This window comes from Salvelinus fontinalis, chromosome 9 (genome assembly GCF_029448725.1).
Source record: "Salvelinus fontinalis isolate EN_2023a chromosome 9, ASM2944872v1, whole genome shotgun sequence".
Classification (NCBI taxonomy): domain Eukaryota; kingdom Metazoa; phylum Chordata; class Actinopteri; order Salmoniformes; family Salmonidae; genus Salvelinus; species Salvelinus fontinalis.
Genome location: NC_074673.1, coordinates 11,035,324 through 11,159,225, shown reverse-complemented (window position 1 = coordinate 11,159,225; position 123,902 = coordinate 11,035,324). Strand labels below are relative to the sequence as shown.

Genomic DNA, 123,902 nt, shown 5'->3' with positions numbered 1-123,902 from the left:
TGCCACAGAGCATGGGTGTAAAACAAAACCTGCCGCAAACCAGCCGGATGCGTGCCAACCTGACAATAAACAATTTCACACACAGACATGGGGGGAACATAGGGTTATATACATAACAAGTAGTGAGGGAATGTAAACCAGGTGTGTGGGAAAACAAGACAAAACAAATGGAAAATGAAAGGTGGATCGGCGATGGCTAGAAGACCGGTGATGTCGACCGCCGACCGCCGCCCGAACAAGGAGAGGAACCGACTTCGAAGGAAGACGTGACATCCCCACAGTGACCGTACGTACATATCCCAACGATCTGCAACATTGAGGGCATCTTAACTGGCTGCATCACCGCTTGGTATGGCAACAGCTTGGCATCCGACCGTAAGGTGCTACACAGAATATGGCCCAGTACATCACTGGGGCCGTGCTCCCTGCTATCAAGCTCACCTCTATACCAAGCAGTGTCAGAGGAAGGCCCTAAAAATTGTCGAAGATTCCAACCACCGAAGTCATAGGCTGTTCTTTCTGCTACCGCATGGCAAGCGGTACCAGAGCACCAAGTCTGGAACTTAAAGGCTCCTGAACAGCTTCTACCCCAAGCCATAAAATTGCTGATTGACCAAATTTTTTTGCACTGGCTCTAAGCACACTCACTGGACTCTACCGACAAACTCACACACTGACACTCCAACACACACACACACACACACTCACACAGACACACGCACACACACGCACGCACGCACGCACACACACACACACACACACACACACACACACACACACACACACACACACACACACACACACACACACACACACACACACACACAAAACACACACACATAGACACACTTTCACACTCTTTCACACTCTTCACATAATACATGTCTAGACAATAGTGACCCATCCACTTAGCTAGATGTGGCTGGGGGGTGGTTATAGCATTTATTTCACATGACCCATCAATTTAGTGTGTCTGGTAATCATCAGCTCATAATGATTAAATATTGATACAATATTTTTATCTGGACACTTTCTATTTTTTATATTGCTACTGTGAAATTGTGCAAGTAACCATTTCTCTGTACTGTGTATGCCTTCTGTATCTTGTGCATAGGGGGGAAAAAGTCTGTGGTTACCAGAGACAGTAATGTGAAGAACAACATGACCTGCACCAAAGTCAGATTAGGATATAGGCCAATGGACTAGATAAAGTGTTTTTTGACCTCAAGTTTTTCCTTATTGTAGACTAAGATTTATTGAAATCTTTGTTGACTACACTACCTTACTCACCCTGTTTAGCACATGGCCTCATATGTTAATCCTTAAAGCTAGCTAGCGACTGGAACGAGCTGCAACAAACACTCAAACTGGACAGTTTTATCTCAATCTCTTCATTCAAAGACTCAATCATGGACACTCTTACTGACAGTAGTGGCTGCTTTGCGTGATGTATTGTTGTCTCTACCTTCTTGCCATTTGTGCTGTTGTCTGTACCCAACAATGTTTGTACCTTGTTTTGTGCTGCTACTGAACCATGTTGTTGTGCTGCTGCCATGTTGTGTTGTCATGTGTTGCTGCCATGCTATGTTGTCGTCTTAGGTCTATCTTTATGTAGTGTTGTGTTGTCTCTCTTGTCATGATGTGTGTTTTGTCCTATATTTTTATTGAATAAATGCTTTATTTTTAATCCCAGCCTCTATCCCAGCAGGAGGCCTTTTGCCATCATTGTAAATCATTGTAAATAATAATTTGTTTTTAACTTACTTGCTTAGTTAAATAAAGGTTAAACAAAACAATTTAAAAAATAAAGAGATGGTGGGGCTAAGGCTTAAGAGGGGGTGAACAATGCTGAATAGGTGTAAACAAAGAAGAGCTCTCCAGTAGGTGTACCAAAACTTTCAAAGGCCACTTTCTCAAAAGTGGGGTTAGAAGTTTATCAACTTTCAAAGCAAAGCTACTTTCCCATTATTCCACAACTGCAGTGTATGATATACCATTTTGTATCTCTGAGTCTCTACTTTTATCCAATGTAAAAAGCACAATTTCAAATTTTGCAAAAGAAGACCAAATGGAGGTGTTCGTCACATATGCTGCTGCTACTCTGTTTATTATCTATCCTGATTGCTTTTACCCCTACCTACATGTAATTATTGCCTCAATTACTTCAACTCCCTCATACCACAGCACGAGTATTAATGTGTTACTATGAATTGTTTTATTTAGCAAATTGTTTATACTCTGCATTGTTGGGAAAGGGCTCAAAAGTAAGCATTTAATGGTAAAGTCTACACCTGTTGTATTCGGTGCATGTGACTAATACCTTTTTTATTTTATTTGAAATGCGTTAAAATACAGTCAATATGGGCCTGTTTTCTTAATTACATCCCAATTTCCAACAGAAGTTATATAAAACGTTTTTTTCACTTAACCTATCTTAACAGTAGGCTATTCCTGGTATTTTCTTATTGTGTTTACGTGAGTGATAGTTCCGGGAACGTAGGACAGTCAGATTCGCTGCACATGCTATCAAATTGCTTACAGGTAGCCTATGAAAGAGCGAATGCGCATCCCGCCTGCTGCTTTGCTAAGGACATAGTGCGGAAGACAAGAGATAGCCCCAGTTCAGTACTTGAGAGCACGAAGGATCTAATATTGACTTTATTTGAGGAGGAAAATTCAAACGGAACTTTTTGGAGGTTTGATTTGAAACAATTACTTTGTGTATCTATTGATACGAAAATATCCAAATAACACGATAGTCTTGTCGAGTTAAAAATGACCGATTGATTTTAATTAAAAATAGCCCACATAGACTACGGATTAATATTTGCTATTATTTCTCTAAAATGTTTGTATTTAAAATATTAGTAGACATTTTCTTTCGACAGACCTCATGTACTTTTAGTCTACTTGCTAAAATAAATAATGTCAGTGCTGTAGCCTATATGACATCAGATTTTGTAATATAGGCTACTATTTTGTAATGTAGCCTAACCCTTATTTCCCCTTCGATTAAACTAAATTGCTACATTTAAAAAATCAAACATTTTCGGTATTTGCGTAGGCTGTTTGTTTATCCTTTTGATAGGCTAACATTTTCATAATACCATTCACTCCCGTTTTGGGCTCATGCGCTTAATATTTAATATGTCAAATGTAATTTATTTCAAAAGAAAAAAGTAGATAAATGTTGATAGGAAAGAAAATACAATAAAGTAGCCTCCATGATTAAACAAATCGGCTACAATGAAATTGTAAACGAAACGAAAAGTGTGTTAATATGTTTCAACTTGCGTTTATTTGAGCATATATTTGATTAATTCCTTATTAGCCTAAATGTAACTTCTATCATAATTATTACGTTTTAAAGCAGGCTATACATAGGCTATCAGCCTACTTTGTTTAGGGCTTCAGCGTAATAACATTATGTGAATATCACAACTGAAAAATGTAAGTTTGCATTCTTTGATCAGAGTGAGAAATGGAATTGGAAACGAAGGCTGAGTTTATGCGTGTGCTCGTCACGGGCGGATCCGGATTGCTCGGGAAGGCCATTGAGCACGTGGTGAAACAGGAAGGCGGCTGTCTTGAGGGCGAGCAGTGGACCTTCCTCTCGTCCAAAGAGGCCAACCTTGTGTAAGTGATGTCACATGAACCTCATATTCTCAGCAGAGCTGGTCTCAGGCTTGGTCATTGCAGATAAAAATGTCCTACCCTATATTTATCTTAATTTCACATTTATTTAACCAGGTAGGCAAGTTGAGAACAAGTTCTCATTTACAACTGCGACCTGGCCAAGATAAAGCAAAGCAGTTTGACACATATAACAACACAGAGTTACACATGGAGTAAAACAAACATACAGTCAATAATACAGTAGAAAAAAAAGTCTATATACAATGTGAGCAAATGAGGTGAGATAAGGGAGGTAAAGGCAATAAATAGGCCATGGTGGCAAAGTAAATACAATATAGCAATTAAAACACTGGAATGGTAGATTTGACAGTAGATGAGTGTGCAAAGTAGAAATACTGGGGTGCAAAGGAGCAAAATAAATAAAAACAGGAGGGGAAGAGGTAGTTGTTTGGGCTATTTATAGATGGGCTATGTACAGGTGCAGTAATCTGTGAGCTGCTCTGACAGATGGTGCTTAAAGCTAGTGAGGGAGATAACTGTTTCCAGTTTCAGAGATTTTTGTAGTTCGTCCCAGTCATTGGCAGCAGAGAACTGGAAGGAGAGGCGGCCAAAGGAGGAATTGGCTTTGGGGGTGACAAGTGAGATATACTTGCTGGAGCGTGTGCTACAGGTGGGTGCTGCTATGGTGACCAGCGAGCAGAGATAAGGCGGGACTTTACCTAGCAGGGTCTTGTAGAGGACCTGGAGCCAGTGGGTTTGGCGACGAGTATGAAGCGAGGGCCAGCCAACGAGAGCGTACAGGTCACAGTGGTGGGTAGTATTTGGGGCTTTGGTGAAAAAACGGATGGCACTGTGATAGACTGCATCCAATTTGTTGAGTAGAGTGTTGGAGTCTATTTTCTAAATGACCGCCAAATTCGAGGATCGGTAAGATGGTCAGTTTTACGAGGGTATGTTTGGCAGCATGAGTGAAGGATGCTTTGTTGCGAAATAGGAAGCCAATTTTAGATTTAACTTTGGATTGGAGATGTTTTATGTGAGTCTGGAAGGAGAGTTTACAGTCTAACCAGACACCTAGGTATTTGTAGTTGTCCACATATTCTAAGTCAGAACCGTCCAGAGTAGTGATGCTGAACGGGCGGGCAGGTGCAGGCAGCGATCGGTTGAAGAGCATGCATTTAGTTTTACTTGTATTTAAGAGCAGTTGGATGCCATGGAAGGAGAGTTGTATGGCATTGAAGCTCGTCTGGAGGGTTGTTAACACAGTGTCCAAAGAAGGGCCAGAAGTATACAGAATGGTGTCGTCTGCGTAGAGGTGGATCAGAGACTCACCAGCAGCAAGAGTGACATCATTGATATATACAGAGAAGAGAGTCGGCCCAAGAATTGAACCCTGTGGCACCCCCATAGAGACTGCCAGAGGCCCGGACAACAGGCCCTCAGATTTGACACACTGAACTCTGTCGGAGAAGTAGTTGGTGAACCAGGCAAGGCATTCATTTGAGAAACCAAGGCTGTTGAGTCTGCCGATGAGGATGTGGTGATTGACAGAGTCGAAAGCCTTGGCCAGGTCAATGAATACGGCTGCACAGTATTGTTTCTTATCGATGGCGGTTAAGATATCGTTTAGAACCTTGAGCGTGGCTGAGGTGCATCCATGACCAGCTCTGAAACCAGATTGCATAGCGGAGAAGGTATGGTGGGATTCGAAATGGTGGGTGATCTGTTTGTTAACTTGGCTTCCCCTGAGGAAAAGATCCTGAATCTCCTCATTGCCCCTCAGCAAAATTATCCTACACTTAGGCTATTGTTTATATGTGTATTTCACACTATGTTGAGGTAAACATCGGAGTATAATGCTTGTATGGATATCAAACCCAATACATGCTCATGTCATTGTCACCAATCAACTGCATTACAGTTAAAAATGACTTTGACTACCACCACCGATTTCCGTATGCTAGCTATGCTACCAGCTTATATGGACGGGGTATAGCATTTAGCAGTCACTTCTTCTAAACCTTCTAAACCTGAAAAGGGACAACTTTTAAATGTTAAGTAGCAAAAACAGTCAAATATATCCAAATGGGACCTTAGTAACCACATTGCGGGCCTTTTACAATGTATAAATCATGATGGATTTGACAGATATCCACTTTGTTAGATCAGATTTGTTGAATGTGCACCAATCCAGCATCCTTCTACTCCCTACAGTCTGAATTCCATTGACAACTTTACTGCATCTAACATTCCAACTTGTCTCAGTATTCCTTTGTCAACCTGCGAACATTCTATTGTATAAACTCCCATACAATAAAATATATAAAGGTGTGAAAAACATAAAAAGCAACTTTTTGGGAGAGGGTATCATGTATGCATTTGATCAGGGGCTTGTGGGGAACAATTTATTACCATCAAACCTTTGCCACCCCAAAGTGGACAAAGTTTTCCGCTGGCCCATGGCCTATGTTGGATACAATGATGCGGGTGTGAAAAAAATATGGGGGAAAAAAGGCATTTTGTTAATTTACTTGAATTGACTTTGAATTTATATGGGTTTATCCTAATCCTAATGTTTGAGTACCCTATACTTTTGTGTAGTGCAACACCATAATACACTGCAATATAGAGTCAACACCATAAATTAACACATTGAGAATGTCGCTGGAGGAAATAGAACTCAGCAAAAAAATAAATGTTCCTTTTTCAGGACCCTGTCTTTCAAAGATAATTCGCAAAAAATCCAAATAACTTCACAGATCTTCATTGCAAAGGGTTTAAACACTGTTTCCCATGCTTGTTCAATGAACCATAAACAATTAACAATTAATGAACATGCACCTGTGGAACCATCGTAGGCAATTAAGGTCACACTTATGAAAACTTAGGACACTAAAGAGGCCTTTCTACTGACTCTGAAAAACACCAAAAGAAAGATGCCCAGGGTCCCTGCTCATCTGCGTGAACGTGCTTTAGGCATGCTGCAAGGAGGCATGAGGACTGCAGATGTGGCCAGGGCAATAAATTGCAATGTCCGTCTGGTGAGATGCCTAAGACAGCGCTACAGGGAGACAGGATGGACAGCTGATCGTCCTCGCAGTGGCAGACCACGTGTAACAACACCTGCACAGGATTGGTACATCCGAACATCACACCTGCGGGACAGGTACAGGATGGCAACAACAACTGCCCGAGTTACACCAGGAATGTACAATCCCTCCATCAGTGCTCAGACTGTCCGCAATAGGATGAGAGAGGCTGGACTGAGGGCCTGTAGGCCTGTTGTCCTCACCAGACAAGGCAGGTCCTCACCAGACATCACCGGCAACAATGTCGCCTATGGGCACAAACCCACCGTCGCTGGACCAGATGGGAGTGGCAAAAAGTGCTCTTCACTGACAAGTTGCAGTTATGTCTCACCAGGGGTGATGGTCGGGTTTATCGTCGAAGGAATGAGCGTTACACCGAGGCCTGTTCTCTGGAGCGGGATCGTTTTGGAGGTGGAGGATCCGTCATGGTCTGGGGAGGTGTGTCACAGCATCATCGGACTGAGCTTGTTGTCATTGCAGGCAATCTCAACGCTGTGCGTTACAGGGAAGACATCCTCCTCCCTCTTGTGGTACCCTTCCTGCAGGCTTATCCTAACATGACATTCCAGCATGACAATGCCACCAGCCACACTGCTCGTTCTGTGCGTGATTTCCTGTAAGACAGGGAGGTCAGTGTTCTGCCATGGCCAGCGAAGAGCCCGGATCTCAATCCCATTGAGCACGTCTGGGACCTGTTGGATCGGAGGGTGAGGGCTAGGGCCATACTCCCCAGAAATGTCCGGGAACTTGCAGGTGTCTTGGTGGAAGAGTGGGGTAACATCTCACAGCAAGAACTGCCAAATCTGGTGCAGTCCACGAGGAGGAGATGCACCGCAGTACTTAATGCAGCTGGTGGCAACACCAGATACTGACTGTTACTTTTTATTTTGACCCCCCCCTTTTGTTCAGGGCCACATTATTGAATTTCTGTTAGTCACATGTCTGTGGAACTTGTTCAGTTTATGTCTCAGTTGTTGAATCTTCTTATGTTCATACAAATATTTACACGTCTAAAGTTTGCTGAAAATAAACGCAGTTGACCGTGAGAGGAATTTTTTTGTTGTTGAGTTTAGCAGGAGTTTTACGGGCTCCTGACCAATTGTGCTGTTTTGTGTTTTTGGGGGGCTGATCTGTTTTGTTCATAATGTTTCCGCCATTGTTTCCTATGACCGAAAATAGCTTCTGGACATCAGAACAGTGAACACTCAATATGGAATTTTACTTCAATGAGTCGGTGGCGAAGGACATACTGCTCATCCCGAACCAGGCTCAAATCCCAAACACTCGAAAAAGGAACAGGTGATGTTATACAGGTCGGCATGCGGGATACCTAAATAGAATTCGTTGGCAAGTGGATAAACCGCCTCTACCATCCGTTCAATTGGCGAACGTGAAATCACTGGACAATAAACTGGACAAGCTCTGTTCGAGACTATCGTAGCAACATGATCTGAAGAACTGTAATATCCTATGTTTCTCAGAGTCGTGACTAAACACGCACATGGAAAATGTAAATCCAGCTGGTTTTTCTATGCATTGGCAGGACAGAATGGCAGCGTAGGGTAAAGTTAACTTCTTATGGCTGCAGGGGCAGTTTTGAGTAGCTTGGATGAAAGGTGCACAGAGGTGCCCATAGTAAACGGCCTGCTCCTGAGTCATAGTTGCTAATATATGCATATTATTATTAGTATTGGATAGAAAACAATCTGAAGTTTCTAAAACTGTTTGAATTATGTCTGTGAGTATAACAGAACTCATATGGCAGGCAAAAACCTGAGAAGTTCCACTTCCTGTTTGGATTTTTTCTGAGGCTGCTAGATTTTCAACCAAGCTCCCAATGAAATTACAGCGAGATATGGATGAGTTTTCACTTCCTACGGCTTCCACTAGATGTCAACAGTCAATAGAACTTTGTCTGATGACTCTAATGTGAAGGGGGGCCGAAGGAGACAGGAATGAGTAATCACTGCCATGAGGTGACCACGCATTGAACACGCGCGTTCACGTGGGAGGCAGCTCCGTTCCATCGCTCAACTGAAGTCAATGTAATTCTCCGGTTGGAACGTTATTCAAGATGTATGTTAACAACATTCTTAAGATTGATTCAATACATCGTTTGACATGTTTCTACTGACTGTTACGGAACTTTTGGACATTTCGTCACGTTATAGTGGATGCGCTTTGTGACTTTGGAATTGTTTACCAAACACGCTAACCAAAGTAGCTAATTGGACATAAATAACGGACATTATCAAACAAATCAAGCATTTATTGTGGACCGTCTCGCCGTCTCAGATTATTGCATGGTTTGCTTTTTCCGTAAAGTTTTTTAGAAATCTGACACAGCGGTTGCATTAAGGAGTATATCTATAATTCTATAATTCCATGTGTATAACTTGTATTATCATCTACATTTATGATGAGTATTTCTGTTGAAACGATGTGGCTATGCAAAATCACTTGATGTTTTTGGAACTAGTGAATGTAACCCGCCAATGTAAACTCAGATTTTTTTATATAAATATGAACTTTATCAAACAAAACATGCATGTATTGTGTAACATGAAGTCCTATGAGTGTCATCTGTTGAAGATCATCAAAGGTTAGTGATTCATTTTATCTCTATTTCTGCTTTTTGTGACTGCTATTGTAACGGATGTGAAATGGCTAGCTAGTTAGCGGGTACGCGCTAGTAGCATTTCAATCAGTTACGTCACTTGCTCTGAGACTTAAGTAGTGTTGCCCCTGCTCTGCAAGGGCCGCGGCTTTTGTGGAGCGATGGGTAACGACCGTGCTTCGTGGGTGACTGTTGTCGATGTGTGCAGAGGGTCCCTGGTTCGCGCCCGTGTCGGGGTGAGGGGACGGTCTAAAGTTATACTGTTACATTGGTGCCGTGACCCGGATCACTGGTTGCTGCGGAAAAGGAGGAGGTTGAAAGGGGGGTGAGTGTAACGGATGTGAAATGGCTAGCTAGTTAGCGGGTGCGCGCTAGTAGCATTTCAATCAGTTACGTCACTTGCTCTGAGACTTAAGTAGTGTTGCCCCTTGCTCTGCAAGGGCCGCGGCTTTTGTGGAGCGATGGGTAACGACCGTGCTTCGTGGGTGACTGTTGTCGATGTGTGCAGAGGGTCCCTGGTTCGCGCCCGTGTCGGGGCGAGGGGACGGTCTAAAGTTATACTGTTACACTATATTTCGCTGGAAAAATGGCTGTGCTTATTGTGGTTTGGTGGTGACCTAACATAATCGTTTGTAGTGCTTTCGCTGAAAAGCATATTTGAAATCGGACACTTTGGTGGGAGTAACAACAAGATTACCTTTAAAATGATATAAGACACATGTATGTTTGAGGAATTTTAATTATGAGATTTCTGTTGTTTGAATTTGGCGCCCTGCACTTTCACTGGCTGTTGTCATATCGATCCCGTTAGCTGGATTGCAGCCATATGAAGTTTTAAGGGGGTGTTGTGTTTCTCTTTGTTAACAAAGGCTGGTGCGCAATATCTAATATTAAGGAAGTCTCGAGGTTCTGCTCGCCTGAAATAGAATAACTAATGATCAGCTGTAGACGACACTATTTACCACCACAAACCGATGCTGGCACTAAGACCGCACCCAATGAGCTGTATTGGGCCATAAGCAAACACAAAAATGCTCACCCAGAAGTGGCGCTCCTAGTGGCCGGTGATATTAATACAGGAAAACTGAAATCCTTCTTTCCTAATGTCTACCAGCGTGTCACCTATGCAAATAAAGGCAAAAAAGCTCTAGATTACCTTTACTCCACACACAGTGACGCATACAAAGCTCTCCCTCATCCTCTATTTGGCAAATCCGACCATAATTATATCCTCCAAATTCCTGCTTACAGGCAAAACCTCAAACAGGAAGTGCCAGTGACCCGCTCAATACGGAAGTGGTCCAATGAAGCGATGCTAAGCTTCAGGACTGTTTCGCTAGCATTGACTGGAATATGTTCTGGGATTCATCTGAGGGCATGTGTTAACTGACCTCCAGATGAGCTTCAATGCCATACAACTCTCCTTCCGTTGCCTCCAACTGCTCTTAAAAGTAAAACTAAATGCATGCTCTTCAACCGATCGCTTCCCGCACCTGCCCGCCCGTCCAGCATCACTACTCTGGACGGTTCTGACTTAGAATATGTAGACAACTACAAGTACCTAGGTGTCTGGTTAGACTGTAAACTCTCCTTCCACACTCACATTAAGCATCTCCAATCCAAAATTAAATCTAGAATCGGATTCCTATTCTGCAACAAAGCATCCTTCACTCATGCTGCCAAACATACCCTCGTAAAACTGACCATCCTACCGATCCTCGACTTCGGCGATGTCATTTACAAAATAGCCTCCAACACTCTACTCAACAAATTGAATGCAGTCTATCACAGTGCCATCCGTTTTGTCACCAAAGCCCCATATACTACCCACCACTGCGACCTGTGCGCTCTCATTGGCTGGCCCTCGCTTCATACTCGTCGCCAAACCCACTGGCTCCAGGTCATCTACAAGTCTCTGCTAGGTAAAGCCCCACCTTATCTCAGCTCACTGGTCACCATAGCAGCACCCACCTGTAGCACGCGCTCCAGCAGGTATATCTCACTAGTCACCCCCAAAGCCAATTCCTCCGTTGGCCGCCTCTCCTTCCAGTTCTCTGCTGCCAATGACTGGAACAAACTGCAAAAATCACTGAAGCTGGAGACTCATATCTCCCTCACTAGCTTTAAGCACCATCTGTCAGAGCAGCTCACAGATCACTGCACCTGTACATAGCCCATCTGTAATATAGCCCATCCAACTACCTCATCACCATACTGTATTTATTGATTTATCTTGCTCCTTTGCACCCCAGTATCTCTATTTGCACATTCATCTTCTGCACATCAATCACTCCCATGTTTAATTGGTATATTGTAATTAATTTGCCACCGTGGCCTACTTATTGCCTTACCTCCCTTATCTTACCTCATTTGCACACACTCTATAAAGATTTTTTCTACTGTATTATTGACTGTATGTTTGTTTATTCCACGTGTAACTCTGTGTTGTTGTATGTGTCGAACTGCTTTGCTTTATTCTTGGCCAGGTCGCAGTTGTAAATGAGAACTTGTTCTCAACTAGCCTACCTGTTTAAATAAAGGTGAAATAAAAAGCCCAAAGTACAATAACCAAGTACAAAGTACAGGCTGCCACAGAGCATGGGTGTAAAACAAAACCTGCCGCAAACCAGCCGGATGCGTGCCAACCTGACAATAAACAATTTCACACACAGACATGGGGGGAACATAGGGTTATATACATAACAAGTAGTGAGGGAATGTAAACCAGGTGTGTGGGAAAACAAGACAAAACAAATGGAAAATGAAAGGTGGATCGGCGATGGCTAGAAGACCGGTGATGTCGACCGCCGACCGCCGCCCGAACAAGGAGAGGAACCGACTTCGAAGGAAGACGTGACATCCCCACAGTGACCGTACGTACATATCCCAACGATCTGCAACATTGAGGGCATCTTAACTGGCTGCATCACCGCTTGGTATGGCAACAGCTTGGCATCCGACCGTAAGGTGCTACACAGAATATGGCCCAGTACATCACTGGGGCCGTGCTCCCTGCTATCAAGCTCACCTCTATACCAAGCAGTGTCAGAGGAAGGCCCTAAAAATTGTCGAAGATTCCAACCACCGAAGTCATAGGCTGTTCTTTCTGCTACCGCATGGCAAGCGGTACCAGAGCACCAAGTCTGGAACTTAAAGGCTCCTGAACAGCTTCTACCCCAAGCCATAAAATTGCTGATTGACCAAATTTTTTTGCACTGGCTCTAAGCACACTCACTGGACTCTACCGACAAACTCACACACTGACACTCCAACACACACACACACACACACTCACACAGACACACGCACACACACGCACGCACGCACGCACACACACACACACACACACACACACACACACACACACACACACACACACACACACACACACACACACACACAAAACACACACACATAGACACACTTTCACACTCTTTCACACTCTTCACATAATACATGTCTAGACAATAGTGACCCATCCACTTAGCTAGATGTGGCTGGGGGGTGGTTATAGCATTTATTTCACATGACCCATCAATTTAGTGTGTCTGGTAATCATCAGCTCATAATGATTAAATATTGATACAATATTTTTATCTGGACACTTTCTATTTTTTATATTGCTACTGTGAAATTGTGCAAGTAACCATTTCTCTGTACTGTGTATGCCTTCTGTATCTTGTGCATAGGGGGGAAAAAGTCTGTGGTTACCAGAGACAGTAATGTGAAGAACAACATGACCTGCACCAAAGTCAGATTAGGATATAGGCCAATGGACTAGATAAAGTGTTTTTTGACCTCAAGTTTTTCCTTATTGTAGACTAAGATTTATTGAAATCTTTGTTGACTACACTACCTTACTCACCCTGTTTAGCACATGGCCTCATATGTTAATCCTTAAAGCTAGCTAGCGACTGGAACGAGCTGCAACAAACACTCAAACTGGACAGTTTTATCTCAATCTCTTCATTCAAAGACTCAATCATGGACACTCTTACTGACAGTAGTGGCTGCTTTGCGTGATGTATTGTTGTCTCTACCTTCTTGCCATTTGTGCTGTTGTCTGTACCCAACAATGTTTGTACCTTGTTTTGTGCTGCTACTGAACCATGTTGTTGTGCTGCTGCCATGTTGTGTTGTCATGTGTTGCTGCCATGCTATGTTGTCGTCTTAGGTCTATCTTTATGTAGTGTTGTGTTGTCTCTCTTGTCATGATGTGTGTTTTGTCCTATATTTTTATTGAATAAATGCTTTATTTTTAATCCCAGCCTCTATCCCAGCAGGAGGCCTTTTGCCATCATTGTAAATCATTGTAAATAATAATTTGTTCTTAACTTACTTGCTTAGTTAAATAAAGGTTAAACAAAACAATTTAAAAAATAAAGAGATGGTGGGGCTAAGGCTTAAGAGGGGGTGAACAATGCTGAATAGGTGTAAACAAAGAAGAGCTCTCCAGTAGGTGTACCAAAACTTTCAAAGGCCACTTTCTCAAAAGTGGGGTTAGAAGTTTATCAACTTTCAAAGCAAAGCTACTTTCCCATTATTCCACAACTGCAGTGTATGATATACCATTTTGTATCTCTGAGTCTCTACTTTTATCCAATGTAAAAAGCACAATTTCAAATTTTGCAAAAGAAGACCAAATGGAGGTGTTCGTCACATATGCTGCTGCTACTCTGTTTATTATCTATCCTGATTGCTTTTACCCCTACCTACATGTAATTATTGCCTCAATTACTTCAACTCCCTCATACCACAGCACGAGTATTAATGTGTTACTATGAATTGTTTTATTTAGCAAATTGTTTATACTCTGCATTGTTGGGAAAGGGCTCAAAAGTAAGCATTTAATGGTAAAGTCTACACCTGTTGTATTCGGTGCATGTGACTAATACCTTTTTTATTTTATTTGAAATGCGTTAAAATACAGTCAATATGGGCCTGTTTTCTTAATTACATCCCAATTTCCAACAGAAGTTATATAAAACGTTTTTTTCACTTAACCTATCTTAACAGTAGGCTATTCCTGGTATTTTCTTATTGTGTTTACGTGAGTGATAGTTCCGGGAACGTAGGACAGTCAGATTCGCTGCACATGCTATCAAATTGCTTACAGGTAGCCTATGAAAGAGCGAATGCGCATCCCGCCTGCTGCTTTGCTAAGGACATAGTGCGGAAGACAAGAGATAGCCCCAGTTCAGTACTTGAGAGCACGAAGGATCTAATATTGACTTTATTTGAGGAGGAAAATTCAAACGGAACTTTTTGGAGGTTTGATTTGAAACAATTACTTTGTGTATCTATTGATACGAAAATATCCAAATAACACGATAGTCTTGTCGAGTTAAAAATGACCGATTGATTTTAATTAAAAATAGCCCACATAGACTACGGATTAATATTTGCTATTATTTCTCTAAAATGTTTGTATTTAAAATATTAGTAGACATTTTCTTTCGACAGACCTCATGTACTTTTAGTCTACTTGCTAAAATAAATAATGTCAGTGCTGTAGCCTATATGACATCAGATTTTGTAATATAGGCTACTATTTTGTAATGTAGCCTAACCCTTATTTCCCCTTCGATTAAACTAAATTGCTACATTTAAAAAATCAAACATTTTCGGTATTTGCGTAGGCTGTTTGTTTATCCTTTTGATAGGCTAACATTTTCATAATACCATTCACTCCCGTTTTGGGCTCATGCGCTTAATATTTAATATGTCAAATGTAATTTATTTCAAAAGAAAAAAGTAGATAAATGTTGATAGGAAAGAAAATACAATAAAGTAGCCTCCATGATTAAACAAATCGGCTACAATGAAATTGTAAACGAAACGAAAAGTGTGTTAATATGTTTCAACTTGCGTTTATTTGAGCATATATTTGATTAATTCCTTATTAGCCTAAATGTAACTTCTATCATAATTATTACGTTTTAAAGCAGGCTATACATAGGCTATCAGCCTACTTTGTTTAGGGCTTCAGCGTAATAACATTATGTGAATATCACAACTGAAAAATGTAAGTTTGCATTCTTTGATCAGAGTGAGAAATGGAATTGGAAACGAAGGCTGAGTTTATGCGTGTGCTCGTCACGGGCGGATCCGGATTGCTCGGGAAGGCCATTGAGCACGTGGTGAAACAGGAAGGCGGCTGTCTTGAGGGCGAGCAGTGGACCTTCCTCTCGTCCAAAGAGGCCAACCTTGTGTAAGTGATGTCACATGAACCTCATATTCTCAGCAGAGCTGGTCTCAGGCTTGGTCATTGCAGATAAAAATGTCCTACCCTATATTTATCTTAATTTCACATTTATTTAACCAGGTAGGCAAGTTGAGAACAAGTTCTCATTTACAACTGCGACCTGGCCAAGATAAAGCAAAGCAGTTTGACACATATAACAACACAGAGTTACACATGGAGTAAAACAAACATACAGTCAATAATACAGTAGAAAAAAAAGTCTATATACAATGTGAGCAAATGAGGTGAGATAAGGGAGGTAAAGGCAATAAATAGGCCATGGTGGCAAAGTAAATACAATATAGCAATTAAAACACTGGAATGGTAGATTTGACAGTAGATGAGTGTGCAAAGTAGAAATACTGGGGTGCAAAGGAGCAAAATAAATAAAAACAGGAGGGGAAGAGGTAGTTGTTTGGGCTATTTATAGATGGGCTATGTACAGGTGCAGTAATCTGTGAGCTGCTCTGACAGATGGTGCTTAAAGCTAGTGAGGGAGATAACTGTTTCCAGTTTCAGAGATTTTTGTAGTTCGTCCCAGTCATTGGCAGCAGAGAACTGGAAGGAGAGGCGGCCAAAGGAGGAATTGGCTTTGGGGGTGACAAGTGAGATATACTTGCTGGAGCGTGTGCTACAGGTGGGTGCTGCTATGGTGACCAGCGAGCAGAGATAAGGCGGGACTTTACCTAGCAGGGTCTTGTAGAGGACCTGGAGCCAGTGGGTTTGGCGACGAGTATGAAGCGAGGGCCAGCCAACGAGAGCGTACAGGTCACAGTGGTGGGTAGTATTTGGGGCTTTGGTGAAAAAACGGATGGCACTGTGATAGACTGCATCCAATTTGTTGAGTAGAGTGTTGGAGTCTATTTTCTAAATGACCGCCAAATTCGAGGATCGGTAAGATGGTCAGTTTTACGAGGGTATGTTTGGCAGCATGAGTGAAGGATGCTTTGTTGCGAAATAGGAAGCCAATTTTAGATTTAACTTTGGATTGGAGATGTTTTATGTGAGTCTGGAAGGAGAGTTTACAGTCTAACCAGACACCTAGGTATTTGTAGTTGTCCACATATTCTAAGTCAGAACCGTCCAGAGTAGTGATGCTGAACGGGCGGGCAGGTGCAGGCAGCGATCGGTTGAAGAGCATGCATTTAGTTTTACTTGTATTTAAGAGCAGTTGGATGCCATGGAAGGAGAGTTGTATGGCATTGAAGCTCGTCTGGAGGGTTGTTAACACAGTGTCCAAAGAAGGGCCAGAAGTATACAGAATGGTGTCGTCTGCGTAGAGGTGGATCAGAGACTCACCAGCAGCAAGAGTGACATCATTGATATATACAGAGAAGAGAGTCGGCCCAAGAATTGAACCCTGTGGCACCCCCATAGAGACTGCCAGAGGCCCGGACAACAGGCCCTCAGATTTGACACACTGAACTCTGTCGGAGAAGTAGTTGGTGAACCAGGCAAGGCATTCATTTGAGAAACCAAGGCTGTTGAGTCTGCCGATGAGGATGTGGTGATTGACAGAGTCGAAAGCCTTGGCCAGGTCAATGAATACGGCTGCACAGTATTGTTTCTTATCGATGGCGGTTAAGATATCGTTTAGAACCTTGAGCGTGGCTGAGGTGCATCCATGACCAGCTCTGAAACCAGATTGCATAGCGGAGAAGGTATGGTGGGATTCGAAATGGTGGGTGATCTGTTTGTTAACTTGGCTTTCGAAGACCTTAGAAAGGCAGGGTAGGATAGATATAGGTCTGTAGCAGTCAAGAGTGTCCCCCCCTTTGAAGAGGGGGATGACCGCAGCTTCTTTCCAATCTTTGGGAATCTCAGACAACACGAAAGAGAGGTTGAACAGGCTAGTAATAGGGGTTGCAACAGTTTCGGCAGATCATTTTAGAAAGAAAGGTTCCAGATTGTCTAGCCTGGCTGATTTGTGAACATTAGCTGACTGGATTTGGGAGAAGGAGAAATGGGAACGCTTGGGCGAGTTGCTGTGGGGGTGCAGTGCTGTTGACCGGAGTAGGGGTGGCCAGGTGGAAAGCATGGCCAGCCGTAGAAAAATGCTTATTGAAATTCTCAATTATAGTGGATTTATCGGTGGTGACAGAGTTTCCTATCCTCAGTGCAGTAGGCAGCTGGGAGGAGGTGCTCTTATTCTCCATGGACAATTATTATTCTCCATGCTCTTGGACTCCATGGGCAAGTTGGTTAGGATGATATCTATGAGGGTGCCCGTGTTTACGGCATTGGGGTTGTACCTGGTAGGTTCATTGATAATTTGTGTGAGATTGAGGGCATCAAGCTTAGATTGTAGGATGGCCGGTTCTTATGGCTGCAGGGGCAGTATTGAGTAGCTTGGATGAAAAGGTGCCCAGAGGTGCCCAGAGTAAACTGCCTGCTCCTCAGTCCCAGTTGCTAATATATGCATATTATTATTAGTATTGGATAGAAAACACTCTGAAGTTTCTAAAACTGTTTGAATGACGTCTGTGAGTATAACAGAGCTCATATGGCGGGCAAAAACCTGGGAAGAAATCCAACCAGGAAGTGGAAATCTGAGGTTTGTAGGTTTTCAACTCATCGCCTATCGAATACACAGTGGGATATGGGTCATTTTGCACTTCCTAAGGCTTCCACAAAATGTCAACAGTCTTTAGAACCTTGTCTGATGTTTCTACTGTGAAGTGGGGCCGAATGAGAGGGGATTGAGTAAGGTCTACCATGACCTGAACATGCGCGTTCATGTGAGAGCAAGCTCTGTTCCATCGCACTTCTGAAGACAAAGGAATTCTCCGGTTGGAACATTATTGAAGATTTATGTTAAAAACATCCTAAAGATTGATTCAATACATCGTTTGACATGTTTCTACTGACTGTTACTGTCACGGGCGTCGAATGAACTGGACCAAAGCGCAGTGTGGTGAGCGTACATATTTATTTTTATTTTGGATGACGCCGCCAAAAACAATAAACAATACAAAACGACCGTGAAGCTTAAGGTGCCACAAACAAAGACAACCTCCCACAAAGACAGGTGGAAAAAAGGGATACCTAAGTATGGTTCTCAGAGACAACGATAGACAGCTGTCCCTGATTGAGAACCCTAACCGGTCAAAACATAGAAATACAAATAATAGAACTAAAGAACATGGAATACCCACCCCAAATCACACCCTGACCAAACCAAATAGAGACATAAAAAGGATCTCTAAGGTCAGGGCGTGACAGTTACCCCCCCCCCCCCCCCCCCCTAAGGTGCAGACTCCGGCCGCAAAACCTGAACCTATAGGGGAGGGTCTGGATGGGCATCTATCCGCGGTGGCGGCTCAGGTGCGAGACGCAGACCCCGCTCCACCACTGGCTCACCCCACTTTGGTGGCACCTCTGGTGCAGGGACCCTCGTCGCCGACCCCGGACTGGGGACCCTCGTTGCGGGCCCCGGACTGGGGACCCTCATAGCGGGCCCCGGACTGGGCGCCCTCGTTGCGGGCCCCGGACTGGGCGCCCTCGTTGCGGGCCCCGGACTGGGCGCCCTCGTTGCGGGCCCCGGACTGGGCGCCCTCGTTGCGGGCCCCGGACTGGGCGCCCTCGTTGCGGGCCCCGGACTGGGCGCCCTCGTTGCGGGCCCCGGACTGGGCGCCCTCGTTGCGGGCCCCGGACTGGGCGCCCTCGTTGCGGGCCCCGGACTGGGCGCCCTCGTTGCGGGCCCCGGACTGGGCGCCCTCGTTGCGGGCCCCGGACTGGGCGCCCTCGTTGCGGGCCCCGGACTGGGCGCCCTCGTTGCGGGCCCCGGACTGGGCACCGTCGCTGGAGGCTCCGGACTAGAGACCGTCGCTGGAGGCTCCGGACTAGAGACCGTCGCTGGAGGCTCCGGACTAGAGACCGTCGCTGGAGGCTCCGGACTAGAGACCGTCGCTGGAGGCTCCGAACTGGAGACCGTCGCTGGAGGCTCCGGACTAGAGACCGTCGCTGGAGGCTCCGGACTGGAGACCGTCGCTGGGGGCTCCGGACTGGAGACCGTCGCTGGGGGCTCCGGACTGGAGACCGTCGCTGGGGGCTCCGGACTGGAGACCGTCGCTGGGGGCTCCGGACTGGAGACCGTCGCTGGAGGCTCCGGACTGGAGACCGTCGCTGGAGGCTCCTTGCCATGACTCCTCGCTGGAGGCTTCGTGCCATGGATTATCACTGGAGGCTTCTTGCCATGGATCATCACTGGAGGCTTCGTGCCATGGATCATCACTGAAGGCTTCTTGCCATGGATCATCACTGGAGTGAGGAGACGTATGGGCAGTCTGGTACGTGGAGCTGCCACAGGGCTCACCAGGCTGGGGAGACATACAGGAGGCTTAGTTCTGGGCACAGGCACAGGACTCACCAGGCTGGAGAGATATACAGGAGGCTTTGTCCTTGGCAGAGGCACCGGATACACTGGGCCGTGGAGGCGCACTGGAGGTCTCGAGCTTAGAGCCTGCACAACCCGTCCTGGCTGGGTGGTTATCTTCACCCTGCAAATGCGGGGCACTGGCACAGGACGCACTGGGCTGTGCAGACGTACCGGAGACCCAGTGCGCAGAGCCGGCGCAGGATATACTGGGTTGAGGAGGCGCACTGGAGGTCTGGAGAGCAGGGCTGGCACAACCTGTCCTGGCTGGATGCTCACCCTAGCCCGGCAGATGCGGGGAGCTGGGATGTATCGCACCGGGCTGTGAACGCGCACTGGAGACACCGTGTGCTCCATCGCATAACACGGTGCCTGACTAGTACGACGCTCGCCACGGTAAGCACGAGGAGTTGGCTTAGGTCTCCAACCTGACTCAGCCAATCTCCTTATGTGCCCCCCCCCCCCCCCCCCCCCCCCCCAAAAATTGGGGTGCTGCCTCTCGGGCTTCCTTGCTAGCTGTGTTCCCTCGTAACGATGCCGTTCCACCTTTGTAGCCTCCAGCTCCTCCTTGGGACGACGATATTCCCCAGCCTGCCTCCAGGGTCCTTTACCGTCCAGGATTTCCTCCCAAGTCCATGATTCCCCTTACCACGCTGCTTGGTCCTTTTGTGGTGGGAAGTTCTATCACGGCCGTCGAATGAACTGGACCAAAGCGCAGCGTTGTGAGCGTACATATTCCTTTTTATTTAGAATGACGCCAACAAAAACAATAAACAATACAAAACGACCGTGAAGCTTAAGGCTATAGTGCCACAAACAAAGACAACCTCCCACAAAGACAGGTGGGAAAAAGGGCTACCTAAGTATGGTTCTCAATCAGAGACAACGATAGACAGCTGTCCCTGATTGAGAACCCTACCCGGTCAAAACATAGAAATACAAATAATAGAACTAAAGAACATAGAATACCCACCCCAAATCACACCCTGACCAAACCAAATAGAGACATTAAAAGGATCTCTAAGGTCAGGGCTTGACAGTTACGGAACTTTTTTACATTTTGTCTGCTTTTAGTGAACGCGCTTCGTGACTTTGGATTTGTTTACCAAACTCGCTAACAAAAGTAGCTATTTGGACATAAATGATGGACATTACTGAACAAATCAAACATTTGTTGTGGAACTGGGATTCCTGGGAGTGAATTCTGATGAAGATCATCAAAGGTAAGTGAATATTTATAATGTTATTTCTGACTTCTGTTGACTGCACAATATGGCGGATATATTTCTGTCTTGATTGGGCTCTGAGCGCCGACCTCAGATTATTGCATGGTTTGCTTTTTCCGTAAAGCTTTTTTGAAATCTGACACAGCGGTTGCATTAAGGAGAAGTGGATCTAAAATTCCATGTATAACACTTGATCTTTGATCAATGTTTATTATGAGTATTTCTGGAAATTGATGTGGCTCTCTGCAAAATCACCGGATGTTTTAGGAACTACTGAACATAACGCGCCAATGGACACTGAGATTTTTTTATATAAATATGAACTTTACCGAACAAAACATACATGTATTGTGTAACATGAAGTCCTATGATTGTCATCTGATGAAGATCATCAAAGGTTAGTGATTAATCTTATCTCTATTTCTGCTTTTTGTGACTCCTGTCTTTGGCTGGAAAAATGGCTGTGTTTTTCTGTGATTTGGCGGTGACCTAACATAATCATTTGTGGTGCTTTCGCTGTAAAGCCTTTTTGAAACTGGACACTGTGGTGGGATTAACAACAAGATTACCTTTAAAATGGTATAAGATACTTGTATGTTTGAGGAATTTTAATTATGAGATTTCTGTTGTTTGAATTTGGCGCCCTGCACTTTCACTGGCTGTTGTCATATCAATCCCGTTAACGGGATTGCAGCCCTAAGAAGTTTTTAAGCATGTCACAGTTTAGGTCACCTAGCAGCATGAGCTCTGAAGATAGATGGGGGGCAATCAGTTCACATATGGTATCCAGAGCACAGCTGGGGGCAGAGGGTGGTCTATAGCAGGCGGCAACGGTGAGAGACTTGTTTTTAGAGAGGTGGATTTTTAAAAGTAGAAGTTCAAATTGTTTGGGTGCAGACCTGGATAGTAGGACAGAAATCTGCAGTAGATTGCAACACCGCCCCCTTTGGCCGTTCTATCTTGTCTGAAAATGTTGTAGTTAGGGATGGAGATTTCAGAGTTATTGGTGGTCTTCCTAAGCCAGGATTCAGACACGGCTAAGACATCCGGGTTGGCAGAGTGTGCTAAAGTACTGAATTAAACAAACTTAGGGAGGAGGCTTCTCATGTTAACATGCATGAAACCAAGGCTTTTACGGTTACAGAAGTCATCAAAAGAGAGCGCCTGGGGAATAGGAGTGGAGCTAGGCACTGCAGGGCCTGGATTTACCTCTACATCGCCAGAGGAACAGAGGAGGAGTAGGATAAGGGTACGGCTAAAAGACATGAGAATTGGACATCTAGGACGTCCGGGAACAGAGAGTAAAAGGAGCAGGTTTCTGGGGGCGATAAAATAGATTCAAGATATAATGTACAGACAAAGGTATGGTAGGATGTGAATACAGTGGATGTAAACCTAGGCATTGAGTGATGATGAAAGAGATATTGTCTCTAGAAACATCATTGAAACCAGGTGATGTCATCGCATGTGTGGGTGGTGGAACTGAAGGGTTGGATAAGGTATAATGAGCAGGGCGAGAGGCTCTACAGTGAAATAAGCCAATAAACACTAACCAGAACAGCAATGGACAAGGCATATTGACATTAAGGAGAGGCATGCTTAGCTGAGTGATCATAAGGGTCCAGTGAGTAGTGAGGTTGGTTGTGGTCACGGCGATTCAGACAGCTAGCCGAGCCATGGGTAGCAAGCTAGCAGAAGATGGAGGTCTGTTTTTAGCCACCCCATGCGTTTCCATCTGTAAATTAGTGGTTTCCGTGTGGTAGAGGGGACCAATCCAATTGTCAAAATAGTTATAGTTATAGTGGCCCAAGAAGATAGCAGCCAATAAGCTCAAGACAGCTAACGATTAGCGGGCCGCAGTTAGCAGATGGGCGTTCAGGTTACGTCGCGATGGAGGGGCCAGTTGAATAACTCCCTCGGGCAGATAACGTCGTAATTCCAGTCGTGAAGGCCCGGTGGGGCTCCGCATCAGCAGTAAAACGGGTCAGGATAGGTGATTGTAGCCCAGGAGTGGCTGATGGAACTCTTCAGCTGGCTAGCCCCGGGATAATTGGTGTTTGCTCCGGAATCGACGTTAGCCAATAGTCACTCGGATAGCAGCTAGTTAGCTGCAAGATCCAGGTGTAAATGTCCAGAGCTTGCGGTAGAAATCCGGGGATACGGAGAGAAAATAGGTCCGGTATGCTCTGGTCTGAGTGGCGTTGTGCAAAACTGGCGATAGCTTTCCGAGCTAAAGGATAGTTGATGACCGCTAGCCGTGGTTAGCTGAATACTAACATTAGCTAGTGAGCTGGCTAACTTCTGGCTAGCTTCTGTTGTGGATTTCAGATACGAGGTGAATAATACTTTTGAATAAAAAAAAATATATTATAAAAAAAAACAGATCCGCACCACACACATATACAAGAGATGCCATGATCCCATATTCTACATGCCGGAGAAACATTAGCATGTCTGTTCTACATAACATATTTCTATAGGAAATGTATGTCATGTTGCACTGTATGAAACCCTGATTTTAATATATGTAAATTCCTGTTATGGCCCTTTTACGTGGTTGGATTTTGAGGTTCCAACAGGAACGAACTAGATAAAATAAGTCAAAAAAGAAGTTCACACAGAAAAATTATTCTATTCTCTGCTATTCTATTATTTTATTTTCTATTCTATCTATAGATGGATTGATGGATAGATATATAGTTTATGTTGGAACCACATTAAATGTTTAACTCATTACATTTGTGTGTGCATACTTTTGAGATTGATGTTTTTCCATTAAATGGGATGATGATGACGATGATGATGATGAATGATGGCACTTGTACAATGTTCTGCCAGAGATCTACAACAGACAAGAGCAGTGTTTCAGAAGCATCGGCCCACCCATGTCATCCACCTGGCTGCCAAGGTGGGAGGACTCTATCTTCACATGAAGGAGAACCTACACTTTCTGGTGAGCTTCATTACCTAACTACCCAGTTTCTTTCAATCACTAGGCTATATGTTTTTGTCATAAAGTGCATTTGTTAAATCATTTCTACATTTTTTACATGGAGGACCTGATTGTTAACCAAATATTGAAATATTCTGTACAAAATCCCCAATTTAGAAGATGGAACCAGCTCATCTGACATTTTGCCTGAACTGTCAAAAGGCCTGTCCGTTTCTGTGTTCAATTCCATAGAGTACTTTGTTCAGATCAATGTGTATTTATCCCATAGCTTAGTATAGTATTGAGTGAAACATAACCGATACTATTACATTTTAAGGTATGACCCAGGTGCAGACAGTGTTGAAGAAACACATTTACATTCCTCAAACAGGGGCAGGCATACAACAGGTCAAGGCAGGCAGGGGTCAATAATCCAGAGAGGGTGTAAGGTACAGGACAGCAGGCGGTCTTAGGTCAGGCAGAGGTCGGTAATCCAGAGTAGTGGGGCAAAGGTACAGGATGACAGGCAGGCTCAAGGTCAGGGCAGGCTGAACGGTCAGAACCGGGAAACTAGAAAACAGGGACAAGGAACAGGCGGGAGCAGGGAAACAAAATGCTGGTAGGTTCTACGAACAAAACTAACTGGCAAAAGACAAACAGAGAACACATGTATAAATACACAGGGGATAATGGGGAAGATGGGCGACACCTGGAGGGGGGGTGGAGACAAGCACACATACAGGTGAAACAGATCAGGGCGTGACAGTACCCCTCCCCCCTCTAGGGACGCCACCTGGCATGCTACCTGGGCGCATACATGGTTGAGCGGGGTGCCGACGTTGGAACTCAGAAATGAGGCATGGGTCCAGGATGTCCCTAGCGGAGACCCAGTACCTTTACTCCGGGCCATAACCCTCCCAGTCAACCAGGTACTGGAATCCCCTCCCCCGAGGTCGAACCTTCAGGAGACGTCTCACCATGTACGCCGGTTAGCTGTTGATGTGACGGGGAAGAGGGGTGGGCCTGGAAACAGGAGACAAAGGGCTGGTGTCCACATCCCCAACAAATGAACTAACATGGTCCAAGCACACCAAGACAGTCATGAAGAGGGCACGACAAAATCTATTCCCCCTCAGGAGACTGAAAAAAATTGGCATGGGTCCTCAGATTCTCAAAAGGTTCTACAGCTGCACCATCAAGAGCATCCTGACTGGTTGCATCACTGCCTGGTATGGCAACTGCTCGGCCTCCGACTGCAAGGTACTACAGGGGCCAAGCTTCCGGCCATCCAGAACCTCTATAACAGGCAGTGTCAGATGAAGGCCCTAAAAATTGTCAAAGACTCCAGCCACCCTAGTCATAGACTGTTCTCTCTGCTACCGCACAGCAAGCGGTACCGGAGCACCAAGTCTAGGTCCAATAGGCTTCTAAACAGCTTCTACCCCCAAGCCATAAGACTCCTGAACATCTAGTCAAATGGCTACCCAGACTATTTGCATCCCCCCCCTCTCTCCACACCACTGTCACTCTCTGTTGTCATGTATGCATAGTCACTTTAATAACTCTACCTACATGTACATACTACCTCAACTAACCGGTGCCCCCGCACATTGACTCTGTACCGGCACCCCCCTGTATTTATTGTTATTTTTTACTGCTGCTCTTTAATTACTTGTTAATTTTATCTCTTATTCTTATCCATATTTTTTTGAAACTGCACTGTTGGTTAGGGGCTCGTAAGTAAGCATTTCACTGTAAGGTCTACCTGTTGTATTCGGGCGCATGTGACTTATAAAATTTGATTTGATTTGTAAGACATGGTTTTAATACTAGACACAGGAAAGGTAGGTAGTATACGGAGGGCACGGGACAACAGAGGACAAACAGCAGAGGGGCTAATGATCTTGGGGTGGGGGGGAAAGGTTTCGGCTTCCGGGGGTGTAGCCGCGGGGCTATAGCGGCATGCCAGTGCATCTGGCTTGACCTTCTTGGATACCGATCAGTGCTGTGGAAGCAAAGTGGCCCAGGCCTTACTGAACCCATCCCTGAGATCCTGATACAGGCAATGAGTGTGGCAGGACGGGCTCCAGCCCATGATGACACCAGTAGCCCAGTCAACAGAGGATTTATGTCACTAGACCCAAGAGAATCCCAATACAACGGGAACCTGCAGAGACTGAACTTGCAGGAATTGGATTGTCTCGCTGTGGTTCCCTGACACTCGTAGGTTGATGGGGGTGGTATGGTGGTTGACCCGGCCTATAGAGCGCCCGTCCAGTGCTCTAGGGGTTGAGTGGGGAAGCCCAGCTCGGACGCCAGGATAACGTCCATAAGACTCACATCGGCCGCCGAGTCGATGAGTACCTGGAGAGACATGGACTGGTCGCCCCACAGCAGGATGGCATGGAGAGGGGAGCGAGTAAGGGGAGAAGAAAAATTATCTTTAAGAACCACCAGAGTACTCACTCCAACGAATGAGCTAGGTCTGTTGAAAGGACAGGTAGACACGATGACCGGCAGTACCGCAATACAGGCAACTCTGGGTGTCAAGAGTGCGTACGTGTTCAGCAGGAGACAGCCTAGCCCTGCCGAGCTGCATCGGCTTGGAAAGAGGTGAATCGGCAGTCTTCAGAGGCTCTTGGAGGAACTCGGGTAAGCTCGGATCCTCTCGGGGACGTAGACGCCGGGGACTTCTGGAGTTCATCAGATGCAAGGTGGGATTCTTGAGTGAGTGATTGGGAGCGCAATCAGACCTCTTCTCCCTCCTACGTTCCCGTAGCTGACCATTGATCCGGCTGGTTAAAGTGATGAGTGAGTTGAGATCCGTCGGTAGTTCCCGGGCTGCAAGCTCGTCCTTTACATTCTCCGATAATCCATGCTGGAACGTGTCGAACAGTGCTTCCGGGTTCCAGGCACCCTCCGCTGCTAGCGTGCGGAAATCCACCGCATAGTCTGCCACACTGAGGGAGTCCTGCCAAAGCTGTCTCTCTCCCGGACACCGGAGCCTCGAATCCCTCCAGACTGAAGCATACGGCCGACTGTTGTTCCCAAATGGCCGTAGCCCAGGTAAAGGCCCCCCCGGACATCAGCGTGAAGAAGTACGCTATCGTAGAGTACTCCGAGGGAAAGGAAGTAAGCTGCAGCTCCATGACGAGGGAACACTGAGCAAGAAACGCCCAACAGGTTCCCAACTCTCCATCGAAGCCCTCCGGGGGAGGTAAGCGGGGTTTCCGGGAAACCGGGGTGACGGTGCTGCTACCAGCCGGGTTACTGAGGGGCTGGGAGGCTACCATTGTGGTAGACTGCCTAGTAGACAACCCACGGAATTGCTCCTGCAATGTGTCCAATGCTAGGTCGTGATGTTCTGCCACGGCCTGGAACCCTTCTATCAGACCGCAAAGCATCTCCTCGTGCCTACCAATGGTGGCTCCTTGGGAGGAGATGGCGTTGCAGAGCTGGTCCAAGTCTGCTGGGTCAGTAATGGCCAGTTCGTACTATCATGTTTTAAGGTATGACACAGGTGCAGACAGTGTTGAAGAAACACACATGTATTCCTCAAACAGTGGCAGGCAAATGACAGGTCAAGGCAGGCAGGGGTTAATAATCCAGAGAGGGTGTAAAATACAGGACAGCAGGCGGGGTCAGGTTCAGGTCAGGCAGAGGTCGGTAATCCAGAGAAGTGGGGCAAAGGTACAGGACGACAGGCAGGCTCAGGGCAGGCAGAACGGTCAGAACCGGGAAACTAGAAAACGGGCAAGGAACAGGCAGGAGCAGGGAAACAAAATGCTGGTAGGTTTTACGAACAAAACGAACTGGCAACAGACGAACAGAGAACACAGGTATAAATCACAGGTATAAATACACAGGGGATAATGGGGAAGATGGGCGACACCTGGAGGGGGTGGAGACAAGCACACATACAGGTGAAACAGATCAAGGCGTGACAGATACATCAAACATACATACTATATGTCTAAATATTTGTGTGTACTGTATTTATGTCATATACAGTGTGTTTGTTTTGTGTTGTTCAGTATGTTTGTTGTCATTGCATTGCCGTGAAATGGCTTGTCTTACCTAGCTAAGTAGCTCTGGAAAAGCGAGCGTGTTAATCCATCTGTGAGGGGAGCTTATAGGGGAGCGTATAGGGGAGCGTGTTAATCCATCTGTGAGGGGAGCTTATAGGGGAGCGTGTTAATCCATCTGTGAGGGGAGCTTATAGGGGAGCGTGTTATCACAATATCCAAATGCATTCTTTGAATTAATTTGTGGGAAAACAAGTTATTGTGTAAAGCCGCAATGCTGGTTTGATTGAATTGAGACCACAGTTTGCCTTCATAGAGGGACAACCTTCGCATCAATGACAACGTGCTGCAGACGTCTCACGAAATGGGCGTCGCCAAGGTGGTGTCCTGCATGTCCAGCTGCATCTTTCCTGACAAGACCACATACCCTATCGATGAGAGCATGGTGAGTTGAACAACCAGTAAGACCATATCAATGAGAGCATGTTGTGTTTAACCTTAATACTATGGTTGCATCAAATGGCACCCTATTCCCTATATAGTGCATTACTTTTGACCAGAGCCCTAATGGCCCTGGTCAAAAGTAGGAGTTCAACAGTATAGGGTGCCATTTGGGACTCAACCTAGTATGTGCCAAGTGACAGGAACCTCTGGCCATCCAAACTGTGATTTTTAAGAAAAGCTGGTGTGTTATCACTCATGCTTTCCTCCTTCCCACAGATCCACAATGGGCCTCCACACGACTCAAACTTTGGCTACTCACATGCCAAAAGAATGATTGATATTCAGAACAGGTGAGCTAATGACTAATTTGTTACCAGGTACATTTAGCACACAGTTCAAATTCCCACTCCAGCCTCCCTAGCACCTCATTTATCACCTGATTTTCTTAGCAAAAGGTGCATTTCAGTAGCTGGTACAGGTCCCTCATTACATAGCACAACCCAGCTAGCACAAAACGTTCTGAGACCCATATGTTTCTTAGAGCTTGGTGAGAGTGTGGCTGTCCTATGGTTATTTTGCATACAACCTTCCCACAATGTTCTGGCAATGGTGCAGGATACCTAGCTAGCACATAATATTCTGAGAACCATATGTTTCTTAGGTGGGAATTTCAGTACTTCAGCATAACATTTCCTACAGGTTTCCTAATTTTTTGAATTTAAAGTCATGTTTTCAAATAGTTTCAAGTATGTTAAGAAACAATGTTCTTCTGTGGGGATTTCAGTACTTTTGGCTTTGAAAGTTTTTTTGGTCTGGTCACAGACATCTGATGTGTTGTGCATTGAAGTCATAGATGCATAGATGCGAGAAGGAATACAACGAGCTGTTTGAATGTGGCTATGAAAGTGAACTGTTTGCGTGTGATGAGGGGTGTATTCATTCCTCCGATTCTGTTGAAAACTTTTCTTTAACGGAAGCAAATAGAACGAAACGTGGATGAATGAATTTGTCCAATTAAAACTCTCTTTTGTAACTGTTGGACTAATGATTATACCCTACACTCTAAAAAGTAGGGGTTCAACAAGGGTTCTTCTAAGCTCCTTAAAGAGTTCTTCACAGAACTTATAGGGGTTACCCCACAGTTTCAACTTGAATAGCCCCTAAAGGATACTCCAGGAACCTTTTATTTTTAGAGTGTAGATCAGCTAGATGCAGGCAAGAGTGTGCAAGGCGGTATTGCATATGTCACTCTCTGTCCATCTGTCATCTCAAATCTTTCTCTTGACCTGCGTGCACCTACGTTGTAAACTTTCATTCATAGGCTAGGTTGTAGCAACATCATGAATGGTATAGAGAAAATGTGAGTATTATGTAGTAGCTTAAACGTATCGATGTTACATTGAGCTGGGTGAATGGAATATGAATGACAGTCATCCAATATGCTGTAATAGAAATAAGGCCATACTCATAAAACATCTATTTTTGTCTTCCCTTATCTTATTATTATTTTTATTTTTTTCACCTTTATTTAACCAGTTAGGCCAGTTGAGAACAAGTTCTCATTTACAACTGCGACCTGGCCAAGATAAAGCAAAGCAGTTTGACACATATAACAACACAGAGTTACACATGGAGTAAAACAAACATAGTCAATAACACAATTTTAAAAAGTCTATATACAGTGTGTGCAAATGAGGTGAGATTAGGGAGGTAAGGCAATAAATAGGCCATAGTGGCAAAATAATTACAATTTACATTAACACTGGAATGATAGATGTGCAGATGATGATGTGCAAGTAGAGATACTGGGGTGTGTACTGTGTACAGCTGCAGCGATCGGTAAGCTGCTCTGACAGCTGATGCTTAAAGTTAGTGAGGGAGATATAAATCTCCAGGTTCAGTGATTTTTGAAATTCTTAAATGGCTCCAACTGTACCTTTTACTGTATGTATACTTGGAATATCGTTTCACAACAGAAAAGTAAAAGAAAAAGCCGGAGTGGATCTTTAACTGTTCTAACCATGATTGTGTGTGTGTGTGTGTGTGTGGACTTGATTGACTACAGGGGATACTTTGCACAGCATGGGCGTCGCTACACCGCCGTAATCCCCACTAACGTGTATGGTCCCTATGACAACTTTAACTTTGAAAATGGTCACGTGCTCTCGGCACTCATGCATAAGACATATGCTGCTAAAAGTAAGTAACACTCACACTACTTAGACAGACAGACAGACAGACAGACAGACAGACAGACAGACAGACAGACAGACAGACAGACAGACAGACAGACAGACAGACAGACAGACAGACAGACAGACAGACAGACAGACAGACAGACACTTTTTACTTACTTACTTTTTACTTACTTACTTTTTACTTACTTACTTTTTACTTACTTACTTTTTACTTACTTACTTTTTACTTACTTACTTTTTACTTCTGCTCTCCTTCTAACAGAGGAGGGAACCCCTCTATATGTGTGGGGCTCCGGAACACCCAGGAGGCAATTTATCTACTCTCTGGTATGTTTAGTGAATTACTCTGTGTGTGTGACTGTGTGTGTGCATGTCAGATGTGTGTGTGCGTTAAATCTGTGTGTGTGTTTTCTCAGGATGTAGCACGTCTGTTCCTCTGGGTGCTGCGAGAGTATGATGAGATTGACCCCATCATTCTCTCTGGTGAGTCCAACATGGTGTGTGTGTGTGATCAGTCAATGTGTGTGTGTGTACAGTATGCAACTGGACCAATCTCCTTTGACACTTGTCTCTCACAGTGGGGGAGGAGGAGGAGCTCCCCATCAAGGACGCTGTAGAGATGATTGCAGATGCCCTGGACTTCAAAGGTCAAATAGTTGTATCCTTCCATAGGGCTGTGTACGCCTGATAGGAGTTGTCCCTAGGCACAGACCTAGGATCAGCATATCCTCCCCAAATCCTAACCTTAACCATTACGAGGGAATATTCAAATTTGACCTTAGATCTGTGTCTGGAGCCAATCTAGTAGAATCCTTAGTACAACACCAGCAACCACATCTAGAGGTTCATTACACCTGTTGGACTGACAGACGTACAGTTAAAAGCCGACTTGGGTTGGCTAACCTCAATATCCATTGCGCTGTAACTATGTAATCCCCCTGTGCTTTGCCTGTCGTGACCTTTGACCTATGGTATCAGTTTGACACCAGCAAGTCAGACGGTCAGATGAAGAAGACGGCCAGCAACGCCAAGCTGCGACGCTACCTCCCTGACTTCACCTTCACGCCACTCTCTGAAGGTCAGAGGTCAAAACACTGATATTGTAACTCAATATTGTATTTGGAATTAGTTGCCTTGTACACAGACATTTACTGCATGGCATTTGATACCTATCCATATTTTGGTCATTTTATGATTATGATGAAAGTAACCTTCATGGTAATTAAACCACTCTTCCAAAATGCACAGTATCCATAGATGACTGACTGTCTCTCCACCCCTATAGGTATCAAGAAGACCTGTGATTGGTTCGTGCACAACTACGACATAGCCCGAACATGAAGACCAATGAAGATAGAGACAGTGAACTCTGATTGTTTAATGAAAAAGACTAGGGCTACGTCCCAATACTACTACTGTGCCTTCCTTCTCTTGTGTCCTTGCCTTCATCTAAACTGATAATGATCTGGGGGAGGGAATTGTACTCGGGGAGGGGTGGTCCAAAATAGGGGATTGTTGTCCAACTTTTTTTTTTTGCTTTGGGGAGGGTTGTGTGGTTTTCTATTTGTCACAGAGGGGTGTGTTTTTTTTTTACCATGGTTTACATTCGCTCTTCTGATGGTATTTTCCCTATAATCAATGGCTTGACTTACTTTTGATATTACCCTAATAAAGTTTTTAAACATTTGTGAAGGTTTAGAATGGTGTGGCTATTATTAGCTACTGCAGGCCTATTATATGAAAGGAGTGCGCCCCAGTGCTCTAACTGACAGTTGAACTTGAGGTGAGGAAGTCTGTTTCAGACCTTCTAGAGTTACTCTTATAATCTAACAATATAATGCTTATTTTTATACAAAATATTCAGATTGAAAATTAACAAAGTAGGCTCCTGTACGTCTATACCTGTATAGCAGGCGCAGTAGCCATCTGACATAAATAAATGCATATCGGTGTTGTAGCATGCCACTGGCATATCTCTATCTCTCTGGAGTTAGGCCTAAGCATCACCTACTTTATATAGGAGATATATATATATATACAGTACCAGTCAAAAGTTTGGGCACACCTACTCATTCAAGGGTTGTTCTCTATTTTAGAATTTTAGAATAATAGTGAAGACATCACAACTTTGAAATAACACATATGGAATCATGTAGTGACCAAAACATTTTAAACACATCTAAATATATTTAATATTTGAGATTCTTCAAAGTAGCCACCCTTTGCATTAAGGACAGCTTTGTGCACTCTTGGCATTATCTCAACCAGCTTCATGAGGTAGTCACCTGAAATGCATTTCAATTAGCAATGTTAAAAGTTAATTTGTGGAATTATTTCCTTCTTAATGCATTTGAGCCAATCAGTTGTGTTGTGACAAGGTAGAGGTGGTATACAGAAGATAGCCCTATTTGGTAAAAGACCAAGTCCATATTATGGTAAGAACAGCTCAAATAAGCAAAGAGAAACAACAGTCCATAATTTCTTTAAGACATGAAGGTCAGTCAATACGGAACATTTCAAAAACTTTACAAGTTTACAAGTGCAGTGACAAAAACCATGAAGCACTATGATGAAACTGGCTCTCATGAGGACCACCACAGGAAAGGAAGACCCAGAGTTACCTCTGCTGCAGAGGATAAGTTAATTAGAATTAACTGCACCTCAGATTGCAGCCCAAATAAATGCTTCACAGAGTTCAAGTAACAGACACATCCCAACATCAACTGTTCAGAGGAGATTGCGTGAATCAGGCCTTCATGTTCGAATTGCTGTAAAGAAACCACCACTAAAGGACACTGTCAGGAGTTCACCTAGGGGTCATGATAGGGGCTGTACCAAATGTTTGATGTATTATAATAATTAATTGATTATGCTTATGTTGTATTAATAGAAGGGGAGGGGCTATACGACCCCGCCCTCCTTTCATCCAGGTCGCAGTTGTAAATGAGAACTTGTTCTCAACTAGCCTACCTGGTTAAATAAAGGTTACATTAAAATAAATAAATAAACAGTTATAGGGTGATAAACTATAGTGATTGGGGAGACAGCCCTGTGTAGGGTACTGTCTTTTGGATGGGACGTTAAACGGGTGTCCTGACTCTCTGAGGTCATTAAAGATCCCATGGCACTTATCGTAAGAGTAGGGGTGTTAAACCCGGTGTCCTGGCTAAATTCCCAATCTGGCCCTCAAACCATCATGGTCACCTAAGAATCACCAGTTTACAATTGGCTCATTCATCCCTCTCCTCTCCCCTGTAACTATTCCCCAGGTCGTTGCTGCAAATGAGAACGTGTTCTCAGTCAACTTACCTGGTAAAATAATGGTAAAATAAAAACACTGATTTACAAAAAATTTCACATCGTTGGAATAGACAAAAGGAAATGGAATAGACAAAAGGTGGAAATTATAGGCAATTAGCAAGACACCCCCAATAAAGGAGTGGTTCTGCAGGTGGTGACCACAGACCACTTCTCAGTTCCTATGCTTCCTGGCTGATGTTTTGGTCACTTTTGAATGCTGGCGGTGCTTTCACTCAAGTGGTAGCATGAGACAGAGTCGACAACCCACACAAGTGTCTCAGGTAGTGCAGCTCATCCAGGATGGCACATCAATGCGAGCTGTGGCAAGAAGGTTTGCTGTGTCTGTCAGCGTAGTGTCCAGAGCACGGAGGCGCTACCAGGAGACAGGCCAGTACATCAGGAGAAGTGGAAGAGGCCGTAGGAGGGCAACAACCCAGCAGCAGGACAGCTACCTCCGCCTTTGTGCAAGGAGGAGCACTGCCAGAGCCCTGCAAAATGACCTCCAGCAGGCAGAAACAGACTCCATGAGGGTGGTATGAGGGCCTGACGTCCACAGGTGGGGGTTGTGCTTACAGCCCAACACCGTGCAGGACGTTTGGCATTTGCCAGAGAACACCATGACTGACCCACCGCCAAACCGGTCATGCTGGAGGATGTTGCAGGCAGCAGAACGTTCTCCACGGCGTCTCCAGACTCTGTCACGTCTGTCACATGTGCTCATGTGCTCAGTGTGAACCTGCTTTCATCTGTGAAGAGCACAGGGCGCCAGTGGCGAATTTGCCACTCTTGGTGTTCTCTGGCAAATGCCAAACGTCCTGCACGGTGTTGGGCTGTAAGCACAACCCCCACCTGTGGACGTCAGGCCCTCATACCACCCTTATGGAGTCTGTTTCTGACCGTTTGAGCAGACACATGCACATTTGTGGCCTGCTGGAGGTCATTTTGCAGGGCTCTGGCAGTGCTCCTCCTTGCACAAAGGCGGAGGTAGCGGTCCTGCTGCTGGGTTGTTGCCCTCCTTCGGCCTCCTCCACGTCTACTGATGTACTGGCCTGTCTCCTGGTAACACCTCCGTGCTCTGGACACTACGCTGACAGACACAGCAAACCTTCTTGCCACAGCTCGCATTTACATTTTAGTCATTTAGCAGACGCTCTTATCCAGAGCGACTTACAGTAGAGTGCATACATTTTATTACATTTTACATACTGAGACAAGGATATCCCTACCGGCCAAACCCTCCCTAACCCGGACGACGCTATGCCAATTGTGCGTCGCCCCACAGACCTCCCGGTTGCGGCCGGCTGCGACAGAGCCTGGGTGCGAACCCAGAGACTCTGGTGGCACAGCTAGCACTGCGATGCAGTGCCCTAGACCACTGCGCCACCCGGGAGGCTGGTGTGCCATTGATGTGCCATCCTGGATGAGCTGCACTACTTGAGCCACTTGTGTGGGTTGTAGACTCCGTCTCATGCTACCACTAGAGTGAAAGCACCGCCAGCATTCAAAAGTGACCAAAACATCAGCCAGGAAGCATAGGAACTGAGAAGTGGTCGGTGGTCACCACCTGCAGAACCACTCCTTTATTGGGGGTGTCTTGCTAATTGCCTATAATTTCCACCTTTTGTCTATTCCATTTGCACAACAGCATGTGACATTTTTTGTCAATCAGTGTTGCTTCCTATGTGGACAGTTTGATTTCCCAGAAGTGTGATTGACTTGGAGTTACATTGTGTTGTTTAAGTGTTCCCTTTATTTTTTTGAGCAGTGTATATTCATTATAGAGATTTAGTATTGTTCCACAGTTGTTTTCTGGTCTCTCTGCCTCTCATAAAGAGACCCCTCTGAGAAATGTGTGACTCATACAGAACTCTGCAGGGGAGTATAGGAGATAAGAGACTAGTCAAACATTACACAATAAATCAACTTTGGGGAGTGAACATTTATTGCCTAGAACTTATAAAACACTGGAACTATTGCATCTCTCTTGCAAGTTTATATAGCTGTGTATGAATGGGCTTGGTCTGAAAAGCAGAAGGTAATGACGTATGCAGTGACAACACAAGGGCTGGACTTTGGGTTTAATAAAATAACTTGGGACCTTTTATATTTTGCAGAACTTACTCAGAAACATGCATTATGTTCCTGATGTCAACTTCTGTCTGCAATTGCATTAATACAGGTTTTTGAATGATTTAATTAAAGATATTGTCATAATGCTAATTTCACCAATGAGTCAATGATTGACAAGGAACAAGGAAACGAACCCCAACATTTGGCGAGCTTGCCGGGAGTGAGTGTCAACCCCGAGGAGATTCCACACCATGGAGGAGGAGATTCCACACCATGGTGCCAGAGCTCTAAATTAAATAAGGTAAGCAGACACCTATCTAAGTCTGTATTTAAATGGCATTTACTGGTGTGGTTCCCCTCTAACAAGTAAGTGGCACTTCACTCACTCTAAAATATAGACATACACTTTGAATATGACATAGTCAGGTTTTAGTTTGGAGAAATAACGGCTATTGGTGAAATGCATGATGTCAATATATGATGAATGAAATGATTGTTTGAAGAGGTGATTCAGTGATAATTATCCATTATATATTGGGAGGTAATGCAGTGATCATTACTTTTGGTTTTGAAGAGGTGATTCAGTGATAATTATTCATTATATATTGGGAGGTAATGCAGTGATCATTACTTTTGGTTTTGAAGAGGTGATTCAGTGTTAATCATCAATTTTATTTTGGCTAGTAAAGCCGCGACTATTACTGAATACTAGTTATTTTGTATTTTTGTAGAGGTACCCAGTGAATGAGTTGAGTTGGTTATGAATAGTGGTAATTATGTGGGAAATTTACCAAGTGAATGAGTTGAGTTGTTTATGTATAGTGCTTTGTATGTTTCATTGTTTGTTTGTCTGTGGATTATGGCAGGGTTTATTGGGTAATCAAATCAAATCAAGTTTATTTTATATAGCCCTTCGTACATCAGCTAATATCTCGAAGTGCTGTACAGAAACCCAGCCTAAAACCCCAAACAGCAAGCAATGCAGGTGTAGAAGCACGGCGGCTAGGAAAAACTCCCTAGAAAGGCCAAAACCTAGGAAGAAACCTAGAGAGGAACCAGGCTATGAGGGGTGGCCAGTCCTCTTCTGGCTGTGCCGGGTGGAGATTATAACAGAACATGGCCAAGATGTTCAAATGTTCATAAATGACCAGCATGGTCAAATAATAATCAGGAGTAAATGTCAGTTGGCTTTTCATAGCCGATCATTAAGAGTATCTCTACCGCTCCTGCGGTCTCTAGAGAGTTGAAAACAGCAGGTCTGGGACAGGTAGCACGTCCGGTGGACAGGTCAGGGTTCCATAGCCGCAGGCAGAACAGTTGAAACTGGAACAGCAGCAAGGCCAGGTGGACTGGGGACAGCAAGGAGTCATCATGCCCGGTAGTCCTGACGCATGGTCCTAGGTCCTCCGAGAGAGAGAAAGAAAGAGAGAAGGAGAGAATTAGAGAGAGCATACTTAAATTCACACAGGACACCGGATAAGACAGGAGAAGTACTCCAGATATAACCAACTGAACCTAGCCCCCCGACACATAAACTACTGCAGCATAAATACTGGAGGCTGAGACAGGAGGGGTCAGGAGACCCTGTGGCCCCATCCGATGATACCCCCGGACAGGGCCAAACAGGCAGGATATAACCCCACCCACTTTGCCAAAGCACAGCCCCCACACCACTAGAGGGATATCTTCAAACACCAACTTACCATCCTGAGACAAGGCTGAGTATAGCCCACAAAGATCTCCACCACAGCACAAATCAAGGGGGGGCGCCAACCCAACCCAGTAATGGCCCAATGGTGGAAAAACAGTTAGGAGTAGGACAGAAGTTATTTGAATAAAAGGTTGACCGTATTTGTTAGTGACACTTACCTACCATAGGACAGTATTGGAAATGTACAACCCTTAACATACCAGTAAAACTGTTACGAAGAAGTTCTGTAGAAATGTTCATAAAAAGTTATTTTGTGGAAGAAAAGGAGGCACAGCTCCTTGAGGGAGTTTTCCCTCGCCACCCCAATGCACTCTACAAAAAGGAACAGACTGGAAGACCCTAGATATCTGGTCAAGTTGTTTCTACAGGCTCACCACAACCATAGACCCACAACCATGGACTGGAAAAGGATATGGGCCCGCCAGAGCCCCTCGTGACTGGACACACACTCAATGCTGGACCTGTGGGAAGTTGGGGTATGTGAGTTCGCAGTGTGGGGGAAATGGAAAAGGTTACAACAGGGGGAAAGGAAACTTTGGGCCTGGCAGAGGAAGATGAAACTTTGCTAATGACAGAGGACAGCCATGGCCAATGGGAAATTAGAACACTGTCGTGTCTTTGGCTATGCCGGATTAAGTGATATGACATGCTATTCTATAAAATAATTTCTCTGTAATTAATATTACCTGATTAAGCTAATCATGTAAATGTAATTAACTAGAAAGTCGGGGCACAACGAAAGAATGTTTATAGAGCTGTTATCTTCCGAATAAACTCTTAAAGACCTAGTAATCTTTTACATCAATAGCAGTCAATATTAATTTGTCACCTTGTTTCAGTCTCATCTGAACATCGTAGAATTCTTGGTTATCTTCACGAACCCTGGCTAACAAGTTGAATCAGCAATACAAACTTTGGTTTAATTATTTATTTACTAAATACCTAACTAATCACACAGAATTGCATATACACAGACTGGATCATACTTTGATTACTAATTATGTCCTACAAGAAAACGACCCTGGGGGACGGAACCGGTATGACGGCTGGTTACACAAAGAGAGGGGGTTGGGCTTGAATGAAAGCGCGGGAGTACTGAAGAACAAAGGGAGAAGCTACGCTATCGTAAATACAGAATATTATGCATTCTAAATAACCGCCCATTTGGAAAAGGAACATGCAATAAATATTTACTCTGAGCTGCGCCTCAATAGGTTGGTTGTAGATGGAAGGTCGTGTTGCCCAACAGAGATCTTCCTGTCCTCGGAAGAATGTCTCTGGTGGTAAACTGGATACATTGTAGTATTGTCGTTGTGTGTTAGACTGGATCAGTCGTCCCTCCTTTCCTAGCCCATGTTTACAGCGGCCGCTGCTAACTCAACGGCTAGGAGGTATTACTTCTGTAGTGAATAAGAGTTCAAAGTTCATACCATTCGCAACCAAAGCTCACGCTGAGGTTGGCTTAGTTCTGTAGTTGACATCTTAGTCCTTTTAACATGGGACCGTCGTCCTCACGTCCTCGGAACAGGAGGTTACATTTTCATCAAGGGCTTTATATAGTGGTAGGAGAGAGGGCATGTTTCATAGTTTACAACTAATGTCTCTTCACATGGGCGGGCCACTGAGTGAGCAGAGCTTTACCCCTATGAAAACCCAATTCTCTCATTTGGAAGCTAAAATTCCATTTAATCTTTTCGCAAATAGTTTCATATTTAAACATTTAAATTGCACAACAATTCCATGTGAATCTGATAACTATAATGTGTAGACTTTCCAGGATACAGTTTATGTCATCCTATCATTAATAAGAATGTCTCAGATGACAACCAAACTGACATCATATTCATTAAGTACCAATGCATATTTTCAACTGGTTGGATTACCGAAATATGGTTCCTTTTCCCCTGTGCCTCCTTTTCTTCCACAAAATAACTTTTTTATGAACATTTCTACAGAACTTATTCGTAATAGTTTTACTGGTATACTAAGGGTTAGGGATAGGCATTTTCACTTTGGATGAATTGCGTGCCCATAGTGAACTGCCTTCTACTCTGTCCCAGATGCTAATATTTGCATGTTATTATTACTATTGGATAGAAAACACTCTGAAGTTTCTAAAACAATTTGAATTATGTCTGTGAGTATAACAGAACTCATATAGCAGGCAATCTTCCAAACAGGAAGTGGAAATTCTGAGGCTGGTGTTTTTTCTACTCATCGCCTATTCAAATCCCAGGAAGATATGGATTTGTTTGCACTTCCTACGCCTTCCACTAGATGTCAACAGTCAGTAGAACATTGAATGAAGTGTATAATGTGATGTGGGACCGGATGGGAGGTGTTTCAGTCAGTGGTCTGGCAGATTGCCATTTCCTGGTCATGCGCATTTCTCATGATATCGGCTTGCGTTCCATAACTTTTACAGACATGAAGGAATGCTCCGGTTGGAACGTTATTGGATATATATCATAACAATATCCTGAAGATTGATTCTCTACTATGTTTGACCAGTTTATTCGAATTGTAATATAACTTTTTGAAGTTTTCGTCCGATGTTATGCGTCATTTGCGCGAGCGTTTGGATATGTACTAAACGCGCTAGCAAAAGCAGCTATTTGGACATAAATAATTGACATTATCGAACAAAACAACAATTTATTGTCGAACTAGGATTCCTGGGAATGCATTCTGATGAAGATCATCAAAGGTAAGGGAATATTTATGATGTAATTTCGTATCTCTGTTGACTCCAACATGGCGAAGAAATGTTATTTATATTTGAGCGCCGTCTCAGATTATTGCATGGTGTGCTTTTTCCGTAAAGTTTTTTTGAAATCTGACACAGCGGTTGCATTAAGAACAAGTGTATCTTTAATTATATGTAAAACATGTATCTTTCATCAGTGTATGATGAGTATTTCTGTTATTTGACGTGGCCCTCTGCAATTTCTCCAGATATTTTGGAGGCATTTCTGAACATGGCGCCAATGTAAACTAAGATTTTTGGATATAAATATGCACATTATCGAACAAAAAATACATGTATTGTGTAACATGATGTCCTATGAGTGTCATCTGATGAAGATCATCAAAGGTTAGTGATTCATTTTATCTCTATTTCTGTTTTTGTGACTCCTATCTTTGGCTGAGAAAATGGCTGTGTGTTTTTTGAACTTGGTGGTGATCTAACATAATCATATGTTGTGTTTTCGCTGTAAAGCATTTTTTAAATCGGACACGATGGGTAGATTAACAAGATGTTTATCTTTCATTTGCTGTATTGGACTTGTTAATGTGTGAAAGTTACATATTTAAAAAATATATTTTTGAATTTCCCGCGCTGCCTTTTCAGCAGAATGTTGTGGGGGGGTTCCGCTAGCGGAACGTGTGTCCTAGAAAGGTTAACTCTTAATTCCCCCCTTTGAGACTCACCCAGAGTCTCAGACAAAAGTATATTCCTCACCATCTGAGTCATCTTCAAGATAAGCTGATACCACATCAAGACCTGGGTCATTCCAATTATTTAGAGACTCAATTCAACAGTCTGAGTTTGCAGTACCATGATCCCCAAATGTTCAAATGTTCAACAACCCCTACCTGTCCCAGACCTGCTGTTTTCAACTCTTAATGATCGGCTATGAAAAGCCAACTGAGATTTATTCCTGATTATTATTTGACCATGCTTGTCATTTATGAACATTTTGAAAATCTTGGCTCTCTCTAATTTTCTCCTTCTCTCTTTCTTTCTCTCGGAGGACCTGAGCCCTGGGACCATACGTCGGAACTGCCGGGCGTGGTGGCTCCTTGCTGTCCTCAGTCCGCCTGGGCTTGCTGCTGTTACGGTTTCAGCTGTTCTGCCTGCGGTTATGGAACCGCCACCTGTCCCAGACCTGTTGTTTTTCAACTCTTAATGATCGGCTATGAAAGCCAACTGAAAATTATTCATGATTATTATTTGACCATGCTTGTCACTTATGAACATTTTTGAACATCTTGGCATAGTTCTGTTATAATCTCCACCCGGCACAGTCAGAAGAGGACTGGCCACCCCTCATAGCCTGGTTCCTCTCTACGTTTCTTCCTAGGTTTTGGCCTTTCTAGGGAGTTTTTCCTAGCCACCGTGCTTCTACACCTGCATTACTAGCTGTTTGGGGTTTTAGGCTGGGTTTCTGTACAGCACTTCGAGATATTAGCTGATCTACGATGGGTTATATAAAATAAACTTGATTGATTGATTGAACAGTCTTTTTAGCCAAGCACCTTACTATACAGAAAGCAACATCAAAACACAATAACCCTACCAGAAGCGGAACAATCATGGCAGACAGGAACATCATCACTTTACCCAGCATGTTTCCAAATGCACCATTGAAATAGTTTCCAATTTGGTCAAAGATGGTGTTGTCAGCTTTACCCAGAGTACCTTCTAATTTAACCAGGTTACTAATGATGTTTGTCATATTATCAGAGGTGTCACGACTTCCGCCGAAGTCGGTTCCTCTCCTTGTTCGGGGGGCGCTCGGCAGTCGACGGTCTTCTAGCCATCATCGATCCACTTTTCATTTTCCATTTGTTGTGTCTTGTTTTCCTCACACTTGGTTTCAATCCCCTCAATCACTTGTTGTGTATTTAACCCTCTGTTCCCCCCATGTCTTTGTGTGGGATTGTTTATTGTATGCGCACGTTAGACTGGTTGCGCTGGGTTATGTCAACCCGTATTGTATTTCGTGTTCGTTGTGCTGTGTTTTTGGTTCGCCTAAATAAAAGGCTCCGTTTGCGCCCCAATATCTGCTCTCCTGCGCCTGACTCCCATACAGCCATTTACGCATACCTGACAAGAGGAGTCAGGGAGCAGCATGACACAGTAATCATCAGTGTCTATTCCAAGGGTCCTGACGGCCCTCTGTCTTTAGCCAATATGTAATCGAGTGCCATTTCGTGTCTGGTCACTACTGCCTTCAAATTCTGCACATCAAGTGATAACTGAGTAAAACCCTGTACGGTCAGATTAGTAAAAGACTGCATGGAGTAGGTTAGATTGTTAACCCACTTGCCCATTACTACAACTGCACCTGGAAAGATTACTAGGGCTGCCAACTCCACCTGAGACAGCACATGTCCATAAGACTCATTATTTTGAGCCACTGCTCTTTTAGCCCTGCCATTCAATCTGAAACTAATTTGCAGTGAACTGTTCAGCAGCTCAGAAGCAGGTATTGTTGCTGCTGTCAGTTCAGTTTTCCCCAAATAACAACACCCTTTCCATCCCATGGGGAGGAACATGTAGCCATTACCCCCACAGATCCAGAGAGGATCTGGAGGTGTCCCCATGCCTTTGCCTATGTTGGACATGTTCAACATGGTTATCAATTGTTGCCCATCAAGCACATCAAAACTACTGGTATCCGTTTTTAGGCCTGTGTAATAAAGGCAATTAGTGGTGTTTCCTACATCCACATTCCCTGAGCCTCAGATACAAGCAGGGAGAGTTATTGTGGGTTTTACTCCTGTCAACACAACATCTACTACCCGTCAGATACTCCCCCCATTGTACCTATGCATTTAATCAGCTGGGAAATGTTACCTGGTTGTACACTAGGAACCTTCTTCCACCTTGGCCATTTGGTCTCATTGGGCCCACCCTCCTTAAATTATTCAGCTGCATCTGAACTATTACCTGTTGTTTAATTGGATTATCCACTTTCCCATGCTGCTTCCTTCCCCATAGTCACCAACATCGGAATAGTATAATTGCTGTTTCTTTGTCGAACCCTGGTATTGTTCCTTTGCATAAAATGGAGTAATCCACATCCAAAATCATTCTTTCCAATTGGTACTGCCTGGGTTCCCCACAGAGAGACTGTGGAGGTGGGTTTCAGGAAAATCATTACCCGTGTGCCAGATGTGTTCCCCTTCCCCTGTAATCCTATGTATGTCACTGCTTTCACCCATTTATTGTTCACCATATCCCCATTCATAAAGGGTAATGAGTAGGATTTGGAGAGCAATAAATACCCTGCATGTGTGTTTCCATGGTTGCGATTTTCTTGTTTCACAACCATAATGTGTGTGTATGATGGTGACATTGACATCTGATGTCTCTTCAGGTTCTGTGGCTGAACCCTCGGTTGGTTCTTCTGGCCTTTGGTCTCGGCCCTCTGGCTGTGGTCTTCCCCGTTTCTCCTCTGGCCCCTCCTCATCGGTGGATCTCAGCCTCTTTCCTCCTCTGTGTCCTCCAAGCAGGACGGTTGCCAACCTGGGAGAAGCATGCAATGGGAGAGATGGTGCCATCCAGACCTTTCCGCTACCCGGATTGCAGTGCTGCCATGGTCACCTGAAGGGTCCCATCCATCTTGGCTGGTTCTATTTTCTTTTATGGACTCGTAGTTTCACCCAGTCTCCTACGCAGATGGTCAGAGCATCTGGATCCTCCCCTGGGATTGGTTCTGTTGCTTTCCTAGTGTGAGATTTGAGAAAACTGACAATAGATGTTAGTTCTTTCATGTACTCTAGGTGATCACACTGTGTCTCAGTTATGTCTATCTATTGGTCAGTCATAGGTCTCGAACACCTGGTGTGTTCATGGGTTGTCTTGTTAACACCTCATAAGGTGTCCACACAATACCTTTGTTAAAGCTGCTGCGCATTTTCATGAGGACAAGGGGTAATCCCTTTCTTTTCGCTCTACCATGTCTATGAAATCCATAGCAAGGTGGACAAAAAGGTCATTTTGGAGTGGGGAACTTCCCTGGTTGCAGTGGAGTTCCCTTGTTTATGTTATATTATAAACATGTCACACAATGATAAATTAACTGTTTTACGTGCCGATTCAAATTTGGGCAAAACCATTGAGCCGAAATCTTCTCCTCCTCCATATGCTGAGTCTGAGTAGACAGTAAGGGCCTTCCCTTCCCTTCCCTTACAATTCACAAACTGTTTTCAGAGCTAATAAATCTGCCTGTTAGGCTATAAATGTTCTGGTAGGAGCTGTATAACCTCAATATCACCTTCCACATCTATTACAGCAAATTCTACATGTTTCTTCCCTGTGCTTTGATCTATATAAGCAGAACCATCAACGAACAGCACCATGTCAGAGTCAAGCAGAGGTTCATCAAACAAGTCTTTGTCCAGTACACATTCCTGGGCTGTCCCGATGCCCCTGTTCTGTTACTGATGATTTGCTCAGGGAAGCTCCAACAACTTGTCCAGGTTTTCCTAAACAGGAACAGTGATCTCCAGTGTCTATTAGAAATTGTAGGTCATGTCCGTTAACATTAAGAGTAACCATTGGCTCTTCTCTTCCATCATTGAATTCGCACTGGAGCAGGGGAGTCGGGCGCCTTCGTTGTTGATTCTGAGGGAAATAAGAACTGTTGTTGTTCTGATTTCCTGTTGGCCATGGCTGTCCTCTGTCATTAACTTGTCCTCCTTGTCCATAGGGCATAGGTGGCCCCGGGGAAACATTTCCAGCTCCGGGTGAGTGGTACTGTGGCTGAGGAGCATATTGTTGCCATGGTGGGTAGTACACTCCAGGATGTGCATTAGCAAAGTTTCCTCTTCCTCTGCCAGGACTTCTTTAGTAGTTACGTTTGTTTCAATTGTTCTCATGCCGCTTGTTGCTGCTGTTGTGTCATCCACCTCCTTCATCAGAGTCCCCTTGAGGATAAATGTGGTTGCTTCTCCATTTTATTCTGCCAGTGGTATGAGAGGGTAGATCTGTGTAGTCACCTGGGGGTCCTTTGGCATGATTCTCATACGGCGGTGGGCCATGTTTGAGTACTCCTGTTCTGCCTCTGTCCTGACTCATTTCTTTCCTCCCACACTCTATTGTTCTCTCCAGCTTTAGTTTGGTCACGGTAGCCTTGTTCATGAAGATCTGTCCTTCCAGCATCATCATTCCTATAACAGTTTCTGATATGAGGGTACTTTTCTTCATCCCCTTCTTTTTGTCAATTTTTCTTGTCTGAATTATCTCTGTGACGACCCTCCCTCTCTGTCTGCCGTATTCTCTCTCTTTGCTCTTGTTTCCTTATTAGGATGCCGGTGGGCGGAGCCGGGAGGGTCGTCAGCGGCATGGGAAACACCTGGGCCGGGTGTCCCAGGATAAATAGACCTGTTCCACATTCATTGGGAGACTCTCTCCATGCAGACACACTATTGTTTATTTGTATATAGGTTACCTTAGTTAATAAATATATTTTGTTATTCCTTATCTACACGTTGTCTCCCTTTTTGTTACGGGCTTCGAGCCGGTTTGTGACATCTCCTTGACTAAATCCAACCTAGTATTGTTGAATGAACCATCCAGTGGATATCTATTATCTCCTGCCATCTCTGTCCAGACACGAAACTTCTTAAAAGTGAAAGTAAATTCCACAGCGGGAAACTTATTTTGCATATATTCAACAGGCGTGACAGGCTTCATTGCTCTTATCTCCTCATTCTGATTTGACTGCCATGGTGCACCGGTTTTTATTTAGATAGTCTGCGTGTAATGTGTTTTCCAATTTCTATAGGGTTATCCTAAAGTGGGTGTATCTCCTTTCAGTGTGTGTTAAACAACAGGGGGTGATACTGTAATCCTGATTCTACTCTCACTTAGTCCAGGCTATCAAAAATGGTTCTACTAAACTCAAATATATTTCACACATGGGCCTCACAGATACAACCGCATGATAGACTTCAATTCCTAATATTATATCTTAAGGGTGTAGAGTAACAATAATATATTATTCACAAATCTCAACAGAACTCAATTTCCTTGTAATAATTTTACTGGTATACTAAGGGTTGTACATTTCCTATACTGTACTATGGTAGGAAAGTGTCACTAACAAATGTGTTCAACCTTTTATTCAAATAACTTCTGTCCTACTCCCAACGTTATATTCCACCATTTGGGCCATTACCTAATAAAACCCCACCTTTTCCTAAAATATGACAAAACTCCCTTCCTTCTGTTCTCACTTCAATTTAATTTAATTTTATAGTATTCCAACCTAATGCCTTTAATATTACACTGTTCCTTGTCCTCCTCCTTATCAAAAATCCACTTACAACGGCTCTCAGCCCTCAGACCAAATAACCAATCCTCAATTCGCTTATCTCCCCACAAACTAGGCATTTCACTCACACCAAGCACATAAGGACGGACAACAGATTATTCACACTCAAGAAAACACTTGAATGAGTAGGTGTGTCCAAACTTTTGACTGGTACTGCATATAAACTCAGCAAAAAAGAAACATCCTCTCACGGTCAACTACGGTTATTTTCAGCAAACTTAACATGTGTAAATATTTTTATTAACATAACAAGATTCAACAACTGAGACATAAACTGAAGAAGTTCCACAGACATGTGACTAACAGAAATGGAATAATGTGTCCCTGAACAAAGTAGGGGGGGGTCAAAATCAAAAGTAACAGTCAGTATCTGGTGTGGCCACCAGCTGCATTAAGTACTGCAGTGCATCTCCTCCTCGTGGACTGCACCAGATTTGCCAGTTCTTGCTGTGAGATGTTACCCCACTCTTCCACCAAGGCACCTGCAAGTTCCCGGACATTTCTGGGGGGATTGGCCCTAGCTCTCCGATCCAACAGGTCCCAGACTTCTCAATGGGATTGAGATCCGGGCTCTTCGCTGGCCATGGCAGAACACTGACATTCCTGTCTTGCAGGAAATCATGCTCAGAACAAGCAGTATGGCTGGTGGCATCGTCATGCGGAGGTTCATGTCAGGATGAGGCTGCAGGAAGGGTACCACATGAGGGAGGAGGATGTCTTCCCTGTAACGCACAGCGTTGATTGCCTGCAATGACAACAAGCTCAGTCCGATGACGTTGTGACAGACCGCTCCAGACCATGATGGACCCTCCCCCTCAGAATTGATCCCGCTCCAGAGTACAGGCCTCGGTGTAACGCTCATTCCTTTGACGATAAACGCGAATCTGACCATCACGCCTGGTGAGACAAATACGCGAATTGTCAGTGAAGAGCACTTTTTGCCAGTCCTGTCTTGTCCAGCGATGGTGGGTTTGTGCCCATAGGCGACGTTGTTGCCGCTGGTGTCTGGTGAAGACCTGCCTTTCAACAGGCCTGTAAGCCCTCAGTCCAGCCTCTCTCAGCCTATTGCGGACAGTCTGAACACTGATGGAGGGATTGTGTGTTCCTGGTGTAACTCGGGCAGATGTTGTTGCCATCCTGTACCTGTCCCGCAGGTGTGATGTTCGGATGTACCAATGCTGTGCAGGTGTTGATACACGTGGTCTGCCACTGCGAGGACGATCAGCTGTCTATCCTGTCTCCCTGTAGTGCTGTCTTAGGCTTCTCACAGTACTGACATTGCAATTTATTACCCTGGCCACATCTGCAGTCCTCATGCCTCTTTGCAGCATGCATAAGGCACGTTCACGCAGATGAGCAGGGACCCTGGGCATCTTTCTTTTGATGTTTTTGAGAGTCAGTAGAAAGGCCTCTTTAGTGTCCTAAGTTTTTATAACTGTGACCTTAATTGCCTACCGTCTGTAAGCTGTTAGTGTCTTAATGACCGTTCCACAGGAGCATGTTAATTAATAGATTTTTACGAATTATCTTTGAAAGACAGGGTCCTAAAAATGGGACGTTCCTTTTTTTGCTTAGTTTATATGTACATACATTACCATTCAAAAGTTTGGGGTCACTTAGAAATATCCATATATTTGAAAGAAAACAAATATTTTGTCCATTACAATAACATCAACTTGATTAGAAATACAGTGTAGACATTGTTAATGTTATAAATGACTATTGTAGCTGGAAACGGCAGATTTTTTTATGGAATATCTACATAGATTTGGATAGCGTTGTACGAGATCTTCAGTTTCTTGGTAATTTCTCGCATGGAATACCCTTCATTTCTCAGAACAAGAATAGACTGACAAGTTTCAGAAGAAAGATCTTTGTTTCTGGCCATTTTGAGCCTGTAATCGAACCCACAAATGCTGATGCTCCAGATACTCACCTAGTCTAAAGAAGGCCAGTTTCATTGTTTCTTTAATCAAGACAACAGTTTTTAACTGTGCTAACTTAATTGCAAAAGGGTTTTCTAATGATCAATTAGGCTTTTAAAATGATAAACTTGGATTAGCTAACGCAACGTGCCATTGGAACACAGGAGTGATGGTTGCTGATAATTGGCCTCTGTAAGTCTATGTAGATATTCCATTAAAAAAATCTGCTATTTCCAGCTACAATAGTCATTTACAACAGTAACAATGTCTACACTGTATTTCTGATCAATTTGATGTCATTTTAATGGACAAAAAATACGTTTTTCTTTAAAAAAAAAGGAAATTTCTAAGTGACCCCAAACTTTTACATTTTTTATATCTAAAAAAAAAATCACATTTTTTTTTCCTTTCGCTTTGTCATTATGAGGTATTGTGGTTAGATTGATGTAAATTTTTATTTATTGAATCCATTTTAGAATAATGCTGTAAAGTAACAAAATGTGGGAAAAGGGAATATTTTTTTCCCAAGATGTCTCCTGGAATGAAAAACTATGCTTTAGCTCTGACACTTTTCTCCTCACATGTGGAAAGGCGATATAGCCGGATGCAGTGGATTGAGATGCATCCCATGCAAAAAAATATATTTCTAGCTTAAACTGGCAGATTTTGATGGCAATTTTTTGAATGTTACTTAGATTGACGCACCGGTGCGCCACTAGACACTAGGGGGTTAATGTTTAAAATATATAGTTGAAGAGAAGGATCTCTTTGTGATTCAAAACTGACAAGAAGATGAAAGAAAGGGCTTTTCCTTGATGTAAGAATGAGGCGTGAGAGTCGTTGAGGAGAGTGATAATGTATGATGTGTTTTCTCACTACAAAACAACACTGATCTAGAATGGCACAAGGAAGTAGCCTGGAACCAATCATTGGAGCCAACTGTTTCTCATCATTCACTGGCCTCAGTCGAGACACCGCATATCATGATAAGGGTTTGTATTAAAAGAAGATAGACACCCCAATGTGATTTATCTGGGATAAACATAAACTAGAATAGGGCTACCTATGTAGAGCCATCAGACACTGTAATATAAAGTCAACTTCCTCACGAATATTGAGTTATGACCCAGTCTAGTCGCTCTCCTTCTCATTGTAAAAAATAAAATCAATCAACTGTAGAAACAGGATAGGAAGAAGCAGGTTTTTAGGAGTCACACACCAGTTTCAATTGTTTAAGACGTTTGACGATAACAGTGAGGAGACCAAGATCATTTGGGATCTGCCAGTAATCACTCCATTAGTAGACGGTCAGATGTGCCATCAGTATATTTTACTCTACTTGGCACATCTTAAGCAATTCTCCTCAGGAGAGGAAGATGCAGGTGTACCATTAATAAGCCTACACCTGTCATTTCATGCTGAATAACAATGAATGACTCATGACTTATGTTTAACATAAGTTACCAGTTTCTGACTACACAACCACTTCTCTATGGCATGAAGAAGTTCAGGCCAACAGTAGACTGTCGTTGAAGTAAGTACACACTGCTATTATCCAAGTAAGTAGTTAAACATTGGTGTCAACAGTTGCTGCAAAGTAGATTTCCAATTAATCCACTGGATAGTGTGGTGGCATATTTCTGCTTTACCAAATGAGGAGAGTTACATACTACACACCAGTCAGAGTTATACTTAAACTAAATCATTAATAAGCTTTGCAATAACCTTTGACTTTCAACAATTCACTATCTATAATGAACCATTGAGAGTGACTACAGAAAATTACAAAGATCTTTTATAGCAAAGATACACCCCTCTCAACCTACATGACGAACCACAGATCTTAGGAACTCTTCACAAAGGGACTTTTACTTGAGAAAGGAGTATCCCTTAACCAAATAACATTCGCTATAAATTATCGTTCAGTTTGGTCCCTCAGGCGAGGTTCTAATCTCGTTCCTGGTACTTCATAGCACAGAACCATTACCTCATGTTATCTGGAATGCTCTTTAGGTTTTATCACCCAAAGACATCATAAATCTCCTCTGTCAGTGTTATCTCATAGAGGCCCATCCTCAGTGGAACACACACAATACTCTATTCTGTCAAATGTAACAACTATTATAATGTAATACAAGCATTATAACATCATCTTACAAGCATTATAACATCATCTTACAAGCATTATAACATCATCTTGCAATTTTCCATGACAATAGCACAGTAGACTTCTGGCAGAAGTATGTTCTGGCAGAAGTATGTATGGCATCGCTGTTCAGTGTTCTACTTCTAAACATGCAAACCAACCAGAAACATAACAGGAGACCAGCCACGGCATCAGCAGGGTTTTTATTAGAAATGACAAACAAACTGTAACAGTCCTGACCTGTTTTATGTTGTTTTTATGTGTTTATGGTCAGGGCGTTAGTTTTGGGTGGGCAGTCTATGTTATTTGTTTCTATGTTGGTTTTGGTTTGCCTGGTATGGCTCTTGATTAGAGGCAGGTGGTTTGCGTTTTCCTCTAATCAAGAGTCATATTTAGGTAGGGCATTCTCACTGTTTGTTTGTGGGTGATTGTCTCCTGTGATGTCTTTCGTCGTTGTCGATGTGTTTTCACTTACGGGACTGTTTGGCTGTTCGTGTGTTTCGATGTAACGTTCCTGTCCGTGAGTTTACGTTTGTGATGTGAGTTTATGTTCAGGTTCCGTTCTACGTCGTTTTGTTATTTTGTAAGTTTTGAAAGTGTTTGTTTTCGTGTCATCAGTTTTCGTTATAAAAAATAAAGATGGCATATTTCCTTGAACCCGCATTTTGGTCAGAAGATCCTTCTCTCCTCACCTCATCCGAGGATGAGGAAAGCGACAGCCTTAACAGAATCACCCACCATCAAACAGTGACCAAGCGGTATGGGAATGCTCGACGGAGCAACAAGAACTTCTGGACTTGGGAGGAGATCTTGGACGGTAGAGGACCTTGGGCTCAACCAGGGGAATATCGCCGTCCAAAGGAGGAATTGGAAGCAGCGAAGGCTGAGCGGCGCTGGTATGAGGAGGCAGCGCGACGACGCGGTTGGGAGCCCGTGAGTCAGACCAAAAAATTTCTTGGGGGGGGGCACACGAGGAGTGTGGCAAAGCCGGGTAAGATACCCGAGCAAACTCCCCGTGCTTACCGTGGAGGTAGAAGGCGTCGTACTGGTAAGAGACCGTGTTATGCGGTAGAGCGCACGGTGTCCCCAGTACGCGTGCTTAGCCCAGTGCGGGCTATTCCACCTTGCCGCACTGGGAGGGCTAGGTTGGGCATCGAGCCGAGTGCCATGAAGCCGGCCCAACGTATCTGGTCTCCAGTACGTCTCCTCGGGCCGGTGTACATGGCACCAGCCTTACAGGTGGTGTCCCCGGTTCGCCTGCATAGCCCAGTGCGGGCTACTCCACCTCGCCGCACTGGCAGGGCTACAGGGTCCATTCAACCTGGTAGGGTTGGGGAGGCTCGGTGCTCAAGAGCACGTGTCCTCCTTCACGGTCCGGTAGACCCGGTGCCACCTCCATGTACCAGTCCTCCGGTGGCAGCCCCCCGTACCAGGCTGTCTCTCCGGGTTCTCTCTCCTGCTGTTTCCTCCTCTCCAGCGCAGCCGGTGCCTAGACCACGCACCAGGCTGTCTCTCCTTCTCCTCCCTACAGAGCTATCCGTCTCCCCAGCGCCATCTGAGCCATCCGTCTTCCCAGCGCCATCTGAGCCATCCGTCTCCCCAGCGCCATCTGAGCCATCCGTCTCCCCAGCGCCATCTGAGCCATCCGTCTCCCCAGCGCCATCTGAGCCATCCGTCTCCCCAGCGCCATCTGAGTCATCCGTCTGCCAGGAGCCTGCAAAGCCGCCCGTCTGCCATGAGCCTGCAAAGCCGCCCGTCTGCCATGAGCCTACAGAGCCATCCGCCAGACAGGAGCCGCTAGAGCCGTCAGCCAGACAGGAGCCGCTAGAGCCGCCCGCCAGACAGGATCTGCCAGAGCCGCCAACCAGACAGGATCTGCCAGAGCCGCCAACCAGACAGGATCTGCCAGAGCCGCCAACCAGACAGGATCTGCCAGAGCCGCCAACCAGACAGGATCTGCCAGAGCCGCCAGCGAGCCATGAGCAGCCAGAGCCGCCAGCGAGCCATGAGCAGCCAGAGCCGTCAGAGAGCCATGAGCAGCCAGAGCCGTCAGAGAGCCATGAGCAGCCAGAGCCGTCAGAGAGCCATGAGCAGCCAGTGCCGTCAGAGAGCCATGAGCGTCGAGAGCCGTCAGCCTGCCATGAGCGTCGAGAGCCGTCAGCCTGCCATGAGCGTCGAGAGCCGTCAGCCTGCCATGAGTGTCGAGAGCCGTCAGCCTGCCATGAGCGTAGAGAGCCGTCAGTCTGCCATGAGTGTCGAGAGCCGTCAGCCTGCATGGACCTGCCAGAGCCGTCCAGCCAGGACCTGCCAGAGCCGTCCAAACAGGACCTGCCAGAGTCCTTCAGCCGGGATCTGCCCCTTGTCCCGGTGTTGCCCCTTGTCCCGGTGCTGCCCCTTGTCCCGGTGCTGCCCCTTGTCCCGGTGCTGCCCCTTGTCCCGGTGCTGCCCCTTGTCCCGGTGCTGCCCCTTGTCCCGGTGCTGCCCCTTATTCCGGTGCTGGTCCTTATCCTGGTGCTGCCCCTTGTCCCGGTGCTACCCATTGTCCCGGTGCTGCCCCTTGTCCCGGTGCTGCCCCTTGTCCCGGTGCTGCCCCTTATTCCGGTGCTGGTCCTTATCCTGGTGCTGCCCCTTGTTCCGGTGCTGCCCCTTGTCCCGGTGCTACCCCTTGTCCCGGTGCTGCCCCTTGTCCCGGTGCTGGCTGTTTATTTTGGGGAAAGTAGTTTTAGGGTGGTCAGTGGAAGGGGTAGACAGAAGAGGGGAGTGACTATGGTGGTGTGGGGACAGCGTCCTGAGCCGGAACCACCACCGTGGTCAACTGCCCACCCGGACCCTCCCCTGGACTTTGTGCTGGTGCGCCCGGCGTTCGCACCTTGAGGGGGGGGTACTGTAACAGTCCTGACCTGTTTTATGTTGTTTTTATGTGTTTATGGTCAGGGCGTTAGTTTTGGGTGGGCAGTCTATGTTATTTGTTTCTATGTTGGTTTTGGTTTGCCTGGTATGGCTCTTGATTAGAGGCAGGTGGTTTGCGTTTTCCTCTAATCAAGAGTCATATTTAGGTAGGGCATTCTCACTGTTTGTTTGTGGGTGATTGTCTCCTGTGATGTCTTTCGTCGTTGTCGATGTGTTTTCACTTACGGGACTGTTTGGCTGTTCGTGTGTTTCGATGTAACGTTCCTGTCCGTGAGTTTACGTTTGTGATGTGAGTTTATGTTCAGGTTCCGTTCTACGTCGTTTTGTTATTTTGTAAGTTTTGAAAGTGTTTGTTTTCGTGTCATCAGTTTTCGTTATAAAAAATAAAGATGGCATATTTCCTTGAACCCGCATTTTGGTCAGAAGATCCTTCTCTCCTCACCTCATCCGAGGATGAGGAAAGCGACAGCCTTAACACAAACAAAACATTTGAAATTCTAAATTAGAAAAAGATGCCTGGGGAGATACGCCAATTCATACAAAATCGTCAGCAGGCAAGATCTACACAGAATGTTTTCATTGATACCTTCACATCTGCCTAATTCATGGATAAACCTATATGTCTTGTAAGAGTAAGTTGTTTGACCTGAAAGGAATGCCACAGGTACTCTTGACTTCAAACCATTTCTAGAGACAGATATTGAAGCTAGTTTACGCTGCATCTCAAATCACAGTTGCATAACACTTTCCTTTGTACCTTATTCGCTGCTCTGGCCAGTCCTATTGGTCTGGAACTTCTTCAGCAGGTCCTTGGTGGTCATGGGCTTCCGGATCAGGTAGCGGTGCACCGCATCCTCCGTAAGCTGAATGTCACTGTGGAGAGGGAGGATGGAGAGTGGGACAAAAAAACAGGGGGAGGGTGTGTGGTGGAAAGGGGGAGGGAATGAGACAAGAAGAGTATCACCCTCTCACGGGTGATGAAGAGGAGGGTAGAGAAGGAGGGTGCAGCCTGCATGATCTGACCTCTTTTTACCCTGAGTTCCCAGTTGTCCTGAAAGCACCATGCCCATCAGATGCAGGTACCATCAGTCCAGTAAAATAAAAAAGCGAATTATTTCAATTTATGGATCAGCTGTGCCTCGCAAGTGCTACACCAACTGAGCTATTTTGTTATCAAAGCTCAAGTGTTTAAATATAATACGGTCTGAGAAACACTATATTGGCAGGCCAGGCATATAGCCAATATGCTGTGATAATGTATGCCGTAAGGGCTACTGCACAAACCTCATTTCTGCAGAACTGTTCTTATTACGCTAATAAACATTACATTTAAGTAATGTTAAAAATAAATACAAATAAAAATAAATCGGAGCGGTAGTTCGTGGCTTGCTTTTTTACTGCGAAAGTGATCTTTACTCAGAAAAGGTTGGTGACCCCTGCTATAGATAATCTGTCCGGCAGAGAGAGCAAACTGTCAAACAGCTGGTTGTTGCTTGAAGCAGAAAGTAGTTCAAAGTGTTGGTTAAATATTTGCTACGAGCAATTCATTCATGGAATAGTCTACCTCAAAATTCTGACATTTTCTCTAGGCTATTTTGTCCTTGAAAAGTAATTGAAGTTATGGATGCCGATTTATAAATTCTACTGCTCCAATATAATAATTCTGTAATTTCATTTCTGAACAGTTTTTAATGGGATGTAGGCTCTTTCGTTTGTTTAATGCCATTTCAATTGAAGGATGTTGTGCTTGCGGTTATCATAAGCAAGACAAAATTGAATAATGGCTTCAACTTGGTTTTCCATACAAAGTGTTCCATTACAAAGGGAACCCGGTTAATGGTTGCTTCCTCATTTTAAAAACAGGATACTATAACCCCTCAATAACTCTTTAACATCTGAAATGGCGAGACTGACTACTAGCTACCACATGGACTTCATGTGTTTGTGTCGGTAGCTGTGTCTTTCTCCAATAGCGTGCACTGGCCCTCACCAAGTCGTGCATATTAATTGTGTGAATTGTTTTCCGTTGTTTATCAATGTTTTTCCAACTGAAACAATGTGTTTCTCCTGTCTTGAATGAAGGTCATATTTGCCATCGTCCAAAATAAATGTGATTTCTGACTAGAGACTAGGCTCTCAAACATTCGTGTTGTGAAACCCTCCCTATGTTCTCCATCCAGTCAGAAACAGTAAGAAGGATATGCTAAAACGGCTTCTCCAGCAGAAATCCTCGATCACACTTGTAGGCAATGTTGGCTAGCTAAACTCATGGTAGGAACACGTTGTCGGGTCTAACGGTCATCTCGCGCAGAACTGCACATGTGCAGGCCGTCAAATCTTTATACACATTTGGGTGTATAAGGTAGTCATCGTGAATTTGTTAGATTACTTGTTAGATATTACTGCAGTCGGAACTAGAAGCACAAGCATTTCACTGGCATTAACATCTGCTAACCATGTGTATGTGACGAATAAAATTAGATTTGAAATCAAAAAGGACACCTTCAATATAAAGTTGTTTTTGAAAAAAATATATAAAAATGTGTCAGTGTCACTTCCACGAGGTTGGAGTAATAACATGTTCAACTATTTAAGTCACTGGCTCGAATCTAAAGGCCTTTAGATTTTTCTTCTCAAACCCTGGCCTGGTCAGTTTGGTCTGTTTTGCAAGCATTCCTGGAAGTCTCTGGATTTAGCGTCAAACACACCGACAGCGTTATTGCATTTCGGTACACCAGTATTACATTAACTTTCAATGAAACACTGCGTTTGCCTTTTTAATTGAACCTTTATTTAACTAGACAAGTCAGTTAAGAACAAATTCTTATTTACAATGACGGCCTACACCGGCCAAACCCAGACGACACTAAACCAACTGTGCCCTGTCCTATGGGACTCCCAATCACAGCCAGTTGTGATACAGCCTGGATTCGAACTGTAGTGTCTGTAGTGATGCCTCTAGCACTGAGATGCAGTGTCTTGCAGAGGCAGTGCGTTCGGTGTGGTACATATGTTAGATTTATCAAACGAACGTAAACGTCAAACTATATGGTAGATGGCTTGACAGAAATGGTAGCAGAAGGTGAATGTTATACTTGTGTTACATATAGATCCAGATGATACTGAGTAATATTTTGCGTAATGACGCTGTCGGTGTTCGAAGCGTTAGAAATGATGTGGTCCAGTAGCGGAACGAGATTGCATGAAGATGACCTATAACGTAATGACGGAATTGCATGAAGAAGATTTATAGTGTAATGAAATTTGTTCACGATGTAAACAGGCTTTGTGCACACCGGTTGCTTTACACTGTATGTGTTCCGGAAGAAGTCCATTCTTTAATTGGGAGGCAATCTACACAGCTGCAACTCTTCTGGTGGACTAGGTTGAGGTGAGTGGCAGTGTTGAATTTTTTTCTCTACAATTTGTGCTTGTTTTGCAGTATGAGTGATTATTTTTGTTGTGATGGGGAGCAAGACTATGCCCGATGTCTTGCCAACATTTTCAGTGATGCAGATGTGCTTCGCTCTTCCACTAGCTAGTTAGAGTATACTTCCTCAAATTGTTATTTATGATGACGGCCTACCCCGGCCAAATCTGTACAACTGGGACTCCCAAACACGGCCGGATGTGATACAGCCTGGAGTCGAACCAGAGACTGTAGTGTGACGCCTCTTGCACTGAGATGCAGTGCCTTAGACCGCTGCGACACTCGGGGGCCACACTATGATTATACAGCTATTCATTTCATAAAGTTAGAGTTAGTCGTTTTAGTAATGTGTGCATTGACACTGACCTCCATCTGTTGATGCCGACGTTGGCGGAACCAGCAAACCACGGATCCAAAATATAAACACATCGCACAGTGTCCGTGCCATTTAGAGCTTCCTGTAAAGCCGGATTATTGTGTAACCGCAGTCCCTTACGGAACCAATGCACTGAATTCACAACCATGATTTCAAGCTAGTCCATAGTAATACCAAAAATAACAAATTGAATCAAGATAAATCCTAAAATGTCCTAAAATAAATCCTAAAACAGACACGCTTTGAGCCATGTCAACAACAACAAGAAATGTGGAACGGACGGATCCAAAGCACTACTACGTAACCACTTTCTTCTTCTCTCTTCCCCATTGGTCAAAGAGTGAGCGTTTAGCTCAGCGTCGATTGGTTGCTTCGCACGTGTTATATCAGAACGCCACGTTTTCTGAAAGTGGACCTTTCTTATTAAAGCTCAATGCGTGGAACATAGATAGAGGGATCGTTAGATATAAATGTTCAATTCTAATTGTTTTTTGTTGATGTTGTTTTTGGTCTTCTTACTTTTGTTTATTTCACTTGCTTTGGCAATGTAAACACATGTTTCCCATGGCAATAAAGTCCATTTGAATGGAATATAACAGAGGAAGATGTGAAGCGAGAGAGATAACTGGGCCCAACACCTGTCTTCTCCATCAGGTGGCGTTATAAGTAGGACACGTGACATCCCGGCAACTTTTAAAAAACAACAACTTTATATTGGACTTGTTCCTGTTGTTCAAACTCGCATCTGCCCTCTAATTGGCTGGAATGGTCCCACCTGATCTTGCCTCCTCCGACTGCCTTCAATTTTCAAAGACATTTATTTTCATGGTTAGAGAGGCCACTTGAGTATCTATCTGATCAATAATGGATAATCTGTGGTTATAACAAGGAGGGTTAGTTATACAAAATATTTGAGTGGAACCTATGCTGTAATGTAGTTAGTAGACTGATTCACTGTTTTCCCTTAAACTGATTTAGGATCAGCGCCCTCTGTCTCATGTCTCATATGTTAGAAGTGAGTGTAATCATCTAGCTGCTCTTGGACCAGTTATTATGAAAACAATTTATAGTACTCATATTTCGTCATTTGATCACAGTCCTGTAGTAAAGTTGCAGGGTTATAGATCAACAATAAGCAATGGAAGCAACTGAAGGTATCCACCGATGTACTCTTAAAGGTTACGATTCATGTGTCTGCTTAGTGATCTATGCATTGACCATTGACCTTGAGTATTTAGACCAAAAATGAACTGAACCAGAGAAGGACGGCCTGAACCTAGCGGATAGTCTGTACCTGTCCTCCATGAACTCAGCACAAAAGTTTTCAATATGAAGTCAAAACTACCTTCTAGTGGTGGGTTTTATTAATTGCAGAACGTTTCAATACAGAAAGATTTCATCTCAGATGTACTAGTGCATTCGTTTTTTATTTCTGACCTCACAAACTAATGGGAGTTTTCTTTTCAGCCTTGGGAAAATATAATTTTTAAATATCAGTCTGTCCTCGTATAAGGCACAAAGTATGTAATCATGTGGAGAATGGAACCCCACAAAATAACCACCCTCATCTATGACCAAAATGAGAAAATACAATGTTGAGGTGTTATTCAGATCACATCAAGAGAGAGTATGATGGAGACATTTACAAATACAGTATTTTGATTTCAGGTGTGAGATGCTTTAACCGCCAGGTGGTGTGTGTATCCAAGTTATGGAAGAGAACAGCTTGTTGATATGTTCTCATTTCAATTCCAGGCGCTTTATTGGCATGGGAAACATGTTAACATTGCCAAAGCAAATTTTGTAGATAATAAACAAAAGTGAAATAAACAATAAAAATGAACAGTAAACATAACACTGACAGAAGTTCCAAAATAATTAAGACGTTTCAAATGTCATATTATGGGGAAAAAATTCTCTCTCTCTCTCTCTCTCTCTCTCTCTCTCTCTCTCTCTCTCTCTCTCTCTCTCTCTCTCTCTCTCTCTCTCTCTCTCTCTCTCTCTCTCTCTCTCTCTCTCTCTCTCTCTCTCTCTCTCTCTCTCTCTCTCTCTCTCTCTCTCTCTCTCTCTCTCTCTCTCTCTCTCTCTCTCTCTCTCTCTCTCTCTCTCTCTGTGTGTGTGTGATGGTTGGGCAGAGCTTCACACAGAAAAATCTAACAGAGGTAGCAGCATTGAGGTGCTGGTCTAACTTCAAATCCTGTTTATCTGCAGCATGCCAATGCAAGGGAAAGATATGGCTTATGATTTATCATCAGGATTGATAGAATGAAAAATACTGGCTTATTTTAGCCCCATAAGAAACGTGTGCATTCATGATCTACTGATGTACGCACACACACATCTATCACAAATAGGAATCTGTAGAAAAGTTGTTTTTTACTGGTCTGGAGATGAAATCGACCAGTCATTCTCCACCACTGTAAATTACATTTATATTCAGTGAAGTACAGTAGGCCTAAAACATCCTTTAGGTGGTGCTATAACCATTTATTATGATGGGCCCCCTAGGCACCCTTATTGGAGCCTCTGATGAGTATAGTCCCTGAGGAATACATTGTATTATGAACAATGAAACCAGAGCATGCTGGTTATCATCACTGTTTAAATCAGCAGTGTCATGACGTTGGCCTAGGGGTAGGTTTATGACAGTCATAAATACCTCTTTCCCCCCTTTTCCCTCTCCCTACTATAACTGATGTGACATAAGAAAACCCCTTGGTTGACATAGAGATTCTGGGAACATCAGAAGTGGGGGGAAATGAACTATATTCTGGTAATCCGACCAACTGAACATATGCGGTGGTACTTAAGGTATGTTAGGTCAGTTTGGTTGCCCTCTGACACATTCTCATCAATGATAGAATGACATAAACTCTACTGTGGAAAGTCTAAACGTCAGAGGTATCGGATTCACATGGAATTGTTGTTTAATTCAAATGTTTGAATATGAAATTATTTGTGAAGAGATTAAATGTAATTTTAGCTTCCAAATGAGAGATTTGGATTTTCATAAATTTGGGCTTCTGCTCAACTAGGGGCCCGCCCCTGTGAAGAGACATGGGTTATAAACTTTTCAGACACACCCCTCTCCCTCCACTATAAAAGCCATTGACAAAAATATAACTTCCTGTTCCGGGATGCTAGGATGACGATCCGGTGTCAGAATGGTTCAGATAATAACTACAGAACTAAGCCAACAGCAGCATGGACTTTGATTGTGAATGGTATGAACTTTGAACTCGTATTCACTACAGAAGTGATATCTCCTAGCCGTTGAGTTAGCAACAGCTGCTACAAACGCAGGTTAGGAAGGACAGTCCGAGTATCCCGTCTACTACACACAACGTTACTCCAACGTATCCAGTAAGGCACCAGAGACATTCTTCAAAGGACAGAGGACTCGGGTTGGCGACACGGTCCATCTACCACCAACCTACTGAAGCGCAGCTCAGAGTAAATATTTATTGCATTTTCCTTCTTCAAATGGGCGGTAATTTAGAATGCATAAGATACTGTATTTACGATAGCACAGCTTCGCCTCTGTTCCAGTCTCCCGCTCTTTCACTAAAATCCCGCCCCTTTTCTTTGTGTAACAAGCTGTCATATCAATTCCGCCCGCTAGGGACGTTTTTCTGTATGACGGCACTTTGTAATCAAGTTATGATTCAATTGTATATGTGTGATTCTGTGTGATTGGTTAGGTATTTAGTAAATAAATAATTAAACCCAATTTTGTATTGCTGATTCAACTTGTTAGCCAGGATTCTTGCAGATAATCAAGGATTTACAACTTTCAGATGAGACTGAATAAACTGACGATTAATGTGACTGCTATGGATGTAAAATATTACTAAATCTTTAAGAGTTTATTCGGAAGATAACAGCTCTATAAATATTATTTCGTGGTGTCCCTCTCTAGTTGATTAATATTTACATGATTAGTTCAATCAGGTAATATTAATTACGGATAAATTATTTTATAGAATAGCATGTCATAGCAATTAATCTGGCATAGTCAAAGACACGACAGCAGCTTGATGCGAAAAGGATGCCTCAGACTATCAATCAAATTTATTAGGCATTGAGTTGAGTTTAGGTTTTGAATTTTTGTTTATCTTTGAAGTACATTGCATTTGTGTGTATTTTTATGAGTTGCAGGACGACCTCAGGTCTCTGTGCATGCAGGAAGATTTCAGATGACCTTGTCTTGTATTTCAAACTTTACCACTTTATTTTTTTCTTCTAACTATTTCAACTCTCTGAGATGATGACATCTCTTCAATAATTGTGTTAATCCTTCAATTTCGGTAATCCTTTTTTAATGCATTGGGGCCATATCAAGAGTGAACAGAAAGTACAGTATCTTTCAATGCATGCGAACACTATTAGTCCTCTAATCTCTCTAAAATTGTCCAAGTGGAGAATGAATTGTATACAGTAACAACCTCAGTCTCTGCTATGTAAATCTCTTTTTAATACCAAAAAATAATTTCTAAAAATCCCATCTTGAACCGTAGGATGTTATAGAATTTTGACTGTGCCATTTTCCTACACTTCTAACTGGGAGACATTTAAGGGATATTGATCATAGTTCGACGTTATATTCCTCCCACCTCTTCCTCCTACTTGAACTAATAATATATTCCACAGTGGAATACGATAAATAGCTTGTCTTATAAAGATAGGAGATCAGGCAGTCTTCTTATTTCTGTAACAGTTATTTTAATCAGAGCAGCTAATCGCTCTGTGATTTAAACTTGATTTCACAGAAGCTGGAGCTGATGACATTTGGAATTTTATCTGAGATGTGATAACATTATCTAATGGTAAATTTAACACCTCTGAACGCCTCAATGAAAGGCACAGTTTATGGTACCCCTGGGGTTACCTTTGGGCTGCCTGGTATGACAAGATAATCATATTTATTAGATAAAATGTGTGTCTAAGAATTCAGTAACATTCAGCAAATGGTGCATTTGGGTAGTCTTCTTTAATGTAAAAAATCTGTATGGGTGGAATATTGCAAGCCTTTGCGTGCATTAATCATGTTTTGATTGTTGCTTTTGTGAGACAATCTACTGTAGATTAAAGAGTAGGATCTCTGCAGGAAAATCACTGCTTAAAATCACATATTATATATTATAAACTGGGTGGTTCGAGCCCATAATACTGATTGGCTGTACGCCACGGGTATGACAAAATATTTATCTTTATTTTTTAAATTTAGTTGGTAACCAGTTTATAATGGTAATAAGGCACCTCAGTGGTTTGTGGTATATGGTCAATATACCACGGCTAAGGGCTGTATCCAGGCACTCCGCATTGCATCGTACATAAGAACAGCCCTTAGCCGTGGTATATTGGCCATATACCACACCCCCCCAGTCCTTATTGCTTAATTAAATTATGCATAATGTGATTTAATAACAAGATACATTTTTGTGATTCTTTAAAGAACACTATGATAGAAGATTGACCTTGAATTTCACACCTTAAAGAATCCTATGAATACTTCCAGAACTACTTGAAGGACACTAAGTTTTCAGAATCTTCTGAATACTTCCGGAACTACCTAAAGGTTACTTTAAGTTGCCTCCAATTCACCTCCTCCCAGGACCACCTCCTTGTGGGAGAACTGGTGTTAGTGTGTACATTAAGCTAGAGTTATGGTTATGGTTGAGGGTTAAAGTTGAACTGGGATGTGGATATGAAGCTAGGGTTAGGGTTGTGGTTGAGGCTAAGGTTAGAGTTGAATCGGAATGTGGATATGATGCTAGGTTTAGGGTTGTGGTTGAGGCTAATATTAGGATTGCCATTGAGAATAAGGGTTGAATTGGAATGTGGATATGAAGCTAGGGTTAAGGGTTGTGGTTGAGACTAGGGTTAGGGTTGAACCAGGATGTGGATATGAAGACTGATATTAAAGATCAAGTAACAGTCTTATTACTATATTTTTTCCCCAGTAGAGTAAAGAGGGACAGTTTAAGGTGATAAGGTCCTCTGTGAGTACCAACCAGCATACTTTTAACTTCTCTAGGGTAGGGGGCAGCATTCGGAATTTTGGATGAAAAGCATGCCCAAATGAAACTGCCTGCTACTCGGGCCCAGAAGATATGATATGCATATAACTGGTAGATTTGGATAGAAAACACTCTAAAGGTTCCAAAACTGTTTGAATAGTGTCTGTGAGTATAACAGAACTGATTTGCCAGGCAAAAACCTGAGAAAAATCCATTCAGGAAGTTTTTTGTTTGTTTGTTGGTTTTGTAGTTTTCTATTCAATGCCATTACAGTATCCATTGACTTCGGACTCAAATTGCAGTCCCTATGCCTTCCACTAGATGTCAACAGTCTTTAGAAATTGTTTTAGGCTTGTATTCTGAAAAATTAGGGAATAAGAGCAGTCTGAATGAGTGGACCTGCCGTGTCACAGAGATTTTTCATGCGCGCGACCAGAGAGAGTGCCTTTCTTGTTTACCTTTTATATTGATGACGTTATTGTCCGGTTGAAATATTATCGATTATTTAGGCTAATAACAACCTGAGGATTGAATATGAACATCGTTCAACATGTTTCTATGAACTTTACGTATACAATTTAGATTTTTTGTCTGCCTGTTTTGACTGCGTTTGAGCCTGTGGATTACTGAAGAAAACGAGCGCGAACAAAACTGAGGTTTTTGGATATAAAGAGACTTCATCAAACAAAAGGAACATTTATTGAGTAAATGAATGTCTGCTGAGTGCAACCATATGAAGATCATCAAAGGTAAGGGATTCATTTTATCTCTATTTCTGACTTGTGTAACTCTTCTACTTGGCTGGTTACTGTTTGTAATGATTTGTCTACTGGGCTATGTTCTCAAATAATCATAAGGTATGCTTTCGCCATAAAGCATTTTAAAAAATCTGACACCGTGGTTGGATTCACAAGAAGTTCATCTTTAAACCTATGTAAAATATGTTTTGTTTTCTGAATTTTTATTTTGAGTATTTCTGTATTTGAATTTGGCGCCCTGCAGTTTCACTGGCTGTTGAAGAGGTGGGACGCTACCGTCTCACGTACCCTAGAGAGGTTTTAAGCAGATGTTAGTGGGCTAGAGTGAGGTGAGTAACCAAGACAACAGAGAAAGTCATTATGTTAGGTGCCTTGGCAATATGATTACTTTTACCTTTCTGGCAGTAACAAATGATGACACATTGGTCACAGAATGCTCTCCAAGAAAATACCCCACTGCTCCTTTTAACACTGTGGAAAAAGGTCCAAAGTAAACCTTCCAAAGCAAGTCTTTGAATTGGTAACAGAATAGCACATCGAACCAAATCAAAATACATTTTATTGATCACATATTAAGCAGATGTTATTTCGGGTGTAGCGAAATGCATGTGTTCCTAGCTCCAACAGTGCAGTAGTATCTAACAATTCACAACAATAAACACACATCTAAAAGTCCAAAAATGGAATTAAGAAATATATAAATATTGTGACGAAACATTGCATTAGAAACAGACAAAGGGTTTGATGTAAGAGCATACATAATGTCCTGTTAGAAAAATGCCTGGATAGTCTGCTGTTGTACAAAGACCAGTCAGACCTAACCACTGCCATTTCTTGTATTTTTCTGCCAGTTGTTTCAATGCAGATAACAAAAATGAGTATGGTGATAGCTAGACATAATGTTGATAGTGTTGCCATTCTTCTATGCATCCATTTTTACAGCAGCATGTATTGAACGGAATAATAGATGAACTAAACGGAATAATACATGAATTAAACGGAATAATACAAGTAGGAAGATGTGTCAATGTTTACATGTGGGACAATGTGCAACAAATTATTCTAAAGCCTTGTGAGGAGCATTTCACTGACACTGAGGAGCATTTTACTGACACTGGGGAGCATTTCACTGACACTAAGGAGCATTTCACTGACACTGAGGAGCATTTCACTGACACCGAGGAGCATTTCACTGACACCGAGGAGCATTTCACTGACATCGAGGAGCATTTCACTGACACTGGGGAGCATTTCACTGACACTGAGGAGCATTTCACTGACACTGAGGAGCATTTCACTGACACTGAGGAGCATTTCACTGACACTGAGGAGCATTTCACTGACACTGGATAATGGACCATTGCCTTTCAATTATGTTGTTTTCCCTCAATGTGTTAGACTCTTTTGTGTTATGGCTGATATGTAGAGGCAGAAAGATACCGTCTGTGTCCAATCATTCTTCTTGTTCCCAGATCCTCCAGGAGGGAGAGAGGGATGGAGATAGGGCAGAGTGAGAGCAAGGTAGAGGGAGGGAGAGAGAGAGCAGGCATCAGGTGTGAATCTGGAGCTCTGGAGCAGATGGTACAAAGCCCGACTCTGGAGATTTGTCTGGCTGCTGTCTGTGTGTGTGTGTGTGTGTGTGTGTGTGTGTGTGTGTGTGTGTGTGTGTGTGTGTGTGTGTGTGTGTGTGTGCACATACATGGGGTTTTGTGTGCTCGTGCATTGGTGTGTGTGTGTTTGCGCACGTGGACAGGCCATATCTGACTATGACACAGATAATGTTCTAGTGATTCATGTAGTATTACCCTGGTCCCAGGACTGAATGTAGTTTAACCCTGGTCCCAGGGCTGAATGTAGTATTACCCTGGTCCCAGGGCTGAATGTAGTTTTACTCTGGTCCCAGGGCTGAATGTAGTTTTACCCTGGTCCCAGGGCTGAATGTAGAATTACCCTGGTCCCAGGGCTGAATGTAGTTTTACTCTGGTCCCAGGGCTGAATGTAGTTTTACCCTGGTCCCAGGGCTGAATGTAGAATTACCCTGGTCCCAGGGCTGAATGTAGTTTAATCCTGGTCCCAGGGCTGAATGTAGTTTTACCCTGGTCCCAGGGCTGAATGTAGTTTTACCCTGGTCCCAGGGCTGAATGTAGTTTAACCCTGGTCCCAGGGCTGAATGTAGTTTTACCCTGGTCCCAGGGCTGAATGTAGTATTACCCTGGTCCCAGGGCTGAATGTAATTTTACTCTGGTCCCAGGGCTGAATGTAATTTTACTCTGGTCCCAGGGCTGAATGTAGTATTACCCTGGTCCCAGGGCTGAATGTAGTTGTACCCTGGTCCCAGGGCTGAATGTAGTTGTACCCTGGTCCCAGGGCTGAATGTAGTTGTAGTTGTACCCTGGTCCCAGGGCTGAATGTAGTTTTACCCTGGTCCCAGGGCTGAATGTAGTTTCATCCTGGTCCCAGGGCTGAATGTAGTTGTACCCTGGTCCCAGGGCTGAATGTAGTTGTACCCTGGTCCCAGGGCTGAATGTAGTTGTACCCTGGTCCCAGGGCTGAATGTAGTTGTAGTTGTACCCTGGTCCCAGGGCTGAATGTAGTTGTACCCTGGTCCCAGGGCTGAATGTAGTTGTAGTTGTACCCTGGTCCCAGGGCTGAATGTAGTTTTACCCTGGTCCCAGGGCTGAATGTAGTTTTACCCTGGTCCCAGGGCTGAATGTAGTATTACCTTGGTCCCAGGGCTGAATGTAGTTTTACCCTGGTCCCAGGGCTGAATGTAGTATTACCCTGGTCCCAGGGCTGAATGTAGTATTACCCTGGTCCCAGGGCTGAATGTAGTATTACCCTGGTCCCAGGGCTGAATGTAGTTGTAGTTGTACCCTGGTCCCAGGGCTGAATGTAGTTTTACCCTGGTCCCAGGGCTGAATGTAGTATTACCCTGGTCCCAGGGCTGAATGTAATTTTACTCTGGTCCCAGGGCTGAATGTAGTTTTACTCTGGTCCCAGGGCTGAATGTAATTTTACTCTGGTCCAAGGGCTGAATGTAATTTTACCCTGGTCCAAGGGCTGAATGTACTTTTACCCTGGTCCCAGGGCTTGCTAAACTACCTTCTGGTATTGGTCTCCTTCCTCTGGCTTTCTCTGTACCATCTTTATCTCTGTCGACTTGCTCTAAAAACTCAAGGCCTCTGGGTTTCCCCCTCTTCTCCTTGTTCCCTCACTGGCTGCAGGCTGCTAGCCATCCTTGTAGTCTCTTCCCATAGCTGCCGTTTCTCCAGACGCTTTATCCCGGATAGCCCGGATAATCACCTGCCAGTCTGCACAGCGTGATATCAGCCCTGAGCATATCAGACTGCTTTTTTCCCCACTACATCACCGGATTCCTGCCGCAAGCTCTGGACCATTACACCAGATCTTCGCAACTAGCTAGTTGGTACCCAGTGGCTATTGTGGCTAACGCCCTTGTCCAGAAGCATGCACCAGTCAGACTCGAGCTAGGCTCTCGGCTAGCAAACAAAGTACACCAACTACAATACCTCTCTTGCCAATTGGCCTGGACCCTTTGTCGACACGTAGCCCCCGCTGATTCACCACGACTGGTCTGCTGGTCTGCTGACGTAATTTGGCCGATGTGCTCTCAACCGGTCTCTGCGTCGTGGATGTTGGTGATGATCCATCTGCTATCCCCGGCCTGATAGCTTCCTGAACGCCGTGTCTCCCGCTCGCCTAGCATAGTAATCGACTACCGAACGGCTCCCTGTTTCATCCTTTTGGACCCTATGATCACTCGGCTACACAGGCGATGTCTGCTGGACTGTTCATTAACACCTTCCATGGCCTCCAACTGCTCTTAAATGCTAGTCAAACGAAACGCATGCTTTTCAACTGAACGCTGCCCACACCCACCCACCCGCCCGACTAGCATCACTACTCTAGACGGCTCTGACTTAGAATATGTGGACAACTATAAATACCTAGGTGTCTGGCTACACTGTCCTCCTTCCAGACTCACATTAAGCATCTCCAATCCAAAGTTTAATCTAAAATCGGCTTCCTATTTCGCAACAAAGCCTCCTTCACTCATGCTGCTAAACATACCCTCGTAAAACTGACTTTTCTACCAATCCTTGACTTCGGTGATGTGATTTATAAAATAGCCTGCAACACTGCTCAGCAAATTGGATGCAGTCTATCACAGTGCCATCCATTTTGTCACCAAAACCCGGTATACCACCTACCACTGCGACTTGTATACTCTCGTTGGCTGGTCCTCGCTACATATTCGACGCCAAACCCACTGGCTCCAGGTCATCTATAAGTCTTTGCTAGGTAAAGCTCCACCTTATCTCAGCTCACTGGTCACCATAGCAACACAAACCCTTAGCATGCGCTCCAGCAGGTATATTTCACTGGTCATCCCCAAAGCAAACACCTTCTTTGGCCGCCTTTCCTTCCAGCTCTCTGCTGTCAATGACTGGAACGAATTGCAAAAATCACTGAATTTTGAGACTTATGTCTCCCTCACTAACTTTAAGCGTCAGCTGTCAGAGCAGCTTACTGATGGCTGCAGCTGTACAAAGCCCATCTGTAAATAGCCCATCCAACCAACTACCTACCTTATCCCATCTATAATTTAGCCCAAACAACTACCTCTTCCCCTATTGTATTTATTTATTTATTTATTTTGCTCCTTTGCACCCCATTATTTATATTTCTACTTTGCACATTTTTCCACTGAAAATCTACCATTCCAATGTTTTACTTGCTATATTTACCACGCCACCATGGCCTTTTTTTGCCTTTACCTCCCTTATCTCACCTCATTTGCTCACATTGTATATAGACTTATTTTTCTACTGTATTATTGACTGTATGTTTGTTTTACTCCATGTGTAACTCTGTGTTGTTGTATATGTCGAACTGCTTTGCTTTATCTTGGCCAGGTCGCAATTGTAAATGAGAACTTGTTCTCAACTTGCCTACCTGGTTAAATAAAAGTGAAATAAAAAAAAAAATATATAATGTTGAAAGCATTGAGCTGTCTGTTTAAACTACTAGCACACAGCTCAGACACCCATGCATACCCCACAAGACATGCCACCAGAGGTCTGTTTAAACTACTAGCACACAGCTCAGACACCCATACATACCCCACAAGACATGTCACCAGAGGTCTGTTTAAAATGCTAGCACACAGCTCAGACACCCATACATTCCCCACAAGACATACCACCAGAGGTCTGTTTAAACTACTAGCACACAGCTCAGACACCCATACATACCCCACAAGACATGTCACCAGAGGTCTGTTTAAACTACTGGCACACAGCTCAGACACCCATACATACCCCACAAGACATGCCACCAGAGGTCTGTCTAAACTACTGGCACACAGCTCAGACACCCATACATACCCCACAAGACATGCCACCAGAGGTCTGTTTAAACTACTAGCACACAGCTCAGACACCCATACATACCCCACAAGACATGCCACCAGAGGTCTGTTTAAACTACTAGCACACAGCTCAGACACCCATACATACCCCACAAGACATGTCACCAGAGGTCTGTTTAAACTACTAGCACACAGCTCAGACACCCATACATACCCCACAAGACATGCCACCAGAGGTCTGTTTAAAATGCTAGCACACAGCTCAGACACCCATACATACCCCACAAGATATGCCACCAGAGGTCTGTTTAAAATACTAGCACACAGCTCAGACACCCATACATACCCCACAAGACATGCCACCAGAGGTCTGTTTAAACTACTAGCACACAGCTCAGACACCCATACATACTCCACAAGACATGCCACCAGAGGTCTGTTTAAACTACTAGCACACAGCTCAGACACCCATACATACCCCACAAGACATGCCACCAGAGGTCTGTCTAAACTACTGGCACACAGCTCAGACACCCATACATACCCCACAAGACATGCCACCAGAGGTCTGTCTAAACTACTGGCACACAGCTCAGACACCCATACATACCCCACAAGACATGCCACCAGAGGTCTGTTTAAACTACTAGCACACAGCTCAGACACCCATACATACCCCACAAGACATGCCACCAGAGGTCTGTTTAAACTACTAGCACACAGCTCAGATACCCATACATACCCCACAAGACATGCCACCAGAGGTCTGTTTAAACTACTAGCACACAGCGCAGACACCCATACATACCCCACAAGACATGCCACCAGAGGTCTGTTTAAACTACTAGCACACAGCTCAGACACCCATACATACCCCACAAGACATGCCACCAGAGGTCTGTTTAAACTACTAGCACACAGCTCAGACACCCATACATACCCCACAAGACATGCCACCAGAGGTCTGTTTAAACTACTAGCACACAGCTCAGACACCCATACATACCCCACAAGACATGCCACCAGAGGTCTGTTTAAACTACTAGCACACAGCTCAGACACCCATACATACCCCACAAGACATGCCACCAGAGGTCTGTTTAAAATGCTAGCACACAGCTCAGACACCCATACATACCCCACAAGACATGCCACCAGAGGTCTGTTTAAAATACTAGCACACAGCTCAGACACCCATACATACCCCACAAGACATGCCACCAGAGGTCTGTTTAAAATGCTAGCACACTGCTCAGACACCCATACATACCCCACAAGACATGCCACCAGAGGTCTGTTTAAACTACTAGCACACAGCTCAGACACCCATACATACCCCACAAGACATGCCACCAGAGGTCTGTTTAAACTACTAGCACACAGCTCAGACACCCATACATACCCCACAAGACATGCCACCAGAGGTCTGTTTAAACTACTAGCACACAGCTCAGACACCCATACATACCCCACAAGACATGCCACCAGAGGTCTGTTTAAACTACTAGCACACAGCTCAGACACCCATGCATACCCCACAAGACATGCCACCAGAGGTCTGTTTAAAATGCTAGCACACAGCTCAGACACCCATGCATACCCCACAAGACATGCCACCAGAGGTCTGTTTAAAATGCTAGCACACAGCTCAGACACCCATACATACCCCACAAGACATGCCACCAGAGGTCTGTTTAAACTACTAGCACACAGCTCAGACACCCATACATACCCCACAAGACATGCCACCAGAGGTCTGTTTAAACTACTAGCACACAGCTCAGACACCCATGCATACCCCACAAGACATGCCACCAGAGGTCTGTTTAAACTACTAGCACACAGCTCAGACACCCATACATACCCCACAAGACATGCCACCAGAGGTCTGTTTAAACTACTAGCACACAGCTCAGACACCCATACATACCCCACAAGACATGCCACCAGAGGTCTGTTTAAACTACTAGCACACAGCTCAGACACCCATGCATACCCCACAAGACATGCCACCAGAGGTCTGTTTAAAATGCTAGCACACAGCTCAGACACCCATGCATACCCCACAAGACATGCCACCAGAGGTCTGTTTAAAATGCTAGCACACAGCTCAGACACCCATACATACCCCACAAGACATGCCACCAGAGGTCTGTTTAAACTACTAGCACACAGCTCAGACACCCATACATACCCCACAAGACATGCCACCAGAGGTCTGTTTAAACTACTAGCACACAGCTCAGACACCCATGCATACCCCACAAGACATGCCACCAGAGGTCTGTTTAAAATGCTAGCACACAGCTCAGACACCCATGCATACCCCACAAGACATGCCACCAGAGGTCTCTTCACAGTCCCCAAGTCCAGAACAGACTATGGGAGGCGCACCGTACCACATAGAGCCGTGACTACATGGAACTCTATTCCACATCAGGTAACTGATGCAAGCTGTAGAATCAGATTTTAGTAACAGATAAAAATACACTTTATGGAACAGCGGGGACTGTGAAGCAACACAAACATAGGCACAGGCACATGCATACACACAGACAAAAGCATACACACTATACACACACGTACACATGGATTTTGTGTTGTAGATATGTGGTAGTGGAGTAGGGGCCTTAGGGCACACACTTAGTTTGTTGTGAAATCTGTTTTGAATGTATTGTAATGTTTTTAAAATTGTTTAACTACCTTATTTTAGCTGGACCCCAGGAAGAGTAGCTGATGCCTTGGTAGCAGCTAATGGGGATCCATAATAAACCCCAGGAAGAGTAGCTGATGCCTTGGCAGCAGCTAATGGGGATCCGTAATAAATACAAACGGGAGTGGTTATAACATGCTAAGAACAGTCCTCTGAGTACATCAATAAAGGTTTGGTATACCTCAACTGGTATGCCATCCACCCCTGGAGTTTTCCTGGACTTAAAGGATTTAATTGCATCAAGAAGTCCCCCCTCTGGAATTTGGCCTTCACATGAGTCTTTCTGTACATCTGATAATTTTACATTATTAATTAAAATGAAATCCACACAATTAACTTTTGTTAGTGGGGATGGAGGAGACTGAGATGAAAACATATGCTTAAAGTACTTTACTTCCTCTTTCAAAATATTGTTCGGTGAATCATGGGTGACCTGGTAGTATTTCTATGTTGAAGATAAAAAAAATATTTGGAGAAGTTTTTCCCCATATACCATCCAGTTTGCTATATTTTTTAGAATATATTACACTTTATCTTTCTTGAATAAGTTCCTCTATTTTTTTTTCTTTTTTCCTCTGACTTATTCTGTGCCTCTATGGTACAGTTTTTATTGCTATCTATCTGTACTGTTAGTCCTTCTATATCCTTTGTTAATTTGAACTCTTTTGACCTAAATTGCTTTTGTTTTAAATATGAATATTGCATTGCATGGCCTCTAAAGGCATATTTATAAGTGTTCCATACAAAAGGGGATCTGCTGTACTTATATCATGTCTGAAAAAGTCAGTTATAAATTATTCTGTCCTTGTTAAAAACAAGTTATCATCCAATAGGCTTTGATAAAATTTCCAATATCCTCGCCCACATGGAAATTCTGTAAGAGTAATATATATGCCATTTCGTTTTTAGTTACTTTTCTTTCATTAATCTATCCCTGTTCATTCTTCTTCTTCTTCTTTTGCCGCCTTCACAATGATGTCTAACTTCTTCGATTTGTTTATTAGTTTGGCTAGAGCAATTTATCACTTGCACTATAAATGCAACAAAGTCCCCTTCTTCACTGTTAGTGTGTGGGAATCCTTCTCGTGAACGGCATTCACTGCAGACTGTGGGCCATCCACTACCATCTCATCTCTACTTAGTCCTTCAGCTATTTTTACTTCCTGTTGGATGGCCCTGATCCTAGCTACTGCGACCTCCTTCATCCTTACAGGGCACTCTGGGAATTTATGAATGTGATTCCTATCGCAATTACAACAACATGCTTCATCTGACTCTTCAACTCCTACATATTTATTCCTTTGACAAACATTTGCCACGTGTTCAAACTTTTTACAATTGTAACACTGCAGCGGTTTCTGTACATACGGTCTCACTTCATATTTCACATACCCAAGTTTCACATACCCAAGAGTCGGGAGAACCACTTCACCAAACGACAGTAAAACCGATAGGTTTTGCTCCTTCTTTCCATCTATCATTCGGGTCAAGCGGCGTGCGTCTACCACTCCTGGCATGTTATCTCTAAACCACACAGATTCTATATTCAAGACACCGGAGATGACAACTTTAACAAGTGCCCTACTTTCCATATCATACGTCGATATCTTGTAGAGCCACAGAGTTTTCTCCTTTTGCGCTTTCGACAAACAAAAGTTGTTAATGAGAACTTGTTCTCAACTAGCCTACCTGGTTAAATAAAGGTGAAATGTAAAAATATATAGAAAAGATGAATGAGGTCCACACTCCAGTCCAGTTGGTGGCGGTAATGCACTTTAAAGTTGGTTGCCAACCGCCATATAATATCCACAGGAGAAGAAGAAGACGAAGAAGAAGAAGCAGAGCTCGCCAAGCAATTCTGAAAGCACTTTTTTTTTTTCATGTGTTCCATTGCAAACTGTCAGAAACATATTGCTCCCGGCTACTATCCAATCAAAGCCACATTGACATTATCCCACCCCTGGCTAGCCCCTATTGGCTTAAACAGCCAAACATATCACAATATCTGCCAATTCATTGTACACTAAGGACCCGGGGAAGAGTTGCATGGTAGAGGAGAAGAATGTGCCTATAAAAAAAAAACAGAGTAGCTTCTGACAGGTTTAATTTTTTAAAAGTAGCTCTCATGCTAGAAAATGCTGGAGACCCCTGGATGTGTCAGCTATAAATTAATTTATTGAAACAGTGACTTGAATGGGCCTAGCACAAAGCTCCATTGCAAAGTAATCTAATCTATCCAGCAGTTAGCTCAGAGTGCCATTATGCCATTCCTTTGTGTGTTTACTTTGGTAATTTTCAAGTGTACTAGTCTCAGTTTGCTTTGTAAGCAATACACACTCATGTCTAGACCTTACAATTGTTGTAGGAAATAGATTACAGTGTTTAACATTCTACATTCCAGCTAGGTTCTTCTGGCATGTTACTGCACTGGCAACACCCCTTTCCACTGCGAGCAGAAAAGGCTGATTTTCCAGCCTTCTCTAAGGGAATTAGAATGATGGAGTACCAAGTTAGTGAAAGCAAGCCTCCTCAGGAGTATGGCCCAGCAGTATGCTTGATAGAAGACTGTTGGTAGTCCTGTTGAACTGACAACTGAGGGACTTTTGTCTGACACCTGTTGACTCCCAAATATGGATTCCATTACCTGATATATTTTATTTAACTAGGCAAGTCTGTTAATAACACATTCTTATTTACAATGACAGGCTAGGAACAGTGGGTTAACTACCTTGTTCAGGAGCAGAATTACATATTTTTACCTTGTCAGCTGTGGGATTTGATCTAGCAACTGTTCGGTTACTGGCCCAACTCTCTAACCACTAGGCTACCTGCAGCCTTGGTGGAAACATTCTCCTTGAAATCCCCTGATCATTTCCAACACAGTTAAAAGCTGCATCAACCTGAAGTTGAAGACTCACCTTTGAGCGATTCTCTCTAATATTGAACTATTTAACAAACGTTTGTGTTATTTTAACATGGAGAATAATTCAATTAAAATTGTGCATTGATCCTGATTGTGCGGACACTTCAAACCATTACATCACAGAGAATAATGACATAAAGGAAAGGTTGTTTTGAAGTACACTGTAACAGATGCTCCCCATGATGATGCTTTACCACCCTCAGGTGGGCTGTCTGAAATTGTGGTGGTAAAAGCAATCATCTGTTTTATTAAGGGAATTGGGAATTTCCCCTCTGGTGAGAAAGATATTACAGGCCTCCCTCAACAGCCTATGCTTCTTTATAAGCCTTTTTAACACCAGGGAAAAAAGGCATCAAGAGAAATGACTATGCCTGGCCTTTAAAATTTCATCTTGAGACCAAGCTTGCTGTTATGGTGCTTCAACAGGAAAGGGGAGAGAAGGAGAACATAACTCGGCAGGACCGAGTTTGGGAAAACCCTGTGCTAAATGACTGAAATATAAATGTAATGTAAGGACACAGGTCTTCTAGAGGGAAATGTGGTGGTGTGGTGCACTCAGACACGCAGAGGGGCGAACAAGATGTCCAGCCGGAGTGTCTTACCATCTATCTGTTTCAGAGAGCTGAGGCAGTAATACAGATGTATCCCTGCCTTAGAATGTCTGAGAAGCAAAGTGCACTTATAAAGGCATGGGTTCTCTCAAGGCCGTGGCTAATTCACCACTTTAATGTCTAATATCAGTGCTGCTCGCTTAGGCTTTCTCACACAATCAGCAGAGTTATTGCATATAGTATAATACTGTATATGCCATTTAGCAGATGCTATTATCCAAAGCACCTTCCAGTCATGCATGCATACATAATTTTTGTATGGGGGGTCCCAGGAATCGAACCCACTATCCTGGCTCTACAGGAGCCATGGGCTACCAGCCAGAGCAAAGCCAGCCCAGCCCCCAAAACCCAGCCTCAGCTCCAGCCCAGCACCAGAGAGCTGGGTTTAGGATTAGTTATAATTTGCAGAATGTAATAGCAGTCTGGGTGTACTGTGACTTGATTAGCGAGCAGGCAGGCAGGCAAGGCTCAGGCTCTGTCTGCCCAGGCAGCTGGGGAGAGGATTGTTCACCTGTAATTCATCACTTCTATTACTGAGATTGTCATCCTTCCCTTCTTTCATAATTCCCTTCTTCCCTCTTTCCATTCAAATCTCCAAATTTCAAAGTGTTTTTGTTACTCCTGCTGCTCTATATCGTTCCAGTTCTCCAAACATGACATTTCAAATTTAAGGTTTATGTTTAGGCACTCATTCCGAATGGTTAAGGTAAGGGTTAAGGTTTGGGATAGGGTTAAAACATGAAGGTTTCTATTTGTATTTATTGTGGATCCCTATGCTGTCTTGGCAACAGCTACTGGTCCTGGGGTCCAGCAAAGTTCAGGTATTTATATACAATTAAAACGTCCACAACATCCTAGCAAAACCCAAGCCTACTTGATGGGAATAGCGCTCACTGTTGCCCACTAGTAGCTGTTTTTGAAGAAATTACCCAACATCATCAGGACATGGATAGACGTCCAATTTCGATGTCAATCTTGAACCACTTGACCCACTTGGCTGGAAGAAGTTCCCTCCCAGCCTCAGGCATCTCTGGAGTATCAATCAACTCACAGGGGATGTTTAAAAATAACAACCTGCATTTGTATCATTAAGAAATGACTCTGTTCACCTCTACACTCGTTTTTATTTATCTGATTTATTTATAATTTATGTAACCAGGGAAGTCACATTGGGATTGACATTCTCTTTTTCGAGACCCTTTTCAAGCCCCTTACCCGTCTTCTGGTCCCTGAGGACGTCATGAAGCAAAACGGAACTTATCCACATCAATGCTAATTTGCACCTGTCTCAATCTTTTCATGCGCCGTTGGAGGCCGATTCTAAATGACAGCTTCAGGTATGAAATTAGAAACCCCTCCACACATCTGTCAATTCCTTTGTCTAATGTAAGTATTATCATTACACAGATTTGTGGTATATTTATAGAGGACTGAATCATATTAACATCTATAATGTGAAACTGTATTTTCTCGAAACGGATGAGATAACGGCAGGGATGAAGGGTCAAATCAACCCTCAGTATCAGTATGGACACATTCTGTGAATGTCTGATAGAATAATAATATTTCAGTCATCTCTACTGTATCTTACATATTAGGGTCAGGAAGGTTACGATTATTCTCTATACATTCTCCTTCCCCCATAACATTTGCTGAGGATGCTGTTTTCCTGTTCATCTGACTGCATGATGTTTGTTGTGCTTTACAGTGCCTATCCATCTGTGTCAAACTGACAGTTGCTGACGGTAGAATAAAGACAACCAATTGGTAGCCCTGCTTCCCTTATCAAAGTCAATCTACTGTACCATGTCAGCCTTAATTATGTTTTGGATGAAAAGATTATATAGGATATGAGAGAGACTGTCATTCCAGATTAGATAATTGGATTCCTCCCCTCTCGCTCTCTCCCCCCTCTCTCTCTCACACACAGAAACACACACTCCTTCTTACTCTCTATGTCTCTCTCTCTCTCCCTCTCTCGCTTGCTCTCTTGCCACTCCTCCTCCTAACAAACACATTCAAACTGGATCAAAGCAATGAAGTTCCACATAAAAGAGAGAACAATCTATAAAGTCATGGCGAGTATGTTATTGTGGCATCATAAAGTGCCAACTAATAAAAGTTATTGCCCAGAACACAGTGGTCAAATCTGTATCTTCATTGTGTGTGTGTGTGTGTGTGTGTGTGTGTGTGTGTGTGTGCGTGCGTGCGTGCGTGCGTGTGTGTGTGAGATTCAGGCAATTAGTACCCTGAGGAGTAAAGGTTCTGGAAGTGAGTGTGGGATATATTACACATATTAGCTAGCTTCAAGCAGGCTTTTCCCCACACCGTCATTTACTTGATTCCTCTCATACAGCAGTGCTGTGACATCCATTACCTGTGATAGATTTAGCAATAGAACTTTGTTCTCCATTATTGCCTGTATTCATATCAACAGACAGATAGATAGATAGTGTCGAACATAGAAATAGAATCCATTGGATTCTATTACTATGGTGTCGAATCTAGACTGCATATGGATAGGTTCTACTTAGATGCAGCAGATTGATAGATACTTTTTTAATCCCCACATAGAAACGCATTCATTTCATTTCTTTTGTCAAAACTATATGGCTAGGTATTCCACAGTACCTTAGCACTCTTCTCTTTAATGCATATACTCCCCTGCTCTATGATGCATACACTCCTCTGCTCTATTGCCTATCACAAGGGCCAACCGATGTCATCAAGACGAACCGCCGAACCAATGCTCATTTAAACCTCCCCTCATGTCATGTCCCATTTGGCTCTGAACATACGCAAACACCTCCTTGAATTAGCCAACCACACTTCTCCCTGCATACATTAATTGATCTCTTGGCTTTGGTTGATGGAGTTTCAATTGCAGGAAATGGGGGAAGGATAACCACAGTCAGACCTAGGGTAATTCAAAGTCAAGAGCTCTTTGGAAAGGAGATGAACTGCCATGGAATATTATTGCACTGACTACCAAGATGGTGGACGAGTCGTTATAAATGACCTATTACCCAAATCTTGACGAAATGACACACGTTGATAGGATCCCTCAAAAACAAAAATAATCAGATATATTATTATTCTCCTCGCCAATCCCCTGGTTTACATTCGGAACGCTCATCTGTGGCATTTACGTTTAAGTCCATTAGTCTATTGGACACTATTCAAGGAAGTCATGACGCTCAGCTGTTTAGTTGCTGAGCAGTTCCAATTTTGTAGATCCAATAGCACAGTTTTCCCCTAGTAATACTGTAGCTGTAACCTGCCTTCAGCTATGCAAATTGTCAATACGCCCACACGCCCACACACCCACAGTAAAATCATGCATCTCTCCCACATTGTGAGTTTGAGAGTTCAGCATAATATTGTCTTGGCTCAGTGTATTTGGCTCCTTAACTCTGCAGTCAGTCTGCTGTAAAATAAAACCCTCAGCATCAGGCCTTGTTTGTTCCAAATGACACCCTATTCCCTATGTAGTGCGCCTTCTTTTCACCGGGTGCTATAGGGTTCTGGTCAAAAGTAGTGCACTGTATAAGGAATAGGGTGCCATTTGGGACCCTATTCTCTAGTTCCAGAACAAGTACTAGTGTATGGGGGTGTGTGGTGTAGATCTGTGATCAGTCCTGTCATGTTGATTTTGCAGCATTCAGCACTATGAGACAGTGATATGAATAATGTATCTCTTTATAAGTGTCTCAACCTCTATAGATTTCACACTGTCCCTTAACCATGGTGATCAATAAGGTTTCTTGGGAAATAAGTAGCTATTGATCAGAGCAGGGATGAGAAGTGTCCCCTGGAGTCGACTTGAGGGGGTGAGATGAGAAGTGTCCCCTGGAGTGGACTGGAGAGGGTGAGATGAGAAGTGTCCCCTGGAGTGGACTGGAGAGGGTGAGATGAGAAGTGTCCCCTGGAGTGGACTGGAGAGGGTGAGATGAGAAGTGTCCCCTGGAGTGGACTGGAGAGGGTGAGATGAGAAGTGGACTGGAGTGAATAAGGGTATGGGGGCCTTCCTGGGTTCTGCACAGCAGGAGCAGCCCCCATCCATACTCTCCTCCACACACCATTCCATCTCTTCATTCCTCCATCTCATTATCCACACCTCCCTTTATCCCCCACCTCCCTCCTCTCCCTCCCTCCATCCATCCCCCAGCCACCTAGCCACAGAGGCACTGATGGATCTCACGGCCAAACCAACTTATTTCCCCAAAATGCCCAATCCGATTTGAGAGAATAAAAGCTCTGGAAGATTTATGTGGCTGGGCGAGAGAAGGCCACACATCAGATACCTATTGGCCTGTTAGTTCACAGAGACTAACACTAATCTCATATTCATTTATTATGAATGCATTAAGGAGTCTAAAGCGTGCTAAGGGATATTAAATGTAAAACCAGATTACATCCGAGCCTGAAAATGTTGTTTGAATGACAACCGCTCACACACAAAGGAAAAACGAAAACAACATATTTTTCTAATAATAGTTGTCTGTGCAATTTTCACAAATTACCATGTTGTTTATTTCAAATTGACCGAAACCGATTAGCCATCTATATACAGTATAAGAGTCATATGACACTAGCCTGGTATGTTAGCGCTATATAGCCTGGCAATGACCGTACACTGACCAAAAATAATTTGGTCCTGATGTGATGTCCCCAAATTCCTCCACACTCCTCTAATAGTTGATGCATCACATTACATTTACATTACATTTAAGTCATTTAGCAGACGCTCTTATCCAGAGCGACTTAAAAGTACATACATTCATACTTTTTTTGTACTGGCCCCCCGTGGGAATTGAACCCACAACCCTGGCGTTGCAAGCGCCATGCTCTACCAACTGAGCCACACGGGGCCAATTATCAATTATGGTGGTATTCCTTCCACGATTCAACAACAATAGGAGCTATAGCTGTACTAATAGGATCCTGTAACGCACTGTGAAATGTCTTTCTCTATGCTATTAACATGCAAACGCAGAAGCACTGCTGTGTAGAGAGAAAGAGAGAGAGAAAGAGACAGAGAGAGAAAGAAAGAAATAGGTTCATAACTTGGACCACAGAGTGTAGTGAGGCATGAAAACAAACCAGAGAAACCTGACCTGTTATTAGCACATAGTTAACATAATCGCTGAAGAGTTATTCATTAAGAACTCGTCTCAGACCTGTAAACACCAACAGGATTAAGGCTGTTCTTTTCTAAGAGTAAATCACCACGAGCTGGTCTTAGATCAGTGACTAAACTCCTAGTTTTGGAGGAGGACTTAATGACTGTATAAAGATACATCCTGTCTAGTTGAGATCTGATCATAATAAGAAGAAGAAGAAGAAGACTAATTTGGATAATTAGGATGATAGATGACAGAGGGGATATACATTACATGCCTTTGTATCATTTAATTATATGTACAGAGAACTTTTGTGTATATTTCCCATAAATTCCGTTCGTCGTTGCTCAACTCTGTTACTCCAGAGAATCTACGTAGAACAGAATGCTTGTTGTTGGTCAGCTATGATCTCTACAGGCAAGCAAATGCATTTTCTGATTTCAACATCCTCCTTGGATATTTTAAAATAAGATTGTCTGAAGCGTTGTTATGTGCCTGGGAGAAGATGGGAAGCAAGAGAAGAGACCGTCACTTTATTCTGAAATATAACTGTGGGATAACATGATTTATACACCAGCAAAACCAGCCCTGGCCGGCAACAAACTCTCCAAAGCGTCAGTGACCACGTTTACATTCACACCAATATCCCCGTTAATATTGACGCATATAAACATAATATCCAGTTATTATTCGGGATACTCAAGTAATCTGTTTTTGAGTTGACGCATATTAACATCATATCCCGTTTACAATAACCAGAAAAAGCTTGTGTCACCGTAATGAGAAACCTGGATAAGATGCCTGTAATATCTGATCTAAGACGGGATATTGTGGCATGTTAACATCTTATCCCGTTAATTGTTGTTTTTTGAGGTCTGCTCAGTTTCACGTATCATGGATGTTGTGTGAAAAAGTAGGCTACCTGCGCAGTTCGCTCCACTATAATAATTTAATAATAACTCAAATTATTACTACTAAAATGTATTTACTACAATTTACTACAGGAGGCCTCCCTCTTCAGCCGTTATACTTGCTGTCTCTGACAGATTTTGACAGACTACGTTCACCCCAAATGTAGCCAAGTTTTTGCTTATAATTTCCGACATTTGGTAGGCCATTTGTTTGTTCAACTATAGTTTAATACATGCAGCTTTAATACATGCAGCTCATAATTTGTTGCTCCAGAAGACTAAATAAAGTAATGCTCACCAGAATAATGTCTTACGTCAATAGAATCAGTGCATTAGTAATCTAGTTAACACCGGTAAAGTTTTCTGTTTCGTTTCGCGACCAGGGAGAAAACACAATAACAGTGGAAAGATTTGTCTGTTGCAAAATGTCCAAATGTCATCAGTTTGACCGATTTTAAGGAACTGAAAAGCTGAGAAAACCATGAAACACGTTCCTGATAAGACTTCAGTTCCTTTTCGGTGCATACTTTATGTGGTGGAATACTGTCTGCTTGCGTAGCAGTGTCAAAGATAACAATTACACGCGCATTCGCATTTTCTCGAGAGATGCTCAAATAAATAAATAATATTTCTCGACTCCTGTTCCCAAGACAAAATTAAAATTTGTTGTATAATTTCACTGCACGAAATTTAAAATTCTGCAGGAGTTAACATAATATTATCTACATGTGAGAGGTTATGGGCCTACAGTCAGTGTCCAGATTTCAGTTACTATTCCATTTAACCCATATACTTAAATGAGTAATATTCTGTTAATTCATGGTTATAGGGATACTCATGAGTGGGATACCGAAGATGCATCTAAACAGCTTATCCAGAATAAGGCTGGATAAACAGTACCAGTCAAAAGTTTGGACACACCTTCTCATTATTTTTACTATTATCTACATTGCAGAATAATAGTGAAGACATCAAAACAATGAAATAACACATATGGAATAATTTAGTAACCAAAAAAGTATTTTATATTTGAGATTCTTCAAAGTAGCCACCCTTTGCTTTGATGACAGCTTTGCACACTCTTGGCATTCTCTCAACCAGTTTCACATGGAATGCTGTTCCAAAAGTCTTGAAAGAGTTCCCATATATGCTAAGCACTTGTTGGCTGCTTTTCCTTCACTCTGCGGTCAAACTCATCCCAAACCATCTCAATTGGGTTGAGGTCAGGTGATTGTGGAGGCCAGGTCATCTGATGCAGCACTCCATCACTCTCCTTCTGTTGAGTCATTGTCCTGTTGAAAAACAAATGATAGTCCCACTAAGCGCAAATCAGATGGAAAGGCATATCAGTGCAGAATGCGGTGGTAGCCTTGAATTCTAAATAAATCACAGACAGTGTCACCAGCAAAGCACCCACACACCCTCACACCTCCTCCTCCATGCTTCACAGTGGGAACCACACATGAAGATATCATCAGTTCACCTATTCTGCGTCTCACGGACACAGTGGTTGGAACCAAAAATCTCAAATTTGGACTCATTAGACAAAAGGACAGATTTCCACCGGTCTAATGTCCATTGCTCATGTTTTTTTCTTCTCTATTGAAGAAAAAACATAATCTGCTCAAACAGACTGCTAAAATCAATGCTAGCTGAAATTACATATTGCAGTTTAGGACTTCAATTAAAGTTTTAAATTGCATTTTCTTAACAGTACTTCAGAGTACTTTCCAATTCTATATCAGTGTATAACTGTATATGACACATTTCAATAATTTTCTTATAAATGTGTGTTTTCCACATAATTTCAGTCAATTTTAGTATCCCTTCTTGCAGACAGTAACCCAGAGATGATGAAGACAGACCACCAGCTGCCAGCTGTTGGATAATGAAGCTCTTTAATGCATTCTTTGGCGGATTGACTGCCGCTATTGAGGGGACATATACAGCCACAGTTTATGACCATTGAGCTCATACCCTGCCAATTAAATTGGCCTTTCAGTTTTCAGTTCCAAACTGAGGGAGAATCAGGAAGAGAATACCTCCCACTGGTTGGTCGCATCTGATTGGTCGAGGTGGCCAAGTGCTGGATTAATTGCTATTGTCATAACGCCACGGCAACGCAAGGCTATTATCCTGATGGTGAGCGTTCATCATGTACCAGCCCCAGCTTGAGGCACCAGGCCCCTGAGTAGTGTACTGTAGCACGAGCAAGTAGCAACACTAATCATTCCTGTGCATCCTGTTTTACATAGTATCTTTGCCTCCCTGCTCCTTAATCAAGCCCAGACCAGCTCCACAGGACTACAGACAGTACTGCACTTAGTCTTCACTGATGGCTGAATGAAACAGAGTAACATAAAGACCCACTGCAAGGATCAGAGAATGGCCAGAAAATGAATATGCTGCTGCCCGCAGACCTGTGTTCAAATACATTTAAAAAAATAAATAAAATACTTATATAAGCTCAATCAATAGGTGATTAAGCTTGCCTGGCACAATGGAACTAATATAAAAGTGCAAACGTAATAATAGTTGCAAAAGCGCAAACCTAATATCTGAACCTAGCTCTGGCTGCACAGCCTCCAGGACAGATTTACATAGAGCAGGTAATTGGGCTCAGTGGCAGGCATAATGAGCGGGAACTCTGCTTGGACCAGCCTGTAAGAGGCCAATCATACTACTTCAGAGCTACTGTATAAGTCCTCTAGTGTTCAGAACAGAAAGCTTAAGCTATATGCTTTGTTCCGTACATACAGTATGATTAATATTCAACCTTTTGGGAACTTCTACTGGAACAACTGTCAGAAATCGGGACAGTTGTTGCTCAATACGCGATATTTCACTAGAATGGCATTGTAAACAACAGCCAACTTTCCGGGACATAGACTTATATCGTCAGAAAGCTTAAATTATTGTTAATCTAAATGCAGTGTCCAATTTACAATAGCTATTACAGCTAAACAATTCCAGGCTATTGTTTGAGGATAGTGTAGAACAAAATAACACTGGTTAACTGGTTTGATACATTCACCTCTGACGGTAAATAATGTACTTACAGATTCAGTCATCTTGCTCTGATCTGTCATCCTGAGGGTCCCAGAGATAAAATGTAGCATAGTTTTGTTCAATAAAATAAATATTGATATCCTAACACGATCCATGTTGTATGTAGCGATTTGCATGAATTTAGACTCTTTCATGATTCATGTACAGTCTTTTGTGATCCTCAGCCTCTCAACAATGGACCTCACTGAATAAAGCACGTGTTTGAGGAGTGTGTTATTTAAGCAATAAGGCCCGGGGGGTGTGGTATATTGCCAATATTCCACGGCTAAGGCCTGTTCTTACCATGGCTAAGGCCTGGATACAGCCCTTAGTCGTGATATATTGTCTATATACCACAAACACCCGAGGTGCCTTATTGCTATTATAAACTGGTTACCAACGTAATTAGAGCAGTAAAAATACATATTTTGTCATACCCATGGTATACAGTCTGATATGCCATGGCTGTCAGCCAATCAGCATTCAGGGCTCAAACCACCCAGTTTATAAACTATATCAACAACAGAACAGAATAGAAAAGTGGGTCCTCTATTACAGGGGACCGATTGCTCTCCCTTTGAGAAGAAACCGGCTGTCCCCTTTATATATCCCCTTGTTCTGATTAGATTACTGGCCAACTTATTTTGGAGCGGGCGTTAAGTACAGTCATGAATCTTGTTATTTTCCCCCAAATGGGGCTCCGTCAGGTCGCCTTAGATTAATGATCCTCTCTACTGTGTTAGCCTGTCTCTTCCAGGTCCGCGTTCCCATTCACCCTGGGCTAATGCAAGTTAATTTCCACTCTCCCAGCAGATGAATACTGGGGACTGGGCCTCTCACTAGGGCTGGAACAAAAGAGAGTTGTAAGGCACCAACACTTCATTAGCTATTCCTCCCAGCTGTAATGGATACAAAGGCAAGGTTTGAGTACCAAATAGCACCCTATTCCCTATTCCCTATGGGCCATGGTCAAAAGTAGTGCACTATATTGGGAATTAGTGCCATTTGGGACCAGGGTTTCTGCACAGATTGGATGGGGAATTGTTCCATAATCAGTTTAATACATGATTTATTTGCTCAGGTGTTTTTTTCCACCCATGGGTGGTTGACTGAGCTCATATTGCTCACACAGTCCTCATTGGATTTCAACTATAGAGTTAAAATTAGGACACTCTTCTACTTTAAACTTCTTCAGGATCGGTGGGTCCCCCGCGGGACGGTTGAGCTAACGTAGGCTAATTCGATTAGCATGAGTTTGAAAGTAACAAGAACATTTCCCAGGACATTGTCACATTCCTGACCTTGTTTTCCTTTTGTATAGTTGTGTTTAGTGGGTCAGGCCGTGAGCTGGGTGGGCAGTCTGTGTTGTTTGTTCTATGTTAAGTGTCAGGTTTAATTGACCTTGTATGGCTCTCAATCAGAGGCAGGTGTTTTACGTTTTCCTCTGATTGAGAACCATATATAGGTAGGTTGTTTCACATTGTTTGTTGTGGGTGGTTGTCTTCCGTGTCTGTGTATGTTGCACCACACGGGACTGTTTCGGTTTGTCGTTCGTGTATGTAGTCTGTTCCTGTTCGTGAGTTCTTCGTATATTGTAAGTTCTCAAGTCCAGGTCTGTCTACATCGTTTATTTGTTTTGTAGTTTGTTGAAGTGTTTTCGTGTTTCGTCTTTACTTTAATAAACATCATTATGTCATATAACAACGCTGCGCTTTGGTCCAATCCCTACTCCTCCTCTTCGGACGAAGAGGAGGAGAATGATCGTTACAGAGATAGACATATCTGATATTGGCAGAAAGCTTACATTATTGTTATTCTAACTGCACTGTCCAATTTACAGTAGCTATTACAGTGAAATAATACCATGTTATTGTTTGAGGAAAGTGCCCAGTTATGAACATAAAAAAGTTATTAATAAACCAATTAAGCACATTTGGGCAGTCTTGATTCAAAATATTGAACAGAAATGCAATGGTTCATTGGAGCAGTCTTAAACTTTTCACATACACTGCTACCATCTAGTGACCAAAATCTAAATTATGCCTCGGCTGGAATAATACATTATGGCCTTTCTCTTGCATTTCAAAGATGATGGTACAAAAACAATACAAAAAAATACATTTTTATTTTTTCTTTGTATTTTCTTTTACCAGATCTAATGTGTTATATTCTCCCACACTTATTTCACATTTCCACAAACTGCAAAGTGTTTCCTTTCAAATGGTATCAAGAATATGCATATCCTTGCTTCAATGCCTGAGCTACAGGGAGTTAGATTTGGGTATGTCATGTTTGGTGTAAATTGAAAAAAAGGGTCAGATCCCTTAAGAAACTTTGTGGAAGCAGACTGGAGTGTATTGCTACCAGACTGAAGAGAAATGAACTGACTGAAAAAGAACAAGCTGCTGCACATTGCTGTGTCTGTAATAACTACAGTGTTCATAATTGTCTCACCCTGATCTGTTTCACCTGTCTTTGTGCTTGTCTCCTCCCCCCTCCACATGTCGCCCATCTTCCTCATTATCCCCAGTGTATTTATACCTGTGTTCTCTGTTTGTCTTTTGCCAGTTTTTTTTTTTCGCCAAGCCTTCCAGCATTTTTCCCGTGCTCCTGTCTTTCTCTAGTTCCTGTTTTTTAGTTTTCCCGGTTTTGACCATTCTGCCTGCCCTGAGCCTGTCTGCCGTTCTGTACATTATCACACCACCCTGGATTACTGACCTCTGCCTGCCCTGACCCTGAGCCTGCCTGCCGTTCTGTATCTTTCGGACTTGGCTTTGGATTACTGACCTCTGCCTGCCCTGAGCCTGCCTGCCGTTCTGTACTTTTCGGACTCTGCTCTGGATTACTGACCTCTGCCTGCCCTTGACCTGTCGTTTGCCTGCCCCCCTGTTTTTGTAATAAACTTTTGTTCCTTGGAAACTGACTGCATCTGTGTCTTCTCTTGAGCCTTGACAATAATGGTTCTAAAAGTTAGACCGTAGTTTTATAAGCATGTTTCATAATCAAAGAACAAAACTCACAGTGGTGAAACATAATCACATTTCCATAGTCCTTTCGGAAAGTATTCAGACCCCTTGACTTATTTCCACATTCCACTGTACTTTACTCCGTTCATCTTTCCCTTAATCCCGACTAGTCTCCCAGTCCCATGCTTCACCGTAGGGATGGTGCCAGGTTTCCTCCAGACGTGAAGCTTGGCATTCAGACCAAAGAGTTCAATCTTGGTTTCATCAGACCAGAGAATCTTGTTCTCATGGTCTGAGAGTCCTTTAGGTGCCTTTTGGCAAACTCCAAGCAGGCTATCATGTGCTGTTTACTGAGGAGTGGCTTCCGTCTGGCCACTTTACCATAAAGGCTTGATTGGTGGAGTGCTGCAGAGATGATTGTCCTTCTGGAAGGTTCTCCCATCTCCACAGAGGAACTCTGTGTGTGCCTTTCCAAATCATGTCCGATCAATTGAATTTACCACAGGTGGACTCCAATCAAGTTGTAGAAACCTCTCAAGGATGATCAATGGAAACAGGATGCACCTGAGCTCAATTTCAAGTCTCAAACCAAAGGGTCTGAAAACTTATGTAAATAAGGTATTTCTGTTTTTATATTTTAGAAATCTGTCTTCGCTTTGTCATTATGGGTATTGTGTGTAGATTGATGAATATTTGTATTTATTGAATACATTTTAGAATAAGGCTGTAACATAACAAAATGTGGAAAAAGTAAAGGGGTCTGAATACTTTCTGAATTCATTCTATCTCTAACTAAATTAACTCAGAATTTGTTCATTGTTTCCAACTTAACCAAGTAATGACTTATATTCCTCATACTCATACAAAAAAAGCATTAGGTAGGCTTACTTGCCTCAAGATATTTGTTCAACTGGCTCAGCAATTTTGCTTTTTTTACTTTAGTTTTGTCTTCAGCCTTCTTTATTTTGATACAATCTTCTTTAATAGTGTGGTTATAGAGCATCATTGTGATGGCCATATCTAGACAAAACAATCTGCATTTAAAAGATTTCTCAAACTGTTTATTTACCAACTAAAAAAGTTTTCAAGGACCTCCAGAACATATATAGTTAACTAAAGGAATGGACTTCTTAATGAAATGTATTGAAATTGTTTCATTTGAAACACCCAAGAGGAGAGGTAGCAAGCCTGTGCTCTGATAAGAATGTTATGTTAAAGTCCAGGTCCTTATGGAGTTTCAGGCCTGTTTGTCAAACAGTTCTTCATCTTTCTGTCCTTCCTCAGCCCTCCCTCATTCCGCTTCCTCTAGATTAGATGCCAACCAGTAACTATGTTCAGTCCTGTGTAGTCTTCCCACTTCCACACATTCTGCATACAAATTCTATATCTCATCTCTTTCCTCCTATTTTCTCTACAGTCTCTGCCCCCCCCTCTCTCTCTCTCTCTCTCTTTCTCTTTATCCCCCTCTCTCGCTCTCTCTCTTTCTCTCTCTCTCTATCCCTCCCTCTCTCTCTTTCTATCTCTCCCCCTCCCTCTCTCCCCCCTCTCTCTCCCTCTTTCTATTTCTTCCCCCTCTCTCTCCCCACTTCTACCCCCTCACCCATCTCTCTCCCTATCTCTCTCTCTCTCTCGCTCTCTCTCCCTCTCTCTCTCCCCCTCTCCCCCCCTCTCTGTCCCTTTATCTTATTATGACACTACCTCCCTTTTCTTTACATTCTGCCAGATTCATTAATAATGAAGAAATTAAAGTAATGTTGAGTGATGTTGAACAGCAATCTAGTCCTAGCACCTAATAAGCCCAAAGAAATTCAGTAACTGAAGGATAAAATGAAAATGATTAGCAGATTCTGACTGTAATTTCATAATTTCCTCTCAGCACATTTGACATACATTCTAATCACACAAATTAATTCCCTCGGCACTCGGTTATCAAGGAACTTTTACAGGCTCTTAACCAATTGTGCTATTGTGTGTGTTTTTTTGCGTGATTTGTAATTTAGTGGCGCAGTATTCTAAGGCATTGCATCCCCAGTGCTAGAGGCATCACTACAGACCCTGGTTTGATTCCAGGCTGTATCACAACCGGCCATGATTGGGAGTCCCATGGGTTGGCGCATAGTTGTCCCAGCGTCGTCCGGGTTAGGGTTTGGCCGGGGTAGGCCGTCATTGTAAATAAGAATTTGTTCTTAACTGACTTGCCTAGATAAATGAAGATTAAATAAAATAGAAAATAAAAATAATGTTTCTGCCACCGTGTCTTATGACCGAAAAGAGCATCTGGATATCAGGACAACGATTACTCAACTCGTTCTGGACAAAGATTTTTTTCTTTAACGAGTCGGACGCAAAGGATTTACAACAGACACCCGACAAGGCCCTCATCCCCATCATTCGCAGGAGAAAGAGACGGAGATATCGGGGCCGTAGTTTGGGGTGCCTTGTAAGGATCCAAAGGCGAGTGGGTAATCTGCCTCTACCATCAGTCCTATTAGCCATCGTACAATCATTGGACAACAAAATGGACAAGCTACGATCAAGAATATCCTATCAACGGGATATTAAAAACTGTAATATCTTATGTTTCACAGTCGTGGCTGAACAATGACGTGGATAAAATACAGCTGACGGGGTCTACGCTGCATCGGCAAGATAGAACAGTTGCCTCCGTAAGAGGCAGTCTGTGTATATTTGTAAACAAGAGCACGAAATATAATATTAAGGAAATCTCAAGGTTTTGCTCGCCTATGTTTTTCGCAGCGGTCTATTTACAACCACAAACCGATGCTGGCACTAAGTCCGCACTTAATGAGCTGTATAAGGCCATAAGCAAACAGGAAAATGCTAATCCAGAGGCGGTGCTCCTAGTGGCCGGGCACTTTAATGCAGGGAAACTTAATTCCGTTTTACCTCATTTCTACCAGCATGTTAAATGTGCAACCAGAGGAAAAAACCTCTAGACCACCTTTACTCCACATACAGAGACGTGTACAAAGCTCTTCCTCACCCTCCATTTGGCAAATCTGACCATAATTCTATCCTCCTGATTCCTGCTGGGTCAATAAAGAAGTAGTCAGATGACGCAGATGTTAAGCTACAGGACTGTTTTGCAAGCACAGACTGGAATATGTTCCGGGATTCTTCCGACGGCATTGAGGAGTACACCACATCAGTCACTGGCTTCATCAATAAGTGCATTGATGACGTCGTCCCCACAGTGATCGTACGTACACACCCCAACCAGAAGCCATGGATTACAAGCAACACTGAGCTTAAAGGTAGAGCTTCCGCTTTCAAGGAGCGGGACTCTAACCCGGAAGCTTATAAGAAATCCCGCTATGCCCTGCGACAATCCATCAAACAGGCAAAGCGTCAATACAGGGCTAAGGTTGAATTGTACTACACCAGCTCCAACGCTCGTTGGATGTGGCAGGGCCTGCAAACTATTACAGACCACAAAGTGAAGCACCGCCGCGAGCTGCTCAGTGACACGAGCCTACAAGACAAGCTCGATTACTTCTGTGCACGCGTCGAGGCAAGCAACACTGAAGCATGCATAAGAGCATCCACTGTTCCGGATGACTGTGTGATCATGTTCTCCGTAAACAGGTCAATATTCACAAGGCCTTGGGGCCAGACGGATTACCACAACGTGTTCTCCGAGCATGTGCTATCCAACTAGCAAGTGTCTTCACTGACATTTTCAACCTGTCCCTGACTGAGTCTGTCATACCAACATGTTTCAAGCAGACCACCATAGTCCCTTGTGCCCAAGAACACTAAGGTTACCTGCCTAAATGACTACTGACCCGTAGCACTCACGTCTGTTGCCATGAAGTGCTTTGAAAGGCTGGTCATGGCTCACATCAACACCATTATCCCAGAAACCATAGACCCACTCCAATTTTTATTCCATCCTAACAGATCCACAGATGAGGCAATCTCTATTGCACCCCACACTCTCCTTTCCCACCTGGACAATAGGAAAATACACGTGAGAATGCTATCCATTGACTACAGCTCAGCGTTCAACACCATATTGCCCCCAAAGCTCATCACGAAGCTAAGGACCCTGGGACAAAACACCTCCCTCTGCAACTGGATCCTGAACTTCTTGATTGGCCGACCCCAGGTGGTGAGGGTAGGCAACAACACATCTGCCATGCTGATCCTCACAACACTGGGGCCACTCAGGGGTGCGTGCTCAGTCCCCTCCTGACTGCATGGCCAGGCAGGATTCCAACACCATCACTAAGTTTGCTGACGACACAACATTGCTAGGCCTGATCACTGACAACGATGAGACAGCCTATAGGAAGGGGGTTAGAGACCTGGACGTGTGATGCCAGGACAACAACCGGAGTGCCAAGTCTAGGTTCAAAAGTCTTCTTAACAGCTTCTACCCCCAAGCCATATGACTCCTGAAAAGCTAATCATATGGCTACCCAGACTATTTTCATTGTGTCCCCTCCTCCCTCTTTTACACTGCTGCTACTCTCTGGTTATTATCTATACATAGTCAATGTAACTCTACCTACATGTACATATTACCTCAATTACCTCGACTAACCTGTGATCCCGCACATTGACTCTGTACCAGTACCCCCTGCATACAGCCTCCACATTGACTCTATACCGGTACCCCCTGTATATGGCCTCCACATTGACTCTGTACTGGTACCCCCTGCATATAGCCTCCACTTTGACTCTGTATCGGTAACCCCTGCATATAGCCTCCACATTGACTCTGTACCGGTACCCCCTGCATATAGCCTCCACATTGACTCTGTACCGGTACCCCCTACATATAGCCTCCACATTGACTCTGTACCGGTACCCCCTGCATATAGCCTCCACATTGACTCTGTACCGGTACCCCCTGCATATAGCCTAAACATTGACTCTGTACCGGTACCTCCTGCATATAGCCTCCACATTGACTCTGTACTGGTACCCCCTGCATATAGCCTCCACATTGACTCTGTACCGGTACCCCCTGCATATAGCCTCCACATTGACTCTGTACCGGTACCCCCTGCATAGAACCTCCACATTGACTCTGTACCGGTACGCCCTGCATATAGCCTCCACATTGACTCTGTACCGGTTACCCCTGCATATAGCCTCCACATTGACTCTGTATCGGTACCCCCTGCATATAACCTCCACATTGACTCTGTACCGGTACCCCCTGCATATAGCCTCCACATTGACTCTGTACCGGTACCCCCTGCATATAGCCTCCACATTGACTCTGTACCGGTACCCCCTGCATAGAACCTCCACATTGACTCTGTACCGGTACGCCCTGCATATAGCCTCCACATTGACTCTGTACCGGTACCCCCTGCATATAGCCTCCACATTGACTCTGTATCGGTACCCCCTGCATATAGCCTCCACATTGACTCTGTACCGGTACCACCTGCATATAGCCTCCACATTGACTCTGTATCGGTACCCCCTGCATATAGCCTCCACATTGACTCTGTACCGGTACCCCCTGCATATAGCCTCCACATTGACTCTGTACCGTACCCCCTGCATATAGCCTCCACATTGACTCTGTACCGGTACCCCCTGCATATAGCCTCCACATTGACTCTGTATCGGTACCCCCTGCATATAGCCTCCACATTGACTCTGTACCGGTACCCCCTGTATATAGCCTCCACATTGACTCTGTACCGGTACCCCCTGCATATAGCCTCGCAGCTGTTATTTTTTTTATTTATTTTTTTTACTTATCTTTTCTTAAAACTGCATTGTTGTTTAAGTGTTGTATTCGGCGCATGTGACAAATCAAATGTGATTTGAACTCTACGGCAGTACCCAGGGTGCTTGAATTTTCGAGGTCTACCCTTAGACTTGGCACGTATTAATGCCAAATAACATGCAGAACAGGCAAGCTCCCCCAAAATTGGATAACATTTTTTTCACTTTTTAATTATTATTATTTTTTTTAAATGTGGGGCTCAAAACAGGTGGGGCTCTGCCCTGAATGACGAGTCACCACTGAGGGTTGATACATTTTCTTAAGTGAAAGTCAAGTGGAAATTACAAACTTCAGAGGCCTTTTAAAATCTCAAATACACTGCAAATTCTACATTTCCTGCATTGCAGGAAAGTTCTCCTGCAACAGGGTGATCAACTTAAAACCCTTCATCTGTATGGCCATGCTCTGCTATGGGTTGATGGGTGCTAGTCCCAGTACAAAGAAGCATAGAGAGGACGGGCCCGTATTTACAAAGTGTCTCAGAATAAGGAGTGCTGCTCAAAGATCAGGTCCCCCTCATAATCATTATGATACAAAATGCAAAACTTATCCTAAATCAGCACTCTGAGACGCTTTGTGAATAAGGGCCCAGATCTTCTAGACCATGATAGTCTTGGAGGGCCCAAACACTTATGGTTTTCATGTTCTCCTAACAATAAGGGACTAAATCAGACCTGGGACACCAGGTAAGTGCAATTAACTACCAGGTAGAAACAAAAAACAGAAGTATTTCGGCCCACCAGGATCGGAATTGAACAGCACTGTTGTAGACTATTGAAAAAGAGCATCTGGTTTGTTGAAGCAGATAATTCAGCACCACGGACAGCTTCACTCACACAGGGCAGAAACACATCAAATCAGCCTGTTGCTCTGAAACGGTCTCCAGTTTCATGTTTTGATTTTCTGACAGGTGAAGAGCACAACATGAGAGATAGGACAGTTACAATATTCGATTATAGTAACTGTCACCACAACACATGTAGGTTGTTTGTATTTGTATTTTATTTATTTATTTCACCTTTATTTAACCAAGTAGGCCAGCTGAGAACAAGTTCTCATTTACAACTGCGACCTGGAAAAGAATGAGTAAAGCAGTGGGACACAAACAACAACACAGAGTTACACATGGGATAAACAAACGTACAGTCAATAACACAATAGAAAAATCTATGTACAGTGTGTGCAAATGTTGTAAGATTAGGGAGGTAAGGCAATAAATAGGCCATAGTGGCGAAATAATTACAATTTAGCATAAACACTGGAGTGATAGATGTGCAGATGATGATGTGCAAGTAGAGATACTGGGGTGCAAAAGAGCAAAAACAAATTACAATATGGGGATGAGGTAGTTGGGTGGGCTATTTACAGATGGGCTGTGTGCAGCTGCAGTGATTGGTAAGCTGCTTTGACAGCTGATGCTTAAAGTTAGTGAGGGAGATATGTCTCCAGCTTCAGTGATTTTTGCAATTCGTTCCAGTCATTGGCAGCAGGAAGGGAAGGCGGCCAAAGGAGGTGTTGGCTTTGGGGATGACCAGTGAAATATACTTGCTTGAGTGTGTGCTACGGGTGGGTGTTGCTATGGTGATCAGTGAGCTGAGATAAGGCAGGGCTTTACCTAGCAAAGACTTATAGATGACGTGGAGCCAGTGGGTTCGACGTCAAATATGTAGCGAGGGCCAGCCAACGAGAGCATACAGGTCGCAGTAGTGGGTAGTATATGGGGCTTTGGTGACAAAATGGATTGCACTGTGATAGACTACATCCAAATTGCTGAGTAGAGTATTGGAGGCTATTTTGTAAATGTCATCGCCGAAGTCAAGGATCGGTAGAATAGTCAGTTTCACGAGGGTATGTTTGGCAGCATGAGTGAAGAAGGCTTTGTTGCGAAATAGGAAGCCGATTCTAGATTTATATTTGGATTGGAGATGCTTAATGTGAGTCTGGAAGGAGAGTTTACAGTCTATCCAGACACCTAGGTATTTGTAGTTGTCCACATATTCTAAGTCAGAACCGTTCAGAGTAGTGATGCTGGTCGGGCGGGCAGGTGCGGGCAGCGATCGGTTGAAGAGCATGCATTTAGTTTTACTTGCATTTAAGAGCAGTTGGAGGCCACAAAAGGAGTATTTTATGGCATTAAAACTCGTTTGGAGGTTAGTTAACACAGTGTCCAAAGAAGGTCCAGATGTATACATAATGGTGTCGTCTGCGTAGAGATGGATCAGAGAATCACCAGCAGCAAGAGCAATATCATTGATATATACAGAGAAAAGAGTCGGCACAAGAATTGAACCCTGTGGCACCCCATAGAGACTGCCAGAGGTCCGAACAACAGGCCCTCCGATTTGACACGCTGAACTCTATCTGAGAAGTAGTTGGTGAACCAGGCGAGGCAGTCATTTGAGAAGCCAAGGCCATTGAGTCTGCCGATAAGAATGGTTATTGACAGAGTTGAAAGCCTTGGCCAGGTCGATGAAGATGGCTGCACAGTACTGTCTTTTATCGATGGTGGTTATGATATCATTTAGGACCTTGAGCGTGGCTGAGGTGCAACCGTGACCAGCTCTGAAACCAGATTGCATAGCGGAGAAGGTACGGTGGGATTCAAAATGGTTGGTGATCTGTTTGTTAATAGACAGGCAGGGCAGGATGGACTTAGGTCTGTAGCAGTTTGGGTCTAGAGTGTCTCCCCCTTTGAAGAGGGGGATGGCTGCGGTACCTTTCCTATCTTTTGGGATCTCAGACGATACGAAGAGAGGTTGAACAGGCTAGTAATATGGGTTGCAACAATTTCGGCGGATACTTTTAGAAAGAGAGGAGAGGGTCCAGATTGTCTAGCCCAGCTGATTTGTAGGGGTCCAGATTTTGCAGCTGTTTCAGAACATCAGCTATCTGGATTTGGGTGAAGGAGAAGAGGGGCGGGGCTTGGGCAAGCTGCTGCGTGGGTGCAGAGCTGTTGGCCGGGGTAGGGGTAGCCAGGTGGAAAGCATGGCCAGCCATAGAAAACTGCTTATTAAAATTCTCAATTCTCATATATTTAATCGGTGGTGACAGTGTTTGCTAGCCTCAATGCAGTGGGCAGCTGGGAGGAGGTGCTCATATTCTCCATGGACTTTACAGTGTCCCAAAACCTTTTGGAATTAGTGCTACAGGATGAAAATTTCTGTTTCAAAAAGCTTGCCTTTGCTTTCCTAACTGACTTATATTGTTTTCTGACTTCCCTGAAAAGTTGCATTTTGTGGGGGCTATTCCATGCTTATGCAGTATGCCACAGGATGTTTTTTGCTGGTCAAGGGCAGTCAAGTCTGGAGTGAACCAAGGGCTATATCTGCTCTTAGATAAAACATTTTGAATGGGACATGCTTATTTAAGATGGTGAGGAAAGCACTTTTATGGAATAACCAGGCATCCTCTACTGACGGGATGAGGTCAATATCCTTCCAGGATACCCGGGCCAGGTTGATTAGAAAAGCCTGCTCGCTGAAGTGTTTTAGGGAGCGTTTGATAGTGATGAGGGGTGGTCGTTTTACCACGGACCCATTACAGACGCAGGCAATGAGGCAGTGATCACCGAGATCCTGGTTGAAGACAGCAGAGGTGTATTTAGAGGGCAAGTTGGTCAGGATGATATCTATGAGGGTCCCCATGTTTACGGATTTGGGGTTGTACCTGGTAGGTTCCTTGATAATTTGTGTGAGATTGAGGCCATCTAGCTTAGATTGTAGGATGGCTGGGGTGTTAAGCATGTCCCAGTTTAGGTCACCTAAGACAGATGGGGGGCAATCAATTCACATATGGAGTCCAGGGCACTGCTGGGGGCTGAGGGGGGTCTATAACAAGCGACAAGTGAGAGACTTATTTCTGGAAAGGTGGATTTTTAAAAGTGGAAGCTCAAACTGTTAGGGCACAGACCTGGATAGTAAGACAGAACTCTGCAGGCTATCTCTGCAGTAGATTGCAACTCAGCCAACTTTGGCAGTTCTGTCTTGACGGAAAATGTTGTAGTTGGGGATGGAAATGTCAGAATTTTTGGTGACCTTCCTAAATCAGGATACAGACACAGCTAGGACATCAGGGTTGGCGGAGTGTGCTAAAGCAGTGAATAAAACAAACTTAGGAAGGAGGCTTCTGATGTTAACATGCATGAAACTAAGGTTTTTACGGTTACAGAAGTCCACAAATGAGAGCTCCTTGGGAATAGGTGTAATACTGAGGGCTACAGGGCCTGGGTTAACCTCTACATCACCAGAGGAACAGAGGAGGAGTAGGATAAGGGTACGGCTAAAGGCAATAAGAACTTGTCATCTAGTGCGTTGGGAACAGAGAAAAAAAGTAGCAGATATCTGGGCGTGGTAGAATAGATTCAGGAGATAATGTACAGACAAGCGTCTGGTAGGATGTGAGTACAGTGTAGGCAAACCTAGGCATTGAGGGACGATGAGAGAGGTTGCATCTCTGGAGGCAACAGTTAAGCCAAGTGATGTCTCTGCATGTGTGGGGGTGGGACAAAAGAGATATCTAAGGCATGTTGAGCAGGACTGAGGGCTCTACAGTGAATTAAACAATAAGAACTAACCGAAACAGCGGTAGACAAGGCATATTGACATTAGAGAGAGGCATAAAGCAATCACAGGCGTTGATCAGGAGAGCTAAGACAACAACGGGTAAATGACGATGAATTGGCAGATTGTCAGTTAGATACACACAGAACCTGAGTTCGAGGCTGGGGCCAACAGATAAACACAAGGTGGTACCGTGCTAGTGAACAATCCAGCAGGCATCAGCTGTGTAGACGAGTGATCATAGGGTCCAATGAGCAGCAATAGGTGAGTCAGGGAGCCGTTCGTTAGTCGCCACTAGGCTAGGCGAGCAGGAGACACAGCGTTCAGAAAGCTAGCAGGCTGAGGCTAGTAGATGGGTCTTCGGAGACATCGCAAAGGTAAAGCCTGTTGAAACCACATCGGACGATTACGACGGCAGACCAGTCGTGATGGATCGGCGGGGCTCCGTGTCGACAATAAAGGGTCCAGGCCAATTGGCAAAAGAGGTGTTGTAGCCCAGGAATTAGCTGGTATTCTTCATTGGCTAGCCGTTAGATGGGCCTAGCTCCAGGCTAGCTCAAGGCAAACTGGTGCTTGCTTTGGGACAGAGGCATTAGCCAACAATAGCCACTCGGTTGCAGCTAGCTAGCTGCGATGATCCGGTGTAATGGTCCAGAGCTTGCGGCGGGAATCCGGTGATGTGGTAGAGAAAAGCAGTCCGATATACTCTGGGTTGATATTGCGCTGTGCAGACTGGCAGGAATTGACTGAGCTAAAGCTGTCTGGTGTCCGAGGTGAAGACAGCTAGCCGTGGCTAACAATGACTATTAGCAAGTAGCTAAACTCAGCTAATAAAGAAACGTCCTCTCACTGTCAACTGCGTTTATTTTCAGCAAACTTAACATGTGTAAATATTTGTATAAACATAACAAGATTCAACAACTGAGACATAAGCTGAACAAGTTCCCCAGACATGTGACAAACAGAAATTTAACAATGTGTCCCTGAACAAAGGGGGGGACCAAAATCAAAAGTAACAGTCAGTATCTGGTGTGGCCATCAGCTGCATTAAGTACTGCAGTGCTTCTCCTCCTCATGGACTGCACCAGGTTTGCCAGTTCTTGCTGTGAGATGTTGCCCCACTCTTCCACCAAGGCACCTGCAAGTTCCCGGACATTTCTGGGGGGAATGGCCCTAGCCCTCACCCTCTGATCCAACAGGTCCCAAACATGCTCAATGGGATTGAGATCCGGGCTTTTCGCTGGCCATGGCAGAACACTGACATTCCTGTCTTGCTGGAAATCATACATACAATGAGTAGTATGGCTGGTGGCATTGTCATGCTGCAGGGTCATGTCAGGATGGGTCTGCAGGAAGGGTATCACATGAGGGAGAAGGATGTCTTCCCTGTAACGCACAGCGTTGAGATTGCCTACAATGACAACAAGCTCAGTCCGATGATGCTGTGACACACCGCCCCAGACCATGACAGACCCTCCACCTCCAAATCAATTCCGCTCCAGAGTACAGGCCTCGGTGTGACGCTCATTCATTCGACAAGAAACGTAAATCTGACCACCACCCCTGGTGAGACATAACCGCGACTCATCAGTGAAGAGCACTTTTTGCCAGTCCCCTTCAGTCCAGCGACGGTGGGTTTGTGCACATAGGCAACGTTGTTGCCGGTGATGGCTGGTGAGGACCTGCCTTACAACAGGCCTACAAAAGGCCTCTCTCAGCCTATTGCGGACAGTCTGAGGACTGATGGAGGGATTGTGCGTTCCTGGTGTAACTCAGGCAGTTGTTGTTGCCATCCTGTACCTGTCCTTCAGGTGTGATGTTCGGATGTACCGATCCTGTGCAGGTGTTGTTACACGCGGTCTGCCACTGCGAGGACGATCAGCTGTCTGTCCTGTCTCCCTGTAGGGCTGTCTTAGGCGTCTCACAGTACGGACATCGCAATTTCATTGCCCTGGCCACATCTGCAGTCCTCATGCCTCCTTTTAGCATGCCTAAGGCACGTTCATGCAGATGAGCAGGGACCCTGGGCATCTTTCTTTTGGTGTTTTTCAGAGTCAGTAGAAAGGCCTCTTTAGTGTCCTAAGTTTTCATAACTGTGACCTTCAATTGCCTACCGTCTGTAATCTGTTAGTGTCTTAACGACCGTTCCACAGGTGCATGTTCATTATCTGTTCATGGTTCATTGAACAAGCATGGGAAACAGTGTTAAAACCCTTTACAATGAAGATCTGTGAAGTTATTTTGATTTTAATGAATTATCTTTGAAAGACAGGGTCCTGAAAAAAGGGACATTTCTTTTTTTGATGAGTTTAGTTAGCTGGCTAGCTTCTGATGGCAGATAGCAGATCCGTACCACATTGGGTGAGGTGGGTTGCAGGAAAGTATATTTAGTTTGTAGATGGAAAGTGAGATTAAAATATATACAAAAGAACGAAGAAACAGACTATTTACTATTTACATGGGGCAAGACGAACACACGTCCGACTGCTACGCCATCTCGTATGCTGTAATCATTTATGTTAAGTAACTTTGCTTATTAGCTTACCTTCCACAACATTGAGGCTGTATGGCTGCATGACCTTCCAAGGCCAGCGACGCAAGCGCATCCAGCCGTCGCTACTGATCCGTTGTTGAATACAAGTAACCAAGCAGAGTGGTAAGAGCTGCTCGATTGGCTGGGCTGAACATCGGCCTTCAAAAATACCAATCCTTTTCCCTCCTCCTGGTGAAGAAGAACTTGGCACACTGTGGAGGTACTCTTGTAATTTTTCATAGTGGAACCATCCACTCCCAAGGACAGCACGAAGTAATAAAAAAATGTCCCCTTACGTCACATATGTCAGAGTCAAGGCCCGCGGGCCACATCCGGCCCGCGAGAAGGTTTTTTACGGCCCCTGGGATGATCTTGATTTATTATTAGAACCGGCCCGCAGACCGCAGCAAGCCGGCAGCCCGCAGATCTTTTACACGCACCAATACTACATTTCCCACAATGCAACGGTGACGCACCGAGCAGTAGGCTGCTTCATTTCAATATTTATTGGCACAGCAGTCGTCAGCATCACAGTAAAATTAACTTTCAGATACCCATCAAAAATGGCAAAACGGAAGGTGGACACTGAGAACCGGGGGTTTCAAACAAGGTGGGAGTCGGAGTATATGTTCACGGAGGTAGCTGGAAAACCTGTGTGTCTTCTGTGTGGAGAAAGTGTGGCGGTACTGAAAGAGTATAATCTGAGACGACATTATGAAACGAAACACGCGGACAAAAACAAGAATATGGACATGGAACAAAGGCTACAAAAGGCAGAGGAATTAAAACGAGGCCTCAAATCTCGACAGGCTCTGTTCAAAAAAGCCAAATCACAAGGCCAGGCTGCTGTCAAGGCCAGTTTTATTTTGCAGAAGAGATCGCTAAATCAGCCCGGCCATTTACGGAGGGGGATTTCATCAAAAACTGCATGATTAAAGTTTGTGACGAAGTTTGCCCAGAAAAAAGGCAACTCTTTTTAAATGTGAGTCTGAGCAGAAACACCATTGCCGAGAGAGTAGACCAGTTGTCCATCAATCTAAAAGAGCAGCTTGTGAAAAAGGGAAAAGATTTCATTGCATATTCCTTGGCTGTGGATGAGAGCACCGACATTTCTGACATTGCCCAGTTGTCAATTTTCATCCGCGGAGTGGACTCCAGCCTAAGCGTGACAGAGGAGTTTTTGGCTTTACGTCCTATGCATGGCACAACTACGGGGCATGATTTGTATGAAGAGGTGTCAAGATGTGTAAATGAGATGGAGCTGCCTTGGGAAAAACTCGTGGGTTTGACAACCGACGGAGCACCTGCGATGTGTGGACACAGGAGCGGACTGGTGGCGAAGATACGGGAAAAGATGCAAGAGGAAAACGCGACAGGTGAGCTGACAGCTTATCATTGTATCATACACCAGGAAGCGTTGTGCGGTAAAGCCTTGAAAATGGAGCATGTAATGAGCATCATCACGCGCACAGTTAACTTTATCAGAGCCAAAGGTTTGAATCACCGCCAGTTCAAGGCATTTCTGACGGAGTTAGAAACGGAGCATGGTGATTTGCCTTATCACACAGAGGTGCGATGGCTAAGCCAGGGAAAGGTGCTTCAAAGATGTTTCGAGCTTCGTGAGGAGATTTGTCTGTTCTTGGACAGCAAAGGGAAAGACACAACACAACTCCGAGACGAAATGTTTCTGTGTGAAATGGCTTTTCTGTGTGACATTACGAGTCATCTGAATGCAATGAACTTGCAGCTGCAGGGTCGGGATCATGTCATCTCTGATATGTACAGTACAGTGAAGGCATTTAAAACCAAACTGACTCTGTGGGTGACGCAGATGCGGAAAGAAAATTTGAGCCACTTTCCCAGCTGCCAGACCATGAAAGAGAAGCTCTCTACCAGTGCGTTCCCGAGCGCACAGTTGGCTGATAAAATAGGTATGCTTGCCGCTGACTTTCAACGCCGATTTGCTGACTTTGAAGCACAAAAAAGCAGGTTGGAACTGCTCGGTAACCCATTTGCTGTTGACGTGGAAAGCTCACCACCAAACCTCCAAATGGAGTTGATTGACCTCCAATGCAATGATGCACTGAGGGCAAAATATGCGGCAGTGGGTGCTGCGGAGTTCGCCCGTTTCCTCCCCGACACAATGCCCCAGCTGCGCATCCAGGCTGCTCAAACGTTGTCTATGTTTGGCAGCACATACCTGTGTGAACAACTGTTTTCTTTGATGAACCTGAACAAAACATCACACAGAAGTCGACTTACTGCTGAACACCTCCACTCAATTCTGAGGATTTCCTCAGCTCAGAGCCTTACCCCGAACATTGATGAACTTGTGGAAAAGATGGGACACCACCAAGTATCACCCTCAACCTCAAACAAGTGAACATTACTGTGCAATCACATATTTAGAGTTTTTACTCAGTTCAAGTTTAAAAGTTAAATTTTAATATTTGTTTTCACTGCATGTTACTTCTCCTTAAACAAAGTGTTGTTTTTGATTAATAGATTTTTGCACTTTATTTTATTGTATTTCAATCCAATTATATTTTAAAAATATTTCAGTTGAGTGGATGATAGAAAATTGCTATTGTTGTTTTTTTCTTTGAAGTAAATTTAGCCCACTTTTGCTAAAATAGAAAATATAGGCTACTGATGGTGCCTTGAATACCGGTTTCTTTCATTTAATGTTCATGTTATGGGGATTTTTATATAAAGGAAATTTGTCTTTTGTGTCTGTTGAAAATTAAAGATTACTGACAGAGCCATAAGAAAATATTGCTTTATTTATCTGATCATATTGGAATATATTTGTTAGGTTTTCAGTAGGTTCAATTAGGTTCACTAGACTATATGCCTCATTAAAAAAAATTTCAATGAACATTCGAACAGTCCGGCCCTCGGCTTGTAGCTAAATTTTTTATTTGGCCCTCCGTCCATTTGACTTTGACACCCCTGCCTTACGTAATATCAGGCCATTTTATCATGTCATCCATCCAATTATTAATCATGGACGGATGGGGTATGGTGATACCATCCGACCTCCGAAGAGCCATTTGTCTGTGTTCCCAAATGTGAGCTATGTTTTGTTTTTGTTTATTTGTTAATATGTGTTAATGTTTTTTTATTATTAGCTAGCAACCACTCTGAGGTAATTCGTTAGCGTTGACGGAAGTTGTGAAACGGAAACACAAACACAATTGCATTCGAATGGAACTGGGTCAAGTGAGCGGGGCTACATAAGACGAATAGGGTGGGAAATAATAGTGTAGAGCTTGCATTCTAAAACACCTTTTAGTGTGTTTGGATGAGATGGTTTGCTACCCCAAATGGCACCCTATTCCCTTTGTAGTGCATTACTACGACCCATAGGGCTCAGGTAACAAGTAATGTACTAGGGAATAGGGTGCCGTTTGTGACACACACATAGTACACAATGTTACATCCAAATCTGGTAAATAGAACATTAGAAAAAAGCAATTAACAAGCAGTGTTTCTAAATGTTTTGCACCATTGACTCTGAAGTTGCTGAGGTTGACTAAAGCTGCTTAAACTGAACAGTAGACTCTAAAGACAATCTGAACTCTAAACACCATGTTGTCATGCTCCAACACTTCATTTGGAGGATTAGAAGAAAGTATCGGAAGAAAGCCCCCCAACAGTCACAGCTCAACAAACAGTACCACAATGCACTATGCTGCATCAGGAATTCAGTATAATAATAATAATAATACTAATAGTGTAACGATCGTCGCGGGCTGAAGGAGAGGAGGACCAAAGTGTAGCGTGCTACGTAACCATAATATTTTTAATCAATGTGAATTTTTATTTTATTTTATTTTTATTTCACCTTTATTTAACCAGGTAGGCTAGTTGAGAACAAGTTCTCATTTGCAACTGCGACCTGGCCAAGATAAAGCATAGCAGTGTGAACAGACAACAACACAGAGTTACACATGGAGTAAACAATAAACAAGTCAATAACATGGTAGGAAAAAGAGAATCTATATACAATGTGTGCAAAAGGCATGAGGTAGGCAATAAATCGAATAATTACAATTTAGCAGATTAACACTGGAGTGATAAATCATCAGATGATCATGTGCAAGAAGAGATACTGGTGTGCAAAAGAGCAGAAAAGTAAATAAATAAAAGCAGTATGGGGGTGAGGTAGGTAAATTGGGTGGGTAGTTTACAGATGGACTATGTACAGCTGCAGCGATCGGTTAGCTGCTCGGATAGCAGATTTTTAAAGTTGTTGAGGGAGATAAAAGTCTCCAACTTCAGAGATTTTTGCAATTCGTTCCAGTCACAGGCAGCAGAGAACTGGAAGGAAAGGCGTCCAAATGAGGTTTTGGCTTTAGGGATGATCAGTGAGATACACCTGCTGGAGCGCGTGCTACGGGTGGGTGTAGCCATCGTGACCAGTGAACTGAGATAAGGCGGCACTTTACCTAGCATAGCCTTGTAGATGACCTGGAGCCAGTGGGTCTGACGACGAACATGTAGCGAGGGCCAGCCGACTAGGGCATACAGGTCGCAGTGGTGGGTCGTATAAGGTGCTTTAGTAACAAAACGGATGGCACTGTGATAAACTGCATCCAGTTTGCTAAGTAGAGTATTGGAAGCTATTTTGTAGATGACATCGCCGAAGTCGAGGATCGGTAGGATAGTCAGTTTTACTAGGGTAAGTTTGGCGGCGTGAGTGAAGGAGGCTTTGTTCCGGAATAGAAAGCCGACTCTAGATTTGATTTTGGATTGGAGATGTTTGATATGAGTCTGGAAGGAGAGTTTGCAGTCTAGCCAGACACCTAGGTACTTATAGATGTCCACATATTCTAGGTCGGAACCGTCCAGGGTGGTGATGCTAGTCGGGCGTGCGGGTGCAGGCAGCGAACGGTTGAAAAGCATGCATTTGGTTTTACTAGCATTTAAGAGCAGTTGGAGGCCACGGAAGGAGTGTTGTATGGCATTGAAGCTCATTTGGAGGTTAGATAGCACAGTGTCCAGGGAAGGGCCGGAAGTATACAGAATGGTGTCGTCTGCGTAGAGGTGGATCAGGGAATCGCCCGCAGCAAGAGCAACATCATTGATGTATACAGAGAAAAGAGTCGGCCCGAGAATTGAACCCTGTGGTACCCCCATAGAGACTGCCAGAGGACCGGACAACATGCCCTCCGATTTGACACACTGAACTCTGTCTGCAAAGTAGTTGGTGAACCAGGCAAGGCAGTCATTAGAAAAACCGAGGCTATTGAGTCTGCCGATAAGAATATGGTGATTGACAGAGTCGAAAGCCTTGGCCAGGTCGATGAAGACGGCTGCACAGCAATGTCTTTTATCGATGGCGGTTATGATATCGTTTAGTACCTTGAGCGTGGCTGAGGTGCACCCGTGACCGGCTCGGAAACTGGATTGCACAGCGAAGAAGGTATGGTGGGATTCGAGATGGTCAGTGATCTGTTTGTTGACTTGGCTTTCGAAGACCTTAGCTAGGCAGGGCAGGATGGATATAGGTCTGTAACAGTTTGGGTCCAGGGTGTCTCCCCCTTTGAAGAGGGGAATGACAGCGGCAGCTTTCCAATCCTTGGGGATCTCAGATGATACGAAGGAGAGGTTGAACAGGCTGGTAATAGGGGGTGCGACAATGGCGGCGGACAGTTTCAGAAATAGGGGGTCCAGATTGTCAAGCCCAGCTGATTTGTATGGGTCCAGGTTTTCCAGCTCTTTCAGAACATCTGCTATCTGGATATGGGTAAAGGAGAAGCTGGGGACGCTTGGGCGAGTAGCAGCGGGCCGGGCGGGGCTGCTGGCCAAGGTTGGAGTCGCCAGGTGGAAGGCATGGCCAGCCATTGAGAAATGTTTGTTGAAGTTTTCGATTATCACGGACTTATCAGTGGTGACCGTGTTATCTAGCCTCAGTGCAGTGGGCAGCTGGGAGGAGGTGCTCTTGTTTTCCATGGACTTTACAGTATCCCAGAACTTTTTGGAGTTAGAGCTACAGGATGCAAATTTCTGCTTGAAAAAGCTGGCCTTTGCTTTCCTGACTGACTGCGTGTATTGGTTCCTGACTTCCCTGAACAGTTGCATATCACGGGGGCTCTTCGATGCTATCGCAGTTCGCCACAGGATGTTTTTGTGCTGGTCGAGGGCAGTCAGGTCTGGAGTGAACCAAGGGCTATATCTGTTCTTGGTTCTGCATTTTTTGAACGGAGCATGCTTGTCTAATATGGTGAGGAAGTAACTTTTAAAGAATGACCAGGCATCCTCAACTGACGGGATGAGGTCAATATCCTTCCAGGGATATTGGGCAGAGAGGGTCGGATTAACTACACACAGATCCTGAGTTAAGGCACAGAGCCGACAGATAAAACACAAATAAACAGAATGGAGTACCGTGAATTAATGGACAGTCAAGCAGGCATAAGCTATGTAGCCAAGTGATCATAGTGTCCAGGGGCCAGCCGTAGATGAAGTAGTGAGGCCTCCACTAAGCTAGCCCGCGGCGTTTAAAGTTAGTAACCCGGGGGGGTGGTCTGCTCAGACGGAGGGGGTCTGCTCAGACGGAGGCCGGTTGAGGGCACAGCGGATGGGGTATTTGTCTGCAGACCAGACGTGGTCGTGTCGACAGAGAATCCAAGCCGGATGGCGGTGGTGAAAGAGAGGTTGTGAGTTGTAGAATTGTGTTTGCTAACTGGTGCTAGCTTCGTGACTCAGACAGCTAGTCATGGGTAGCAAGCTAGCAGAAGATGGAGGTCTGTTTTTAGCCACGCCGTGCAATTCCGTCGGTAGATTAGTGGGGTTCCGTGTGGTAGAGGGGACCAATCCAGTTGTCAAAATAGTTATAGTGGCCTAAGAAGATTGTTCGATAGACCTGTTCAGATAGCAGCCGATATGCTCAAGACAGCTAACGATTAGCGGGCCGCAGTTAGTATATGGACGTTCAGGTTACGTCGCGATGGAGGGGCCGGTTGAAATACTCCCTCGGGCAGATAACGTCGGTATCCCAGTCGTGAAGGCCCGGTGGGGCTCCGCATCGGCAGTAAAACGGGTCCGGATAGGTGATTGTAGCCCAGGAGTGGCTGATGGCACTCTTCAGCTGGCTAGCTCCGGGATAATTGGTGTTTGCTCCGGAATTGATGTTAGCCGGTAGTCACTCGGATAGCAGCTAGTTAGCTGCATTATCCAGGTGTAAATGTCCAGGGGATATGGAGAGAAAAATAGGTCTGGTATGCTCTGGTCTGAGTCGCGTTGTACAAAACTGGCAATAGTTTTCCGAGCTAAAGGATAGCTGATGAGCGCTAGCTGTGGTTAGCTGAACTATTAACGTTAGCTACTAACGTTAGCTTGTGAGCTGGCTAACTTCTGGTTAGCTTGTTAGCTTCTGTTGTAGATTTCGGATACGAGGTGAATAATACTTTTGAGGAAGAAAAAAAAAAACAGATCCGCACCAAATTTGGTGAGGTGGGTTGCAGGAGAGTGTTTTGAAGCTGAGTTTTTAAGAAGAAAATAATATATATATATAAAAGATATGCGAAGAAAAATATATATACACCGGACAAGACGAGGACAATGGACATCTGACTGCTACGCCATCTTGGATCTTGGATTACAATACACAAACACAATACACAAACAAAAACAACAAAACGACCAACGAAACAAACAGTTCTGACAGGTGCAACATACACTAACCAGAAAATAACCACCCACAAACACAGGTGGGAACAGGCTACCTAAGTATGGTTCGCAATCAGAGACAACGATAGACAGCTGCCTCTGATTGAGAACCATACCAGACAAAACACACAGAAATACAAAACAAGGACAACATTGAACAACAGACATAGAATGCCCACCCAAACTCACGCCCTGACCAACCAAAATAGAGACATAAAAAGGATCTTTACGGTCAGGGCGTGACAAATAGTAATAATAAATAATAATACATGGGTTTTATATAGCGCTTTTCATGGACGCAATGTTGGTCTCCAATGGTTTCAGTTGGATCCCTGAACTGTGAAAACAATCATATTTTTTTCATGTCTTGCCCTCAGTATTGAACTATACATTATGCATTTCTCTATGGTTTCTTTCTGATATGATCAAGGTTGTTATACCAACTAAGCCATTGTTGGTTATAGCCATTCTAGCCAGGCTTAATAGCTACATATTCAAAGCCCTTCATTCACTGATAAATAAAGCTGTTACCAAATCCCTGGCGCTAACAATATATTTAGTTAATTATTAAATATATTACAATACATTTTATATCTCATATAATGTTATGTTCAGTTGCATTTGCATATGAATACCCACTCAGTCATAATAAAATCCTCTCATAGACACTGAGCCTGCAGAGCAGAAGCCTTTACTGTTCTATGGAGAGTACCTGTACTGGTCTGTAATGAGGCCCATTAGTCCCCTGTCTCGCTCCACCCTGACTAAGGTTTAATCCTAAATGGCACCCTATTCCCTATCAAAGTGCACTACTTTTGACCAGGTTTCATAGGGTATAGTGCATTATATAGGGAATAGGGTGCCATTTGGGACACAATCCTGGGTGGTGATAGCACACTGAATGGGTGTGAAGTCTGACTGTATTCTGTACTAGGGCTTTAGTTGTCCATGCAGGCGTTAATAAGTAGCCTTATTAAAACAAATTTCCCTTTCACAAAGTCTGTGTACCGAATGGCACTATATTTCCTACATAGTGCACTACTTTTGACCTGAGTCCTGGTCAAAATTAGTGCACTATGAATAGGGTGTTCAATTGGGTCCCCACAATACACTGCATTTCTTCTCCTGCTATAGCTAATCTCCTGCTTGAGTTAGGCACTTGTCAAAGAATATGGGCCAGAGCTGCTTAGACAAATGTTGCTGCATTAGCATTTGAATATGAATTGTATTCTAATCTACTTTTTTCTCTCTGGCAAATAAAGAAAATACATTTAAACAAAATGTTTCTCCCTTCTGTTTCTCTTAGACTAGTCTTTTTGTTTTGTGCATCCAAAATGGCACCTTAGTTCCTTTTATACCAGATGGGATGGCACATCGCTGCAGAACACTGTGGTTGCCATGCTGGTTTATGTGTGTCTTGAATTCTAAATAAATCACAGACAGTGTCACCAACAAAGCACCCCCACAACATCACACTGCCTCCTCCATGCTTCATGGTGGGAAATACACATGCAGAGATCATTCGTTCACCCACACCGCATCTCACAAAGATACAGAGGTTGGAACCAAAAATCTCCAATTTGGACTCCAGACCAAAGGACACATTTCCACCGGTCTAATGTCCATTGCTCGTGTTTCTTGGCCCAAGAAAGTATCTAATTTTTATTGGTGTCCTTTAGAATGTGGTTTCTTTGAAGCAATTCGACCATGAAGGCCTGATTCTCCTCTGAACAGTTGATGTTGAGATGTGTCTGTTACTTGAACTCTGTGAAGCATTTATTTGGGCTGCAATATCTGAGGCTGGTAGCTCTAATGAACTTATCCTCTGCAGCAGAGGTTACTATGGGTCTTCCTTTCCTGTGGCAGTCCTTATGAGAGCCAGTTTCATCATAGCGCTTGATGGTTTTTGCGACTGCATTTGAAGAAACTTTAAAAGTTCTTGACATTTTCTGTGTTGACTGACCTTCATGTCTTAAAGTAATGATGAACTGTCGTTTCTCTTTACTTATTTGAGCTGTTCTTGCCATGATATGGACTTGGTCTTTTACCAATAAGGCTATCTTCTGTATACCCCCCTACCTTGTCACATCACAACTGATTGGCTCAAACACATTAAGAAAGAAAGAAATTCCACAAATTATCTTTTAAGAAGGCACACCTGTTAATTGAAATGCATTCCAGGTGACTACATCATGAAGCTAGTCGACAGAAAGCCAAGAGTGTGCAACGCTGTCATCAAAGCAAAGGGTGGATATGAAGAATCTCAAATATAAAATATATTTTGATTTGTTTAAAACTTTTTTGGGTACTACATGATTCCACATGTGTTATTTCATTGTTTTGATGTCGTCACTATTATTCTACAATGTAGAAAATAGTAAAAATAAAGAAAAACCCTTGAATGTGTAGGTGTTCTAAAACTTTTGACAGGTAGTGTATATATTTCCCAGTTGTCAGGGTCACATCCAAATGTGGGGGAACATATATGATTAAATGTGAAACTATTTGTGAGAAGATGTAATGTGATGTTAGCCTTCTAAATGAGAGAATTGTTTTTCATATGAAGTCTTAACCAAGTCACGCCCACGTGAGCACAGACATTACATCGGTGTCATGGAACGTCCCTTTTCCCAGAAGGGTATAAATCCCACTTCCGACAAAATGTACATTAGACCAGAAAGCATGGAGCTGTGGCTACAAGTTGAAATGGTTGGCAATTTAAATACAGACCAGTTACGTGCAGCACCAACTGAATACGTTACAAATGGTTAAGACATCTACCACTCTTGAGACCAAAATATTACAGGTTTCTGCCGGTGTGTAACATGATTTAAGACTCTACCATGGAAACAAGACCGACAGCGTGAGATGAGGGACGTATTGACTAGAACTCTGGAACTTACAACAGAGAAGTAAGAAATATACAAAACTGAGGACTACACATTCAGTCTGCAGCTGTTTGAGCTGTTTGAGTAGTCTGGTAAACGCGACCAATCGAACGACCGAATGGTACTCTGAAAGACCCATTCTGGAGAACATTTCATTATCAAACGACCATTGGTACGTCTGACGTATCCATTATAACAGACACTATCCAGAGCCCGCTGAACAAGCTACAACCACAAAATACCTTTTGATCTCTGGTGGACAAGCCAGAGACTTTCTGTCGACTGACTCTCCAGCAGAAGGACCGGCGATCACAGAGAGGGACAACAAAGGCATATGCTCGTAAATATGTAAATTGCAATTTCTTTTCGAATTAGTGGAAGGTTCATGTGCAAAGTGTTAGCATTTACATGAGCGTAGTTATCAACTGTATATACATGGGTCCGCTCTGCCTTTCCTGCTCTTTATCTGTCCCAACCCCTTTCCTTTGTCTACCAAGCAGTCATATCGGTTTAGTCTACTATGGACTTTTCATTGCATCATGTTAGTAACCAATGTATAACCTATCCTGTGTGTATTTATGTAATTCTCTGTGATTATTTAGTTAGCTAGTAAATAAATAATTAATCCAATTGGTATATCGCTGATTCATAATTTTTGCTAAGGTTCGTGCAGATATCCAAGAGTTTGCGGCATTCAGAATATGACTGATGAGGTAATACATTAATAAGTAACTGTAATCGATACGATATGAAAATATCTGAAGAGAGTTCAATTTGGACATTAGTAACTCTTTAACTTCTTATGGCTGGGGGCAGTATTGAGTAGCTTGGATGAATAAGGTGCCCAGAGTAAACTGCCTGCTACTCAGACTCAGAAGCTAAGATATGCATATTATTAGTAGATGTGGATAGAAAACACTCTGAAGTTTCTAAAACTGTTTGAATGATGTCTGTGAGTATAACAGAACTCATATGGCAGGCAAAAACCGGAGAAGAAATCCAACCAGGAAGTGGGAAATCTGAGGTTTGTAGGTTTGCCTATCCAATATACAGTGTCTATGGGGTCATATTGCACTTCCTAAGGCTTCCACTAGATCTCAACAGTCTTTAGAACCTTGTTTGATGCTTCTACTGTGCAGGATGAGGGAATCAGAGCTGATTGTGTCAGGGGTCTGGCAGAGTGCCACGAGCTCACTCAGGCGCGCCCCCGTGAGAGGTAGCTGCGTTCCTTTTCATTTCTAAAGACAAAGGAATTCTCCGGTTGAAACATCATTGAAGATTTATGTTAAAAACATCCTAAAGATTGGTTCTATACATCGTTTGACATGTTTCTACGAACTGTAATGGCATTTTTTGACTTTTTGTCTGGCCTGCGCGTCATGAATTTGAATTTTCTAACTAAACGCGCGAACAAAAAGGAGGTATTTGGACATAAATTATGGAATTTATCGAACAAAACAAACATTTATTGTGGAACTGGGATTCCTGGGAGTGCATTCTGATGAAGATCATCAAAGGTAAGTGAATATTTATAATGCTATTTCTGACTTCTGTTGACTCCACAACATGGCGGGTACCTTGTTTTTGTGTCTGAGCGCCGAACTCGGATTATTGCATGGTCTGTTTTTTCCGTAATATTTTTTTTTTAGGCGGATGTTAGCGGGCCTTTATAATGAAGAATATGTTTGTTTTCATATGATTGTGTTTTGCTTTCGTGTTTTCTGTTTGCTTTTAATGTACTGTGCAATTCATTGGTGTATATATTGTAGATATGCATAGTGTAATTGTTGTATATCCTTTTACTGTAGTGGGCTAAATCAGGGTCACACAGTGTTTTTTGGTAGTCTTAAACAAATCTACTTTGAAACAAAGTACATATCTCACACACATGGTCATGGGCTTAAAAAAAGAAAACATGTCAGATATAGTTGTTATGTATTCAATTTTGAGTTTGCATCCCAATATTACACTTTATATACAACACAGAAGCCTGAAATATAACAAAACCGACATAGAAACACCAGATTTTCAGCAGGCTTATTTTAACACTCCACTGTCCCTTTTTATGTATAAATTTACATTTTTTTAAATATATTTTCTTATTTATTGAGCATATAAATAAATATAAATTACAAATTGAAGAGATACATCATTTAATCCCTGTACTTATTGAACCACCTCCCTTTAATAACAAAAGCAACATCTATCACGTGTCATTCGTGTCTGGGAGGAATTTACAAACATTTTCTTATGTGTAGTGAATTCTGTGCAAGACTTTGAACTGAATTAATCTTAACCGAGCACACGAGGATGTGGAGTTGACCCTAAGAAGGGCCTCCTCCCACCAGTCATCTGCAAGGTCAAGTTCAAGTTCACTACCCGTCGGTCTTGATTTTGTTTATTTGAGAGGGTTCAGAGGACAGCATAATGTCATATAATCTCGAAATCAGACCTTGCTGACTCCACGGGAGGGACAAAATCTCCTCTAGCAACAACTTGGGAGGAAGTTGAGGAAAGGTGGGGAATGAGAGCAAACAAAGTTAAGGGCTTGAAAATACCGGAAAATATTAAAATGAGCCAGATTAGCTCGAGCTACGAGAACATTAAAACTGACAAACTTCCCACCCAAAAATACATATTGAAACAAACCAAACCTCTCTCACACCACAAAACAAAAGCATGGTGGAGTTTGGAGGGTAAAAATAGGTGGATGATACAGATAGGGCCTAGAAGAGAAGGAGCAGAAAGTCTAAAATGTTGATGAAATTGTCTCCAGATCTTCAGAGTAGAGCGCACAATGGGGTTTCCCATATATTTTGAAGGACACAAGGCCAGTGGGGCACAAAAGCAAGAGCAAAAAGGAAGGATGATTGGCAGGAGCGTGCCTCTAATGAGCACCAGTTGGTATCTGGAGCATGACAACAGACCATAATCTTTTGAATATTGGCTGCCCAACAGTAAAGCAATACATTTGGAAGCGCCAATCCTCCATATTGTCTTCTTCTTTGAAGTATTGCTCTACGTATCCTAGGTGATGATTTGATGCACTATTGTAAAGTGGTTGTCCCACTGGATTTCATAAGGTGAATGCACCAATTTGTAAGTCGCTCTGGATAAGAGCGTCTGCTAAATGACTTAAATGTAAATGTAAATGTGATTTGCCTGCCCAGATAAAATTACTGATGAGCCTATCCAATTTGGTGAAAAATTATTTTGTCAGAAAGATCGGAAGACATTGAAAAAGGTATAGAAACCTAGGTGTTCATTTTAACAGATTGGATTCTGCCAGCTAATGAGAGAGACAGACTATCCCAGCGTTGTAAGTCTGCTTTAACTCGTGTGACTAGGCTTGCAACGTTAGTTTTATGGAGGGCAGCCAGAGAGTGTGTTATATTCACACCCAAACAGGAAAAGCTAGAGGGCGACAGACGGAAAGGCAGGGCTCCAAGGGGAATATGCTTGGCAGCAGGGTTGATCGGAAAACATTCACTTTTCTGAATGTTCAATTTGTAACCTGAGAATGATCCAAACGTGTTTAAAATATTCATTATGTTATCGACAGGGTTCACAGGGTTAGTGAAATATAATAGTAGATCATCTGCATACAGTGACACTTTGTGCTCTTCACCAGCTTGTTGGATTCCAGTAAATGATGGTGATATTTGTAAGGTTCTATTGCAAGAGCAAAGAGGAGTGGGGACATAGGGCCCCCTTGATGGGTCCCTCTGGAGAGGGGGAAGTATTTTGAATGTTGAGATCTGGTGTGTATACTAGCCGTAAGAGCAGAATAGAGTAGACTTATCCATGAGATGAAATTGGACCCAAAACCAAATCTTCCCAATATCTTAAATAAATAATCCCACTCCACCCGGTCGAAAGCCTTCACCGCATCAAGAGAAACAACAATTTTGGGGTCTGGAGAGATAGAAGGAGAGAGTATAATGTTCAAAAGCCTGCGTACATTGGAAAAGAGTTGTCGCCCTTTGATGAAACCCGTTTGGTCATCAGATATGACATTCTGAAGGCAGGGTTCCAACCGGCATGCTACAACCTTAGCTAATCATTTAACATCAGCATTCAAAAGTGAAATTGGCTGATTTACATCACAATGCACCGGATCTTTATCTTTCTTAAGTACAAGTGATATGGAGGCTTGGGTTAGCGTCGGGGGAGAGAACCCTGTGAAAATGAGTCGGTGAACGTATCTAATAGTAATGGCGAGATGATCTGAGATGATCTGAGAATTGATGAACATGAGAAAAGTAGTCTATGCGTGAGTACGCTTGATGAACATGAGAAAAGTAGTCTGTGCGTGAGTACGCTTGATGAACATGAGAAAAGTAGTCTATGCGTGAGTACGCTTGATGAACATGAGAAAAGTAGTCTATGCTTGAGTACGCTTGATGAACATGAGAAAAGTAGTCTATGCGTGAGTACGCTTGATGAACATGAGAAAAGTAGTCTATGCGTGAGTACGCTTGATGAACATGAGGAAAGTAGTCTATGCGTGAGTACGCTTGATGAACATGAGAAAAGTAGTCTATGCGTGAGTACGCTTGATGAACATGAGAAAAGTAGTCTATGCGTGAGTACGCTTGATGAACATGAGAAAAGTAGTCTATGCGTGAGTACGCTTGATGAACATGAGAAAAGTAGGAGAAGTCTTTTGTGACCAGGCAGAGGAAGCGCCATGGATCAACACAACCCATTTGGGTCATGAACGTAGAAAGAGCTTTTGCCATCCTGGAAGGAGTAAGTGTTGTGGGATTAAACTGATCAAGTTTTGGTTCAATAACACAGTTAAGGTCCCCACCGAAGATGAGGCGGTGCGTGTCTAGATTAGGGAGAGAGGCTAAAAGAGATGTCATAAATATAGTTTCATCCCAGTTAGGGGTGTAAACTTTCACAAGTACTACAGGGGTTTGGAAGAGGGTGCCACTAACTATTGTATAACGTCCTCCAGGATCTGAAATGATCTGTGAGGGTGAAAACTGTACTCGTTTGTGATCAATATTGCTGTTCCCCTGGCTTTGCCGTTAAAGTTAGAATGAAAAACCTGACCAACCCTTGCTTTACCCCAATCTAGCATGGTCGTTAACACGTAGGTGCGTTTCTTGAAGAAATGCGATATCAGTATTCAGGCTCTTCAGATGTGAAAATACTTTGGAGCTCTTAATTTTCCCCCCACAACCGCGAATGTTCCATGTCACCAGTCTGACTGGAAGCCCTAAAGTGCCATCCTGACTTGTTGTTGAACTAGACATTGATCCTTATAAGTGGAGAAGTCAAATGAAAAAGAAAGAGGAACAGAGAGATTGAGAGAGGAGCAGCATGAGCAAAATATCTGAATAAAAAATAAGTAAAATCCTCTAAAAAAAGCAGAGCACAAGAATCTTTGGATAATGACAACGTAACCCACATGCAGTGAGGTCAAACCGACCTAGGAAAGAATTTACATACGCCTTTGAGTTGCTCATGTCAATAGGCAACTCTGGGATGCTGTCCTTCTAGGCAGAGTTGCAAAGAAAAAGCCATATCTCAGACTGGCCAATAAAAATACAAATAAAAAATTAAGATGGGCAAAAGAATACAGACACTGAACAGAGAAACTCTGCCTAGGTGGCCAGCATCCCAGAGTCGCCTCTTCACTGTTGACGTTGAGACTTGTGTTTTGCGGGTACTATTTAATGAAGCTGCCAGTTGAGGACTTGTGAGGCGTCTGTTTCTCAAACTAGACACTTTAATGTACTTGTCCTCTTGCTCAGTTGTGCACCGGGGCCTCCCACTCCTCTTTCTATTCTAATTAGAGCCAGTTTGCGCTGTTCTGTGAAGAGAGTAGTTCACAGTGTTGTACGAGATCTTCAGTTTCTTGGCAATTTCTCACATGGAATAGCCTTCATTTCTCAGAACAAGAATAGACTGACGAGTTTCAGAAGAAAGGTCTTTGTTTCTGGCCATTTTGAGCCTGTAATCGAACCCACAAATGCTGATGATCCAGATACTCAACTAGTCTAAAGAAGGACAGTTTTATTGCTTCTTTAATCATGACAACAGTTTTCAGCTGTGCTAACATAATTGCAAAATGATTTTCTAATGATCAATTAATCTTTTAAAATGATTAACTTGGATTAGCTAACACAACGTGCCATTGGAATGCAGGAGTGATGGTTGCTGATAATGGGCCTCTGTACGCCTATGCAGATATTCCACTAAAACTCATCCGTTTCCAGCTACAATAGTCATTTACAATATTCAATTGTAAATTAAATTAACAACTTTTCTTTCAAAACCAAGGACATTTCTAAGTGACCCCAAACTTTTAAACGGTAGTGTAGGTACAGTCTATTACTGGGTAAATAAAATTACTTTTGCGGTCATGAGAAGTATGAATTTAGCCAAAATTGAGGATTATTTACAAAAGTTGTCGGAGAATCATTCAATCAATCAAATGTATTTTTAAAGCCCTATTTACATCAGCTGATGTCACAAAGTGCTGTACAGAAACTCAGCCTAAAACCCCAAACAGCAAGCAATGCAGGTGTAGATGCACGGTGGTTAGGAAAAACTCCCTAGAAAGGCCAACACCTAGGAAGAAACCTAGAGAGGAACCAGGCTATGAGGGGTGACCTCGTGCGACTTCTTTCTACGTTGCTCAACCGGAAGCACCCCTTTTTATGTAGTTACCAATTTAGTGTACAAACTCGTATTCTCCTATACAGTATTCCTCATATTCTGTTTATATACCATTGTTTACTCACTGTGTATGCATGGCCTATACTGTATTCTTGAGATAGCCCATCCTACTACTGTACATACAATTTTCTACACACTCCACGTATTCAATTCTGGATTCTGACACATGCTCACTCTAATATATGTACTCTGGATTGTTAATTGGATTCGTTCTGATTTCAAATGATTTGTGTATTAGTATTGTATTTGCGAAACATTCTACTTCACTGTTGGAGTGTAACGAGTATTACCGAAGGTGGCTTCCCTTCCTGTTCGAGTGGCGCTCGGCGGTCGTCGTCGCCGGTCTACTAGCTGCCACCGATCCCTTTTTCCTTTTCGTTTGGTTTTGACTAATTGATTTCACCTGTTTATTGTTTGGTTGTTAGGGTGGTGCTATTTAAGTTCGTTTAGCCCGTTTCTGTTTGTGCGGGCTTGTCTTTTCTGTTTTGTATGAGGTTGTTCATATATGTTGGGGTTTTCCACAGTCTGGATTTATTTTCCAGTGTGTACTTTACTCAAGTCGGATTTTTACGCCAAATGTTTTTGACGTTACCAGTTGTTCATCTGGTTGGACATTAAAGAGTGGTTTTCCCCATTACCTTTGCTCTCTGCGCCTGACTCCTTACAATTGTCCTCATTGACCGTAACAGAAGCCCGCACCTACATATGGAGCCAGCAGGAGCAGCGACCACCCCTCTCCCCACGATGGAGGAGAGAGTCCTTCATCACACGTCCATCCTCCATCGCATCGGATCAGCTACGGATCTTATGATGGAGAGGATGGATCGTTGGGAGAGGAGTGGTCTCCCTACTACCCCACCTACCCTCCCTCCAGCAACTATACCATCTCCTCCAGCGGGATCCGGTACCAGCGCCTTGCGTATTACGCCTCCAAGTCAGTACGATGGAGCGGCGGTGGGGTGCCAGGGATTCCTGCTACAATTAGATCTGTACCTGGCCACCGTCCGACCAGCTCCCTCCGACGAAGAGAGCGTGAGTGTCCTCGTCTCCTGCCTGACGGGTAGAGCCCTAGATTGGGTCAATGCGGTCTGGAACAGGCCCGACTCAGCGAGGGGCCACTACCCGGAGTTCACCCGCCGTTTTCGGGCCGTGTTCGATCACCCTCCAGATGGCCGAGCGGCGGGTGAGAGATTGTTCTATCTACGACAGGGGACGAGGAGCGCGCAGGACTGGATTTCCGGACCTTGGCCGCTGGAGCAGGGTGGAACAACAGGGCCCTGATAGACCATTACAGGTGTAGCCTGAGAGAGGACGTCCGCAGAGAGCTGGCTTGTCGGGACACTACGCTCAGTTTGGATGAACTAATAGACATGTCTATCCGGTTAGACCATCTGCTAGCTGCTCACGGACGTTCTGAAAGGGTCCTGTCCGTTCCACCTCCTGACCCTCCTGCTCCCATCCTGATGGAGCTAGGAGGGGCAGCATCTAGGGAGATCGGAGGAGGCTCCTCCTGTACCAGTTGTGGCCGAAGAGGGCACACTTCCGGTCGGTGCTGGAGGAGTCCATCTGGGAATCGAGAGGGCAGGCAGAACACTCCTCGGTCACCTCAGGTGAGTCAGCACCACACTCTCCCAGAGCTTCCTGTTGGTCACATGTTTTTGTTAATGTGTTTCCTTAAATTTTTTCCCTCTCTCCAGCATAAGGCGCTAGTCGATTCAGGCGCAGCTGGGAACTTTATAGATCGCGGACTCGCTCAGAAGTTGAGGATTCCGTTAGTTAAGGTAGACTCCCCTTTCCCTGTGCACTCCTTAGATAGTCGACCATTAGGGTCAGGGCTGGTCAGGGAGGCCACAATTCCTTTGGAGATGATTACGCAGGGGAATCATAAGGAACGGATTAGTCTGTTTCTTATCGATTCACCTGCGTTTCCGGTGGTGCTGGGGATTCCCTGGCTGGCTATTCACAATCCGACGATTTCGTGGAAACAGGGAGCTCTACAGGGGTGGTCTGATGAGTGTTCAGGCAGGTGTGTAGGAGCTTCCATCGGTGCGACAACGGTGAAGAGTCCAGACCAGGTTTCCACCGTGCGCATTCCCGCTGAGTATGCCGATTTGGCTATCGCTTTCAGTAAAAAGAAGGCGACCCAATTACCACCCCATCGACAGGGGGATTGCGTGATAAACCTCCAGGTAAACGCTGCACTACCCAGGAGTCATGTGTATCCTTTGTCCCAGGAGGAGACGTTGGCTATGGAGACATATGTCACGGAAGCTCTGGGACAGGGATTCATTCGACCCTCCATGTCACCCGTCTCCTCGAGTTTCTTTTTTGTGAAGAAAAAGGATGGTAGGTTGCGTCCGTGTATTGATTATCGAGGTCTCAATTCCATCACGGTGGGTTTTAGTTACCCACTACCTCTCATCGCTACGGCGATGGAATCATTCCACGGAGCACGGTTCTTCACGAAACTGGATCTCAGGAGCGCGTATAATCTGGTGCGTATTCGGGAGGGAGATGAGTGGAAAACCGCGTTTAGTACTACATCGGGCCATTATGAGTACCTCGTCATGCCGTACGGGTTAAAGAATGCTCCAGCTGTCTTTCAATCCTTTGTTGACGAGATTCTCAGAGACCTGCACGGACAGGGTGTGGTGGTGTATATTGACGATATTTTGATCTACTCCGCTACACGCGCCGCGCATGTGTCTCTGGTGCGCAAGGTTCTTGGGCGACTGCTGGAGCATGACCTGTACGTGAAGGCGGAGAAATGTGAGTTTTCTAAACAAGCCGTTTCCTTCCTGGGTTATCGCATTTCCAGCTCGGGGGTGGATATGGAGGGTGTCCGCGTAAAAGCCGTGCGTAATTGGCCGACTCCGACCACGGTAAAAGAGGTGCAGCGGTTCTTAGGGTTTGCCAATTACTACCGGAGGTTTATCCGGGGTTTTGGTCAGGTAGCAGCTCCTATTACCTCACTGCTGAAGGGGGGGCCGGTGCGTTTGCAGTGGTCAGCAGAGGCGGACAGAGCCTTCCGTAGGTTGAAGGTGCTGTTTACCGAGGCGCCAGTGTTGGCGCATCCGGACCCTTCTTTGGCGTTCATAGTAGAGGTGGACGCATCCGAGGCTGGGGTTGGAGCGGTGCTCTCACAGCGCTCGGGTGTGCCACCAAAACTCCGCCCCTGTGCTTTTTTTTCGAAAAAACTCGGGCCAGCGGAGCGGAATTATGATGTGGGGGATAGGGAGTTGTTGGCTATGGTTAAAGCCCTGAAGGTGTGGAGACACTGGCTTGAGGGGGCTAAGCACCCTTTCCTCATCTGGACTGACCACCGTAACCTGGAGTATATCCGATCAGCTAAGAGACTGAATCCGCGTCAGGTAAGGTGGGCCATGTATTTCACCAGATTTCGTTTCACGATCTCGTATCGACCAGGTTCCCTCAACACTAAGGCCGACGCGCTGTCTCGCCTCTATGACTCAGAGGACCGGTCCATCGATCCTACTCCCATCATTCCGGCGGCCAAGTTGGTGGCACCAATAGTATGGGAGGTGGACGCGGACATCGAGCGGGCGTTAAGGGAGGAACCTGCGCCTCCACAGTGCCCGGAGGGGCGTAGGTATGTACCGCTCGCTGTTCGTGATCAATTGATTCGATGGGCTCATGGTATACTCTCGTCAGGTCACCCGGGTATTTCGAGGACAGTGCGAGGTCTTAGGGGGAAGTACTGGTGGCCCACCTTGGAGAGGGATATGCGATTCTATGTCTCTTCCTGTTCGGTGTGCGCTCAGAGTAAGGCTCCTAGGCACCTGCCTCGAGGGAAGTTACAACCCCTCCCCGTTCCACAACGGCCGTGGTCCCATCTTTCGGTGGATTTTCTGACTGACTTACCTCCATCTCAGGGAAACACTACGATCCTGGTCGTTGTGGATCGGTTCTCTAAGTCCTGCCGTCTTATCCCGTTGCCCGGTCTCCCTACGGCCCTGCAGACTGCGGAGGCACTATTTACCCATGTCTTCCGGCACTACGGGGTGCCCGAGGATATTGTTTCTGATCGGGGTCCCCAGTTCACTTCCAGAATATGGAAGGCGTTTATGGAGCATTTGGGGGTCTCAGTCAGCCTTACCTCGGGGTATCACCCGGAGAGTAATGGGCAGGTGGAGAGAGTGAACCAGGAGGTGGGTAGGTTTCTGCGGTCGTATTGCCAGGACCGGCCAGGGGAGTGGTCAAGATACATCCCCTGGGCAGAGATTGCTCAGAACTCACTGGAGGAGTGGGTACAGCGCTCTAAGGAGACTTGGAGAGCCGTCCAGGAGTCTCTGCGTCAGGCGAGTAGACGGCAGAAGAAGAGCGCTGACCGTCACCGCAGTGAGGCCCCGTGTTTGCACCGGGGGATAGGGTCTGGCTCTCGACCCGAAACCTGCCCCTCCGCCTGCCCTGCCGGAAGCTGGGTCCGCAGTGTGTAGGGCCATTTAAAGTCCTGAGGAGAATAAATGAGGTGTGTTACCGATTGTTACTTCCTTCGTATTATCGTATTAACCCCTCATTTCATGTGTCTCTCCTCAGGCCGGTGGTAGCTGGTCCCATGCAGGAAGGTGAGGTTCCGGAGGTCCCTCCGCCCCCTCTGGATATAGAGGGGTCCCCGGCGTACAGGATAAGGTCCATTCTGGATTCCAGACGCCGGGTGAGGGGCCTGCAGTACCTCGTGGACTGGGAGGGGTACGGTCCGGAGGAGAGGTGCTGGGTCCCGGTGGGGGATATATTGGATCCATCTATGCTGAGAGAGTTCCATCGCTTCCATCCGGATCGCCCTGCGCCTCGGCCCCCGGGTTGTCCTCGAGGCCGGCGTCGGCGCGCTGCGGGAGCTGCGCGTCAGGAGGGGGGTACTGTAACGAGTATTACCGAAGGTGGCTTCCCTTCCTGTTCGAGTGGCGCTCGGCGGTCGTCGTCGCCGGTCTACTATCTGCCACCGATCCCTTTTTCCTTTTCGTTTGGTTTTGACTAATTGATTTCACCTGTTTCTTTTTTGGTTGTTAGGGTGGTGCTATTTAAGTTCGTTTAGCCCGTTTCTGTTTGTGCGGGCTTGTCTTTTCTGTTTTGTATGAGGTTGTTCATATATGTTGGGGTTTTCCACAGTCTGGATTTATTTTCCAGTGTGTACTTTACTCAAGTCGGATTTTTACGCCAAATGTTTTTGACGTTACCAGTTGTTCATCTGGTTGGACATTAAAGAGTGGTTTTCCCCATTACCTTTGCTCTCTGCGCCTGACTCCTTACAATTGTCCTCATTGATCGTAACATGGAGCTAGAAACATTTCGCTGCACCTGCTATAAGACCTGCAAATCTGTGTACACGACCAATAAGCTTTGATTTGATTTGAAACGAACACCGTGCCACAACACAAAACAGTTATAAAGGACTCCCAAAGGTTACTGAACCATAGTCTAACAGTGTTTGATGACAGAAAAGTAATTTTCATTAAATAATAGTAGCCTTGTCTCTAACGCATGCCTAGTGTCCCCTACGATCCTACTGTACGGGACAGAACATCTATGTTATGATGCCAGAGACTTCATTTCACTGTGCCACTGATAATGCTT

At 44.0% G+C, this 123,902-nt stretch overlaps 1 protein-coding gene, 1 long non-coding RNA gene and 1 other non-coding gene across 6 annotated transcripts; 1 reads left to right on the top strand and 2 right to left on the bottom strand.

The window, feature by feature from the left end:
• The first annotated feature begins 2,483 nt into the window (after nucleotides 1–2,483).
• LOC129862056 (GDP-L-fucose synthase-like) lies at nucleotides 2,484–32,472 on the top strand. 2 transcript variants are annotated; one of them, XM_055933389.1, is made up of 12 exons: nucleotides 2,484–2,696; nucleotides 3,474–3,636; nucleotides 15,391–15,553; nucleotides 24,026–24,140; nucleotides 28,461–28,589; nucleotides 28,865–28,938; nucleotides 30,654–30,787; nucleotides 31,049–31,113; nucleotides 31,203–31,269; nucleotides 31,365–31,444; nucleotides 31,765–31,864; nucleotides 32,072–32,472. In XM_055933389.1, exons 3-12 carry the CDS (start codon nucleotides 15,399–15,401, stop codon nucleotides 32,125–32,127), a joined length of 975 nt encoding a protein of 324 aa, XP_055789364.1. In that variant the 5' UTR covers nucleotides 2,484–2,696; nucleotides 3,474–3,636; nucleotides 15,391–15,398; the 3' UTR covers nucleotides 32,128–32,472. The 2 variants fall into 2 exon arrangements, with proteins under 2 accessions (XP_055789364.1, XP_055789363.1); XM_055933388.1 differs by lacking the exons at nucleotides 2,484–2,696; nucleotides 3,474–3,636 and adding an exon at nucleotides 14,403–14,613.
• LOC129862059 (uncharacterized) lies at nucleotides 24,122–58,044 on the bottom strand. 3 transcript variants are annotated; one of them, XR_008760714.1, is made up of 3 exons: nucleotides 57,713–58,044; nucleotides 54,674–54,789; nucleotides 24,122–24,689 (listed from the first exon to the last, which is right to left on the bottom strand). It is a non-coding gene; the product is annotated as an uncharacterized LOC129862059 (long non-coding RNA). The 3 variants fall into 3 exon arrangements; XR_008760716.1 differs by lacking the exon at nucleotides 24,122–24,689 and adding an exon at nucleotides 36,006–44,324; XR_008760715.1 differs by lacking the exon at nucleotides 24,122–24,689 and adding an exon at nucleotides 36,006–37,553.
• A 22,892-nt stretch (nucleotides 58,045–80,936) lies between these two features.
• On the bottom strand, nucleotides 80,937–81,012 carry trnaa-ugc (transfer RNA alanine (anticodon UGC)). The gene has a single exon. It is a non-coding gene; the product is annotated as a tRNA-Ala (tRNA).
• Between the last annotated feature and the right edge of the window lie 42,890 nt (nucleotides 81,013–123,902).

Excerpts from the sequence above, each read along its gene's own strand:
- LOC129862056 (XM_055933389.1), top strand. The coding sequence starts at position 15,399 with ATGGAATTGGAAACGAAGGCTGAGTTTATGCGTGTGCTCGTCACGGGC. Across the intron at positions 15,554-24,025 it reads TCCAAAGAGGCCAACCTTGT|AGATCTACAACAGACAAGAG; the intron begins GTAAGTGATGTC and ends ATGTTCTGCCAG. Across the intron at positions 30,788-31,048 it reads TAAGACATATGCTGCTAAAA|AGGAGGGAACCCCTCTATAT; the intron begins GTAAGTAACACT and ends TCCTTCTAACAG.